This window comes from Mirounga angustirostris, unplaced genomic scaffold (assembly GCF_029215605.1).
Source record: "Mirounga angustirostris isolate CCGP_5_RB_7025 unplaced genomic scaffold, mMirAng1.0.hap1 SCAF_3, whole genome shotgun sequence".
Taxonomy (NCBI): Eukaryota; Metazoa; Chordata; class Mammalia; order Carnivora; family Phocidae; genus Mirounga; species Mirounga angustirostris.
Window position 1 is genome coordinate 38,318,333 of NW_026991711.1, and position 144,179 is coordinate 38,462,511.

The window sequence follows — 144,179 nt, forward strand, 5'->3', positions numbered from 1 at the left end:
AGAAGACCTAGAATGAGAAGAGCACATGACTAAAGACACTGGTGGGGACTGGTTGTATAAGGGGAAAAGGGGTGTTACTCTGGGAAGGCTGAAGTCTTTCTGGAAGAAGAGCTGCCTTAAGAGTTCTTGCTAGAGATGAGTTAAGGAAATGAAGGGAGAAAATGCTGTCTTAAGGTTGGAAGAGTGATAGCTCTGATAGAGAGTTGAACTTTGAACTAAGTAAATATTTAAAATGTACATTCATAAATAAGGAAAGACGGATGTTCAATTAGCAACTACCCATCACTATTCAGTATAGAACAGTGGGTGTGAGAAGATTGAGTTTGGATCAAACATAATTTATTCAACTGAAAGTCCTGAGTGAATTTGTTCCAGAGACACATCAAATGTAAATGTTGGGCTCCTGGACCTTTCACAACCTCCCTGTCCCTCTGGGTAGGCAGAGTGGTTTTCAGTGTTCTGCATTGTTGAAAAGAGAAGGTTGTCCACCTGGCATAGTTCAGATGAGCTGAGCAAAGATTCAGACTCAGAAGGCATCAACTACACTGAACTTTCAGGGGAACATATGCTAATATCAAAGCCCAGTCCCTTGCCAGACAGAAATGGGAGGTACTACTTGGCCACGTGGTTGTGGGTAGGATTCATTAGTGAAAGAGTGGTTATTCGTTGGGCTTCCATGCAACTGCCTGGCACTGGTGAGAGGTGGTGCTTGAGCTCCTGAAACTGGCCTAGACTTTTATTGCCCTAGAACTCTTGTCTCACATGCCACGGACTTAGAGGGCTTAGCTCTCAAATCCGAGCTTTTGGAACTCAGTTTTTGTTTCTCTCAAATTAATGCCTTTGAGACGAATATCAAGAGTGTTTTTGAAATTCAATAGATAGGCATTGTCTTTCTAGTTATCTGAACTTTTCCTTTCCCAGAGGCTAGGGGGAAAGCCAGAATTTCCCAGACTAGATTATTCAGGTTAATGCATCTATGTATATAAACAAACACGTTTTATTTATGTGTCTAGATACTCAAATACCAAACATATTTATTTTATGTATCATAAATACACTACATCTCCTGTTTTCTGAAACACCGTTTCTTTTGGTTTAACCTTTTTTTAAAGATTTATTTATTTATTTATTTTAGGGAGCATGCGCCTGCGAGTGGTGGGAGGGGCAGAGGGAGAGAACCTTCAAGCAGACTCCCCGCTGAGTGTGGAGCCCAATCCCACAACCCATTAGATCATGACCTGAGCCGAAACCAATGAGTCTGACACTCAGGAGACTGAGCCACTGAGGTGCCTTCTGAAACACCATTTCTAATTGCTCCTTTGTAAGTAAAGATGTTCAGTTTAGAAACATGTTTCTTTTACTGATAACATTTCATGTGGTAATATATTTTATGTGGAGCCCTAAAATATTTAAGTAGAACATTCTTACTCGATCATGGAACCCATCTCTCTCTAGATCTGTTTTATTTTCTCATGAGTGCTGAGGAACACCTTATAGGAAATGTTGCTGGATGGCATAGAAATCAGCTTTTTAAGGGAGCTTTTTCTTCTTTCTCCCATTTTCTACCTCCACGTAAGTTCTTAGAGGGCAGAAACACTCTTATTCATCCTATATTCTCAACATCTGACATGTTATATAAATTATAGTTATAGTTGGGCTCAAACCTGTTTTGTTCAAATTTTCCTCATAAATTGTTATTTTTTCCCTGGTAAATGCATCAACATTCATTACTCGCTGAAGTATTGTACAGGTTTGAAATTTGGCTTTTATTGTTATTGCCATGTTAATATAGCTTTTAGTAAAGATGAAGGATAATTAAGTAAAACATGTTTTAAAAGTCTGTAACTGCTTAATTAGTATTTTTTATGATCTTGGGATGGGTAAGGCTCTTGTAGCTATGATGTAAAACTCAGAATTGGAAAGGAACACATAACAGATTTGATTGCATTTGGACTTAAATTCTCTAATAAAAAATCATAATTAAAGTTGAAAGGCAGGGGCGCCTGGGTGGCTCAGTCGTTAAGCATCTGACTTTGGCTCAGGTCATGGCCCCAGGGTCCTGGGATCAAGCCCTGCTTTGGGCTCCCTGCTCTTTCACTCCCCCTGCTTGTTTTCCCTCTTGCTGTGTCTCTCTCTGTCAAATAAATAAATAAAATCTTAAAAAAAAAGTTGAAAGGCAAACAGATAAAAATAATTTGAGAATCTTTTCAAAATGTATTAGCTTCTGTATTTCAAGAAGAAATATATAATTTGTTAGAAAACAAAATGGCATGAGCAGGGAACTACTAAAAGAAATAAAAACATACATCATTTAAAAATCCCAAATTAATGATCAAATAAATGAAAAGTTCATTCATTTTTGCCTATGGGATTATGATCAATCTTGTTCATTTTTATCAGTTAGGAAGGATTCAATATATACTATTGGTACATCTTTAAGTTGATAGCTATCGGGAAGGCAATTTGGAAATATTTAATATTTGCATTTCCTCTGACCCAACAATCTCAGTTTTAGATATTTATAGGAAGACAAAAGAAACAAGGAGATATATATATATATATATAAATATATATATAGATATTTATAGGAAGACAAAAGAAACAAGGAGATATATATATATCGTAATGACCAACATAGCAATGAGTTTTAGAGAAAAAGTATATGGGAATGGTTAAATTTCAAGAAACTTTTCACCAATACTGATAAAAGTGATCTCTGTATTTCCATACAAAAAAAAATAAATATTGAATTCATATTTGTGCACGTGAGTATGGCGGGGGCGAGGGAAGAGCCTGAGAGTCTGGCGTCATTGTGCACTAATCTGTTGGTAGCTGAAGTGTGAGGGGAGACATTCACGTACTATATCACACTGTTGTTAAAAATTTTCCTTTTCTCTAAGGAGTTTATATAGCTTTGTAACTTAAGGAGCTATTTCTTTTTTTTAAGATTTTATTTATTTGAGAGAGACAGAGATAGCGAGAGCAGGAACACAAGCAGCGGGAGTGGGAGAGGGAGAAGCAGGCTTCCCTCAGAGCAGGAAGCCCGATGCTCGATCCCAGGACCCTGGGATCATGACCTGAGCCGAAGGCAGACGCTTAACGACTGAGCCACCCAGGCGCCCACTTAAGGAGCTATTTCAACAGAAACATTTTCATATACGAATGCCGCATTTTGGTGGGAGGAGAGTATTAAAAGTAAGATGAAATTAAACATGGAATTTAATCATTAATGTGAATAGGTGACCTTTCTTTTTGTATCATACTAAGTACTACTGTTACTAACCTGAACTTGTTAAAATGTTCACAACACTTTATTAAGTTATATGGGGAAAACACTTTCTCAGCCACTGAAAGCCTCGTAAGAGAGGTTTAAATTTAAACAGATTAATTATATAAATGTAAGATACAGAGTGGTAAAGACAGTGCAGCTTACAGATTATCAGGATTACAAACAGCAAGTATAGTTCATACTGACATTTAAAATATAAAATTCTGTTGAAACAAAAACAATAAAAGGAGTTAAATTGGAAAACAGCAAAATCCATATAATTACTCAATGTATGTGTCTTTTTTTAAGAATAAATGAGAGACTTGACAAAATGTCTATGAATCTCATAAAGTCTTAGTAATAAAACATTTAAAAAAGATATTATGTATTTTTTCGGTTATATGTAATTTTTCTGGATTCTTTTTCAATCCTTTAAAAAGTTATTCAGAGAAAAATAAACAATTTCCAATGTTGCATGGTCTAGACCTCATAAAAATTAACAAAATGCTGGAAACCCCGATCAGTGCATGTATTTGTTTCACTGTTGGTAGCTGAGTTTTATTAAGTATTTGACTCTGTTGAAAGAGCTATGCACCTGGCATGCAGCCCTGCTCACTACTGTATGGCAATGTCACATGTGTCTGGAGTTGGGGTTCAACCCTGAAACCTCAGAAAAATAATCAACAGACATTACAGTAGGCGGATGCCAGTTCTTCATATTGTGAGTAAGTGGTCTATAATGCCCTGTGGTCGTTTATATCTGTTTAAAGTGCAGATGATTATCTTTTTTTTTTTTTTTTTTAAGTAATAAAGTTATGGGGAAGGGGGCAACTTGACTTAAAGAGCAAACATTCTAAGAAGTAGTTGTGCAATAAGTTTAGAGTCCAGATGGGAATGCCCTCGAATCAATTTGAAAACCACTGCAACCCCAATAGAAGATTTTTCAGTATTTGTGAGGGAGAAAGGAGGAACAGAGGAAGAATGGCGTGAGGCACAGGGTGTTTAGGCAAGCAGTTAGGCCAGCAGATAGCAGGAAGAAGGTGATCCTTGTAGTTCTTCAGGTTTAATTTAGTTGTTGGAATGCTCCCCAGGAAGCAGATGGGAGATGGGAATGAAGAAGGTAAGCATTATAAATGTTAACTTCCAAGACAAAGTGATGAGTGAGTCTAAATCAAAACACACAGAACACATAATCTACCAGGTCCATATTGGGTGACCATAGTCTGTACCACAGTGAGGTTCAGAATCCTGCCAGTGACAGCATTTGACTCCTCTGTTGCTCTATGAATTAAGGCTTACTCCAAACAAAGAGGTGTAGCAGCAAGAAGAGACCCCAACACATTAGGAGGAGGGAGTTCAGGATGCCTGCAGGCTAGGACTCTGTACAGGCCTCAGGCCCTGTGGGGAACTAAGGGGAGAACTAGGAACACAAGGCAGGCAGAGGTGGAACTTCAGGGGAGCCTGGGGCTCCAGAGAGTTCATGCTCTGGCCTTACATTGTCGTTGAGGATTCCTGGTGAATTCTCCAATAGGTTGGAAGCCCCATGTATTGGTGGAGTGGTCTCCCAGTCTGCTCCAGGTAAAGCCGTAAGAACATATATAGACATTAATTGTATCAATTATATATATTATTTTATATATAATAAATATATATATATATATATATATATAAATTATATATATCCTTTTCAAGACTGTACAAAAGCCCTAGCAACTAAAATGGCAGAACAGAGATTCTTTCTTTCTTTTTCTTTTTAAAGATTTTATTTATTTATTTGAGAGAGAGAGAGAGAGAGAGAGCACAAGCAGGGAGAGCAACAGAGGGGGAGTAGCAGAGGGAGAGGGAGAAGCAGGATCCCCATTGAGCCGAGAGCCTGACGTGGGGCTCTATCCCAGGACCCTGGGATAATGACCCAAGCCGAAGGCAGCTGCTTAACCGACTGAGCCACCCAGGTGCCCCCAGAGATTCTTTCTTAAGGCTCTTCCTCAAATGGTTTTGCATATGTAGAAACCTACTTAGCAGTGAATTCATTTGTTCAATTACCAGGGATGTTCTTTTAATGTTTAATATCTGCTGAATGATAAAGCAAGGAAAACCGTCTTTATACTCAGATACAATGACTGTGGCCTTATTTTTCTCTACCAGGCAACAAGCTGGATATCCTTCATCCTGGGGCAATGCCATCAGTGATAGCTAAGAAGAGGGAGCAAGGAGCCATGACAAAGCCATGAGAGGTGACATTTTTAAAGTATTTTCTCAGGATTATGCATTCTATGTGCAAAATGACAAAATTAGATGGATGTTGAATTTATCCTCATAAGGCAGAAATAATTAGATGACTGGAGGTATTCTAAGTGAAACCAGGACAGTTGATGCTGTATTTGCATTAATGAGAATTAACTCATTTCTGGGATGGATTTCTAAATCTAATATATAGTGTATATGTATAATAAGTACATATAAATACATAATTAATATGTAAATATATGTAGGTTTTTTTTTTTCTAGATAAGGGAATGATTGCATGTTTAACTCCTTCAAAAAACGCCTCACAGTGACAGTAAAGAAATAAGATGGGGCAAAAGGTACAAGGGCGAAGAGCACAAAAGGTTGTAAGCAGAAACGAAGTTTCAGGGGCGCCTGGGTGGCTCCGTCGTTAAGCGTCTGCCTTTGGCTCAGGTCATGGTCCCAGGGTCCTGGGATGGAGCCCCGCATCGGGCTCCCCGCTCCGCGGGAAGCCTGCTTCTCCCTCTCCCACTCCCCCTGCTTGTGCTCCCTCTCTTGCTGTATCTCTCTCTGTCAAATAAATAAAATCTTTAAAAAAAAAAAAAAGAAATGAAGTTTCAATAAATTTATGGAAGATGAAAAAACAAAGGAAGCAATGTTCAAAGTGAAGAAACCTGTTGTTTAGGACACAGAAAATTTAGAGCCGAACCTAGAAAAAGCCCAGCTCACAAGAAGTTGAGGAATAAGAAAGACTGCTTGTGTGACTTGACTTTTTCCTGTGTGATCTGTGAGAGAACCCTGAAATCTCAGTCTTAACCCATTTCTCATGCAGTTTTAACCTATTTCAGGTTCATTCCTTCATGGGTACTACTGATCAGGGCTTGGGTCTCCAAGGTCTGAGTCCTGGGTCTTTGCTACTTTTATCTTGGGCCTCAGCCATCTTTACAATGTGGAATCAAAATTAAGCCAAACCCAGAACTATCAAGTACACAGAACTGTTTGAGGAAAAACCTGCATTCAGGAGACAAGAACAGGATACTATGAAAAAGGATCTCTCACAGAATGTGAAGGAGCATTGGAATTTGAAAATATGATTGGGAGTTTTTTTAAATGGTGGTAAAAGACAATGAGGAGGGAAAGCTCTTTACTGAAAAATGACATCTAATAAAAGAAGAAAGGTCAATAGCATTAGAAAATTTGGGGTGCCTGGGTGGCTCAGTCGTTAAGCGTCTGCCTTCAGCTCAGGTCATGATCCCAGGGTCCTGGGATCGAGCCCCACGTCAGGCTCCTTGCTCACCGGGAAGCCTGCTTCTCCCTTTCCTTCTCCCCCTGCTTGTGTTCCCTCTCTCGCTGTGTCTCTCTCTGTCAAATAAATAAAATCTTTAAAAAAAAAGAAAATCTGTTTTGTAACATGTAATTACTGATTCAGGTCAAAGATCATCAGTGCATGCAAGAATCATCTGGTGCCAGTTTGGCTGTCTTTGAGTATTTTGTTATTTGACAGTGTGTCACCCCACAGATCATTTATTGATTGAAAAGAGGAAATAGTCCTCGAGAGTAGAAAGGATTACAGTTACTTCCTATAAAATGGCTATACTTGATATCGTGAATAGTGAAACAGTCTGGAATTGAGTCTCCTGGTGTAAGTGAATATGAAGAACACAGTCTCACCTATGAAATATTGTTGCTCGGAATGCTTGCCTTTAAGACTCTGGTTCTAGTCCTATGCTCTCCAGTATGGTAGCCACTAGACCTGTGTGGCTATTGGAGACATGAGTTGTACTCTAAGTACAGAGTATACACTAGATTTCATAGATACAGTACTCTAATAGTTAATATATTTTTTAAAAAAATTTTATATCAGTTACATGGTGAAATGTGTTTTAGATATCTTGGGTTGAACAAAATATCTTAATTAAAATAATTTTACCTCATTTTTTCTTAAGACTGGCTATTAGAATAGTTAAAATTATATACGTGGCCCATATTATATTTTTATTGGACAGCACTGCTTTAGATCTAACTCCCAGTTTACAAAAAATTCAGGTCACAGAGAATCGGGTTAATGACCCAAGAGGAAGCAATTAAGTAAATCCAGATTGTGGAATAGTCTATCCTACAACTGTCCTAAACTGTCAAGAAAAAAAAAAAAAATTAAGAATGCTTTAAGACTAAAGAGCTATAATGAAGGCATTATAAACAGATTGGCTATAAACTTTCTAGGAATGAGAAGAAAATTTTGAATATCACTAGATATTAGATGTTTTGGAATTATTACTACTACAGCATGATATTGTGGTTCTGTAGATTGGTTTTAGTTGCATTCTGAATGATTTTGTAGTGACAGGTCTATCTTTGGAATGACTGAGCAAATATGTGATGAAGAGATCAAGGACACTGGATACAATATTTAAAATTGCCGAATCTAGACAAAGAATTGTATTTTTCTACATGTAAGTTTTCTTATTGAAAACAAGAGTCCACAGTTTTAAGTGCAAAAGGATGGCCAAAAATTTTACATTTTCTTTTTTCTCTGTAGTATATGGTTTTCATCCATGTGTATTTCTTATTGATAAAAAATAGAGGGGTGCCTGGGTGGCACAGTCATTTAAGTATCCAACTCTTGGTTTGGGTTCAGGTTGTGATCTCAGGGTCTTGACATCAAGCCCTGTGTCCGGCTCGGCTCTGCGCTCGGCGTGGAGTCTGCTTAAGATTCTCTCTCCTGCCTCTCCCACTCATGTTCTCTTTCTCTCTCTCAAACAAATCTTAAAAAAAAAAATAATACATAACTGTATAATATCAAATAATATGAAAATATTAGCAGTCTCCACTGTAAAAGTAATTTTCTATGTACTATTGATATTGATTCAGTTACTTCCTTTCTCATCAGTGATCATTTACAATTGAAACACCAGATGCAAAATGGTGATGATTATACCGGTCAGCATTCCACCACTATCATTAACCCTGTAATTTTTTACTCGTGTAAATGTAAAATAATAATTGAATAAAATCGGACTCTACCATGGGTATTCATTGTAATTAAAATATCAAACTATGAAAAGAAAAGTTACTTGTGTAATAACTTGTCATAGATTTCTCCTCCAACTAGGCATCTGAACAGCTTTATAGCAACTTTGCAGAACTGCATTTTAATGCTGTGTATCTGTCTTGTATGACTTGATTTGAAATTTATACTCTCCTTTGTCTTCCTAGTAGCAGAATAATCTCTAGCAGTTTAAGTGCAGAGTTAAGGTGAAGATACTAAAATAGAATCTCAGCCATCTAAAAAATTGCAAATACACCTAACATTAGTTATAAGTGATACAAAGTAGACTGTTCACAAATCTCAATAATCTGGAATTCAAGGAGCATACAAAAAATTTCAGTAACACTTGTATAATTTTTAATTGAAAGCATATATTTGATAGCCATCTAACTTTAAAATGGATGCTGTTGGTAATTTGGAAAAATTATCATGGAAAATATGTGTTTTTCTTTTTTTGGTTTTTACTATTCACCGATTTTTGATGATGGAAACTTCACAAGTGTTAAGGTGTTAGTATTTCTATTTCAATAGGCAACACAGCAAGGTACCTCTCTTTTTACACCTTTTTAGGTCCTGAGTACCCTGCAGTCTCAGCCACCATTGATTAATGAGTAAGTCCTCAAACAGCCGACTTAGAAATCAGCACATTGTAAACTAATGAAACAGGAGTGAAAAATGTTCCTTAAAACTAACACAAAAGAGGAAAGAAAGAACTAACAAGAATAGCACAGGCAGTTTTGTTGCTTTTTCTGAAAGAAACATTTGTTTTAAAGTACATACATTCATGGGGCGCCTGGGTGGCTCAGTTGGTTAAGCGACTGCCTTCGGCTCAGGTCATGATCCTGGAGTCCCGGGATCGAGTCCCGCATCGGGCTTCCTGCTCGGCAGGGAGTCTGCTTCTCCCTCTGACCCTCCCCCCTCTCATGTGCTCTCTCTCTCTCATTAAAAATAAATAAATATTTAAAAAAAAAAAAAAAAAAAAAAAAAAAAAAGTACATACATTCATGCATTGACATCACTGTGTTGCTGGTTTTCCTAGCTCATGATTCTGGTGTATCTTTTGCAAGAATCTGACTATAATTCTGTTATAATTTATTAACTATCAAAATTAAATTACTATGTGACAAATGTGAATAAACAGCTTAAAAACATGGTTAATACAAATTTCAAAGAATTCCTTTGACAATATTGACACTTGAAATCACAGCAAAAATTAATGGTTTAATGTTGCTCTTAATTGCATAAGATAGGAATTTTGTTAGATTTGTGAAATTTATAATACTTAGAGCATAAATCCATACATTTAATACATTTGGGCATTTTAGGTTTGATATGCATTACCAAAAAAGTCCTCTAGATGGCAGTGTTTACCACAGTTAGAAAATATTTTAGAACTATTTTAACTTTTAAAAATTATTCTCAAATGAGCCAAATTGTGCATAGTAAAAACTTCAGTCTTCTAGTACTCAGTATTTCTTCAGAATTTTTATTTTGCTCTGAGTGAATGTTTAACCTAATTCAGCAAGAGTTTGCTCATTTATTAGGTTATTGTAATTTCATTTGCAAATTTCCAGGAAGTGTTAAGTTGACCCAAAAACTTTAGAATAAACATATATGTGATCTGTATCCTTTGGAGGAATTAAAATAAGTTCTTGAGACTATGATAACCAGGATGAAAGAAATTTTAACAACTAACTGGATTTTTTTTTTTCCAGACTTGTATATAATCATAGATTTGAATAGAGTTGTAGATGCTTTACTGGGAATTATAATCTTATAACCAAGGGAGATTTTCATCTTCTATTTGAAATAATCGTAGTTAATTTTTTGAAATAATCGTAGTTTAATTTTTTGCCTCGATGAAAACCCAGATGAGTCAGGTATGTAACAGAATCTAGGGCAATCATGCTTTGTCAGAGAACTTGTGAGTGGGGTAGATTTTTTAGAACTATGAAATCATAGAAATGATAAGGGCATATAAAATTAACTTATACTAGATATAGTACACACTAGCATAAAACTAGTAAAAATGCCTCACATATACATGAATCTTAAATTTTCTAAAAACAAGAATGGACAGAAATGGCCAAGTTCAGGCCCTATGGAGTTGGAAGAGATTTCTTCAGATTTCAACTCGTATTTCAGAGAGATAATTTATAACCTATTTTGTCCATTTTCCTGTAGATTATCAAGTGAACTCCAATGGTATTTTAACTTCCGCTCTGGTGATTTAGAAACTTTAAATATAAATTAAATCATAATATATGAAAAATACAAATGCTCCTCATCTAAAGCAGCCTTTCTCAACTTTGATACCACTGCCAGACTGGGCCTGGTAATTCTTTGGGGGTGGTGTGGTGGGTGTGGGGGGGGTTAGGGAATTGGGGGGAAGCTGGTCTATACATTAGAGAAGATTTAACATCATCCCCGGCCTCCACCTACCAGACAGCAATAGCAAATAGTAACAATCCTTCCCATGGACTCTTTCCTCTCCCCCAAACCCCTCTTCCCATGCTCTAGTTGTGATCATCTAAATGTCTCCAGACACAACCTGAGTTGAAAGCCATGGTTGAAATGGTTGAAAATGGTTGAAAACCATTTTACAAGTGACATTTTTCTCTCTTACAATGAAAAAATGCCAATCATGTTAGTACCGTTCATTAGCCCTTCAGTGGGTAAGTTAGGAATGAGGTCCGGCAAAATTACTAAATTGCTGTGCTGAGTTCTTACGTTAGGACTCTAGGTTGCAAGCAATAGTTGACATAAAGCCTACTATAAAGTGTAGTTCGTACACTGGGGCAGGGATATGACTGGAGACCACCAATGAACTGGAACCAGGTAATCTCTACCATAGGGGATCCTCATCTCTGATTCTTTCTGTGCATCATCTTTTTTCTTCTCTCTTTGGTTTTCTGGCCTGTGTAATGGAAACTGCTTCAAATTCCTCCTGAGTACATAGTTCAGAGCGATTACATCTTGGAATGTCACTGGTACAGACTCAGGTTCCTTGGTGAAGGGGTTTGCTGGTCAGTCTTGAATTTAATTAATCTTCATAAATCAAGAGTTAGCATAATGGGATGGATCCGTCAACTTCTGGTGGGGTGGGAGGAGTCCACACCATGTGGAGATGGCTGGGTTTTTTGCTGACCGTAGGGATGGAACACGGGGAAAAACATTTCCAAAAAAGGAAGTCTTGTGAGCTTTGAAAATGACCCATAGGTGTCCACACCTGTATTTTCTCACCTCCTTGTTGATACCTTCTACACTCATCAATGGCTTGGTGCCCCCACATGGCTCAGAAAGTGTCTGGGCCCTCCCATTCTGCCCCGAAAGAATGCCAGGCTCTCCAAATAGGCTTTTTTTCTCACTGCCAGTCCAAAGTAAAACTAAAACGTAGCTCAAGAGACCCAATCTCTGAGGGAAAAAAAACTAAAGTTAATATGTATAATGTGTAAATTCCTCAAGTCTCTGAGCAGTATTTCCATCAAAGGAATGCTTGGTAACAGAATTAATCCCTGTGTGGTAAAATGGTAGGTATAATCCTTTCTCCAGTGTTTTTGTCTTTTTTTTTTTTTTTCCTGTGGGTCATGACACTTCTTAAGATTCCTTTTAGGTCCTTGCTACTTAAGGTGTGGTCCACACACCAATATCAGGATCACCTGGTTATTTGGTAGAAATGCACAACTTCAGCTCCCACCCCAAAACTAATGTATCAGAATGTGCATTTTAATTTAACAAGATATATGGGTAATTTGTCTCCGTATTAAAGTTTGAGAAACACAGAATCAGGTTAATTTTTATTTAAATCACTAAGTCGATTTTATATAATATTAGGCTTAAAATAATAAACTCAGTAGACCTTCTGCACTAACATGAAGATCAAAAACAATTTGATTGCTGGCATACTTATTTATGAATAATATCAAGAACTTGCTACTAAGTGAACTGTTAGGATTAATGTCACAAGCAAAATTTTTTAAATCTAAAATATAAAGAAGAGATACTGTGAAGAGTTACAAAGTAGAAAGGACTCACAGGCTAGTATGCCTCAGCTGAATTACACTTGAAATACAGACATTTGAATATTTCTGTGCTGAGCATATAGGAGGTTTTAAAAACTATAGTAGGCATTCTCTTTATATAGTGTGGTTCTTAAAGAGAGTTTTGAATGAACTAGTGAAGATTAATGACACTAAATTTGTCCCCTATGAATTTAATAATTTCATGTAATTCTCATTTTATACTTTCTTAATTGTGGTATTTACATGAAGTGTTGCTTGGCCGTTAGGATCTACTTATCTGTTGTAATATACCAAAAAGTCCGTATAGTTCCATGGTGAGAAACAAATATTACTGAAAAATAATCCCATTACACCTCTTCACCATAGCTGTTAAAGACACCTCTATTGGTAGAGTTGTTATTCCCAGAAATTAACAAATAAATTTGCAATCAGGTCATAGATACACTGATGTTGCTCTCAAACATGGTGCTCTTTACTCTCCAAAGTCAATACATTGCTTGAATAGTTTTGTGATTTAAATGTTTATGATCTTTTTGAAATTATAAGAGGCATTTATTGCTTTTTGTTATATTTTACAAGTGACATTTTTCCAAAGAAAATTTTCCTAATTAGGCTTTCTTATAAATTCCACATAATTTAAAAATTGTAACATACTATTTTTTTTTAAGATTTTATTTATGTATTTGAGACAGAGAGAATGAGAGAGAGAGAGCACATGAGAGGGGGGAGGGTCAGAGGGAGAAGCAGGCTCCCTGCTCAGCAGGGAGCCCAATGCGGGACTTGATCCAGGGACTCCAGGATCATGACCTGAGCCGAAGGCAGTCGCTTAACCAACTGAGCCACCCAGGCGCCCCGTAACATACTATTTTTAAAAATAAATCACTTACTATGTTTCCTGGCTTACTTTAAAGCAGATCAACCCCATTCTATACAGTCAAGAAGTTTCTTTGGTGAATTTTCAGCAAGGATTAAAACAGCCTCAATCTTTTATGGCTGGAGCACAGTAAATTCATAGGCATAGGATTGAAAAGATGATGTGCATTTTAGAACCCTTTAAAGGCATGTATTAGTATACAGTACAGAATCAGTTTTTCATTTAAGAAAAAAATTAAAGAATTATGTGTATAGACACAATTTTTGTAGGCAGAGTGGTTTTGACTTAAGTCCCAGTCAAAGCATAGCAATATCTTTTAAAGGCTGAGCAATCCTTATATCCATTACTTGGATCTTATCAGTGATACGGAGTTAAGCCAGGGCTGCTGGAGTCAATGGAATATGCATAGTCTCCCTGACTCATCCTAATTCAATTAGAGGGAACTGTGGGTTGAATTTGATTCCTGAGAGGAGATTATAAGAGAAAAATGAGGCTTATCCATCCTGGCCTATATTAAGTCTATTTATGTGCACATTATGTAACAAATTGGGCTCTTAGAAGAGTATCATATGAATTTGTCCTTAAAAAAACAGGAAAAAATTACGGGTGTGAAGAAGTTTGGGGGGTAGGGTATAGAATAAGTTACTAGAATTCTGCTTCAAGTAATACGAAGTTCTGTTTTCAACAACATACTCTTATTGAGAAAGTACTGGAAGAATAAAAAACCTGTACTATATTTTAACTTGACAAAGTCCTAATATTTAAGAAAATCATTTTCCCAATTATCCTTGGGCAGATGCTGTTGTGCTTGAAACATGTTTTCGTCTCGAACATTTTTCTATTTCTATTTTAAGTGTAAATAGAGGTGCTTCCAAATGTGCGTGCTATTTTTGCATCTTTGGACATTTATATAAATATGAATTGAATAGATCATCTTTGATATTCTAACAGCTTTTACCCACAAAAATGACATACACGGGAAATAGGAAGTTTTGTATGTTCTATTTCACTTGGAATAACGTGACTTTAAAGTGATCAAATTAAAGTTAAATATATATTCTCTCTTTACTATCTTGAAACCCCTTTTTCATGTTTTCCCAAGTGATTACCTGTACACCCCTGATGATAGCTTTGCCATGTCTGTCTATAACCTTAAGTCTTAAATAACCAATAACAAAATTTGAAAATTCAGTATTTCCTTTATATAGTAATCACGATAAAATAGTTGCACTTGAAAATGTCAGTTAATATTGTAATAAAGTTAGAGCTACAAACCTGACATCTGTAATCGTTGTCAGTCATAAAAATATAGCAAATTGGGATAAATTTAGTTCAGTCATTCAAACAGATTGAAGCTTCTTGTCACCTGCTTTCCTTTGTGATTTGATTACCTTGGACTAGGTTTTTCTTAAGGAAAAAGAAAAAAAAAAGGTATTCAAAGGAAAAAGCTAATAATGAAGCAAAGGAATTACTCAAGAAGCTTACTACACTTTGCCAGTCTGCACAGCCTTAAAAGGTGTTAATTTTCTTTCTGTGGTGTTAAAATTCTGCATTGTCATTTTCTAAACAGTGATAATACAAATAACCTTTAGTATTCTTCACACAGTTTTACCCCAGAAGTACACTACAGTAGGCTAGCCTCTTTTGTGAAATGGGGACAATACTACCTGCTGTGACATCAGAGCCCCTGTGATTGATTGATTAATGTGTGCTAGACACAATAAGCTATATGGATTAAAGGAACTTTAGAAGGAAATATTTAATTTTTAACTTTGATTGCAATATACAACTAGTATATTAAAGATGAAAATTTTAGTCTTGAAATTCTTGAGGTCATTTGATCATTCCAAATACCACAGTCTGTCTCTTATATAAAATGTTTCTTTAAGAAGCCTTTACAATCCATGTGAAAAGTAATTTTAAAATGCTGGATGATAACTAGAAAATCAGATAAAAATCCAATTAAACAAGGTAATAATTTAGGTTATTAAATGCCATTACATGGACACTATTGTTTAATATACATACAAAGAGAGCAGCATTAAATTTTTCAAATTTAAAAATTTTAACTTGACATCTGTGTCTATAGAAATCTGTAATAGCATTTTAGTTTTCAGTCAGCTGGCTGAAGGTGACTTAGCTTCACAAGTGTCCCATGACTTACATAACTCGCAAAGGACACCAAAGGCAATTTTACTCCAGCCCAGATGACATAATTCCTAAAGTCCTAATCAGGTACAGCACAGGTGAGAACATCATAATTCCTGGCTGTAGAACATAAGCATTTACAAAGATGAATAAGGGTTAAAGAGATCTAATTGGAAGTCTAGAATACATATTGAAAGCTCTGTATTAGAAGTCATAATTGGAAATCTAATATTTTATTAAATTCACTAAGAAAAATGACTAAAATGCAGTAAAACAACATATTCCCCTACAGAAGCTAAAATTACTGTTTCCCAAATTCACAATTCTGCAGACATAACTTTTGAAATAGAGGTGGATGGTGAGCAGCTCTCATTATGCACATGTTCTACATAGTGTTTTCGGCAGAAGCCTCAAGTTATTTTTTTCCTGGAATATTAATGAGATCTCTAATCGTAGTTCTCATTCTATAGTTTATAAATTGGAATATAATAGGGAAAACAATAAGCTTCAGTTGTTCTGGCTTTAAGAGCTAAAACTGCTTTGGTTAAAGAATCTCAATAATCTAGAAATGCTTAATAAACACAAAATAGGATGCACTGCACTGAAGTCAGCTCTATTTCTGTATTCAGTTTCCTTCGCAAAGAATCTAGAGGTACTTCTTTTTGGGGGCTATGACCTGTAAACCTACAGGTCATTAATTGGAGTCTCATGGTCATAAATTTAATCATGTGATTTTTTTTTCTCTTCCCTTACCTTCATCTGTGTTCTAAGATTTCATCTATGAGCATAGGATAATAATGGGTTCTGACTACAAGTCAAGCTATCCCTTAGCAAACAGAAACAATTACGCTTGGTAATAAGGTTAAATAATTATTGCTAAGCTATGTGTTGCGATTACAACAGAACTTTGAAATGACTACAGTATGATTAGAATAAGAATGTGAGCTAGCATACTTATGAAATGAACTGGAAAGTGTCTGTGCTGCTGTGTTTATTATAAATGTATTAGGATGATGGTTCATTTATTTTAAACTAGTCCAAAGAATAAAGTAGGTGACGATTGGAACAATGCACTAGCTTTAACTTTAGATTTTGTGAATGGCAAAATAATCATCACTGGTAAGATAAAAGAATTCCTTTAATTCACATTGTATCAGGTAATATTTTTTTATTTTTAGATACTTAAGCAGCCCTTTTTATTAAATTTGTGTATTCTAATCCTACAAAATACTATTTATGAGTTGTTAGGCTATTTAAAAACAATATCAACCTATTGCTTGCAAGAAACCGGTTTTATATTTTATGTCTAAGGGATAGGTGTGTTTTACAGTGGGCTTTTAGGCACTGCACTTTTACTGTGAATATTCACCGGAGAAGTTTGAATAAAAAGGAGCTTACATTTTCATAGATGAGGGGAAATTGTAATGCCACATGAGTTGGTTAAAAAAAAAAAAAAAAAAGGAATTATATACAACATCTAAGTTTGGTAGGCTTAGTGGGTTTGTTTTTGTTTTTACTTTTAACTTAAATATCTAAAAATAAGTTGTTCCTATTTTTAAAAAACGTACTAAAAAACAAAAGCTATCCCCTAAACATACCATCATAGTGCATAACTACGTGAAGAGCCTTAATGCTTCTACAGCCCAGTACAGAATATGGAACACGGAGGTTTAAAATAAATGCTCTTTATCCTCCGTGCAAGTTAGAACAAGCTACTCAATCATGCATTAAGACCCTCTCAGACAACCTTTATAGGTCATTCAAAAGTATTTTTTTTGTGTGTTCCAAGTGAACTGTTATTAATGCCTCAAACTTAGGTATCTGGCATTGTAGGTAGAGCCCCTTACACAAATTTTCGTGGTTTACTACTTTTAAAAGATCAATCAAAAACAGTGCTTTGGGGGCTAATATTTAGGGAACAAAGCTAATCCTTTCGGGAGTCATTCCATTTAGCTCTTGTAGGAAAATGAGAAACGTGTGAGGATATGCTACAGAACTTGTCAGAAAGGCACAGGGAAAGACAAGTATTACATGTAAAGTTGGAATCAGAAGTGCAAACGGAAAGGAAATGTTCTACACTTCGGGGAGCAGCTGGACGGGACTGCTTCCAGCCTCTCGCAAACAAAGTTTGCAGATAGGTGGGCTGGAAGCGGGTTTTGCTACAGCCGCCGCGCAACCAGGCGAGCTCGGGTTCCCAGGTTTGTGGCCACGGGGGGAGCCGAAGTGCAAGGACAGCTAAGATCGGCCGCCGTGGCCCGAGCTGTCCTCCGAGGTACTTCACACCGCACGCCACACTGGCCTAGGGCTGATCAAGGGACTTCCCAGAGGCTGCTACTGTCCCTCCCCACCCACCTCCCCCCGTCCCGCGGCAGCTTCCCTCGCCCTGCTTCTAGGAAGTGCTCAAATTTTAATTTTATTTCCGGTCTTGATTGAGATTCAAATATCCTGTCCCGACCTTTCGCTGTCCGCCCTCTCTGCCCTTCTTGCCAGTGTTCCTGCCAGCAAAAGCCTCTAGTTGCAGTACTGGGCATGTTGTCTGTTTTAACGCTCTCCGGAGAGCTGTGGCCCCTGCTCCCTCCCGGGGGGTGACTGCGTATCGTGCCTCGTACCCTGGGTTGACTCTTTCCCTTCTTTTCATTTTGGCCCCTCCATTTAGTACAGAGGAGTGCGAAATGTGAGCCCGGAGATGAGCCGTCTCGGCGTCCCCCGTCCGCCCACCGCTGTGCGGGAGGCTCCCCGGATCCTTGCCTGTGCTCCCCGCCAGCCTCCCTCGCCGCCCCGGGTCGTCCCACCACCGGTGCTCCGCCGTTCTCTGCCCCGCGCGGCACGGAGCAACCCCCAGGCCGGCTCGCGCGCCACGAGAGCTGCAGCCGCGCGGGCCTGGGGAGCGCCGGCGTTTCCCTCCGGGGCCGGACCCTGCTGGGCATGCTCAGTGCGCCTCCTGAAACCCGGCTCTCCCGGGGCCAGGATCAGTTCTCCGGGTTTTCGCGGCTGCCGAGGGGGCGCTGAGGAGGGGAAGCTGGGAGACAGTCAGGGCCTTGTTCCTCGCCCCCTCCCTCGCGCCCGGCTGCGGCCGCCCGCACCGCAAGATGCGGGCCAATCAGGGGCCGGGGGCGGGGCTCGGGCAGTCACGCCCTCCCTCTGGGCTTATTGAGAGTTATATCAAGAAATTCAGTTCAGAGAGGAGAGGGAGAAGGAGAGAGGGGCAGAGGAGAAGGGAGAGAGGGAGAGCGTGCAAGACAGGAAGGAGCGCCTTAGAGTCTCTGAAGCACGAAAGAGATAACCGATTAGGAATTTTTCAGGCAGCTGTCATCCCGGAGAGCAGCCAGAGAATCACCATCACCCCAACTCTGACGTTTCCTACAAGAAGTTAGAGACTTAAGCAGTATTGACATCGGAGGGAAATGGTATGCTTGATGCTGTGGAAAATACCCCAGAGCTGAAGAAGTGCAACTGGATGTTGTGTGTGTGTTAAATACCAGAAGAGCCCAGACCCCGTGGGTAATAGAGACGAAATGTGGAGAGAATGACTAACGACAAATCTGTGAATTTGTTCTCTGGAGTTGCTAATTTGCCAGCCCGAAGCAACACATTTTACAAGGAGGAAACGTTTTGCTGCTTCTGATTTCTCCCCAAACTGGTGCTACCAGATGCATGGCTTTCTATGTGTCGGAACAAATCATTCCTAACTGCAGCATACCGGGAAAGGGGAAAGGTTGAGGCAACTAACGTAAGTGTAAAGTTTCGCATGCACAATTGTAAATTTTGTGTTTAGATATGTCCTCAGTGTGGACGAAGGATGTTTGTAATTGGGTAGCCGGTTGGGGCAGAGCTCACCTACTAGGCTGTATCTGCATCCCTACCTGCATCACTCCGCTGGAACTAATCGCGGGCATCAGCTACCGTGCAGCCTAATGCAGATAAGATTAGAGCCTGGGAACTGACCAGTTCTACTCAAGTAGGTAGCTGCCTGGAGGCTTGCACCCATTTAAATTGCAGTTAGGGGAGCATCTAAGCAGAAGCCTTTTTACCTACTGTTACTGGGTTGCAGTATTTATGTGTGGCAGATGTTACTAATATTATAACCAGGGATCAGGGTTAAGAAACTGCATTTTTTTCCCTCTCTTTTATGCACAGTAGAAAATACTGTGCTGTTACATGGAAATGTTAGCTGCGTTTCACTTACATCTCAACACTCTCTTCCACATCTAGGATAAGGAATCCTGTTTTATACATTTTTAAAAGTTTTAGTGTGTTTCTTAATCCAAATGGGGAGAATTTGGCAATATGGAGAAATGAGAGCAAGGTCTGGGCAGGAAATTTGAAGTCTTGGTATTGTGCTTTTAGGCAATGAGGATATGTAGTGGCCGGTGACTATTGCTTCTGATGCTGCAGCAGCATGTCCGGATGCTTGTTTCCCAGTAAGATTGGATTAGAAGGCAGTTGAGGAACTGGGAGGAAAGAAAAAGATAGTCTTTTTAGACGAAAGAGATGACTCAGTGTAGCAGAGAAGAAAACATTACATTTGACATGTGACAAAGCAATTAGCAGGAACCATAGCCAAATACTTAGCGTTTTTCACTTGCACCTAAAAAAACTAAGGGAGGCGGGTTGGAAGCCAGGAGGCGGGTAAGACAGGGGGAGGGGAAGAAGAGAACACAAGAAGGCATGTTTTGAATTAAACAGTGTCCTGAAAAAACCAGTGTGGGTGAATACAGGTAAAAGTAGCAGCTGTCCTTAATTCAAAAGTAGATTAATTTCATTTTCTCTGGGCAAATGCAACAAACAGTGGATATTTAGTGTTTTCATCCACAGAGTTAACTTGCAAACAGTGGCAGAGCAAACTGCCATGTTTACTAATATGCAGTGGAAAATGTGTTGTGATATTTCATGACTGTGTGTTTTTGTTTACTGAAGAATAATATTGTCTATACGATTGTGTTGACAGTGGCTGTCTCCAAATAAGCGATGAGATGTAATGCATCCTCCAGTCCATGCACGCTTCCTCTTGCAATTCGTGCATCATTCCTCAGTGGAAACCTTTAAACCCTAAAATCCGGGAAAAGAAAATAAGTACATTATCATGGACCTGAGGGATTTTTACCTGTTGGCTGCTCTGATTGCCTGTTTAAGGCTGGATTCCGCAATAGCTCAAGAACTTATTTACACTATTAGAGAGGAATTGCCTGAAAATGTGCCCATAGGAAACATACCAAAGGATCTGAACATTTCTCACATCAATGCTGCCACGGGGACCAGTGCCAGCCTCGTCTACAGACTGGTTTCTAAAGCTGGGGATGCCCCTTTGGTGAAAGTATCCAGTAGCACTGGGGAAATTTTCACAACCTCCAATAGAATAGACAGAGAAAAACTCTGTGCTGGAGCCTCTTATGCTGAGGAGAATGAGTGTTTCTTTGAACTTGAAGTAGTGATCCTCCCCAATGATTTTTTCAGGCTGATCAAAATAAAAATAATTGTCAAGGATACCAATGATAATGCCCCCATGTTTCCATCTCCTGTCATCAATATTTCCATTCCAGAAAACACTTTGATCAACAGCCGCTTTCCAATTCCATCGGCAACAGATCCTGACACGGGCTTCAATGGTGTACAGCACTATGAATTGCTAAATGGGCAGAGTGTTTTTGGACTGGATATCGTGGAAACTCCGGAGGGAGAGAAGTGGCCACAATTGATTGTTCAGCAAAACTTGGACAGAGAACAGAAAGATACCTATGTGATGAAAATCAAAGTAGAGGATGGAGGCACTCCACAGAAATCCAGCACGGCCATACTGCAGGTCACAGTAAGTGATGTAAATGACAACAGGCCAGTGTTTAAAGAGGGTCAAGTGGAGGTGCACATTCCAGAGAATGCTCCTGTAGGCACCTCTGTAATTCAGCTCCATGCCACTGATGCAGATATAGGCAGTAATGCTGAAATCCGGTACATTTTTGGTGCCCAGGTCGCCCCTGCAACCAAAAGACTCTTTGCTTTAAATAATACTACTGGGCTGATTACAGTTCAGAGGTCCTTAGATCGAGAGGAGACAGCCATTCACAAAGTGACAGTGCTGGCTAGTGATGGCAGCTCCACCCCCGCTCGAGCAATGGTTACCATCAATGTCACTGATGTCAATGATAACCCTCCTAACATAGACCTCAGGTACATCATAAGTCCCATCAATGGCACAGTGTATTTATCTGAGAAAGACCCTGTCAATACAAAGATTGCCCTAATTACAGTTTCAGATAAGGACACAGATGTGAATGGCAAAGTGATCTGTTTTATTGAAAGAGAGGTCCCGTTTCATTTGAAGGCAGTGTACGACAACCAATATTTGTTAGAGACCTCCTCTTTGTTGGACTATGAGGGCACCAAAGAATTCAGCTTTAAAATTGTTGCCTCCGATTCCGGGAAGCCCAGTTTAAATCAGACTGCCCTGGTAAGGGTTAAGCTTGAGGACGAAAATGACAACCCACCAATTTTCAACCAGCCTGTAATTGAGCTGTCAGTTTCTGAAAACAACCGACGTGGGTTATACTTAACAACTATTAGTGCTACAGATGAAGACAGTGGGAAAAATGCGGACATTGTTTATCAGCTTGGGCCGAATGCCTCCTTCTTTGATCTGGACCGAAAGACAGGAGTTTTGACAGCCTCCAGAGTCTTTGACAGGGAAGAACAAGAACGATTCATTTTTACAGTAACTGCCAGGGACAATGGGACCCCTCCCCTCCAAAGCCAAGCGGCTGTGATAGTTACTGTTCTGGATGAGAATGACAATAGCCCCAAGTTTACTCATAATCATTTTCAATTTTTTGTGTCTGAGAATCTGCCAAAGTATAGTACGGTGGGGGTAATCACAGTGACAGATGCAGATGCTGGAGAGAATAAAGCTGTGACTCTTTCCATTCTAAATGACAGTGATAATTTTGTGTTGGATCCCTATTCTGGAGTCATAAAGTCAAATGTCTCATTTGATAGAGAGCAGCAGAGTTCCTACACTTTTGATGTCAAAGCCACTGACGGAGGACAACCACCCCGCTCCTCTACTGCAAAAGTCACCATCAATGTCATGGATGTCAACGACAATAGCCCAGTTGTCATTTCTCCACCTTCCAACACTTCTTTTAAGTTGGTGCCCCTCTCGGCCATTCCTGGCTCTGTGGTAGCGGAAGTTTTTGCGGTGGACATTGACACTGGGATGAACGCCGAACTGAAGTATACAATTGTGAGTGGGAACAACAAAGGCTTGTTTCGGATTGATCCAGTAACAGGTAACATCACTCTGGAAGAAAAGCCGGCACCCACTGATGTGGGCTTGCACCGTCTGGTGGTCAACATAAGTGACCTGGGGTACCCGAAGTCTCTGCACACGCTTGTGCTTGTTTTTCTCTATGTTAACGACACTGCTGGGAATGCCTCCTATATCTACGACTTGATTCGCAGGACTATGGAGACCCCACTGGACAGGAACATAGGGGACAGTAGCCAACCCTATCAAAACGAAGACTATCTCACCATCATGATTGCCATCGTTGCAGGTGCCATGGTGGTCATAGTCGTGATCTTCGTGACCGTCCTGGTGCGCTGTCGCCATGCATCCAGGTTCAAAGCAGCTCAGAGGAGCAAGCAAGGTGCTGAATGGATGTCCCCGAACCAGGAGAACAAACAAAACAAAAAAAAGAAAAGGAAGAAAAGAAAGTCTCCCAAGAGCTCTCTTTTGAACTTTGTTACAATCGAAGAGTCCAAACCCGATGATGCAGTTCACGAACCTATCAATGGGACCATAAGCCTGCCGGCTGAGCTGGAGGAGCAAAGTATAGGAAGATTTGACTGGGGCCCGGCCCCTCCAACAACCTTCAAGCCTAACAGCCCTGACTTGGCCAAGCACTACAAATCGGCTTCTCCACAGCCTGCTTTTCATCTTAAACCAGACACTCCAGTTTCCGTGAAAAAGCATCATGTGATTCAGGAACTCCCTTTGGACAACACCTTTGTCGGGGGTTGTGATACCCTTTCCAAACGCTCTTCCACTAGTTCAGATCACTTCAGTGCCTCAGAGTGCAGCTCCCAAGGAGGTTTCAAGACAAAGGGCCCCTTACACACCAGACAGGTAAACGAGCACTTTTACTGGTCCATGAGTACTGCATACAAGTGCCCAGTCAACCAGTATTAACGTGCCAGTGTGTCTATTGTTTCGGTCTAACTTTAGCTTAGTGTGAAAGAGGGAAAAAAAAAACTTGACCCCTTTTCTGTTCCTCTGGGGCTCAGTCAAGAATTTTTAGAACAGCTTTGAAATGTCTGAGTTCTGAGAATTATCTAACCTCCCAGTTTCCTTCAAATGGCAAAAGATGAAAAGAGGAAATAATTCCAAAAATGTCCCAAGGTAATGTTTGCTGAGGAAGAAAACCTGTCCTGATATGCCAAATTCTGCTCCTGGGGTTTCCAAATTGACTGCTTCAAGATTTTCACATTTCCTTTTGATCTAAAAAGTCACCTTCAAACCCGAAGTTTTAAATGACGTTTGAAGGTCTGACCGTAATTATTTTGGAGCTGTGGTTGCTAAAGGGGTTAATTTTTTTTTAGTCTCTAAATGAGATAGTAGATTTTTAAATGTACATCAGCTGTGAAGCACATGATTGTCGATAAGATTGCAACGAAGCCATATAGGAAGCCTTCTCTTTGATTTCAGATGATTTCATTGTAATATAGTAAATTGGGTATTGAATAGAAAGGTTGGCAAATTGTCCGTAATGACCAAAGTACTCTTTCAAGAAAAAAAAAAAAAAATAGAAGGAATACTTTCTCCCTGATATAACCAATTTATACAGAAAAGAATGAATCCATTGTAAATATTCTCCCATCTTAGTAATGCATAAGTGATCTGTCATAACTCATTTTAAACTGTGAAATATGCCATATGAAGAGGGATTAAGAGGCTGAGAAACTCATATTTCAACCAAATCCAGAATTAGTTTTTCTTAGGTCTAATAATTCCTTGTTAATAAAGATTTAAATGCAGCGCTGTCTAATTTATTTCACCGGTGCTTGTCTATTGCCATGAAATTTGAGTGTCAGTAATAGCCCTGTAGATGGCACTAGGGTATCATGTCGCTTGTGCTGGCCAGGTGCCAAGCCCGCAGTAGCAAGGAGAGGGGGGAAGGAAGGATCAAGCTGGTGCTACAGCCAAAGATACCTTTTATTTAATGACAGTTGCTCTGGAGCAGCCAGCATTTAAATTCATATGCTTGCTCTTTTGCGATTAGCTCTCACCACACAAACTTTCTAGGATTTCGCAATCCAAGTGTTATCCTTGTTGGTATTGTTGGTACTGAGTCCACCCATGGTGATGGCCCGTCTGAATTTGTTGAAGATAAAGAACATACAGATTTCAGAAAATCAAGGAAAGCAAAGTACATTTGCAGGATAGTACTGACAGTTGTTGATTAGTGTTTGAAAACTCAAGAGTTTTTCCTTTGTTATTTGGGGGGTGGGGTGAGATGGAATGTTTTATTGAAACTCTATTTCCCTCTTATAATCTAGTGTTTATTGCTCTGGAGTGACTTTAAGGTTTGGTGGTTATAAGATATTTATAAAAATAATTTCGACAATGAATCACATAGATATTCCCAGAACAGTAGGCATAATGCCTATGATTATCCCACTATAATCTCCACTTTTTAAAAGTGGAAGATTAGATACTTAGAGCATTTTAAAAGTACACAGACTTAGAGCTTGAATGCACAGAAGGAAAGGAATTAAAATAAGTCCATATAGAATTTCTAGAGGAGAATATGAAGTTACTCGATAGAAGTTCAAGTTGGAAGGATGTATTTTTATGTTAACTTCCTCAGCTTCTTAAGAGAGGTTGGTGTTTTAAAATTTAGAAGATTTCCGAGCTTAGCAAAGGTTTATGAAAGTTGGTAAATAGTTAATCATGTAAAGTTATTTATGATGCTAAATATGAAGTTGCTATTAATGAAAAGAAAGAAAATGGCTTCTTCTTAATTTACTTTTAATGTGAAGGTCACTCACAATATACTGAGACTTTATGATTTGCATAATAACTTGAAAAAAAGCTAACATGACTGAAAGTTTTCACATAAATTCTGAAATTTGTTTTCCAAAGGAAGAGACTGACGTTCTTCCGACATCCTCCTTTCTCTTGATGTAAACGTGGTGTGTTAGCATTGACGTGCAGGCTCACTTCTTCTGACTTCTCCACAAGAGTTGAAACTATATGTAGTACAGTGACACAAATGTTAAGTGCATTTCAGCAAATTATGGAAAAGATACTTTGTTGAGGCTTAGTCATAAGAATATTTGTATGATGTAATCTTTAAAATAGGATGCTGACTAATTCTCTAACTGGAACTAAAGTGCATTTTCGACATTCCTTGAGACCATGTGTCACTGTGCAGTTCTCACTGTAGGTATTTTGATGTTCAGACGTAGCTGTAATTCACTATTATGATAAAGAGCTATTGAAATGGCTTTGCTTATACCTTTTAGAAGTTTTCACGCTGAGAAAGAAAAATTGCAGTGTTGGAGGAAAGGAATATTGGAAGTAAGGAGAAGTGATGGTGATAGCGAGATGTACAATTTTAGTATAGAAGAGGCATATTTTCTATGAATGAAGAACACAAATTATATACTACCCTTTTAGTTTTCCTTTTTTAACTGAACCACATGAGTGTTATCTGAAGATGTTCTAGTTAAGCTAAAATAAAAATTCTTTTTTTAGCTCCTTCACTTCAACTAGTGGCTTTTATACAAAATGTGCTCCTGAAGCTCCATGATTTTGAAAAAGTAGGGTTTATTACAACAAAAGCTTTCAAAGGAATTAATAAACATATAATCTGTGAAGATTTTTAGGTGAGTGGGCACAGATTGCTGTTAACGGGAATACCTTTTCACTTAATGGTGCTAGGTGATGTGTGAGTAAAATTCAAGACTCCTGAGTAAAGGGTTTAAGTATCGTTAATTTGTATCATCTATACAAGGAAAACATAATGTCTGACTCTTACACCATGAGTTTGTTTATAGAGCACTGGTTCTTATTTTGTCTTCTATTCCCCTGCTGTTTTGCCTTATGTGACCCTGCAGAGAACATTGGAAACCACATTCCTCATCCACTCTATTTTGCTAAGCTCTCATTTTCCTCGAATATAACAAATCAGTCACTGGATTTTCCACGAATTATTTTGCATGAATTTTTGGAAGTATCCTTAGCATTCACAGATTGAGGGAAATGTCCCTTAAAAAAAAAAAAAGCAAGGTCATGTCTTGATATTTATTCACAAATAAGCAGAGTTCACTGTTCAGAGGATGACAACATCATCAATTCCAGTAGGGCTTTAAGTGATAAAGCTCATTGGTGTATTTTTCTAAAAGGAAAATATATTCTTAATGGATGTGATTTTTATAATGCGTGATATTAAGTTTCCAAATTTTAGGGTGTCTCAGAATCACCTGGAGGGTTTCTTAAAACATGGGTTGTTGGAGCTCTCTCCCAGAGGTTCTGATTCAGTGCCATTGGGTTGGCCCCCAATGGCACTGAAAATTTACATTGCTGACAAGATCCTGGCCATGATGCTGCTAGTCCAGGAACCATACTTTGAGAACCACTGCCTCAGCATGTTGGAGTCAGACACGTCAGCTCCTTTCCCTTTCAGATGATCATTTCCAGAGCACCTGCTTGTGCACAGCCCGGCTCTCCGCTCGCTTACTGACAGCCGGTTTATTGTAGCTGGAGGGGCTTTACAGAAAGCTGTTTATTGCTATTTCCCAACCCGGTTGACAGCATTTGGGGGATTAATTTTCTTGGCCCCAGTGTGCTTTTTGTGGGGTATGAATGAAAATGTTTTTGTTTTTTTTTTAAGTGACCTATTTACATTTGACGACTTCTTCCAGTAATAAAACAATCTGTGAGAGATGTAGTAGAGTTTGTTTCTGGGTAAGCAGTCATGTTTAATTTTCTAAATGAAATGCTTGTTTTAGAGTTTAAACATCCTGACTTTAGCTGTTCACATTTGAGAGTACTGGCTCATATACACATCTGTGTATGTATTGAAGAAATCAGACAGTGAAAATGAGTATGCGTGCTATACTCAAGTGTATACATGTACTGTGTAAGGGGAGTTGCTTCTATTCCCAGTCATTTAGAGATACTATACTACATTTATGATTACTTTTCATTTTTGAGGAATCCCACTGCAACCACTAAAATGCTATGTCATGTAAAATGCGTGAAGCAGTCATAGAACTGCTGTTTAGGAGGGTGAAGAAAAAATGCAATTGAGAGTGAAGGGAGCAAATCTTAACTAATGTGGGGCTAGTAAAAAACTAAGATACTTTACTAAATTTTGCAGTATATTGTTGACAGTTGAACACGGGTGGCATGTGGAGAAAAATTGCTCCCCCAGATGCAAATTATATTTAAAGTGTTGTCATTGCGATTTTTATTTCTACTCCTGCCCTTCGGCTAAGTGCCCTATGATCATGAAGTCAGTTTTGAGGCAAAGGATACCCAGACCCCTTGGATTGATTTAGGAATTTGAAGTGAGGATGGGCCATCTATTAAAACTGGTAGCTTTCCTCTTGGATTTGTGAGACAAATGCTTGATTTTTTTTCAGCTTCATACAGCCAAGCTATAAAATTCAAGGTGCATTTTAGTATTCATTGCTAATAACCTTAAGGAGAGTAAAAATAAAAGTTGGCACTGTATTAAGCATAGACGTGTCTTCTGATTACTGAATATGTGCTAACATAGAGAAAACAATTTCTGTAGTTAAAACATTGTCTCCTAAATTTTGCAATTATTTCTATATATAGAAGCACTCTAAACTGATGTTCCTTACCTTAGTTTCAAATGAGTCATCCTTATGGTGTCACAGAACCGGCTTTAGCATCATAAAAATTACCTTGCAAGTATTGCACTTGTGATAATGTGTTATATTCTTATGGTATATGCATAGTCTTATTAAATATTTCAAGCTATAATGCATCTTCTCATAATAGCACAAATTAAAATATATGTGAAATAGTAAAATAGAATTTGGATTCAATGAAAAACCTCAAACCTAAAATCACATTTCCTCAGAACTAATTGTGAATTAGTTTGACCCTTGAACTTTCGTTTTTCACGTTGACATACATGACATGTGTGTAAACCATGCCCAAAATATTAGAAATGGCCTCTTATTGAATTATTTTTCATATTACATTATCTTACATGACAGTACTGAGGTATGAAAGTGAGACCTGTAATTTATTTTCTCAGAAGCTCCGTTTCCACAGTTTTATTTTGTTATTCAGATTTTTTTATTTCCAGTTGTTTATTTGGTTGGGTGGGAATGCAGAAATCCCCCAAATGCTAAAAACTGCAGTGGTTGTGTTAGTCTAGCAGTACCAGATTGAGTGTTTTTAGGATCGAGGGCCAGGTCAACTGTACTGATCTTTTTTAGTACTTTCTCAGGTTTACTCTGTCAGAGTTGAACTCTTAGCTTGTGTATTGTTACAGACCAAAACAAAACTGAGTTTGGTGGATTATTTACCACTTTCACTTAAAATCCGTGCAGTAAGCATTCTCTGAATTTAGGGTAGTCTCTTCTCTGAATTTAGGATGGTGTTTTCCTGATGGAGGTCCTTTATTCAAACTAGTCTCTTGCTAATATTAACAAATCAGTTAATATCTTATATAGTCAATGTAGTTGGAAACTAAGAATTATTTAACATGGATTTTTAAATTTTGGCTTTCTTGACAGCTTACTTTATGTTTAATATTTTTTCAGAATTTTACATACCAAGGCCCTAAAATTTGCTAGCTTTTTGTTTGTTTGTTTGTTTTGGTTTTGGTTTTGGTTTTTTTTTTTTTTAAATACGACTCTCTAATCACAGGCCAGATGTTAGTGAGAATTTGGGACTGCAAGTCAGCAAGGGGCTTACCCTGAAGTTTTCAGTATCTGGAGGCATAGGAGTTCAATAACTCATGTTGCTAAGGTGATACATCCTTTATAATAGTTAGGACCCCCCAAATCTGCATCAGATCATGGAAGAAAATCCAAATCTGGAAAGATCTCAAATGGAAAGACTCTGCTGTTTAAGATTTCGTCAGTTACTTCAGATAGCTCTTCAATCTGTCAAACATTTCATTTGGAAAGGAACACATGCTTTTTACCTTTGTTTGATACAAACCTATTGGGCTGTCAGTCATCAGAAACATAGAACAAGAAAGACATATTACTATGATTGACATTTTGGTTTTGATTTATATTCTTTTTTTTTCCCTAAGCCAGGATTGAGTAAAATGGAAATCCCTAAGTAAAACAACGACCCTTCCTTAACAGTAAAGAGTGATGGCAGGAACAAGCTGGGAAAACAACCCATATTTAATCTCTCCCTCACAGTTTTGTCCTCTAGGCAGTTTGTATCCATCCTATAGACAAGAACGGTAGCAGAATTAGTAGAACGTTCCGAGCCATAATATGACTTCAAGGCATTCAGAACTTGAAGTCATTCATTAGGGATGTGTTTTTACATCCTTATTCATTATTTAAATGGCATGTGAAAATATCTCCCCTGATCTTTAACAGTCTGACTGATTACAGTACCATCAACACATATCACATTTAAAATGATGGACTTGGGACCACTTGTACAGTTGCGGGTGGTGGAGTTTATAAGCACCATCTTTGAGGCATGTTTGATTAATTCTTCCTAGTCATTTTATGCTCATTATTCTGGAATTCCTTGAGAAAACAAGTGAAATTAACTTACCTTTTCTTAAAAGGAGCCTACGACAGCCTCACCACTCATTACTTTATACAGATTTTTTTTATTTTTTATTTTTTTTTAAAGATTTTATTTGTTTATTTTGAGAGAGAGAGAATGAGAGACAGAGAGTATGAGAGGAAGGAGGGTCAGAGGGAGAAGCAAGACTCCCTGCCGAGCAGGGAGCCCGATGCGGGACTCGACCCCGGGACTCCAGGATCATGACCTGAGCCGAAGGCAGTCGCTTAACCAACTGAGCCACCCAGGCGCCCACTTTATACAGATTTTTAAACTATATGGGCTGCAGGGAGATGGAAATTTGGTCAGTTTCACCATGTTTGTATAATATCTTATATTTTAACATTCTTCCATTGCTTGTCTTTCTATCTGACCATCTCTGCCTTTTAGTATTACGCTGCTTGTGAATATCCAGTCTCTGGCCTTTTTCAGTCTGTTAGCAGTTGATTAAGAAATACTCTAATCCCTTCCAGGGTATTGAGAAACTAATGGATTGCAGAGTATTTGGGTCTTTAAGCTTCAATTGTAAATGGTATGAAGAATTGTCATTGAGCTGATATTTGCATATATCTCTCCCAGTGTTAGTTACTTTGCCTCCTTTTTGTCCTCCTAATCTTCAGCTTTCATTCTAAGAATATTTATTTTGGTTGGAAATAAGCATGCCAGTGATAGAAATTTGGGATTCACCTCCAAATGAATGCCATCACAGACAAGGAAGTTCTGGCACATTTTGCATAGATCTGTATGAACACAGTGAACCCTTCATAAGCTCTTAGATTGCAGGAAATCAGTGCTGAAAATTAAGTGGGGTTTTAAAGATTTGCAAAGTAGAGAGCTTTGTATAATGCTGGTATTGCAGGTGCCTATTAAATATGAAGTAAAGGCTTTGTAATACAACTAGCTAACACATTTCCCTCCACATTAGAGTGATTTATTGCCTAGAGAATTAGTCTTGTCTATTTTTTTTTCCAAATGTAGAAACATTGGAAGTGTCTGAAAGAATAAAAATCCCAAACGCATGTCTTAGAATAGGCAGATTTGCTTTTTGATGAATCTAAGTGGTTCCAAGTGGACAGTGCTGGCCTGCTCACACTTACCTTCGGGACCCCCAATGCCCGTGACCTGGCTTGCAACTCTGCCTGAGAAGAAGCTTGCGATTGTGTGTGTAGATTCTCCTCTAAACGTAAATCAGATTAAAACCCTCAGTGCAACTATAGCATTACCATAATGAAGAGGGCTGGCTACTGAGCGAGTGCTTTGGTCCTCATAGGAACTGATCCTGAGACATTTCTCAAGCTGTATTTTTGGCATTCATCTTTGCTCCATTTGTAAATAGTGTGTATTGTAGCACAGCATCTCATTCCAGACATACGTGCATTTCAGTATATTTACCTTCGTGACAGTGTTCAGTACAATGCCTTGCAGTTCTTTAATACTTAATGTCTTTGTATATGTATAAATCAGGGCAAATAGCCATGCATATTTTTAAAAGATTTTACAAATCCTATACTTTTGCCTACTAGGAAGAGCATCTAACCCATGTGCAGTCCACAGCAGGTACAGTGGACTTGCTGAGAATCATCATAGATGATTGATTTTTAAAACAAAACAGTTTTTGTGCAAGACAATAGCAACCGCAATTCAGCAAATGAGGTTTTTTTCCTCATTAAACAAACCTCAATATGGAGAAGGATGGAAACACAGAAGGATATACAAAATGAAACCGTATCTTTTATAGGAAGAAAATGTCTTCTGCTGACAGTAGTTCCATAGTAGATCTTTTCTTTGGGGAAAAAAAAAAATACTGGTGCTTTTCTGGATTCGGAGGATGCAACCAATCTGTGCCTCTGTATGACAGCGGCTGCATGCTGAGGACGTTCAGATACACAGCTACATAGGATTCTGCAGGAAACTTTTTGTAGAAGGGGCAAGTGACAAATGGAGACAAAATGGAGTGAGTTCTGAGTTGTGAGTTGATGCCCTCCTGTGTCATATATTCATGTCATTGAACCAATTTTCACATTGGAAGCCTAGAATCACAATAGCCTTCCTTCTGTTTGTCAGCTGTGAACTCACCTGCACTGGCGACTTTTCTTTGCTCCGTTTCTTGTCATTCACCAGGTGGATTATATTCATTTATGTTCCTTGATATACATCTGTTTTCTTAAGTTTCTAGATAGATTTTAAAATGACGCAGAATTATTTCTACATGTCTATTCTGCACGTCTGTATATTTTGCTCAAGAACATCCATAAAGTATCAACACACCCACGTGTCCTTTCTTCCTAGAAATAGAAAATCTCTCCAGTTTTCCTTTGCAATTTTTTAAATCGAGTTTTCTTACTGATAAACACCTTCAAGGTGAAGAAATAATGTTAAATTTAACTGTATGGATTAATGTTTCAATGCATTCCCAATCTTCAAATTTCCAACATAAAAAAGATGTTAGAATCTTTATAAAAATAAATTCTCTTTTTGCTGCAGAATTGAGATGAGTATCAAAATTACATTAAGTTGTAGTAAAAACAGACAGTCTTTAGGATATTTTAGTTTGACATGAGCTTATTCTTGGTCTTGACAGCAACATCTTCTGCCAAGCAGTGACGGCAAAATATGTTGAATTCATTGATTGATTTTTAAACATGGTAATAATTAAGCAAAATCATTTTGACACCTCACATCTCTGTTTTAGACAATTAAATTCTGCTTTCGCTAAGGTTATTGACTTCTGGATGATACTGGAAGCAACACTCCTCAGGGTTTAAACTATTCCTGTAGGACCATCTGTTATTGGCAAGGCTGTGCATCCTCTCCAGCCAATGTAGTATCAACCCCAGGCATATATTCAGGATTGTTCAAAACACAGCCCTGGGTCCTCATGATCCCTCGGTCTCAAGTGGTAACTCAGTTAAGTCAAACACTGGTATGTCGTAATTGAAGGCTTAATAATGAAGGTGACTGTAAGAAAGTTCCTTAAAGTAAGAGGCTGTATCTTACTTACCTTTGTGTTTCCAAGACCAAATCTACAACAATGCCTAAGAGTGAACTTAGTAGGCATTTAGCAAATGTTGACCTAAGTGGAGAGATAAGCTGATATTGGAATCAGACTTTATATATGTATAAAAGTTCCATTGATTGAATCCCCATAACCATATAAATAAGACATTCCATTCTTACTCAGCTAATGTAGAAACTGGGATTCAGAAAATATGTTGTTTTTTTTTTTTTTTCAAGTCACATGGCTAAAATCAATGACTTTTATTTCCAGTCTAGAACCCTACCTTTACACTGGTATTTCTTCCTTATGTGTGGCCTACTTTTACTTGTAAAACACTATTTTTAGGCTAGATATAAGTTTGAAACATTTTCCTCATTAGGGACATATTTTCGTTGGAAAGGATTGCAACACATTTATATATTTAAAAATATATATATATTACGAGGCAACTCAGTGCACCCAAAATTGCTCTTCACAACTTACCTCCCAGTAAACTAACTTTAGATTGCATTCAAATGTGGTAAGCCTATGACGCATAAAAGCTCATCTGTATCCATTGTTGCTGTGACAGAGGCCAAAGTGAATATAGTATATATGGAGAGAGTGAATGGTTGGTTTCAGCTGCTGTCCATATTTTCTTCTATAACATCTGTGGACTGATGACAAAAGCTCTAATTTAAAGAATTTTTTGTGGCTGAGGGGTTGCCATGCTGTCCAATCTAAGAAATTATGGTCTCCTTGGCAGCCCTCCATTCATATTTCTGGAGGTCTAATTTAACCTACAGTCCTATAGATGAGCTAGAATAGGCCGTCTTAGGCTCTGCATTTTACCATTTTGATTTTTTAACAGTGAAGTATAGTTAACACCTTTATATCATTTATCAGTGTCTTGACTCAGTGGTTTCTGCATGTAGATCAGAGAGAAGCAGAAAATTAGAAAACTGCCAAACCGCTGATTCTGATGGACATAAATACTCTCCTGTCACATAATCAGATATCTCATTTCTTCCACACTACTATGTCTGCCCATCATAATACCTTTATATATACCTTTATATATATATATACATATAGATAGATAGATAGATAGATAGATAGATAGATAGATATAATGGGGAAAGAAAGGATGAACTAAACAGGATCAGATTCTTTTTTTTTTTTTTTAAGATTTTATTTAGTATCCATTATGGAAAATGTAACATGGTTTAGAGAGAGAGAGAGAGCACATGAGCGGGGGGAGGGGCAGAGAGGGAAAGAATCTGAAACAGACTCCGCACTGAGTGGGGAGCCCAACATGGGGCTAGATCCCCCACTGTGAGATCATGACCTGAGCCAAAACCAAGAGTTAGAAGCTTAACCAACAGAGCCACCCAGGCGTCCCAGATTCCTTTTCTTCTAAGCCTCCTCATCAAAAAATTTTATTTAAACTTTTAAATACTTAGATTATTGAATGATTACCTCTAAACATAATGATCAATAGATTTACTTTGTTACCTGCTTGATAAGGACAGGTGTTTTAGAGGTAAAAAAAGAAAGTTTTTACATTAAAATTCCCTTAATAGACTTTTGTGTCAACCAGACAGCACCCTAGAATCACGTATGAATTCTATAAAAAGAAGCAAAATAATAATTGAATAGTGACTAGAGCAGTGTCTAGCTACTATATTAATTTTAGAAAGATAAATTTGGTGTCTAAAAGAACTCATAGGATAGTTTTTCAAGACTCAAATGAGCCTTTGAGACTATTTGGCCTATTTAATTCTTTTTCCAGGTGAGAAAAACTGAGACCCATGAAGAAATTTGATATTTGGAGTAGGAAAAATAACACCATGAACTGCTACTAAAACTCTGACATTGGGCATGCCATTTAAATGTACCAGTCCTAGCTTTTCTTGTGTGTAAAATGAATGTAATCATGCCTAATCCATAAGGTTATCATGAGATGAAGACATGGACCTCTGTAAATGTCTGGCCCGTGGTAGGCAGACACTCAAACAAAACAAAACAAACTGACCCAAAACAAAACCTACCTGCTGTTCTCTTTTTTCTGTCCAGGGACGCCAGCTTGCCACTGACAGAGGTGCCGGTTTCACTTAATGCATGTTCTCTTAGTTTTGTTCTTGGTGGTTTTTCGGAATCTGAGTTTTATATCTTTTTAATAAGCAAGTTATCTCTGTTAATCTGCCTTTGGCTTAAAACTTTTTTGGGGGGGGTTATTTAGGATTTCCGAAAAGTTGACCTTGTAACAGCATCAGAATAGTGCCAACAGGATCTTATGTTTTCTTTTGATCTTAGTCCCTGTTGTTTCACATTTATATAATTGCTTCTTCTTTCATTTTGAGTATTTCACCATTTTCATTCGCATGTTGTATTTAAAATTATTCTGCTTTTAGCATTTGTTATTAATTTACTTCCCTGTTGATTACCCATAGGAACTCCACCCGTCTGGGGATTTTCACCTTATACATCACTCCTATTACAAAACAACATATAAGAGAGTGAATCTGTTTCACAGTCAGTACTTAACACAGCTGGAGCCATTTGAAACCTGCTGGTTTTTGCTTCCAATTATTCCATAGACTAGAAAGCATCTCTGTTGAAGTAATGACATCCATGGTGTAATCAAACTAGTTAAAATGCCTTGGAGTATATGGATCATATTTCTGGGATTCATCATATGTAAGCCAGAAACATAATAACCAATAGGTATTTTTTCTAACTTTCTTATTTTTAAGTAATATATTTTCATTTATAAGTAAGTTTTTAATATCTGAATATGCAAGTTTATAATGCTTGAATATGTGGGTGACATAATAACATAAACGGGATCCAACAAATAAAAATATAACACAATACGATAGTATCTGAAAAATACCCTTTCTTAATATCCTGGGGTCAAAATCACTGCCTTATGTTAGACTAGCTGAAATCATCAAGATAAAGTTATTGATTTGGATTTGGAGCAGAATGTAGTGGGGATTTGTTACTAATTCAATTAACTTTATCAACTAAGTTAGTAGATTTGGCCAATTTTTAGTTGGCTTCATTGTGACTTGGATTGCAGAAATTAAATTTTTAGCTTCTTACTGACCTTTACTACCTTCTCGGTGTGATAAAATTGCTTTGTATTGGCCTTTTGGTTTAGTTCTAATTTTATATATAGACAGTGGCTAAGTAAGAGAAAAGGACTTTAGAACAAAAACAATATGAAAACTTATTCCTTGTGCTTGGAAAATTTGAATCAAACAGATAAAACATGGCACATTGGTGTGATTTCCTTTTAGACTACTGCTTGTTTTATGCGATGCTGTCTTACAACAGTGGGAGAGTGAGCAGAGAAGGGACAGACGTAGTATGGATATTACCTTGAGTTATCAGACTTCATGGAGTTGTAAGGATTCTAGCATGGCATATAGTAGATGTTTAATAAATTTTACTTAATCGCACCGCAAAGGCAAACATGGAGATAATCAGACAAAACGAAGGTGTTAAATACATTTTAAATGGCAAGAATCAGGCTTTAAGGATTTAGATTCATTGTTTTTTATAAAAAAATATTTAGTCTTCTCATGGCATCAAGCGCATAGAAGTGTATACTATATATTGCTAAATGTAAGTTAAGATGGCCACCATTTTATGTTGTCCATTTCAATGATAAACCTCTGTTAACTCTTAGAGTAGAGAAGTGATTGTGCATCCAAGAAGTATATGTAAATTCCAGTTCAGATAATGACCAAACACTTATATTATGAAGAGAACTATATTTCTTGTACTGCAATTCTCACATCTCTCCTTCTGTGAACAGGGTCCGCTTGATTTTTTCCCCCAGAAATGTGAAGAACCTTTCTGCCTGTTGAATTCCTATTTGGTCGTAAGCCTGACAACTGTAGACAATATGTAGCCTTATCACTAGACTGCTAAACAATGTTACATTTTCCTTAATGGATACTAAAACTTATTCCAGAATTATATCCTATAGTTTTAAATGTGTATTTTTTTGAGAATATTTTTTTATCTTTTAAAAAAATACATAACGATGATTTTTTTTCTGCCAAAGACCTGTAATATGATCTACTGATATATTTAATAGACATCTATTGCATAACTGCAGTGATCCAGAAACAGTTTTAGACAGTGGGATTTTTTTTTTAAGATATTATTTATTTTTTGACAGAGAGAGACACAGCAGCGAGAGAGGGAACACAAGCGGGGGTAGTGGGAGAGGGAGAAGCAGGCTTCCAGCTGAGCAGGGAGCCCAGTGACGTGGGACTTGATCCTAGGACCCTGGGATCATGATCTGAGCCGAAGGCAGACACTTAACGACTGAGCCACCCAGGCGCCCCAGAAAGTGGGATTTTTAAGAAAATAAGACATTTGTATTTGCTTTAAAAGATTCCAGTGGGTTTTAAACACAATACCTTTTTTCTTGGAATTCCCTTACTTAAAATATGAATTCTCTCTGTTTTAAATTGATGTCATCATTTTCCTGAAATATATTCTTGAAGTCTTTTTTTTTTTTTTAACTAGAGCCGGAGACTTGATCTTTCAGTAGGGCAATAAAACTCTAAGATCTATTACTCTAATTATAAGAATGCCACATTTAAATTTATTCTTTAGTTAATTTAGAGGGAAATACACTTTTTCATCCTTAAAATCACACTTTTTCTACAGGCAAAGGTGTTAATAAAATATAGTTGCAAGAAAACTTCATTTTTGTAGCTGTGAGATTAGCATATTTGCTATATTAAAAATCACCTTAAAAACATGGCACACATTGATAATGTTGAGTAATAACCTGAGTTGAAGAAGACAGTGTTCTCTACAAATGGAGTTCCACTTATGCACAGATCCCTTTTTAAAGAGGCATTTTGAATCATGGTATTCTGCAAAACAGCCTTCACCCTTTGAAAAGACATAAGTTTAAATGGAACATAGATGTTAAATTCTGGCTAGAATAAATGTTTGGTTTAACTGGCTTTTACCTCCAGATGGTTATGAGTTGGGTAAGTCCATTTTCTTATGAATATTTATCACAGTATTTCAAGGAATGGATGCAATGAAGTAATGTTGAAAAATAGAGACCTATGTTGTATATTTTTTTCTTAAATTGAGAAACATTCATATCCTGAAAATTTGGTTTCCTTTAATCACAGAAGAAAATGTCATAAGTGAGCTTTACATTTCAGGCGAGACAGACTATGATATTTTTAACTTTAATAATTTCTAAAACACTAATTTATGTATGGATGATGTTTATAGGAGCAGGTCATTTCAAAATTTTAACATAATATTCAAACAGAATTTTTAAAAAATAATGCATTTAATGCCTCACCTGTACTTTTTTTGTGCAGACATTTTTTAAGATAAGTTTTTACTGCCAGAAAATGTACTATTTTAATTGCAGTTAGGCTTCAGTGATAACCATCAAGCTGGTGCCTAACTCCAAAAAGATTTTTCCAACTGTTCTGTGGATACTTACGCAACTATCTCTGAGTAATTACTCTAACGTAAATGAGTTACAAAATTGAGACCTTAGGAATATGTACACCTTAGGAATAAAATGTGTCATGGCATTTAAATATACTAATTAAAATATAAAAAATTGGGGGGGGAATGATAAACTTATTGATATGACCAACCCCATAAGTAATGTAATCCACTTTTCAATCTGAAAATATGGACAGTTAGGTAAGCTAATTTAGTACCAAGAAACAGAATAGATTAAACTTAGTAAAATAGATACATTTAAATAAAGGTTGGTGTGGAAAGCACATGAATGTTATTCTGTTCTCAATAACCAGTTTCTACCTACAATCAGAACTGTGTCAATCTCATCATTACAGTGATTGTCAACTTGATGTTTTTACATAGTTTTAATTTTTTGCTTGTTATGATTTTTGTAAGTGACTATGCATTGCTTTACCAAAGAAAATGAACCAGTAGGGGTTATTAAAATAAATACATTTTCCAATTTTTAAAACTTTGGTACTTCTTGCTTTCTATTTTTGACAACAATCCTATCTATTCAAAAACACTTATACTTTGCTGAAGTTTCACTTAGCATCTTGAGAATTAAATTTTCTCATCTGAAAATTAGAGCATCGGATTCAGCCATTTTTTTTTCATTTCTATTAAAAATTGAACTATGGCTTTAAGTAATACTTAGGCATCCTCTTTGGCAGATTTCCTCATACCACCCAACATCTGTCTGGCCTATGTCTTTCTATCATTTGCTATATGTTCAAACAGTGCAAATCAGCGTTGACATTGACTCATGAAAAACAATTACAAAATAAACCCTACGGTTCAGTCTCTCCTGACAATGAACAATTTGCAGTATCCCCATTGTTTGTATGATCTCTGTTACCACTCTCTTGCCTTAGTGTTGATGACAAAGCATGGCCTTTATCTTCTTTGAGGTCTCTGCCTGATTAATTTTTTCCCTTCTGAACTAGAAAATTAACTTTTTCCCTCCTAAATCAGAAATCACAAAACAGAACTCTAAAATCTCAAGCAGATTATTGGTGTTTATAGTTTTGATTAGAAAATTACCCACTTAAAACAGTATGTAGCTACTGTATTTTTACCAGTAATACTACTCTGGATTTTTTTTTTTTTTTCTGTAGTAAAGCATGAAGATGACTTTTAGTATTTTAACTTTCGTGAATATTGGAGACACATAGTTTTGGGATAATGTGTAAATAGAATTTTTGAAAAGTTAAACAGTGGTCGCTTGGATGGATGGTGGTGTTTATTATCAGGTTACATCTTAGAAAAGCTAATTAAATCTAATGCTTGTTGATGTTATTGGCAGCCTGTTCATTCAAAGACAAAATTGGGTTAAACTGAAGAAATAATGTAAATAATCAGAACTGTCAATCTATTGCTGAAGGAAAATCAAGTTTGGGATTAAAGAGATTGAATTGCAAATTAGCTGACATAGCCCCTAGATATACCACCTGAGTGTCAGACAACAAGTGCTGTTTGCCTGCAGGAGCATAAACTCGAACAATGTTTAGCCACAGCTGAGCAGGCTACCGCATTCTCTCCCATATAGTGCAGAACAGGGCCTTTCAGGATGGTTCTGAAACCTGAACAGTAGCCCAGGAATGCTCATTCTAATAATATCTAAGCCCTCAATGATTTCTGACCTTCAACTGTGCATGCATTTATCCTGACTGACTGCACTGTGCTCTCTCATAAAAACTTTAGGAAAGAGCAGTTATATCATTGTTTTTGCTGGAGGTATTACAAAAAGACTATTTTACACTGTAGGTGGATGTGTTTCGGAGTTGACAAAGATGGAGGAGGTGTAGTTCTAGAAATGCCACATGTTGGCCACAAGACACTTTTTTTTTTTTTTTTCATATTAAGCAACCTCATCCGGTGCTCACATCTTGAATGTGGAGCAATAGAGATGCCTTTCTTAACCATATGGCTATATGGACCTGATATTTTAAAATTTTTCTTCCATGGATAGAAGGTCATTTGGAGGTTATTCAAAATAAAATCCCCAAACTATTTAATGTTACTAATCCAGGCAACAGCAAATTATAAAGAATCTAAAAGTATTATAAAACAAAACAATAAACCACATTGATTAGGTGTCAAATGAATACCCTATGATTTTTGCCTAAGAAGCATCTTAGCTATTTTGAGCAGTAATTAATGGAATGAGATGTAAGCAGTCACTGGCAAGGTGAGAAGCTGGGCAGGCCAAGTCTTAAAATCCTGTGAGTTTACAGAGCATTGTCAGTGTGAGCCATTCAGGGGACAATACAGAGAATCACAGCTATATGATTTATCAAATCAGTCCTCTATTGTAAAAGTACAAAGAGAATGATGTCCGTTGGCATCTGATTTGGAATTGGATACTTGTGTATTAATGAATTTGTGTAGAGTGTGCCTTCCAATGTTTTGCCTGGAAAATTAATTCATTAGGAATTTGGATGAAAGCATCATTAGATAACCATAATAGAGTTAGAGTAGCCTATACAGAGGAAAAGCTAACATTAAGAATAAGCTCATTAATCCTAATAGTATGTTATTGAGGTTGAAACTAATTATTGAGTACTTTAACATGATTAGTCATTACTTTATTACTAAAAGATATAAACATGCTTTAAACGTATATAAAAGTAACTGGTCAAACTAAACCACAGTAATTTCAGCTAAATAGCAAACAGTTTCACAGGAGGAGTGGGGGATATGTGGGGCTCTGAAGGAGAAGATCACAATATTCACTTTGGCACCATTATCTCTCTATTTCTAAAACATGGTTAAAACTAGATTTCCAACACCAGATAATGATAATAGCCAACATTTACTTGAGTGTTCACTGTATGCCTGGCCTTCTTCTCAACACTTTACATGTATTAACTCCCTAAATAGGAAGAGTGACCTTGTGAGTCAGGTACTATTATTAATATCCCCCTTTTATACCTGAGAAGTTAAATGATTTGCTTAATAAGGTCACAGTTCTTGTAAGACAAGAGTAGTGCAGGACTCGAACCCTCCCAGTGTTCTACCAGAGGCTTTGCTCATAGTTGCTAGGCAGTACTGCCTCTTGATTGAACTGAACTTTAAGTTACAAATAAATAAATAAAATTGTGGTGCATCACCAAGAGTCAGTTGTGCCAAAAAATAATTCTTTGTGTGATGATAAAAAAAAAAAAAAGGACAAAGTCTAATGTGTTTTGCTTGTAATCCCTTTCGTGTACACATTTTGCCGCCAAGCACATGGCAGGATGATGCAGCCGTACCTGAGGCCTGCGTGGTTTTTTCCCGTTTATAGAGAACCTTCTTCACAGACAGTATGTAGCAAGAGGAGGAGTAACAATTGTATCTTTTCAGCAGTAGGATTCTGAATACTTTTCACCAACAGTAGATTTTAGCAGTGAATTTAAAACATTCTGCTAATCTCAAAATAGAACAAGAGTGTTTTGATTATCCTTTTTCTAAACTACTCATATCCGATAAAGAAGGGAAGTAGAAAGCGGGGAGGTGAAACTAGAATGATAACAAAACGATCTCTCTTCTGCCCTAGACCGGAATGATGCTTTCTGACTTTTTAAATAATTTTTATTCCAGTCCCTGTTTCTGAATGGGTCAGAAGTGCCAACCACCATCCACCTCTGCACAAACTTGCCAGCTCAGATCATCACGGGCCTTCTCCCAGCCTGTGTGTAGTGCACTGGGAGAACACATCTTCACGTCTGTTTTGAAACATGCATAGAAGCATTATTTACTAAATTTAGCCCTTTTCTCAGGTTTTATAATTTTATCTCTCCCAACCACAAGAATTATCCATTAATTTTATGCGGTTCTATAAATATATGTTATTACCGGCTTAATACCTCCTTGCTTAAAACCCTCACAGTAGGTGGTAAACACTTGTCCACCACATGTTGGACTTTCAAGATCCCCCTTCATTCGGAGAACTGGAGAGAATGATTTCAGCCCCATAGTCAAATAAAATTTCTTTGTCAGTGATTCTTATAATGGATGCATTATGATAAAACTTCTAGGTGAGAAAGTTACAGTTTTAATTTCAGGTACATTTGAAGGTTAAAATGAAAGAGTTAGGAGTTATGTACGCACAGGCTTCCTTATTCCATTTGGCAAAGGAGAGTGATTCTTGGAACAACATGCTAACATTTCCGTCCGTTGTGTCTAGTGCATGTGGGTCATTGAATAACTTTCATGAATAATGCTATTCTCATTTAGAACATAAATTCTGTCGCATTCCTAAACAATAAAAAAAAATGGGCCCTTTGAAAAAGCTTCTTGTTATGAGACAAGCTGATTGACTTATACTTCTATAAACCTATAGTTTTGGAGCTAAAGTTACATTTTGATTGTGTGGACTCAGTTATTATTTAAAGCTTGGTTTGATTTTGGGGCAGCGGCTTTTTCTTGATGACCCTTACTAATAAGCTTTAATTGGCAGAAAAATTTCAATTATTTTAATTAAAGAGCAGAATTGAACATGTTGACCGAAATAGATTTCATGTTTCTAATTAGACAACAAGAATTTGGTAAGGGCATACTTTTACATCAACCATTGATGTAAGAAACCTAAGTTTACCTGTTAATTTGTCAGTGAACTAGAGTGACAAGATTTCCTCAGTTTAAATTATTAAGGTAAGATATTGGAAAAGCATAATTCTCAGATATGAATTCAAAGACTTACAGGCAAGTTTACTTTGAACTCAATAACATATGTAAGAATAGAAATCAATTTGTGGTAGGGATGTGAGGAATGATTTTTGTACATTTGTTTAAAGAGTCATTTTTAGAGAAGTAATCTTTTTTTTAAATTATACTTTTTTTGATGTAACTCATGTTTAATGAGACCAAACATAAAAGCAAACACTTTTAGTAATCTTTATTTATCTGGTTCAGGTAGAAGACTGCCAAACTCTTTTGGTTTTACAGTAGGTTACAGTCTTATGATGGAGTTCCCAATTGGGGTTTGGAAACTAGAACCCTGGCATACAGACATGGTGGTTTAAATGATGTGTTGCTTCAGCTTTCTAGATGACTTAAAATTTGACTGGAATTCTCCTTTATTTAGAAACTAAACAGACAAGGCCTCGTGAGGAACTAAATTAATTTTGCATCGACATTGTGGGTGTTGGTGATAATTTGTAGTGACATTATACCTATTGGTTATGATCATGATAGGCAAGCTCCATCCAAATGGACATTACAAAAGCCAAATTTAATAGGCTTAGTTTGGAAATTTCTGCCTTGAGGAGAGCAGAGGGTCTCCAGCATGTACTTTGCTTTCTACCTCCACATTTATGTATTAATATACATCAATTCTTATTTTTTAAAAGATTTTATTTATTTATTTGACAGAGAGAGACTCAGCGAGAGAGGGAGCACAAGTAGGGGGAGTGGGAGAGGGAGAAGCAGACTTCCCGCGGAGCAGGGAGCCTAATGCGGGGCTCGATCCCAGGACCCTGGGATCATGACTTGACTTGAGCCGAAGGCAGACGCTTAATGACTGAGCCACCCAGGTGCCCCAATATACATCAATTCTTAAAAGTTGAGGAAGGGCATGAGAGGATGAATGGAACTAGACAATATTAAAGTAGCGGAGTGAAAGTTCTGTGGTGGTTTTTATGTAGGGATGTGGTAGAAAAGGCACACGGACACCAATTCCTAGCCTTTGAACATTCAAGAAAATGAATAAACTTTCAATAAAATGAATAAAAAGGGAAGTGGAAAACAGCTATGTAACTTAAGCTGGCATGTTTCTTCTCATCAAAAAAATAAATTATTTTTCACAAATATCAAGAATTGATTCAACAGAGGCCCAATATTGTATGTAGTGTATGATTTTGTCCATTTAATTACAGCCACTTTTATCTCTTAAAAATATTCACAGGAAAGGTATGCTTTGCGTGACCACAATAAGAAGATTAGATACAATAAATATACACAGCACATCTACTCAACCATATACATATTGCTGTATGAAATGTCCGAAGTGAAAAGATTTTTCCACCCCGTACCTAAAGTTTTAATAAAAATATTTTAACTACAACATACTGAAGCCTTCCTTAATTTCAGCTCCTTTTACTGCTTTAAAACTTATCTACGAAGGCAGTAGAGTTATGGATATATTCAGAATCAACTGTTTATGTTATCAGTAAGGCTTCCACTCAGGAGGAGGCTATTAAGTTTTGGGGGAGTCAAAAGTTATATGCAGATTTTCAACTGTGCCCCTAACTCCCATGTTGTTCAAGCATTAAGTGCCTACACTGCCTAAGCTATGTATTTTTTCAAGTTATCTGAGAACTTTTTAACCGTCTTTATTGCAAATTTATAAAATTACAGTTTTAAAATTACTGTATTAGCTTGGCAAGCTCTTGAACATATTTTTACATAGATTTCTGGTGGGGGCACTAATCTTTAGATTTTTGACACTATGACTTTTTTGAAAGGATTAATGCAACTGGACAACATTACGGTAGTAGAGTAAAAATTCTGTAGTGGTTTCTCGGCAGTGAGGTGATAGAAAATGCAAATGGACACCCATTCCTAATTTGAGATATCTATTCAGCAGATTATTTCTTTTCCTTGATTGCATGCATGCGATTATTTTAACCACAAAATGTATCTGAATGCTGTGCACAGATTGGCAGAAGTGAACTGTAGCAACATGAAAATAACTTACTTGGTATCACTTTTATAGATCAGGCAGTGGAGTCTAGCAATTCACGGTATTTTTTAACACGGTATTTTTTAAAGCTTTTAAAAATTACCTCTTACAATAGTGATTATTAAAGCCGAAAGGATCAGGAATATGCCAAATGTAAGATCATTTGTAAAAAGTAATTCACAAACTTGATATACGACATTTGAGGTGTTTATAGGTGAGTTTTTGATATACAGAGTGGTATTAAAATAGAAGTATAAAGTCAACCATAATGATGGAGTTCTAGACGTAGACAAATAAGATGATTGTTTTTATTTTTTTTTTAAAGATTTTATTTATTTATTTGACAGAGAGAGACACAGCGAGAGAGGGAACACAAGCAGGGGGAGTGGGAGAGGGAGAGGCAGGCTTCCCGCCGAGCAGGGAGCCCGATGCGGGGCTCGATCCCAGGACCCTGGGATCATGACCTGAGCCGAAGGCAGCTGCTTAACGACTGAGCCACCCAGGCGCCCCAAGATGATTGTTTGTAAACTTTCAATAAATCTGTTACCTAATTTACGGATATCCGTAGCTTATGAACCCTTATTTGTGTTTATTTAACTTAGAAAATTAAGAAAGAATTAAAGAATACTTGAAGTTATTATTTAGTTTCTAGCATTCTGAGAGGGCCAAGAGACTGGAAATGTCTTAACTTAGCATGAATGTAGTTAAACGAATCATTGCTACGCTGCTGTCCAGGTCTTAAAGTGCAAAGTATTGAGAAGACGTAGCAATTTGCATAATTAACCCCTATTCATTTTAAAGGGCAAGAAATAAGATTACTCTTTGGCAATCACATGTTACTTGAATTGTATTTTATTTTTATTAACCTGAAAACATACCAGCACACTCACACACACAAGCCCTAATGCAAATATGGACAGAAGGAATCCCCCCCACACTCATAAATCAGTATTTTTCTTTCTAACATGCAACAGATGTTAATAGCTCTGACGAAAAAATACGGTGCCATAGTTAGTAAGGCGGAGCTCATGCTTTACGGTTTATGGCCTGACTAAAAGTAGATAAAGTCTGCATTTGTGTGTTTACTCTAGACAGCCTCCCAAATAACATCAACGGACTTCTTGCAGAAACTGTAAATGCTTTTCATTCTGACCAATAAAAGGCAACTTGGTGAGTTATAGAGATTGACTGGGTGCTTGACATGCGGTGCTGCTCCATTTAAACAGTGGCAATTGGTACTGGGCAGGTTTAGGAGAATTTAACTTGCTTGCTTGCTTTTGGATATGTTGATATCCTAATATTCTAAAAATCTAAAAATGCAAGTTTAGTTCACATATAACAGGTTTCCTTATATTGCTTTTGTAGTTCATATGTAAAAAAAGAAAATAATGTGCTCCTAGTCATTCTATAATTGTGTTCTGATATTACCAGGCAGTTTTTGTAGACATAGTCAGATAAGCACATTGTTCATTATTTAAATGCATAATGCATCTTTTCGATCATTATTGCCTAAGTAATTTTCAGAGAATGATCATTGAGTGGTCTCTCTCCCCACTTCACCACTTTAAGATAGGTGGATGTGTTTGATTCCTTTTCCATTCTTTTATTATTTTAAAAACCCTAGGGAAAATAAAACATTTGTTTTCAATTAAAAAAAAAAAAACACCCTGATAATTATATTGTTTTACTTCTGCAAAATAGCCACGTTTTTACATACTCCAAATAAATTGTCACGCGTAACGATAGGCTGAAAACAATGAAATGTGGCTGAAAATAATTTCCCTTGTTGTACTACAATGTATGAATAATTATAGATGTAAACACTTAACGTCACATTTCCCTGTAATACCATTATTCTACAGGTACCATTCACAACACAGTATATTCTATTGCTACTTTGTGAAATGAGTTCTTGAGATTCATAGTAAGGCACTACGCAAAGCATTATTATTAAAGGATTAGAGGGAAAATTTTCCCAATTGAAAACTGATAACTGAAGGTATTATTTAAAATAAATAAACTGCAGAGTAGGTAAGTTCAATGTAGCAATATCTTTCTATTTTGGTTTCAGATTAAGTTTTTATATACACAAAAACAATTTGCCTCAAGAATTAGGTGATATATTTTAGAAGGTTTAAAATAACCAAAATAATGTTGCAGTGTGTTACATTAGTAATTTATCAATAAAAATTATTACTGTTAATAATTGGTAGAATTTTTTTCCTCCCTGTGCTAGTGATTTAAGTTGATGGGGGTTTAGTAACGTGTATAGGGATGCATCTTAATATCTATATTTGCTGAACAGTGTTAAAAACACAAAACCGTCCTCATTAAAATGGACTTTTGTACACTATAATTTGAATTAAGTAATGAATATATAAAGTATTTAAAAAAGTTGTATATCGAATGTATAACATTCCATTTTTGGCTATATTTTGTAAAACATTTTTGGTGTAATCAGTACGACTCTCACGTATGTCAAATCAAGTATTTTACTATTTATTTAAACAGATATATACCTAATGTATTTGGAAGCTTATTGCACTCATATAATTGTATATATTGTGACTTCAAAGGTCTGTACTTACCCTTGCTTTAAAAAAGTAGTATGTGCATTTCTTTCTAATTTATTTTAATTAATTATATTAAGGAAAGCATCCTTTACTAAATGTATCTTAAAATTCACAATAAAGTTTCAGAGATTGTTTTGTACAATGTTGAGACTTTGTGTTGAATTTGTTTGTGAGCATTTTTTGGAATTGTTCTCTGGTTTTCTAATAAGGGTTCCCTGAACTTAACCTTATTGATAAAATGATGAGTGGCAACACGTGGTGTGGTGAATAGCTAGCCCCTGGTGAATGGGGGCTGTTCTCCTAAGCGGTGAAGTGCTAACACCTTGGAACCTTGGCTAAAAGACACCAAATGGGCTTCCCCCTCCCATTTCTAGTAACTCATCATGTCCAGATTTCTGCATTGGGATCTCGAGGAATTTGGATTCTGAGTGCCCTAAAATGCAGAGAAGCAGTTACATGGAGGTAATGTGGAGAAAATAATATGCAGGTCTGTTCATCGAACTTGTTAATGCTCTTATTTACAGAAGTTAAATAGATATTTAAGAGTTCAAGTTTGGCGTGTTACCTTTGACATCCCATTGAAAAGATAAGGCTAGACCCCCAAATACAGTAAATATAAATATCCATATTTGGTTCAGGTTAGTTCACTGAGGGGCAGACTCACTTATTTTGCTAAGAAAATTCAGGTTTCTCAAGTGAGGAAAAGCCCTGTACCGTTGTGAGTTCACCACGGTACTTTACGTCACCCTTGAAGCCTGTTGGGACACAAGCAATTGGCTATTTCCACATGAAACACATGTTCTTCTACCTTGCTGGATGGGGATAAATATGTGTTTCATGTTTAGATTTCCTATGATTGGGAAGTGGGGAGTGCTACATTTTCATAACCACTTTCCCAGTTGCACATTGATTATTTTACGCATACTTGTTAAAGACAAGCAAAAAATCATGGACGTCCTTAAAAGGTCCCGGTATTTTTCATGTGAAAGGATCACATTTTGTAACGATACTCATTTGATACAGCAGAGACGAAAACTTACTGATCATAAACATGGAGTGCGTATTACAAAACTGCTGTTGCTCTTAAATTTATGGTTTAGCCCAGAGAGATTTAGCCATCTGCCCTATTTGCCGGGTTTTTTTGTGCAGATGTTTACCCCTTAAAAAGAGTAAGTTGGTCAGGTCCATTCATCAAATGCAGTTGAATAAAAATATTTTGGCCTGCGCTGACATTCTGATGCTACCCATAAAACAGAACACTTTTTTGCTTTCCATTCATGTAATGAAAAATCTTTTGAATACTGAAGTAGTCAAGTGTAAGGACCCATAAGAGCTGGGCAAGTGGACTATGGTATCTTAAATATTAAACAACCAGGGATAACAGGGTGCCTTTTCCGTAGGAGAAGTGAAGTGATCCCCAATATGCAATTTTCCCCTTTGGATTAGTTCTTTGCAATTGTTTCCTAGTCTAATGCTATCCAGCAGTTATATCCATTTCTTCTTTTATATTTTTTCATGAGATACAATTCCTTACAAAGATTTTACTCACTTTTTAATTCACAAATAGTGCATGTCCTGTTAGGATATTAAAAAACATTAATACAGTACATTACCCAAACCATTTTTACCACTTAATTTCACCTCAAACATGCATTCTGATATTAACTTGCAGGGTTAATCAAGAATGATTGGTCATATTTTAGAAGATGCAAGTGATTTTTAACAAGAATCAGTGGGGAAAAAGGAATGAGTATTATTCCTAGCACCAATACACTCTGATCAACAATACCAGCTAATGTAGTCTATACTTTTAAGTATTTGATGGCTAGAAATAAAGTGCTTAATCTTAGAAATGTATATGGGTATATGTTCATATATTTATATATAGATAATTTATGCTATATATGAAATAATATATATATTTTAATTTTTTATTTAGATAGATTGAGAGTGATTGGAACATTAATTCTTCTATACAGTAAAACCTAATTTTTGTTGTTTATTAAGTGATATCGGCTACTTATCTATTATACAATCAGATTTTAATACATATTTTAATGCCAGTAATTACTTTTGACATTATTTGAATAAACCTATCAGCTTTCTGTTTTAAATTTTTGAATAGAACCTTTGGAATTTTTATTAATATTTTTATTTACCTAAGCATCATAGGCTAAGGTCATTATTTTTATATAGCTGTTTTTGATATTTAAACATATTTCTTTAGTAAAGCACAACACCCACTTAGTTTTGAAAATGTACAAGTAAATATTTATTCATGAATACATAAGTAAATTCAGAATTCTCCAGTTAGTGTAAATGAATCTTTACTTTAACTTTTTTTTTTTTTTTTTTTGGTGACTTTAAAATACCATGTTACCAAGGATGATTCCATACTTTATTTAGTAAATATCTACTGATCACCTATATGATGGTGTATGTTTCTGCTAAGTGAGTCTTTACACATAATTTGATGTGTTTCACAGGCTGCACTTAATAGCCTTCATTTGTAAGGTGACTAGGTTTTGGGGGGGTGAAGGGGATAAAACAGAGTTTTGATAGCAAGTGGGAATGAATAATATGCTGCAAATTCAAAAGAAATCGGGCAGAGTTCCTGGTTTATAGTAGGAACTCAAATACTTTATGGATAAATGAATGACAGAAGACTCCTGATGAGGGAGTTATTGTTTTTATTAACATATATTAGCAATTATAATTTACGCTTTTTCAAATAAAATTTCAGTTAATCTTGTTAGATAGCAAGATGCATGCTAAGATTAATTTTATTTCATTTCTTTTTCCTCAATATACTTGGAAGATAGTAAAAGGTGTGTTCCCTATACAATGGGAAAAAAGAACTATTTTTTGTTTTGTTATACACAGTGTACACTTGGTATGTAAAATTAGTATTGTCCTTACAGCCCAGAAAAGTTATCATCCAACTGTTTACCACGTTGAGCATAAGTCTATATTTAATAAAATGGTATTCTATTTTTAAAATATTGAAAACAAATGCTGGTAAACTTTTGATAAGCACGTGTTATTTGCATTATTATTTCATGTCTTATATAGAAGAGTAGGGTGTTCAAATTAATCCATTTATGAATCATAACTATTAATTGGTACAGTTAAGGGATTATCCTTAAATATATGGTTTGAATGCATACATACATGTGATACTGTGCCTTTTAGCAATTACTTATTTTAGTTATTTTGGAAATATGCAGTAGCCTCAAGCATGTAAGTGGTTATTAATATGACGAATATATTTGTTGCTTTAAATATTTCATTTTATAACCAACAGTGTTAAACTTTCTGTGTTCTGACTCCATTGAGTATCATTTAAAAGCTGTAGGCTCAGTCTCCAGAAAAGATCATATACCTGCATATATATTTTTTTAAATTGCAAATCACTCAGAGTTCCCACAGACCCTCTGAAGCCCATCTGTGAAATCTGCCAGGGACCTATGGCCCTGGCTAATAACCAAATACATGTAAATTATTGGACTCACTACGCAATTCCTCCTAAACATTCTTTGAATATAGTTTGAAGTATTTCAAATAAAAGAAATTTAATATTCTTTTTTCAGCACTGTTTTTTAGAAAATGAACTTTTTTGGGAAAAGTTACTCCTATAATAATGGATAGAGCCTAGAAATATTTCTCCTTCCTTGTATAAAAAAATAAGATAAAACATTAAAAACATACATTTTGCCATAGGAATGAATACTTTGATCACATTAATAAAACACTCTTCATCACATATATAATGGATGCTGTTAGCAGACATGCAAATAAGCAGCTAGACAGCCAGCCAAATGGAACAAGGCAGCTTTAAATTTAAGCTCCCTTTGATGTATGCAGTCCTCACTATTTGTTAAATTTGATTTCTTTTTTATATTTTGTCCATCGTCCTTTCGTTGCTGTAAGGTGCACAGAAAATCCCTCAGAGTGACATCACGCAGGTGAAATATCCTGTTCACTTGCACATTTCTAACCTAGAATTTGCCTGTCATTTTCTTTCTTCTTATAAAGAGAATAATAAAAGCAATACTTTTTTTTTGCCTATAGCTGTATAAATTTATAAAGTAATTTCACATAAAACAGTGTGTTTGAATCCCACAAAAAAAATGCGTGAATTTGGTTTTTATCCCCATTTCTGAGAAAATTAAAGCTCAGTGTCTGAGTCTTTTTCAAGGCCACAGAGCTCCTAGGTGGCTCAGCTAGGATTTTTTTTTTTTTTCAATCTCCCAACGCTCATGCCAAGAATCAGGATTGATTTGAAAAAGAGACAAAAGTATGTTAATGACAGTGATATGAAATATTGCATAAATATACATCAACATGTATTTGTCCAGAATTCATCTTTGAAAATATGTTCAAAACTTTAAGGAATTTATTATAATATTTTAATAGTATTTGTCACATATGCAGAGAGACGTTTTACAGAACATTTTGACTATCTGTAGTTTTCTCCAACTCCTGATCAGAGACATTTCAAACTTGGTGAAATCACAAGGATTTCTGTCTTCCTGTCTGTGTGTCTGTCTCTGTCCCTCATCCTCCCCCTCTCCGTCCCTTTGTTCCTTCTTTCCTTCCTTCAAGTGTGTGTCTTTTGCCAGAATTAAGAGATTAAATGTAGTTTCTCATCTCTCAGGGCTAAGAGGTCCCGAATGAGAATTCTAACAACTACAAACTTATTCCCATGTTCTAAGTATGATTCTTTACCAGTCCGTTTTTTAAGGATGGATTTCTTTCTTTATTCCCCTCCTGTTATGATTCCTCTTTAGTTTCGGCAAGTTGATATTTGTACCAGAACTGCTATATGTAAGAATTATTATGCATCAAATACATTCCACATATTATTTTATTCAGGGATTTTTTTATACCCTCAAAACAGCTGTATGAAGTAAATGTTACTCATATCCTCATTCCATTGATGAGGAAACTTGAGTTTCATAGACATTTAGTAATGTATCTAAAAAGTTTGTTTCAACTTCATAACAAACTATCACAAGATTAAGTAGTAAATCACTTCAGCTTTTCCTTTAAAAGTTAGTGATCCCTTTATTTTTTATGACTTTATAGAGGCATATTATACATATCATATTCTTCACCATTTATATTGTACAATTCCATAGTTTTTCGTAAATTTAGCAACTTGTGCAACCATCATTATAAGTCACTTTTAGAACATTTTAATCAGTCCACTGAAGTCTCTTGTGTCTATTTACTATTGATCTCTTTTCCCCAACCCCCAAACCCGGGCCACAGGTAACCATTAATTTACTACCTGTCTTAATAGATTTGACTTACAGATTTGACTTTTCAGGACATTTGGTATACATGAAATAATATCATATGTATGATTTTTTTCTCTTGTATCTTGCTTTTTAGTGATTATTTTTGATACTTTTAAAATAAATACATCCCTGGGCGCCTGGGTGGCTCAGTTGGTTAAGCGACTGCCTTCGGCTCAGGTCATGATCCTGGAGTCCCTGGATCGAGTCCCGCATCGGGCTCCCTGCTCGGCAGGGAGTCTGCTTCTCCCTCTGACCCTCCCCTCTCTCATGTGCTCTCTCTCATTCTCTCTCTCTCAAATAAATAAATAAATAAATTCCCTCCTTTATATTAACAGTGTCTCTTCATTATGTTTTTGAGACATGTTGGTTTTCACCATATTTCTGCATGTATTCGAACTGCAGAGTGGTTCCAACTGTGCCACTCTCATCAAAAAAGTTATAGGACTATAAAAACTCAAGAAGTTACATGAGCAGAAGCAAACTACTTGTGATGTCCTTGCAATTATTTATAGAGATTAGAACAAAAAACTTCAAATTTAAAGGACAATTAATCTAATAAAATAATAAATAGGAGTATTAACATATTTGAGAACAATGATAATATGTATTACAAAATAGCAAATAATCCAATTGTATGTGCTTTTATCTTAAGATGGCCTTCCTGGGTTTTGGTAGCAAATTTGATTCCTCACCTGTAACTTTTGAGCAAATATTTCAATGATTGTATTCTCAGCAAATATTAAGCAGGTGGTAATATGAGGAGATGACCAGACATAGTCACTAACAGATAAGTAGCTCACTGAAGATTCATCATATGAAGAATGAAGTACATAAAAATAATGGAGAAGAAAGTGAAGTTACAAACTTTATTTTTGTCTTCCGTGCTCACTACTGAATTTTTGTCTTTGTCCCTTGTTTTAATTTGGAGCCAGTGATTTTGTGAGTGTCACAATATTTGTGAAACAGAGAAATATTAAATGTTAACATTTCCATAATGCTTATATGAGTGCAATAATCAGTAAATTAATATTTGAAAGGTCTTAGAATAGTGCCTGGGACATGTGAATATCATAAAGCATTTAACAAATAACATTGCTAAACAAAACAAAGTTTTCCTCTCAATTTAACTTTAACAACTACTTTTGTTTCAACAGTATTCTTGTCTAATCAGTTTTTTTAAAAATTTCATCTTGACTCCTATGGGAGAAAAGAATAAAATAATCTTAATGTATAAAATTTGGAAGTTACATTGTTTCTTGTTCCTGTGTGTGTATGTGTAACTTAAATATCAGTGACACTGGAGTTAAATGCTAGCCCTGTTTGTAATAAAATCTGATTTAACAGAAATATCTAAAACAAGCTTCACTTCCATATAAATGTGGGCAGAATTAGTAGAATTCTGCCATGTTGCCATGGGGATTACAGGAGACTATCAAATTGAAAAATTAAAAGAGCCTCTTTTTGAAACTTCCATAAACTCAGGTGTAGGCTTTTTCTTCCATCATTACTTGTAATTAAAATTCTTCTTTTCTCACTTATATGGAAGTGAACTGAGAATATATATCCAAGGTGATCTACAGTAATATAGGCTTTGCATGAAAGGTTACTTATTTTTATGACTGATTTCTTTTGGAAAAACTCCTGTTTTGGACTTTAACAGATAGGTAATAGAGTTGGCATTAGGGTTCACTTCCTAACTTCATTCAACATCAGATTGGTTTTGAGATAGTCTGCTTTTCTGCATTTACTTATATCAAATATAATGAAATGTAAATAGAGGAAAATTGATAAATGACTATGCGAAAGGAGTTGTGTGAATGGAAGGGATTAAGTCATAAGGGAAGTGTGACAGAGACTTTCTTTTTCTTCTCTTTTTGTGTGTGTATGTGTGTGTGTGCACATGTTTTCAATATCCTAAAGCACACAGCACGATGTCTTATATACAGTTGAGCAAGAACTAAAGCTTCAAGGAAGGGGAAGATCTTGTGATACTATCCACTCTGGTAGGGGATTAACTTATCAGATATCTTTGTTTCACCCAGCTGAAGAATTTATCCTAGATATAGTCTGAATCTGGCATGTCACTGGATGTATGCTTGATTATAACCAAATGTGAATTTAATTAGGCATATATGAGCGTAGTAGTAATGCCTCCTGCTGTAATTGGGTTTCATGTGCATATTTTCAGTTTATCTCTCTAGTTTTCACAAAATTAAACTGGGTGCTAACAAACTGAGAAAGGAGGAATAGGAGGAAGGAGCCCACAACAGAAAAGGGCAGAGAAGATGGTTCCTGCTAAAGAGTCTTCCCTTCTGGCTATTTGATGAAATATATCAGAATTTTGCATAAACTTCCTTACAAACACATGGAAGTCATATATGCTTCTGTTTACAAATAATTCAATGACCAGGGTATTTAAATTGAGTGGTTTTAAAAGTCGCAGCTTAAAAAAATGTTGCCACTTTGTACATAAATCAAGGACTGTCCCTTTATAGAATGTTTTATTTTATTTTATTTTATTTTATTTTATTTTATTTTATTTTATTTATTTTGTGGTGGGCAACAAAACAAAGTTGATGGAGTGATAGTTATGGAGCAATTGTACAAAGCTCCTGAAGAGGGAAGGGACCCAAGAGGGTTGCCTGAGCTGTATTCTTTTAAATGGCATCTCCTGAGGAATCTGCTTTCCTCTCAATGATTTCTACTTTTCTGAGTTTAGCTATTAATGCTTAGTTATTCAGCTTTCCTTCCATTTCATGAGAAAGCCCAGGACCCTTCTGACACCTTTCTCTCTCTACCCTCTAGTTTTGAATTCATTTTGATTAAACCAGACTGGGTGTGTTGTTGTCATTTGGAATCCAAGGACCCTAAACGTATTTTATGAAAGCCCTTATAAATCTATGGATTTTATATTTATAAGATTAGGCAATATATATATGGCCAAAAGGTTCTATAGCCAACAGTTTCTGTAATTTATGACTGGGGTGGTCAGGAAACCCTCACAGAAGAGATTGAAACTTAAGTAGTGTCTCAAAGTTTAGGTCGGTAGTAACATATTTGTTTGGTTTTTAGTCTTCTCATATCACTTTAGTATTTATTCTCTCAGTTATACTTAACACATGGGTATGGAGTGTCAGGTACTTTTTCCCCACATCTTATCATTGACAAAATTAAGGTCACTGATGGAATGCATGGTGGAAGAACATATGTTATATTCTTAATACGTACTAAGAACTATGTTAATCTTCTTTAAGTCTTCCAGCAATCCTTTTAATCATAGTTGGATTTGACCCAATTTTACAAGTAAGAAATCAAGGAAGTGACTTGCCTAGGGTCACATGGAAAGCAGATGGTTCAATTCCAGTAAGAACCCCTTGTTTCTGATTTGATTCAGATTTTTTTTTTTCTTTCATATAGTTTCTAGAAGGAGAATTAGCAGAGGGAAAAAGAGAGAGAGAGAAAGTGCTCTTGAGAGATGCCTGAGGCAGGGCCAGTAGAGGAGAGATTATTAATAGAGTACAGAAGTATATTAACAGTCTAGGTGAGGGTGCTGCTGGTTTGGCCAAGCAGAGATTTGTGCAGAAAAGTGGTTAGAGTTGCACCTGAAGTAGCAGTTTGGTTGTTAAATTACAGTGAGCAGCAGAAACTCTCTAGGTGTTTCCACTGTTTCCAGAGTTTTCAAACTAAGTGTGGGGATATGTTCCTAACATGTAAAATTATATATTGTTTCCTTCAAAAGTCTTGGAAATAGTTTTGGCCAGTAGAAAGCAATTCAGGATTGTGAGCAGAAGACATGGACAGAGTAGTAAACTGTGGAGATGAACTCTTCAATTTCATTCAAACACTTATCAAGTATTTATTGAGAGACTGTTATATGCTTGAATCTGAGATAACAAAATGAGCAAGACATCCTCCCTGTGTTCAAGGAATTTCTATTTTTCAAGGCACATACATTTTCCCAGGAATTTACAGTCTAGACAGAAATATAGTAGTTATATAATGTTCTTATTAGGTATACATGGGTACATATTTGTTTTACTTACGGAATTAGGACTTAGCTCATAGTACAGATTAAAACCTCCAGGAGTGAATTATTTTCCAAAAAAGGAGTATTTTCAGAACATTTATCAAGTATTAGTTGTTATTAAAACATCAAAAACATATTTCATCACTTCGAGAGATTCAGTCTTCAGAGATCATGTATGAGTGGAATAGAGGCCAAGACCTTAAGAACTTCTTGTGCAATCATTTTGCAGTATTTTTCAGTAGGATAGAAAATAGAAATTTCCAGTGTGACATCCCCCTCCATTTTCTACTTATCTATAAGAAGGCCAAATAAAAAATTAGCTTTCATTTGACATTTTTAAATATTACTCAGAAGAATCAAGAAGTTAAGGGATATATAACACTAAAAAAGCAATGTATATTTTAACTAAAGAAAAATTAAGTTTTCTGCTGTTTCAAAATATATCATTTAAAATTACAGAAATGTTTGAATTATAAATAGTAAAACTATTCATATTTTAAAAACTTTGATGACAGATCTACATTAGTAAATGCATTTGAGCACTTCTCCTATCTGTATTTACTCATTTTACATGAACAGATTTTTACTTAATTCTGACCACCCAATATGCGGGATTGAGCATTTCAAAGTAGAAATCCAAAGTTCTGTCTTGGAAACTACAGTATTCAATTTGCTAGTTCATCTTTCTCAAAAGGATACATTAATTACTCAGTTTCCTCTAGATATTGAATTCATTATAGATACAACAAAATAAAACATTTCTTCCTCATTTAAGTTATTAAAGTCTTAGTGAACTTACCATAAAGAAATCTGATAGTTTCAAATTAGGAAAAAGTAAAAATTAGCCCTACTACCATTCATCCATTAACTCATTAACTTAACAAACTGATATTTCATTCACAAGTAGTGTCTTTGCCTGTCTTACTTTTTGCTTATCTAATGTTCAAAGTATTAAAAATACCAGGCTTAGCACCATCATGTAATAAGCAACAGGACTGGAGGTCAAAGGGCCTAGTGAGAGGAATGACATAATATCTTTACACCTCAGGGTCTTTATCTGTACAATCAGAAATTTTGAGTAGAATTCCCAAGATTCTTTGGTTATTAATATTCAATGAGGACCTCTCCACAATTTTTGAATAGCGTAAGCCTTACAAAACGAGATTGGCAAATAAGCTTTTAGTTGATAAATGTAAATATCAAGAATGGCATAAATGTTTGATATGCCTTTGTGGCAGTATCTAAAGTTGTATCAGTTTTGATCATATCATTTTAAGAATATTTGATTCATTTCATCTTATTTTAGGAATATTAGTTTCAGTGGATTAGTTTATATCCACTAATTGCATTTATAGAGATAAATTAAAATCTTATGCCTTTTGTTTGAAGCTAAGTTACTTTTTCCTTGTGGTGCTAGCCTAGTAACCCCTTCTTCTCTTCCTAAGTTCCTTATCTCCACTTGGAAATTTTTTCCCGCAGATCGTCAGATGGCTTTCTCCCTCATTTGATCCACATCTCTGTTCAATACTCCCCCAGTGCTGTCTATTCTTTAAAATTAGTATCTTTCATAACATTATGCATTTATTTTTTTTTAACTGTATGTATTTTGTGACTAATGAGAAATAAGCTTTATGAGGCTGTTTTCTTCTTTTTAGCAAAGCCATATCCCTATTGCCTGGATTTGCTTTGCTGTCCAGTAAAGTTAAATTTAGTTAAAAGTAAATAATATGAGAAAAATATTTCCTCAGTCACAGCAGTCACATATTTGCTACTCAATAGTTAGGTGTGGCTAGTGGCTACAATATTGGAAGAGTGTAGACGGAACATTTCCATCAGCCCAGGAATTGTTATGCTCTGAGCCACAGTGATTGATATATAAAAGATGCACAATAAGTGCGTGGTCAAAATGCAAATCTGAAATTTTAATGTTTTGCATTAAAACCTATCATTTTTTGCTTTCTTTAGATGAAATTATTCCTAGGCAGTGAAAGATATTATAAAAGTGAAAAGGTGAAGCCTATATATCCCAGACCTTTGTTTACCAGTAAAGTCAAAGGGCAATTCACTAGTTCTTTCTACTTTTCAGGTGTGATTACAAGTATTTCATTAAAAGAATATATATATATATATTTCTTTATAGATAAATAACTTGCTAAGATTAGCAGAAAATTAATTTGTTACAAAAATAGAATTAGTGTTAACAGACATAATCACATGAGGAATTATACCTCCCTTGCCAATTAGAAAATACTTGTAATAAAATTGTGTATTTTATAAATAAGAGCATTATCAAAATAAAAATCCCCACACCTTTATCTTTAAAGAACTACATTTGTTCCACATTTGTAGGTTTACTAAAGATTTAGACAAAATTAAGAAGATAGGAATGGAAGGGCTGAGTACTTATGACAGCAAATAACCTCTTTTATAATAATACTAGTATAGATTTGGTGATGTAACAAAGTAATGACTAAAGACAGTAAATTACTAACAACCAAAATTATTATCACAGAAGTAGTAATCTCACATGGATGCATAGAAATTGGTATGCTAAATATAGTGCACAATTTTTTTTTCAATTCTGTTTGAAATTCAACTTCATTAATAAATCGTAACATATAAACTGGCTTGTTAGTTTTAATACCAAGAATTTCTTATAAGCTTTTTACAATGAGATTTTACTCTTGAAGTTGACTTGCTCATCTGAAGAACATGGCCTTTGAAATTGCTGTATTGTGGATACAGCTGCATGTTCCCTTAGCCTATATCAATAAAATAAAACAGATGTGAATTCTAAATTTTATTATAATTTATAAGCATATACATGTGATCACATTATGATGATATGTATTTATATATGCGATTGTATAAAATCTATGATGCAGCTCAGGGACATTTTTTGATCAGTTGTCCATTAGAAAAACATAATTTTATAGATACACCATTTAAAGATGTTAGAAGGTCTTCTGCTGGAAACAGAAACTTTATCTAAGAAAACCCATTATCTAATCTTCACAGGTTATAGCAGACCATACTGTCTAAATCAAATCCATCCGTGGACACTTTAGTGTATATTTCTATACACTGCCTTTCCTCTATCCCCAGAGATTCAACAAGATTCAGGGAAAGACAGTTATGATTGTTTTCAGTTACTGAAGAAGGCGGCTTTTATATTTACGGGGAGGATCAGAGAGGCATTGTGCAACCTGGAGAGTTCCCTTGGCTCCAGGTTTTAAGTTGTTGGGATGTGTTTGTTCTTTTGTTTGTCTTTCAGGGCTGCATGGAACAGCATGACCATCATGTTCAGCTTTGATGCCTGTGGGAAGGATAGGTTAGATATAAAACATAGTACAGAGGAAGACAGATGCTTGCTGCATTTGTATTGAAAAGTTTAGAGGAAAAATGTTAAAAGCATTTGGGTCCACCTAAATTGAAACAAACAAACAAATGAACAAACAAAAGTACTTATAAATTGCTGGTCAAATTATCAGTGGTTCCTCTCTTTTAATTATAACATATGCTGTAGAAAATGGCCTTAATATTTCAGATTTTGCTTTGCAATACCATTTTTTTGTGTGTGTGCAGGCTTAAAATCAGCCCAAGTATTTACCATGTCTGAAGCTTAATGTGTTTGTTCATTTGGGGATTGTACCAAACCCATATGGTAAGAAATAAACATTAGTATATCTAACTATTGTTACATATTAGTTAACGTTATTATCCATTTGATCTTCGATCAGATCTTTTACTTTCCCTTTCTTTTCTTCATCCTACTCTTTTCCCTTTGTGGTAGATCATTAAAATGTAACTAATTCTCTTTAAGGTCTTGCCACCCATGGACCAGAGACATCTTTACCTGGGAGCTTGTTTGAAATGCAGAATCCCCATTCCTACGGAACCAGAATCTGCATTTCAGCAGAAGTTCCAGATGATCTGAATGCATATTAAAGTTTGAGAAGCAATATTTGAATGTATACATTATATTGCAATAGACATTTCCTAATCCCATATAAAGTTCTGATTATTATGCTTTTCTATTATATAAAATCATCAAGATACGATTTTTTAACTTCACTGTTACTCAACATACTCAAAGGTTAAGTCAACATAAACTATTTTAATATTATACTTATCTGTCAGGATCCAGATTTTTAACTTAAGTATACGCTTTTAGGATTCAAAAGAGAGTGTGAAGTATAATTCATTCCAACAGCAGATCATTTCATATCTATTGGTATCTTAATTATGTTTTTATACATTAGGACAAATTTTAGCTTTTGAAATGCTTATTAAAAATATTTACAACTAGTTAAAGAATATCAATGGTAGAGTGTCCCCATGATACTAAGAAGTTTTTTCTGAAGATTTGAGATCTGTGTTCTCAGTGTCATGTCTTTGAAAAGCCTTAAAAATAGTAGATTAAATATTTGAGCCAATTAAATATTTCAAATGATGGATTTTGGATTATTAACTGCAGATTGTTAGCCTCATGTATAAAGATTTCTTGGCCCATTGATGAAGTACATTGTTTTAATGTACTTATTTCATATATTGCAATCACTTATACCATATGTTACATATTTATATACTAATATATTTCACATGGATAGCTATAATCCTGATTCATGACATCACATCTGTCCTCTCACATCCAAGATACGAACTTTGAACCTATAATCATTCTCTTCTCTTGGTTCTAATTTTAGCCATCTTATATAATTTAATTGAGTAATACTTCCTCCTGTTGTTTTTAGCTAATTTTTTTAGTTTGAAGTCATCTACACATTCAACTACTTTTAATCTCTGAAAACAATTTGGAAAGGAATACCATTTTAACTTGTTTATCAAAGACCTCATCATTACTTATAAAGTGTAATACACTTAATAAACATTTCTTTTAAGCTTAACAAATCATTTCCTTCTTTCTGGGCCATACATCTTTAACTAGAAATCAGAGATATGTTGGATTCTCAGAATACAATATGAAGTTACACAGACATTTTTAGAATGTCATAAAACTCTTTAAAAACCTATTCTATGTATTACATAAAGTAGTACATAGTTCTGTATTTTAAGAAGCTTAATTATAAGTAGCTACTAATTATAACAGTAGCTAAACATTAATGTATTTTATTTAGTTATGTGCAAAGTAAAGTAGACAATTTAATTTTAAGTTATTTTATGTTTTTCATATAGAGCTGGTGATAGATTTTCACTATTCCCCACTAAACACATAAAATACACAAAATTAGACAATGAGAGTAGAAATATTGTTAAAGAAAATGTCACATAAATTGTCCTTGGTGGGGGTGGTGGTGTTTCCTTACCGTGTGTGTGTGTGTGTGTGTGTATGTGTATATAGTTATGGTAAGAACACTTAACATGAGATCTACTCTCTTACTGTGCATTTTTAAGTGCCAAATACTTTGTGTTGTGTTCTTTTTAAAAAATGAATTACACACAGTACATTTATTTTAGTTGACAGTCTCTCTAATGGATCAAGAAATTAGTATAACATTCATTCACTGCCCCCAAGGACATTGGTAGGTACAAGAGATAGAGAAAATGAGTGGACAAGTAATTATCGTAGAAGGTAGTATATGACAACGCCATAAGGGAAGTCTTGATTATGTCATATGGACGTTCTGTGGAAGGAGTTATTGCAGTCAGCTGAGAAGACCAAAAAGAAATGCATTAGGATGAGGTTTGAAAGATGAATCACCTTTTGACAGGTCAAGAAAGGTCATCCTAAATGAATGGAAAATAGTGAAAAATTGTTCTATTTCTACAATTCACAGTTTTATTTGCCAAGGTAATAAAATTACTTTCCCTGATAACACAAGGCATGAATTTTATAGGGTGGAGTTGTCATTTACAATTTATGAACACCCCTCACCCTGCCCATGCCTTAGTTTTAAAATCCTGTACCTCCACAAATTCAGAGATCTAAATGGGGATCAAATTAGATTATCACATGGACAAAAGGCATACTTTATTCAGAGTTAGCATAGAATCCATTGCATGAAAAGGACCTTGACCTCTTTTTCCATCATAACTTTCATCTTCATTATTTTTTGCCGTTAAAGAAGCTGTGTGATCTTTATTTCCAGTTTGTTCCCTGTGTCCCATAATAGGATGTTCAGACACCAAACACCTGAAGGAAACTTTATCGTGCATTTCCACTGATCAGGTGGTTGTGAAGTACCAACTAAACAAAGAGACACAGTTCTCTTTTTCACTTGAGCATGAAACAGAAAATTTAGCTATACATGCAAATTACATGTTTTAGAAAGAGGCAAATATAGCACCGGGACCCTCACCAGGCATTTAAGTAAGAAAATTATCGATGCATCATAGAATGATTTGCAAATATACATGAAAAGATACTGCAGATCTGTATCTTATATCTTAATTTTAACCACTTCAATGGTGGTGTTATTTTGTATGTTTACTCAAATTATCTTTGTTATAACGTTAAAATTAGTCAAACTGCTTAGACTATTTCTCTTTTACCTCAAACATCAGTCATAGGTTTTTTTTTTTTTTTCTTTTTGTCTTTTGAAAAATAAAATATACAATGTATGGGCAATTTTGTAATTAAAGGGATTGCCTTTATCTTCTGAGGCACACTGCTTTAACAATATCCCAAAGTCTTAAGAGAAACAAGATAAAAATAGCAACTAAGATATTTGGAGTGATGTTTGGATTCTAAAACAAAAAAAGAAAGAAAAAGAAGAAGAAAACAGGCTGTGGATGCAGGGACTTGTAAGGGATCTAGTTCATAACGAGCTTTTTCAAAAAATATATTTACCTACATGGCCCCAAATTCCACCTGACAGGCTAACTTCGTATTTTTTTCTTAGTAGTTAGGCATTCAGGCTTAGAGTCAGTAGAACTGGATTTCATTCCTGCCAATTGCTTGCTCTCTGGTTTTAGGCAAAATTTTAGCCCCCCCCCCCCGATACTTTCTGAAATGCATTACAGTAAGGTTCAAATGTACTTAAAGAGCTAGGCACTTAACACATAGTAATTAGTTTTATTATCATTGATATCGGCTATAGTAGTAGTAACAACAGTTGTAGTGATCATTCAAATCTGTAGATAAATTAATTGAATCGAATTAATTCCTCTCAACATCTAGCTAAGAAAGCTGCACTGAGGAAATAGAGACATTCTTTTTGTTCATTTTCCTTTTTCAAGAGATTGCAAGGAGAGTCATTTTAGAATTTAGATCCTTCCTGCCATGGAACCTACCAAACATTCTAGAGAAGTTTGGAGTAGTCATGAGGAACTTAGGGTATGAGGAGAACCCTTGAGCACAGGGAAGACTAAAGTAGGAGGGTACTTCAAAATAAATTTTATCTATTTCCTACCTTCTCCAGGAAGGACTAGTAAACACTTTATTTGACTTCCTTCCACCAATGGTTGAATGGTGTCTGAATGGTGAAAACTTCCTCTCCATGTATTGAGAGATGTTGACGAGTTGAGGAGTAGGCAGAGATCAGTTCATCTAAGGCCTAATCAGCAAAGATTGAGATTGTATTCTGAGTGGGAAAAAGAGTGATTGGACATTTTCAGCAGAGGGATAGCTTGATCTGACCTATGATTAAAAAAAAAAAAGAATGAAAACAAAGCTAGAGATAATGGTAGTTTGGACCTGGGTCCATAGCCAAGGAGATGGTAAAGAATGGTAAGATTTGGGATATTTACTACATAGATAGTAGAGCTGATATGACATGTTGACAGATTAAATATAGAAGTTGGAGGAAAGAGATGATTTGTGTCTAACGTCTTGATTCCTTGGTTTTTGGCCTGAATGAAAGAGGGAATGGGGAAATCTGGCTGGCATAGATTGAGGATGGAAACTAAGAGTCCTGTTTTAGTTAGAAGAAGCTTAAGATGCCTATTTGACATCTAAATATCAATACCAGGGAGGTAGTTTAATTAATGGATCCTGAGAGGGAGGGGGGTTGTATCTGGAGATATATATTGGGAATCCATCACTGTACAGTTTAATGCCCTGAAATCTCAGTGCACTGCCCTTGAATCTCTTCTCCTCAGGAGAAGAATCTCAGTCCTCAGGAGAATAAGAGATTCAAGGGCAGTGCACTGAGACATGCCCACATTCAGAAGTGGGAGGAGGGGAGCCACCAAAGTACACAGAGAAAAAGTTGAGAGGAAAATCGAAGACAGTGGTGTCCTAGAAACCAGGTACAGAAAGTGTGTGTGGACAAGAGGATGATTAACTGGTAAAATTCTGCTAGGGGTGCATGAGTGCATTAAAAGGCAGAACGGACCATTGGAAGAGAAGGTGGGGACCTTGAGACGAAGGGCTCTAGAACCTGTTTCATTGCAGTTTTATCATGTCTTGCATTTATGATCACTTCTCTGATGACTTTAAAAGAAATAGCTCAGTTACAGTGTCCCTCCAATTCTCCAGGATTAACCCACATTATTCTGATTCCACACCCACTTATAGAGCTGGCACACGCTGTTATTCTCACCATTTTTAGGATATTCATGTGGAATGTTTATACTGCCTCTGTTACACTACTACCTATGAAGACTCAAATGCCGTCCCATCTTAACGAGTTAAAACAAATTATCTTAACCTCCAGATGCTTTCCAGTTGTTTTCTTATTCATTTTACAAACCTTTTCTGAGAATGCTCTGTATGATTTTTCTACCATTTCCTCTCTATTCTCTCACTCTCTCAAACCTCTTGCGATATGAATTTCCTTTACAGCTCTCCTGAAATTGCTCTGCTTAATGACACCAATGATTTCTTAAACACTGAAACCAGGGGCTTTTTATGATTATTCTCTCTATGCAGCTACTTTAAGTAGGAAGTTGAAAAAAATTATTTGTACTATTTGCAATTTTGATTTACCATGACTTAAATTTCCATAATAAATCCCCAGGAACTCCTTTTTTGACTTAAGCTTTTCATAGACCCTAGCTTGAAAGCCGCTGATCTAGAAAACAAGTATTATGCTAATGTCTTTTACAGAGGACAACACCTAAGGTAAAGGCCAAGCTGATTGTTTCTGGGTTCCTATACATCTCCCACAGTTAAATTTCACATTAATTTGAAATTGATTTTTAGTAATTAAAATCACAGTTATATTAACCTCTTGACAGAAATTTAAAATGAAGAGCTTTAACTTTATAAACGATAATGCTTATTGCAGTTGATGGTACTAAAAGGTAACAATACAACTCTGTAAACACATTTGGAGTTGCTATCCCTGAACATGAGCCAGCATCATAATCTGCTTATCAGTGAGAAATGTTCAGGGAGTGTGAAATTCAACAAGACAAGCCAAAGAAAATTAATTCAGACTTGCCTTAGAAATGCCAATTGACCTAATCTTCTCAATCTATTAATTCTGAAGGTAGAAGGAGCAATAGATGGAATAGCCTAGGGGGTAATCATAATGACACAAGACCTAGGAGCAGCTCACAGAGTCAGCCCTGCTCCTGAAGACCAACCACGGAATTCTGAAGAGTTATTTTAAATGTGCAGAGGCCATTCAGAGTCTTATAGGTCAAAAGCAAAATCCAAAAATCAATAACAAAAAGTGAATTAGGAAACTTGAAGACATAAATAATGTGATGGGGTTGATTTAATACAAGTGACTCTCAGAGTTGAAGGCATCCTGTAATAACAGCAGTGAGCCATGCAGAAACCCAACAGTGAGCTCAACAGTGAGCTTTAGTAGCAGATTCGTAGATAATAAAAGCTTTGAATCATAATACCTATAAAATGGCATAATTAAAAGAAGTTCCTGTAAAGTAGTGCCAGTTACATAGTATGCAGAGTGTGGTTGTGAGTTGAAGTTTGTAGGTTTCATGCTCCGTTGCCTGTCCATTCTTTAATTTTCCTTTACAAATAATAAAGGAGAAAACATCTGTAATTAAGAGATGAAACTGATCTTTGAGGAAATATTATAGATTGTTAAAAAGCATCTCAATATATCATACTTAAATCAAGTATTCATTACCTAATTCATCTAACCTCCCCAAGCAATCAAGTTTTGTAGGAAGAATTTCAAAGAAATCTTATCAATGGGTTGTTTGGAAATTTAGAAGAAACTCTATTCTAGGTGTCTAATTGACCATAAATACACACACTGATAGATAAATATTTTGGTTTGGAGTTTTCTTGGGTGCCTGAAATATAGACCATGGATTTCTTAGCAAACCATAGTTTTAAGTCTGTATCGCAATCAATATTTGCTTTCCTGTTCTATTTCTCTTTTTCCTTCCACTTAACCTTGACTTTGAAATAGATTATAAAAAGATGATAGAAACAGGTTCCCAGGAGAAGTAATGGAGCACATCTAAGTAACTGGGAAGAAATGTTATAGCCTAGCTTAATTTTTTATCATTTTCTCCAAAATAACAACTCTTGGTTAAAGAAGATCGATGAAATATTTGCTTCATAAATGACCTCAAAACAACTTCTGGTGTTTTTAGCTTTAATTCTAATAGAGTGTGACAGGCATAAAAACTAGATTTAATACCAGTAATTATTATAATTATTATAAATTAAATAAACAGCAGTCAATATAGAACTCTGTTTTTGCTTAACCTGGTTTGTTGGGATGCGGTCCCTGTAGTTTTGATTTGACCTATAACCTAGATACTTTAACGACCCACTTCATCATCAGCAGTCATGCACCGAACAGGCTTCGTTGCGCAGCCTGTGGCTAGATTGCCATGGGTCTATCCGGCCACTGCCTTAAGCCTCAATGACCCCCTTACAAGGACTACTCATGCTGATATTTAAATAAGGAAAATAAAATTTCTGTATGGACTTTTGTGTCTGACAATCTTGAGTCAGTGCTGGCTCTGACAGTTACTATGGGCATTAGGCAATAAGTAGGTGTTCTCTGAATGTCTGTTTTCTTTTCTCTAGAATAGGGATTTTACTACCTCACTCATAGTAGTTAAAGAACACAAACTCAGTACAGGTCCTGGGATGTAGTAATACGTTCCCTTATGTCTTCACGACTCAACAGTGTTTATTTGCATTACTGCGTACCACAACCCTGTTTAATTGGGGATATGGGCCTAAGTGCACAAGCTTATATTTAAAGTCTCTGTCCTTGTGGACTTCAGAGTAGAACTGGGAAGAAAATCAAGCAAGCCTTTGCACTGTGCTCTTTGTGGTCAGTATAGAGTACCAGCGGGTTTTACAACCAGGGGATCTGTCTGGATCTATTGAAGCTCAGGAAAGTCTTCCTCTGTCGTGGGATTGTTTTGAAAAATTTAAAAATGAAATGTATAAATCTTCCTTCGGTATCTAGCATAAAATAAGTATGCAGCAAACTTTACCTGTCATTAACATGTTTGAGATGGACCTAACCGGCAAAGACGGAGGAGTGGATGATTCAAGAAGATGCAACAGCAAGTGCAGAGACCTCGAGTGAATGAGCCTGGCACTTGGAGGAGCTGGGGAAAAAAAAAAAAAAAAAAAGGCTACTGCACACAGTAACGAGTTCGGACTAAAAGGGGTGGAGTATTCAAGGCTGGAGTCATGAAAAGGCCAATGATAAACTAAGTTAAGAAGTGTAGACATTTGGGGCGCCTGGGTGGCTCAGTTGGTTAAGTGACTGCCTTCGGCTCAGGTCATGATCCTGGAGTCCCGGGATCGAGTCCCGCATTGGGCTCCCTGCTCGGCGGGGAGTCTGCTTCTCCCTCTGACCCTCCTCCCTCTCATGCTCTCTGTCTCTCATTCTCTCTCTCTCAAATAAATAAATAAAATCTTAAAAAAAAAAAAGTGTAGACATTAAATTGTAGTGGAAAGTCATCAAAATTTTTTAATATGAAGACTTAACATAATCAAATCTAGACAAAACAATGATATGGAACGGTTACTGAATATTAGAATGAACGGTGATGGCATGCCAAATATATCATTTGTTCCTCCCAATAGAAGATTCATTGCCCTTATTTTACAACTGAAGAGATTGAGATATAAAGAAATAAGTCATTTGCCCAAGATCACATAACTACACTGGTGAAAATGGAATTCTAACCTATTTTAGCGTCGCCTTTAACTTCTATGATACATTTTTTTCCCATCTTAGTGATCTTAACAAGCTCTCTTTCCATGTACAGAGAGGAAAGATAGGAGTTGACAGAGGTAAGAATTGAGGAAATAATGTAACGTGGACTAGGAGAGTAGCAGCGAAATAAGAGGAAAGGACAGGTTTGAGAGATAGAGTCAACAGCACTTGATACCTGAGTGTATATTGTGTTTGAATGGGAAAGAGGATTCAAAGATGAGCTGCAGGCCTGGGTGGGTATTGCTTCCATCGAGTGAACTAGGGGAAACATGAAGAGGACTGGTTTTAGGAATGGAGGTTAAACATCATGGGTTCACTTTTGGACATGTTGAGGTTGAGCCATCTCTAGACATACCCAAGTTGAGAGGTCCAGTGGAGTAAAGAATGTCTTCCTGTCTGAAGGCTGAGATCTGAGGACCATCAGTAGTAAATGGTAACAAACAGTAGTTGAAGTCTTGCTCTACAAGAGGCTGTAAGAGAGAAGAGGACAAAGGGAGGAAACATCAACACAGGGGATAAACACCAATACTTAAGGGTTATACACAGAGACAAGATTGTGGAATTGTGTTTTTAGATGCAGACAGAGGTATGGAGTGGGAGGGGGGAGAGCCAAAGGTCAACAAATGGAAAGAGGGTCAAAGTGTCAAATGCTGCCAAGATACTAAATAAGATAAGGCCTGGGAAATCAACCGGACTGGGTGCAAGAACTCCTGTGAGAAATTTCAGCACAGTGGTAAATTCCAGACGGCAGTCAGACAATTGAGCAGCAAGGGATGGTGACAAAATGGGGAGTGAATGGAGATAATCTTTTGTTCAAAAAGTTTGATTCTAAAGAGTGGAGAAAATACAGAAGTTTGGAGTGGTGACAGGTGGCAGAAGATTTTATTTAAAGACAGAAAGTGTTAATTATTTAACAATAATAAATGATAGATACTCCAATTTTAATTTAAAAAAGCAAACCTAGGTTTTGAAAGTGGTTTCAATATCTGAAACTTTATGACTTATAAGTAACAAATCATGATAATTCAAAGGAATAAAAAAATAATACAGCAATAATAAAGGCACTTAATCGAATGCTTACTATGTACTAGACACAATATTCCATATTAACAATAGACTTTTTCTTTTTTTTTAAAGATTTTATTTATTTGACAGAGAGAGACACAGCGAGAGAGGGAACACAAGCAGGGGGAATGGGAGAGGGAGAAGCAGGCTTCCCGCCGAGCAGGGAGCCCGATACGGGACTCGATCCCAGGACCCCGGGATCATGACCTGAGCTGAAGGCAGACGCTTAACCGACTGAGCCACCCAGGTGCCCCAACAATAGACTTTAATTCTATTAGCAGCCTATTAAGAATGTGTGACTCTTGCTTCCATTTTTAGAAATGGAAACATTGTAGCTGTGAGAAATTACAGTCAGTAGCTCAAAAATTGCACTATCTTTCCCATGGCAAATTGGTGTAGCATATTTTTCCTTAATTTTTTTTTTTTTTTTTTTTTTGTAATAGGATCATAGGAATAAGGTCTTATGAGGGTAGAAAAAAGTATCCTCACATGCTTTCAAAAAAGGGAATGCCTATGTCAGTGCCAAAAAAAAAAAAAAGTTCCACAAATGAACCAGGTATGTAGAAGAGACAAAGCTAGATAAAGGATAAAAATAATCTATTCTTTCATAATGTTATATATATATATATATATATATATATATATATATATATAAAATACATATTATATATATATATATATATATTCATTTTTGCTTAGTCTAAAAATGCTTAGTAGTGCAGGACTAAGTGAAGCCTGGTAGCACTGTCAGTTGAAGCCTCTCTAAATATCTTTTCGGTCCCAATAGAAACTTTTATTTTTACTTTTGTTTTTATTTCTGGAAACCATTCAGGAGACACTTTAACAATAGTGCTTTGATAGTAGAGTGATCTTAATCAAAAACTTTAACATTGAAAGGAAAGTGCCTTTTAGTTGAAGAGAAAATAAATGAAGAGAGTGGGGCAAGATGCATGTGCAAAGATCTAGGCAGATCATCTGGTTAAGCATGGCGGACTGAACCTGAAAAGATTTACGGGACCCTGAGCAATTTGCTTTAGGCTGGTAATAATTGCAACGTTGCTTCCTCCCCACTTCCCTTATTCACTTTCTCTGCATCGCCGCTCTTTTTGAGTTCATCCATCTTAATGAAATACCCATCTTCTGTCTCTCTTTCCTGCTTTACATTTTAGACCTTATAGGGGATTGAAAGTCGTTTTCTCAGCTGGCCTCACTCACTAGCCAGAGGCCAACTTTGCTTCCAAGTAAGACTCCATGCAATTTCCCCCATTAGGCATTCATTTCTTTGTCTACATGAGAGCAATAAAACTTATCAGCTAGCTCAATCAAACACATCAGCTGGAAATGTTTTCTCGCTGTGAATGAACAGATCAGTTTAAAAAATTAAAAAAATGCAACAGAACAGATAAGCAAAGAGAACACCACAAGATAGTTACAAAACAGGTTAAATTCTGTAATACCAAAGTCAGTGTGTTGCATATAAAACTTGTATTATATAAAAAAATAAAAATAAAAATAAAAAATAAAAAATAAATTAAAAATTTTAAAAAAAGTTTTCCCTGGATTTTGTTGTTAGAACACTATGTATCTGTTGTTCAAATATTAGATGTGGTTTCTATGTCTACATATTTGTGCACTTCTAAAATCTGGTGCTGGTATTTAAAGTAAGTGCTATCATAATTTGCTTTATAATTTGTTTAGATGTGGGATTGGAGGTATAACTTTTAGGTGAGTTTTGAGAGTTATAGAAGTAAGTTCTTTTTTCTATCTGTAACGAATTTGAACAAATAACCCCTCTCCAGCAACGATTAAGTTTCTATTCTCTCTTATAATAAGGGAAAATACATTCATGAGATCTTTTTCACTTATCTAGGATGCTCCCTGAGCTTTGAATGGGAGGATCATTGGTGTGGGTGGTAGCAAGTGAGGGCTTAGGGGAGACAGTTGTGGAAGCAGGAATCTGGGTTTCCCCCCAAAAAAAATTAGTGTGTGTGTTTGTGTGTGTGTGTAAAAGAGATTTCATTTCCTCATAAATAAGTATTCTTGTTATTTTAATGAGTGTTTTATCTTGCAGATTCTATGGTCTATGGGATATTTTATATATATATATTATATATATTTTTTATATATAATATATATATATATTTTATGTGTGTGTGTGTATATATATATATATATATATATATATATATATTTTTTTTTTTTTTTTTTTTTTACATTTTATAGCCTGTTTGTTCCAGGCTCTGCATGTGGTAGTCTCATGGATAGTTAGGGTGGTTTATATGTGAGAGTTCACATCAGAGAGCTTACATATCAAGATGATTTATTTATAATGAATCTTGGGTTATGGTAGGTAGAAACTAACCAAGACCCCTTTATTTCTGGGGTTGTGAAAATTACTTTTCTATGATAGTAATAATTACTTTTCAACATTAAAAAGCTAGTTTCTCTGAAGAATATCATAAATGTCTCAGTCGTAAGCACCATACTGTCCAAGCTTAGAGGATCATTAAAGACATATTGAGTCAAGTAACAAAGGATGTTTGCTTCTGCTCGTATCTGGATATATCATGAAAAAGTGTTCAAAAGCAAACTTCCGGGGCACCTGGGTGGCTCAGTGAGTTAAGCGCCTGTCTTCCACTCAGGTCATGATTCTGGTGTCCCGGGATGGAGACCAGCACTGGGCTCCCTGCTGAGCAGGGAGCCTGCTTCTCTGTCTCCCTCTGCCTGCTGCTTCCCCTGCTTGTGCAACCTCTCTGTCAAATAAATTAAATAAAATCTTAAAAAAAAAAAAAGGCAAACTTCGACTCAACCTTTCAGTAAGTGGAAATGCCTCTTTATAAAAAAGAGCTATTAGCTTTATTTAGATCAAAGTCAATGAATAAGTATTTTTCCGATATAAGAGATGCTTAATTTGTTTTCAAATATGTAGTAACTTATTACACATAAATTTGACCTTAACACAAGATAAATAAATGAAAGACCAGTTTAAGATGGAAATAAGAAATCTAGGATGGACACATCTTCCTTGCATTTAATGCTGTGGGATCTTCCCCACACAGATCCAGCGCATCTTACCTTCTGCTTACCTGAAGGAATGTAGCTTTAGCTATTAATTCAATGAACAAATAAATTTAGTATTAACAATGTTTATAATCCATAATAAAAGGGCCATTCATAGCTGGGCTTTCTATAGGTAGGACCACCATAATAAACAATAAATTTCTTTCTTCCTTCCATACCTTCCATGTATGTATGTATGTACACATGTATGTATGTATTATCTACTGTCTGCAATCAGTGGTATATTTCAAAATTAATATTTTATATAGAAGTACACAAGAACAAGTTGTATGTATATTTGGAGTGTGTACATGGGTGTGTGTGAAAGAGATATTTAATTTTCCTACAAATAAATATTCTTGTTGATCAATGTTTTATCTTGTAGACCATATGGTCTATGGGATATTAAAGATGATTTTTCCCTCCACTTTAAAATATAAAATAATAGGAATAAATTAATTATAAACTTTAATGTCTATAAATTATATACATTATTAACCTTTTGTCCCCTTTAATGGATAGTTTCATTTGACAAGGAAATCCTGTCATTTAAGTTGTTGGGGTAAAGTTAGCTTTTGGTTCTGTACAAAGTGATTTTTTTTTTAAAGCACAAATAATTCATGCATAAACTCTACAGATCAAGCCTCTTTGGAGGAAGTTTATGGTTTGATAAGAGGGTGGTGGGGTTCTGTTTTATTTTTGTCTTATAGCTGGAGGCATAAAACAGCATTTTATGCCTGTAAAGAGTACTTAGAATTCGAAATTCAAAACATATCAAGGCACACACTTCCTGCTGCCTTGCTAACCTATTTTCCAGGGTCATTTTCTTTCAAGTGCAGTTAAATTTTTTCTCCGTCGAACTGAAGTATGTACCAGAGGTTCTTGGGATTTGAGTTCACCATTCCAGACTTTTATCTAGAGCAGGTAACCTAAGTGAATTTTCCATCTTGCGAAACTCCTGCAGTGAGGCCGCAGAGGGGAAAATGGAGCTAAGTACTGACAGATGTGCCACGAGGCCCCCGATTGTGAATCAGGGTTGCGGTTGGAAAAAATATATATAATTTGCTGATCTTAGAGGATATATCTTTCAAAGGGCTAAGCTGTTCACCCTTACATTTTCTGCTTTAGTATTTTTCACTGGAAGGTTGATTCAGTGCCTACACTTCTCAGGTGACATAGTTCTCCACCCTCTACTCCTTCCCCCAGTTGTTTTTATAAAGCAAATTGCAAATTCTATTTATTCAAGAAGAGCACTATGGGAGAAGGGGGACAAAAACAAAACAGAACAAAACAAAAAAAACCTTCATGTGGATAACTTTCAGTGCTCCCAACCCCTGCTCCAATTTTTTGGTAACCACAGTGATCTAAAATTCCCCCTCTTTGATTCTTCCTTAAAGATGTTTTTATTTATTTATTTTTTTTATTTTTTTTAAAGATTTTATTTATTTATTTGAGAGAGAGAATGAGAGAGAGAGAGCATGAGAGGGGGGAGGGTCAGAGGGAGAAGCAGACCCCCTGCTGAGCAGGGAGCCCGATGTGGGACTCGATCCAGGGACTCCAGGATCATGACCTGAGCCGAAGGCAGTCGCTTAACCAACTGAGCCACCCAGGCGCCCCAAAGATGTTTTTATTATTATTCTTATTTTGAGTTTTCTGAGCTGTAAGAAAGAGTTTCAGAGAGTTGAGCAACTCTGCTATTCAGATTTTAGCTGCTGTGGCTGCCAAGGTACGCGTTTCTGCTTGAGGTCTAGATACAGCCCATAGATTTATTTTATTTGGTCTTGCAAGTGTTTTACATTTGAATTAGCTGCCAGTATTTAAGAATTAAGAAATGTTAGCTTTCCTTGAATGCTTGCATGAACCAGCAACACCACTCCACTCTTGAATGGCCACAAAACCCTTCAAGAACTGATCCCCAGCTACCACTTTAGAAAGCAAGGCTCCCTCAGATTTTTTTTTTTTTAAGATTTTTTTTATTGATTTATTCATGAGAGACAGAGAGAGAGAGAGAGAAGCAGAGGGAGAAGCAGTCTCCCAAGGAGCAGGGAGCCTGATGCGGGACTCGATCCCAGGACGCCGGGATCATGACCTGAGCCGAAGGCAGACGCTTAACAACTGAGCCACCCAGGCGCCCCTCCCTCAGATTTTTTGGTCCTAAAGTGCCGATTATTCCCTCCACGTGAAGCACATCCCCATTGCCATTTTTCTCTTTCTCCCTGTTTTAGCTTCACTTAGTTACTTTAACTGCCTGTTCATTGAAGTCATTTCAGTTTTCTGCTCATTCTACAAGGGAGGGCAGAGATGTTACAAATTTTCTACCAACTCTTATGAATTAGTGTGTGTGGCCTGGAGAGATGTATTAAGAATAATGCTGGGGCTCTAGCCTAACAGCAAAGTATGCCTTCCAGAATTACACTACCTGCCAGGGGAAGCCAGGAGAACAATCACGCCAGACACAGTTGACACACAATTGAGAGGAAGGACAGCAGGGTTGCCTGAAATAGTTCCATTACAGCACTTGGAAGAGAGGCTGGTGCTTACTGAACATTTTACTTCGGACAGATGAACACACAGTCATAGATCTTGGCTGCATAATCATCTTGTTAGGCCCGATTTACAGATAAGAAGCTGAAGTCCCAAGTCTCATCTGATGTGATGAAACTAGTAAGTGGTAGTCTTAAGTTTTGAATGCACATCTCTGTTTATTACATTGTACCCTCTGAGTGTTTTGAAAAGTTTAACTTCTTCTTCTTCTTTTTTTTTTTTTTTTTTTTTACAGCAGCCAATGAAACCCACATATGTGTAAGCAGAGAATTAGATGCTAAGAGTAAGGCTTTTTAGAGAAATCAGTTCCACTGCTCTCATTTATTGAGGGCTTATGATGCATCCATTACATCGCTAGGTACTTTATAAAGGTTATCTCATTTACCTCTACAGTTTCTCAGTTTGCAGGAAAGTATAATCATTACTTTATAGAGGAGGAAACAGGTTCAGTGGCCTCAGGCAATATATCTAAGATTACAAAACTAATAAGTCACTGAGGCAGGATTTATATCCTGAGGGATAATTTCTCCAATGCCTAGTTTCTATGAACTATACCATTAAAGGTCTTTGTTGAAACGTATAATAAAATGAGGATATAATTATATTACCAAAGATAAATCACAGCCATCACAGTTTTGCCCATATCTAGTTCTTGAGATTTTGGATGAGATCATAAGTAGCTCAGTATCTTGGTTCCAGGCTTTCAGTTTCACTTCTGACAAATAGGGAAGAAGTATGTCAACTTGACACAGGATTGAATGAATAGAGTTAAGTTTTAATGATAGATGACAATCTAGTACCCACAAAGTCTTCTGTTACGAATGGGAATAGAACCCCAAGACATACCCTGAGCTAGAAAAGTCAACTGTTACCCTCATTTTAAAGTTTTACCCCAATTTGTAAGTATTTATGCTGGCTTTTCCTTAATGTAGATGCCCTGTCTTCACTTTTATCTTTTAAATATTATTTGGGCTGGAGTGCATACAGTTAATTAAAAAAAAAATCATTCCCTGTAGAAAAATTTACTTGGCAAAATTAGAAATGACAAAAATCACTCATTAAGAATATAGAACCAGTTCATGGTAAATGGATTTGGGATGCTATATTTAATGTAGGAGAGATAAGTTGCTTGGGCCAGGAGTTGTCAAACTTTATGACATCATTCCTTGATAGCTCCAGGGATATGGTGGCCATATTTCTCCCTCACTCATGATCACATATGACTTTTAAATTATCTCCCTGGTTCTCATTTCTTACTTCTGGTAAGTACATTCCAATATGCATTCCCATTGTTATTATAGTATAACATTCTAACGTTATATTGCAAAAGTTTGATTCTTAAGGGAGGACCTCATATAGAGTTTCCTTTACCATCTCAAGTCAAAATGGTATTTCTCACTTTAGACTTCTTGTTGTCCTTTCTGCACAGCCACTCTCCATATCCAGTATAGAAATAATCCCTTTACCATAGATTTTACTCAGTTTTAAAGTAACTTTTAGCAGGTATTTTTTGAGACCACTTATGTGAAATGTAGTCTTCTGTGTTAGGAAAATAATCGAGATCTCCCTTCACAAGCAAATAGTTATTAACTAGAGCAGTATTACATGTGTTGCCATTCGTTTCCAGTGGACACAGGGATACATGACTGTGTAAGCTTTAAACTTTCGTAATGAAGCATTAAATTCAAATATGAATACCAAAAAGAACTTTGCAAAAGAATGTAAATAAAAGTAACCTGATACTTTTACAGTACCATAGCACGGATACCTCTGAATAACATGAAGCGATTCTTTCCTTAAAGAATGTAGCATCTATTTTTTTTTAAAGATTTTATTTATTTATTTGACAGAGAGAGATACAGCGAGAGAGGGAACACAAGCAGGGGGAGTGGGAAAAGGAGAAGCAGGCTTCCCGCTGAGCAGGGAGCCCGATGTGGGACTCGATCCCAGGACCCTGGGATCATGACCTGAGCCGAAGGCACACGCTTAACGACTGAGCCACCCAGGCGCCCAAGAATGTAGCATCTAGAATGAGAGACCAGTCTATAGAGAGGCTGACACCTATTACGTAATAAATGATATAAAAGAGGGACAGGATGTTAATAGGATGCCCCACAAGCATATAGCAGTGCACCTAATCTGATTCCTGAGATTTGGGGAGCTGGGTGTGTTGCTAGCATTATAATTCCACATGGTGAGACACAGCAGAAAAAGAAGCAGAGACCCATGTGAGATGTTCAGCAATGTGCTAATTGGACAAAAAGGTATAGAGAGGAAAATAAGCGCTAAAAAGATTAATTTACTTGTTCAAGAGCATTACATGGTTAATAGAAGAAGTTTTTATTAATCATAAAAATCATTTTATATATCTTGTTAGGAAAATACATAGACACTTTGTTGTTATTTTTCAGTAGCCGTGGGTTGCTAAGATTCTGTGAGTTGACATTGACATGACAGTTTCAACAGCTACAGGATAAGTCTGAAGTATTGTTTAACTTATAAAATAATCTCTTAGTCCATTTAGAGCTTTTTGGTGACAATAATTAAAAAATGAACACTTCAAAATCTGCTATAAGATTCTATTTTAAAGAAGCCAAAAGAAGTGTAAACAGCAATAATGTTATGAGTAAAATCTGTCAGAGATTTCCTTCACAACAACAAAAACAACAAAATGGAAGGGCTTTTCTATAGTAGACCATTGGAACACATCAGTGTGTAAGTTTTTAATTTTCTTAATGAAGCAAAGATTTAAATTCAAATATCACAATGAGCATTGCAACATATATATAATACATTTTAGAATGTTATAACTTTCATTTCCTTAAAATGTGAGTTTTCAATAGTTGCATAGTTTTTGCCTCATATTTGCAATCTTGGTTTTTATGTCAAATGCAATAATCTGTGTGAAAAATACAACTGTGGTCTTCATTTATAAACAAGCATTGATTTTCTACAATGACTCTGATGACTGCCAGTATCAACAATACGAATAGAATAATATCTATACACTCGAGCTTGCAATGTCTTGTGACTGTGCAAGGAGTAGGGAAGAATAGATAAAACATATATTAATAAGTAGTTGTTCAATGAACATTTGTTTATTTTGAGAGAAAGAGAGCACAGGGCGGAGGGGCAGAGGGAGAGAGAATCTTAAGCAGACTCCGTGCTGAGCGCAGAGCCCAACAGGGGGCTCAATCTCATGACCCCGAGATCATGACCTGAGCCAAAACCAAGAGTCAGATTCTCAACCGACTGTGCCCGTCCATGAACATTGATTAACCATCTACTGGAACTAGTGTTCATCTTCAGAAAAACTAAAATGATCCAGATTTACTGATGAAAAGTGCCCCAAAAATCATTTTAAAAAGTGTTGTATAGATTCAGGGGAAGTTGAGCTCATTCACGTTAGAGATAACAGAAGTTTAAAGATTGAGATAGCATTTTATATGAATCTTGAATAATGGTTGACAATTGGTAGTCTTTTTTTTTTTTTGTATTTCTCTTCTGTATTATTAATATTCATTTTTAAAGTCACTGAAGACCTTTTTAGTATTCTTGGTATAGATCTGTTTCTCTCCTCATATTTCCTCCTCTTCCCTGTTTATTTCCCCATGGTTATGAACATTCTGTATCAGCCTTTAGAATCAATGTTCTTGAACTATAGCAATATAAAATGGTGATATGATGCCAAGCCTTAGCTGAGAGATTATCTATTGAAATCATTTTCAAATCAGATATTTTACATTAGAAGAAGGCTGCAAGAATAAAGGTTTTGTCACAACTTGTCATAAATGTGAATACGGATTGCCACCTGCTTTGGATGACAAGTGATTTTCTAGAGAAGTTGTCTACAACATGGTTGCCTTTATCAGTATGTTTTCTTCTCTCCCAGCATTGTATTTGTCATTTTTAATATGGGCTTTTGTTATCTGTTGCTGTAAAGTAAACAATTTGTTTCTGCATGAAATAGTAAGGATGTGACCTCAAGTTCCCGAAGACAGCTCTGCCTCCTTTTATTTTTCCTTGGGTGTATTATACATTTCTGACTATTTCATGTAAATCTAAATCCCTCTATACATTAATTTTAATATATTTGCCAATAAATTGGATTACGGATATAACTACACATAGCTATCTGTTCTAAGTTTGGTCATAGTGCAATAACTATTATTATGGCATAGTCATGAAGAAAAGGAAAAAAAGAAATGTTCCAATATTTATTTTTTTCTCTCACATTTTTTTAAGTTTATTTTTTTTAGCTATCTCTACATACAACATGGGGCTTGAACTCATGACCCCCAAATCAAGAGTCGCACACTATTCTGCCTGAGCCAGCCAGGTGCCCCGAAATGTCCCAATATTTAGATGGAATGGGGCTTAAAAATATTTAAAAGGCTTTTGAAAACAAATTGGAAATGGATAGATGCCAAAGCTGGGCCTGAGTCTGTTATTTAAAGCAAGTGACCCAAAATGTTGATTTTCCTGTCACAGGGGAATGTCAACACTTGTAAAGAAAAAGATATTGACTTAAACCAAATGAGTTAGAAGGCTACATCAAAAGCTTTTCCATGGTTAAGTGAAAGCTTGATGAAGAGTGGCTTTTCTCCTTATAAAACAGTAAATTTGACTTTATGTACTAGAGAATTATATGATACAGTCCTTACCAAAATCAGGTACTGTCCTTATTGTTTTTTTATTAACATCTTAAATCCTCACTCTCACACTATGAAGTAAATATAGTTATTATCCTTATCATTTTGTAAAAAGGGAAATAGAGCCCCAAAGGGTTTAAGTAATTTGCTGAGAGCTATGCAGTTACTAAGTAGTAGAAGCAGATTAAAACTTACATAGTCTGGCCGCAGATTCTCTCTGCTCTTAGCCATTTCATTATGCTCTCTAATGATACACACGGTCCCTTTTAAAGTTAAATAACATAACCTAAATACCTTACACTTAGATAGGAGAAAGTCTTAAAAAGACATAATGAGTTCTTATGGATTTATTACTTTTAAGTAGAATAAGGAACAGTATTGTTCTAAGGCAAGAAACTTGTATTAATCACTAATGACATAGTGTTAAGAACCCTTATTTTTCAGTGATTATTTTATAAAATATGTGATTATTAATATTATGCAAGGACCTTTCTAGTTAGTTTACCAAAGAAAATATATTTTCCAGATAATGGAAATAACTGTAAAGTTGTCGTCTATTAGGCAGAAATGCAGTCAGAGATAAATATGGACTTGGACCACTCATTGCAACATCATGTATTTTTTTATCCTGATAGAGAAAAGGAACTTTATTTCTCCTATTACCATTATAATAAGATAGCACAGAATTAAAAAACACAACAAAACAAACTCAAAATCCTTAAAAGTTCTTATTAGGCACGCTTTGTATATGAGTCTAATAAAATAAGTAGACACTTCCATTTGCCAAAAAATATCAATTATGTTGTGTAAAAAACTTTGGTTTGTTTTAACAATGTACTAACCAAATAATTTATATAAACTCATTACACTCATGGTTTAGGTACATACCTAAATGTCTACATTTTGTATAATATGAAATTAAATTTTCAAACAGGTTAAGTGACTTGTTCAAGATTATGTAGTATAGAGAAAGTAGGCTTTCATTTCAAAGGGATGCCACGAATGCCATGAATCTCTCTATTCTCTTAGCCTCCTGCTCAGGCAGTCGCCTTTTGGATGCCTAATCCCTAAGTATCACAGGTGCGCGGTGAAGAACTAGCAAACTAAAACTCTGTACTCATGGCACTTATCTGTATCTGATAGAAGAGAAAAACAAATAATTTAGTGTATGTCACGTACTCATAAAGTTCAAAGGTGAATTAAAGAAGTACAAAGGGCGGGGGAGTTATGGCGAATGTGAAAATTATTGTACACGGAGTGGTCAGCAGAGGCCATGCTGATAGGAAAATCCAGAGGAAGCCATTTCAAAGCCCCTGATCTTAACCATTCAGACAAACTGACCCCACCCTACAGTATTTTCCGCTCAAGAAGAAACAGATTCAGAGAGCCTAATTAATCATACTGGCTTAAGTGTGGTTAAGCCATTCCTTGCAATATATATATTAAGTCTGCAAAATGGGTAGAATTATGGAGCTTCTAATTAACAGAATGTAATAAGTTAAGAAGTAATCACAAATCAAAAAATCAGGTCTTCAAATAAGATTTATTACAGTAATGAAAAAATGCAAATGCCAAAACATCTTGGAAAATTATTCAAATTTACTCAGAAATAAAATTACATTAAAAGGGTAAGATAATAATTAATGCCTATCCACCTGTCAAAAATACAAAACGAAGTATCCAAAATTGACTTAGATTCCAAAAAACAGACATTCTCCAAAAGGGCTGATCGCAATATAAATTAGAATAACTTTCTTTTTCCTGGAAGGATGGCTAGATGGATGGATGTCTAGATGGATGGATGTCTAGATAGATGATAGATAGATAGATAGATAGATAGATAGATAGATAGATAGATAGAATAAAATGTTCTCTTTGAACAGGGTTCAATCTCAACTCTTCCATTTAATTTTAAGGTAGTCTTGACAATTCATAAAACAGAACAATATCAGACTTACTGAGAACGTAGATGAAGTAATTAATGTAAGGTTTTTAACTCAGAACATACTGCTTATTAGCACCCACGAAATATTAATTATTACTGTTGTAAAATACATAATGGTATATTCTGCAGCCATAAAATTCAGCTATAAATTTAATGGCATGCTGAAATTTTTATTAACGTATTATGGATAAATAAAAATTGCAGGTTACATAACAATATTTATGGTATGATTTTACTTTGTAAAAATAATTATATTTATTTTATCATGTATAACCACATTTATGTTTCACTATTTAACTAGATTAAACTATTTTATTTATTATCATAGTTCCCTAATGAAACAAATGGAATGAGAGAAATAAATAATACCAAAAGAATTAACAGTTTATTTCTGATTGATAGGATTACATGTGATTTTTATTATTTTTTTCATTTATTCCTTCACATATTGTTTTTCAACTCACATTATCAAGCACCTACACTTTGCTAGGGCCCTGTTTCAGATGCTGTATAGCTGTGGTCAAAGGGTCAAGGTCTCGCTTGATTAGGCTTTCACTAAGGGGGATAGTTGACAGGTAAATAAATTCATTTGTAAGATAATTTTCACAGGGTTAGTGTCACAGGAACATGAAACAGAGTAAGGAGGTAGAAAGAGACTGGGTAGAGCAAGGGAGGCAGAAGTTCCTATGTATAAAGCATGGTAAGAGATCTGCGGAGTTAAGAAATAAACTGAGACCAGGATGAGGAGAGGAAGACACAGGTGAAGAGCAATCTGGTCAAAGCCATGAAGGGGAAAAACAAGGAGCTCTGCCCATGTGACAATGGGAAAAGGGCCACCAGAGCAGAGGGCCCATCTTGGAAGGCAGTGGAAATTTGACAGCTGGAGTCAAATGTTAGTTCTTCTTAATATTCCTGTTGATTTTAGTATTTTTCTATATAGATACATTATATATTTCCAGACATTTTAACTGATAGTATTTATAGATCTGTGCTGTTATAAGGGGCAGACATAACAAGTATAAAAGTGTTTATAGATAAAATGAGAACAGCAGAAAATTAACTTGGAGATGTATTGTAATTGCATGATGTGCAAATGCACATGCATTTGGACAATGACTAGATGATATCAAAACACAAAATTATGTTTGAGTGGATTAATAACTTTTTAAAAACTAAATCCTTTAAGCTTTCAGCTGATTAATTTTTTTACAGTAAGGTAAGGGAAAAATCGTGTCATTTATTCCCTTCACAAACCTCAGGAACCCCTTTTATCTTTTACTTCAAAATTCCTGTAGGCTGTCATACTTCTCTTTATTGTAATGGCCTGGTTTCAGGTTACTAATAAACAAATCTGGACTTATTTATTGATAGTTTTCCTGACTATGTATAAAAAAATGACAATGTAAGCCACCGATTATTCCTTAAAGAACTGTACAGTTTGGATACCTCAATGTAAGTGACGATAAGGCACCTGGGTGGCTCAGTGAGTTAGGCGTCTGCCTTGGGCTCAGGTCATGATCCTGGAGTCCCAGGATTGAGTCTCGCATCGGGGGGGGGGGGTCCCCGCTCAGTGGGGAGTCTGCTTCTCCCTCTGCTCTTCACCCCACTCTCTCTCACTCTCAAATAAATAAAATCTTAAAAAAACATAAGTGACAATACATCTTTGCAAAATATTATGCAGGGTTTAAAATCAGTTACTCGACACAGCAAGTTTTGGGATAAAAAATACACTTTTTTGGTCTTCTTTGACATATTAATAACTAAAATCAGAAATTATAATTACTGCTTGAATATCTTCCTACAAAATAAAATGAAATGTTACATGATTTGAAGTTAGGGAGCTTAATGTTTTCTATGTGACCTTGTTACAGAAAACCTGCACTGAAATTTTAAATGGCTGGAATATAATGACAGAGAAGCAAATTTAAGATAGAAAAGTTAGAGCACAGGGGTGCCTGGGTGGCTCAGTTGGTTAAGCGACTGCCTTTGGCTCAGGTCATGATCCTGGAGTCCCTGGATCGAGTCCCACATCGGGCTCCCTGCTCGGCAGGGAGTCTGCTTCTCCCTCTGACCCTCCCCCCTCTCATGTGCTCTCTCTCTCTCTTTCTCATTCTGTCTCAAATAAATAAATAAAATCTTAAAAAAAAAAAGAAAAGTTAGAGCACACATAGAGGCTAATTTTAATAACTGTGTTTGACAAATGAGATGAAAGTACCTGATCTATCTTCTGAAAGCACTATTCAAGATTCTATATATTACATATTTTTAAAATATGGGCTTTAGATATTTTTAATACATAATATACTTGAGAGTAGCTTGATTCCTATCTGCTGAGGACTGATGAATTTATGAACAGTTGTTGTGTAGCAGATTTCTATAACTTTGTGCCTATGCGTAACAATACCATACTGTACCCTTAAAAATCTGTCGAGAGTAGATATGTTAAGTGCTCCTACCACAATACCATTTTTAAAAAGAATATAGATGGGTTTTTATAATACCATTATATTAAAATAAGAAAACAGATTGATTAAAAAAATTATGAGCAATAGTGCGATTTTAATTGAGAGTTGCGGTCTTCCACATTTTTATTTATCAGGGCTCAGATCTGTGCGTGCTTCTTTATATTTGATTCCTTTTGATTCTCATTCATGCACACGGAGTTGCTACAGTAACGAAACATTTGAAAGCTCAGAGTTGGTTACTTCTCTGATTTTATATGCAGGAACTTAAAAGTGTTACTATTTATATATGATAACTAATTAATTGTCCTGGCTACTCTGCATCATTATATGAATGCGGAAGAAATGGATAGCAATAAAAGACTAGGAAATACTAGGATCTTGCCCATATTTCCTCGTTAACTTCTACGTTTCCCTACTAAATTTAATGACATACTTAAGAAAGATTTTCTCTTTTTTTTTTTTTTTTAAAGATTTTATTTATTTATTTTTGAGAGAGAGAGTCAGAGAGAGAGAGAGAGAGCACAAGAGGGAGGAGCGGGAGAGGGAGAAGCAGACTCCCTGCCGAGCAGGGAGCCCGATGCGGGACTCGATCCAGGGACTCCAGGATCATGACCTGAGCCGAAGGCAGTCACTTAACCAACTGAGCCACCCAGGCGCCCGAAAGATTTTCTCTTTTAGTGGCCTCAAACCAGAGTGCCATTTTCTTAGGTTAGAATCGTTGTATATTGGGACAGTTAGCTTTTTTTCCTGAATACATTATGACCTAATACAGTCACGTCAAGGGGGTGCTTGGTCAGTTTTCCTTTCTCTCTGACATGAAAAAAGATGTGAAAGACTCTGAAGCACCTTATCTTCTCCTCTCACCCGGGAGTTTTAGAAGAGGGCATTGAAGTCCGGCGGATTTTATTTTCTGTTGCTGAGTCCTGCAGGCCAGGAACTAGGTCAAAAACTGCTGACCTTCTGTGAACAATTTCTTCTGGTGATCAGATAGGAAAGGCTTTTGATGCTTGTTCTGTGAGTTAGGAGTCCAGCAAGTGGAAGCCAGCGCTGCTTGTGGTCTTTGGCGTGTGAACTTTAATAAAAATATTTCACACAGAAATTCCTGAGAGCATCTATCTAGTCCACTTTCATCAACCGAAATTTTGAGACTAAAGCTCTAGAGAGAAGCTTTCAGATAGTAAGATGCTTTCAAAGATAACATGTATTTTGAAATTGTAGTTTAAGAGAACTCCAAACTAGAGTTCAATCTGAGAAAGAGACTATCGTATCTTTCTATTTTATCAAAAGTTAGAATTTACAAATGTTAGTTTTGTGCAAATGCACATGATTTAGGGTAGCCAATAAGCATTAGTAAACGGAAGGACTAGAGCCCAGGAAAATTTAGCCTGAATATGAAAAATTAATAACACTAAAAATTATTGGCTTTATAATTGCTTCCCAGAAGATGTGGCAAAATCTCTACTCCTAGGGTCATTTAAGAAGGCTGACTTGAACAAAATGCTTACACTGTGGGTTGGGCCAGCTAATAGGTTTTAGCCCTCTCCAATTCCCAAACACTGTTGACTGTACATAGAATATCACAGTTATCACTTTAGGAAGTCCAGAGAAGGGCAAAACTCTCTGTAATCCTTGGAGGCATTGTGGTGTTGCTATTATTACGATGTCTTCTCTAGTTGTGAAACTAATGGAAGAGGCACACATTACAGACATCTGGCAAGGGGAATAGTTTCATTTTCTATTATTCTCCCCTATTAGCTACCAATTCCTGCTCCCTACTCACATTAACCCTGCCTGACAGTCCCTAGAAATTAAAGTGTTTATTAGGTCCCAGGCTTCTATACACTGTCAGAGGTACTTTCTACAGTCAACAGTTCCCCACCATAAATAATAGCTCCGCATGTCGGGCTGTGACCTGTGGAAAGTGACTTACTCCTCTTGGAGTTCAGTGGCTCTCTTAGGACCTTACCCTCAGATAAGCTGCAAAAGTCTTGGGCTCTGTGGATAAATTATGTTGAGAACAAGAAGGAGGAAAGAGATGTAGCTATTCAGAGGAGGCTGGAGTCAGAGAGTCCTGAGCCAGGTGGGTTTCTGTCATTGAAGAGCGCTGAGCATGGAAATAGCAGCATGGCAGCAAAGCAAGTCCTCCTGAATAATTCATCACTGCCCTACGCTCTTTTGAGGCTGTACTCTTATTTATGAACATAGATTATACTGTTATTGATTGCAATCCTCATGGAGGCATTTCATTAACTAGGAGGTTTGTCTGTTTGCATATGCTTTGTTTCCCTGAGAGTTTCCTTGTATTTGAACAGAAATTTATAGCTGAAGTAAAATTAAAGAGAATTGTCTAACAATTCTGGCTCATTCTGCAATCAGGAAGGGGATTGGAAATGGTTTCCTCTAGATACCCAGAGTGTTAAATCATTTTATTCCATTAATTGTACTGCGATCTGAAAGTGTGGTGAAAAACATCCCAAAAAAGTACTCTTCGCAACAATCTCTCTACCTACATCATTTACTACCATAGTTCCAGATAGATTATCTGAAATTTCAAATAAATTTTCCCACGGTACTTGGATTCCAGAGATGCTTAAGATATCTAAATGACTAGACAAATTGCTTGCATGCTCCACAAACTAGCTCCTAACCACATTAACTCAAAGGGTGTGAGAATTCAATTGTACTCAGCACTGCATGAATATTCAGAGGGAATCCAGAATCTGACCCACTAGGACAAATTGTTCTCTTAGGTGCCTCTGAGCAGAAGCATCCTTTCTTAAGAGGAATCCTGAAAGACACTCGTGGCCCAGGATATTGTAGTAGCTGATTCAAGTGAAATGCTAATTTATATCCGATAAAAGTGCGGTGATGTAAAGGGTGCCACAGCCTGAATTTTGTCTTGAATCATGATATTTAAAACCTGAACCTTAAGATAAGAACAGCATTAGACTATGTGCAATTGAATCAAAGCAGAAATATGAAGACAGTTTTTTATTGCAGGAAAGGAAATTCAGGAAACTTTTGAAGTATTTGTTTCGGCTGCATTTTGTGCTGTTGTGGATGATGATTTGTTTGAAACCTGTAAGTCTGAAAAGAAATGAATCACAAATACTAAGAGGGGTCAGGATTTCTCAGGTGGCAGTGATGCTCATCTGAAGAAGCTCTTCAGAATGTCTCTGAGCTGCAGTACTTTGACAATAGAAGAAATAAGAAAGAAGTTCATATCAGGATTTGATTCCCTTGCACAGGTACAAAGAAACTCAAAGTTCTAGCAACTATGCTAAAAATAGGAAAAAAGTAAACAGGCCAAGGCTTCTTTCTTACAGAAAGAAAATATTTTGGTTGCATACTTTACTTATTTATTACAATATTATTGGTTTTGTTTGCACTGATACATTTTTTTTTTCAATGTGAGGTTTATGTTTTTCCAGAATGAACTTGTTTTCAAGAGTTCAATTACTGAATGAATTAATTCTCTAAGAAGATACGTTGCCAATTGTTGGGCCAAAAGTTATTCACCACCTGTCCCTTCAGTCCTTTCCCTAGTTGTCTTAAAGGTTTTAAATGGGAATGTTCAAATAAGCTGCAAATCTAAAAGAGTATTTTATCTTTCAAAAACATTTTACCTTCACCTTCTGGGGTGCAGTCTGAACTCCCTTCTTGAGGTTGAAGAACTCATCCTATTGATTTTCTTTTTATAAATGCCATTTGATTTCCACAAGTGCTATGAAGGGCCAGTGTGCCAATAGTGTGCCAGATGTGATGGGCCACGCTGGCCCCAAGTCAAGGCGTGTTATTCCTGTGTTAAAACACCTCAGTGGCAAACCTCTTCTTTTGGAACAAATTCTAAACTCCTTGGCATGGTGCATATGTCCTTACGTAGGTTGCCCTGCTCTCATCCTTTGTTCATGACTGTGCCAGGTCAGCTGAAGGTCCCACATCTCCATGAGTCAAGACAGTTGATCACCCTACATGGTGACCTTCTTCTCTAACATCCTCCCATTCAAATCCCTTCCTTCCTTCCTTTCAACAATTTCCAGTTGTATGACCTTGAAGAAATCATCTTATTTTGCTGATCGTCGATCTTTTAATTCACAAGAGATGAGTAATACTATTTCCTTTCTTTTTTTTTTTTTTTGTGGAAGATTAAAGATACTGTCACTGGGCTGGTGTCTGTCCCATTGTCCATGAATAGAGTGATACTTTTTCTCTTTCTCTCTTTTTGAGTGTGATACTATTTTGGACTACAGGCAGGTGGTTATTTCCTCTTGCTAATAGGAATTAATTTACCAGTATAATTTCAACATGGCAGTCTGCGTGTCTTCTGTCTACATCATTCAGTGCTTCTAAGGTGAGATAGCTATAGTAAAAACACCAGAGAAGGCAAGTGCCACTTACCATATCTCATAAATGGTAAAAGCTATTAAAAAAACCTATTTTTTTTGTATCCATGCTTTGGGGCCTTTCATCCTTTGGGATAAAAAACACGGAAAAAGAAATTCAGTGCTTCTCATTCCTGTTCTCTTTTTGCTACATAAGCGTTTGAGCCCAGGCTATGGAAACTAATCGACATTTTGTTCCATTAGCTCATATAGTAGTCCCCTCTTATCCATGGTGGATATGTTGCAAGACCCCTGGGGGATGCCTGAAACCACAGACAGTACCCAACTCTCTCTATATGTTTTTTTTCCTATACATACCTACCTATGATAAAGTTTAATTTATAAATTAAGCACAGTAAGAGATTAAAATGATAATAATAAAAGGGAATAATTTTAACAATCCACTGTCATAAAAGCTGTGTGGATGTGGTCTATCTCTCTCTCAAAATATCTATGGTACTGGACCCACAGTACTCGCGATGATGTGAGGTGATGAGATGAACGCAGACATTGTGATGTAGCGTTAGGCTGCCGTTGCCCTTCTGAGGATGTGTCAGAAAGAGGATCATCTGCTTCTGGACTGCGATTGACTGCAGGTAACTGAGACCTCACAAAGTGAAACAGCAGATAGGGGGGCACTGCTGAACTGTGTGAAACAAAATGAAGAAACAGATGTATTTACTTTCTTTGGGCCTAAGATAAGCGCTGATACCCTTATCCTTGTAACTTGTCTCTTAGTAACATCAAAAGGTCTAGTGATACCCAATTATGCCAATTATAAGAATGTGTATATGATGCACTACAGAAAGACATGGTAATTATCGTTATTTTAGAGAAAAGCATAAGATTCTGACATTCAGTTACCTTTGTAAGAAGTTTACTTTTAAAATCACTTCATCTCTTTTGGCATCTAAACCCACCACAGATGCTTTATGATTTTATGTTTTTAATTAATGTCAACCCCCAGGTTGCAGTGAGAGTTGTCTGATTTCCCTGCCAGAGCCCAGACTGAGAGAATTATGCTGGCAATGAAGAAATGATGATGCCCATTAAGGTTTCAAACTCAAGTTTGAAACTTTAAAAAAAATCTGGGTCTGTTCATGTGCTATTCTTAAAGTTGTCTTCTGCTAAGGGCCCTTCTCTGGTCACCAGCGAAATATCTTTAATAAATATTATCACTGAGGGCGCCTGGGTGGCTCAGATGGTTAAGCGTCTGCCTTCGGCTCAGGTCGTGATCCCAGGGTCCTGGGATCGAGTCCCGCGTCGGGCTCCCTGCTCCTTGGGAGCCTGCTTCTCTCTCTCTCTCTCTCTGTCTCTCATGAATAAATAAATAAAATCTTTAAAAAAAAAAATATTATCACTGAAAAGCAGACTACTTTCATAATTATATTACTTCATTAACTCACATGGCATGTTTTATTTCCTATCCAATTCCTATTCAATAAAAGAAATTATTTGGAATTGTAAACACTTTTGTATGATTTTACATGGGTTTGAGAGTCAGTAGAGTGTAATCACGGTGTAGGCTCGTGCTGTCATCATATGGGTGCCATCTCAGAGACTTTGCAAAGACTGAACATCCTTTAAGCTGCTGGGAAAAGTAGAAATAATCATTCTTAAACTCGCTGTTAATGTATTAAATTCATTCATTTAAATAATATTATTTGAGCACTTAGTGTCTCTGTATCTTTGAAACATGAGTATCTCAAAAACAAATAAAAGAAAACCCAGCTGTCAAGAAATTCATAGTTTAATAGAGGAGATTTTTAAATTACATAAATCCAGAGAGTGATAAGTGGCCCAGGTGATTATATATATATATATAATGTATACACACAGTGTCAAGGGCAAGGATAAATATAAAGATGCAGTTAAGATCTATTAATACCCATAAAGGAGTGTGTTTCCTCAATCAATTAATATTCTATAAATGTCAGGCATTCATGTAGGCACCAAGGATACAGGGGATAACATAAAAGATAAGCAACTTATTTTATAAAGCAAAGAAAGAAATAAAATATAATATCAGATAACGTTAAATATTCTGAAGAAATGTGTTAGAGATTGAGAGGAAGGACATATGATATAAGCTGGTCTCCTTAATGATGTGGTATTGGAGCTGACGCCTGCAGGATGAAGTTGGCCAGCCACATGAAAATCAGGAAAGTGGATGTTGCAGGCAGTGAGAAGAGCAAGCTCAAAGGCTCTGAAACAGTTACATGTTTGTCAGTCGTATTAGTATTTGAGTTGGATTCTTAGTTATTGATAGAATTCAGACACCTAAAGGCAGATGAGTTTGATATTGCCTTTTTTTATTCCCACAAAACAGCTCCCTTTTGTTGGTTATTTCAGAGTCCAATGTTTTACTCCTCTTTGTACAGTTCTTAGTATTCTGGATATTTCCTTTAGGGTATCTAGCTTCTGTCAACAGTGAGTAATTCCTCAGCAAATACAGAAGGAAAAGGGGGACTGCCCCTGGGAGGTAAAGAGGAGATGGCTTAAAAATAAAATCACCTAATGGAACACATCATGCATCTAGCATAAGCTCCATTGTTATAAAAATAGAAGAATATTTGCTTTCCATATGTCTGGTACCTACGATGAAGATTATAATCCAATTTCAACATAAATGAATTATGTTTTTTTACACCTCTCTCTTTCCCATTTGGAAATCTTCCTATACTTCTGTCACACTCCAGCCTTTGATACAGTAATATCAAGTAATCACTTAACCAAAGCCTTATAACAGATTTTAAAATATTAGAAAAGCCTGAAGCATTGAACTATCTCTGAAAAACTTTTGAAAGATTTAGAAGTGATGCTGGAATTACTTGGGCCTGCTGGCCTATTGCATTCAGGTCCACACAGTTTTAGTTTGCTTCTGAAAAATAACTGAGATGAGTTTTAACAGGCAAGTTAGAGAGAAATCATGAAATATCTGATAAGCTGGGAAGGGATGCCAAAATACAAAATTGAAAATCACATGTATAGAAAGCAAACCCCTTTGACAAAAGACACATAAGAGACTGCAATGAAAACTAGGTAAAAAGAAATCATTATAGGATAACATTTCTTAATACAGCAGAAGTTACCAAAACAAGATGCATCTCTTGCATATTCTAAACTGGCAGTGGATTATTTTATACATTTACTCTTTACATCTTATATGAGGAGAACTTTTTGTCATTTCAAGTTTCTGTTTATTTTTATTCTCTTCTTCTTTGCATTTGTTTCAATTCAATGCACCAGTTCTTTTTAAATTAGTTGCATAAAACAATATATGTCTTCAGCAAGATGCCAAAGTATATGTGTGTATTCATTGTGTGTCTTTAATTCTAAGGTCACAACAAGGCCAAATGAGATTGCTACTGCTTTTGTCATTCATACAAAATGATTTCCTTTGGCGATTCAGTTATTTCAGGGTGAACTAAATTTTTCATCAGTGCCTATTATACTGTAAATGTATTTTTTCAGCAAATGGTAAATCTCCAGTAACTGGAAATAAAAGTGTCATAGAAAGAAGAAACCTCTGGGTAAGCAAAGGGATAGATACTAAAGTTTTGTTTTTTTGGTTTTTTTTTAATTGTATGACCTTCATCAACATCTATGGAATACCCTAAATGTGTAAGGTATTTCAGAGCATACAAGGATGAAAATGACATAGCTTTCATAGGAGAGAAGCTCATATAGCTCACAATTTTTACAAATAGAAAGCATGTTTAAACAAGCTAAGTATGTTGTGAGAAGTGCTGTAAAAAATATTATTATTATTATTATTTTAATATTGTGGAAAGGACAACTAGCTCTGTTAGAGAAGGTTTAGAAAGAGGAGTTTGGCCTGGGTCATAGGGCCGTGCAGGTACCCCTGGGCACACAGGATAAGGGGAGAGGATCATAAAGTCCCAAGGTGAGAAAGAGGCACAGGGCAGGTCTAGGGGGCACTGCTTAGGGTTAGTTGCGAAAGTATCTGGAATGCCACACCAAGGTTCGGGGGCCAAGATGGTAGCTAACCTCATCCACTTCAACAGGAAGAGACGGAATCATATATGCTTTTTGATAGAACGCACTGCTGCATTGAGATCTAAACCTCAGTTCTCTAATTAACATGCTCGATTTATTCTTCCTAAGTATTTACAATGTAAAATTCTCTCACCTTCCTCATTCTTATTTCTTGAGTACGATTTTGAAAGAGGTTTCCCCAAATAAAGTGAGTTTTAAAGTAGCATTAATGATGATTCCTTTTTCATATTGATTGATAAAAGGCTTTATTTTTTTTTATCTTGTTGGGGGGAAAAAAAAGATGCCGTTTTGTTTTAAGAGTATAAATACAAGACAACGTGCCTTTGAACAAAGCTAATGTTCCTTCCTTTCCAAAAAGGCATCAATTATTTTGAGGCAGCAGACATTTTCTTAAGATGCTTAAGCATGTTATGTCTAAGGGGATTTAATCAGAGGTTTAGAAATATTCTGTTATCTACCCAAAGAAATGCTGATTTCAACTGACTTACTGTTGTTGCAAAATTGAAGAAATGCTCAGAGATTTAGGTTAGAAAACATGCATTCATAATTCTCTCTTCATCAATGAGGTAAAATCAGAAGTTTAGCAATGTCATGCTTTTTACTCTGAAAGGTACAGAGAGGCCTTAGGCACAACTGGATTTCTGGAAGCAGTAGATTTCATAAATTTGAACTAAATTGTATCAGGCACGGAGTGGTGCCAAATTCTAATTCATTAGTTCACTGTTTGGCAGAGTTCCGCTTCCTATCAACAGTGAAGCATACAGGTTTCTTATGGGGGTATGAGACGTTCTCACTTCCAAAAGGCAACTTGAGCTTTCATTTAATGTAAAATGTGATTCTTAAAACAAGTACAACACAAAAAGGTCTTATAAGTTCTCTACTTAAAAGAAGATGAAATTTTGGGGAGTTTGTGAAATATTGTCATTCCTCTTATGTAATTTGGGATGAGTGTTTTAAGAAGTGAAAAAAATATCCTTAAGAATCTTTGACTTCATGTGCATCATCTTGCAACACAAAAATTCTCTCCTTAGGCACAATGATGACACAGGAAGCCTGAGTGCACCTGAGCCGTGGTGACTTAAAAATGAGTGTGGTCCAGAACTGAGTAGAGATGTTCCCTTCAGCTCTACTCTGGTCGCTACTTTCTGAGGTCTTTACAAGTCTTTAAAAGCCTAAAGCCCTGAGCTTAAGAACATTTTTCTCCTAATTATTATTTGCCTCAGTTTTGATCAATTAAAAAGATATGTTTTTTTCTTCCTCTAAGTATTGAACAAAAAGCTTTCCCAGCTTCTAAAAGGAAAGTATTCTCCATTGTTAGTTGCTGTGTGAAATGAGGTCCTTGGATCAGATGAGGTCTTCCAGTTCTAACATTATAGGATTTTAGAATGCAGTTCTTCCTCTTAGATTTCCTACCCAAGTCAGAATCATGTCCATTTCTTTCAGACCAATCATGAAAGAAGTTATAGCTATTGATTTGCCAGGAGAAACTAGCCCCATTCCCATTGCATTGCTCAGACACATACACCCACATCCAGCAACGCATAAGGAGAAATGGCAAGGGAGTTAGGAAATACAGTCATGTTCCTTACATTAAATATTAATAGCCCTAAAGAGGAAGGAAGAAATGTTGTTATTTTCTTCAAGATTTTTTTGGTCACCTGCTGTATGCAAAGTGTTATATTAAGCTGCAATGGGAGAATATAAAAATGAAAAAAGATTCTGTCTTTCTTACCAGAAGTTTGTCTCTAGTAGCAGAAGATACAATAAATGGCCTTGTTTCAAGATAGTACAGAGGATAAAACCCACAAATGTGATAAAACAAAAAACAAAAAACAAAAACAGGAGCCCTAGATATTCATAGAAGGAATAATTTTGAATAGAAAGGCCAAAGAGGCCCTCAAGAAAAGCATGAGGATTTCCTGGATTTTGAAAAAAATGAAGGACTTTTCTGGGTTAAAATAGGTAAAGGCAGAGGACAAGACCATGTACAGTGGAAGTCGTATATGGTGAATGTTGAATTCAGTTTTTCCATAGATTAACTTTTGTTTATGGAGTGGACAGTGGAGAGTAATTGGACGGTCTTGGGAAGGTGAGAGTCACAATTAAAATTGGTGAGATAAGGTTAATCTAGTGTATCAGGTAGATTGGATTACAAAGGATTAGTTACTAACTCTGCTTGCTAATAGTTTTGTGGTGGAAAGATAGGGTCTTCTGGAGTTCTTGTTAGGTGAGGGAATAGCAAGGAATGCCTGGGCTTACAAAGGTAAAGTTCTAGTTACTCTGTTTTCCAGTGGGGTTTTTTTGGTAAGTTAAAACAAAAATGCATTAGCTGTAAATGGTTTTCTGCTTATTTACAAATCATTCTTCTCACTCCTTGATATAATTACAGGCACTTATTTTGGTGTATTGTGGTTAAGAATCACATGACTTAAATAAATTATACTTATTGATTTAGCAAAACCAAGGGTGGGGGAGCAACATGGGGCCACTGAAATGAATAAGAAACCAATGATTATATTTTTTGTCAACATTCGTTCAAGATATCTCAATTATGTGTTCATTTTACTTGCCATTGTAGTCAAAATATGGCTTAATAAACCTGACAGTCTCTACTAGTTATGATTTTTGGACTTGTTTTGGAAAGCAGTACCTTAGACTTCTTGTTTTGATTAAAACTAGAAATTTGTTTTACCACTAAAATATGGACTGAAAATATTCCTGCCTACATATAACCCTTATAAGCATTTATTCTCAGAATTTTGGCATTAAAGGTGAATATTAGATATTCCTGCCACTAAGAAGTTCTGTAACTTTGAGTCTTAGTTTCTTTATTTGTAAAATGGGGATAAAAATACAATCCAAGGTGTTTATAAGGATTAAATACATTAATTTGTGTAAAAGTGTCTAGGTAAAAGCAGAATTTTTTAAAACTATACCTACACAATTTTATTACTGCTGCCATTGCCTCATTTTAAAGTTAATAATCTTAGGTTTTAATAGGAAGTAAAAGCTTTTAGGTTTTCTTTTCTTTTTTTTTTTTTTTAAAGATTTTATTTATTTATTTGAGAGAGAGAATGAGAGAGAGCACATGAGAGGGGGGAGGGTCAGAGGAAGAAGCAGACTCCCCGCAGAGCAGGGAGCCCGATGCGGGACTCGATCTAGGGACTCCAGGATCATGATCTGAGCCGAAGGCAGTCGCCCAACCAACTGAGCCACCCAGGCGCCCCTTAGGTTTTCTTTATGGAAGTAGAAATTGCAATTTCTTTGTGATTTTAGGGTAATAAGTAATCATAAAAATATCAAATTTAAACTCCTGGCTACATTAATATTTATAGTTTGATTTTCCCTTTGATGCTACTTTGTTTCTTATGGAAGTGGATATTTGTTCAGGTTTGTTTCTTCCCTTTCTTGTGAAAATAAGGATGATGACCACAATAACACAGATGCTGTGCTTGAAATAAGAGATCTCATTGAATTATCATTACACCTGTAAAGTAGGCACTATTGTACACCTTTTGTAAAGAAAATGAGACTGGAAATTTTAAAAATGACATGTTTGACATGACAGAACTGGTGGTTGAAGCAGAATTCAGCTGAGGCAATCAGCAGTAGGAGCCCATATCTGTGCTATATTATGCTTGCTGTCTTCATACTGATATTATGAAGGTAACTTTTGGAGGATCACAAATTCTAGGAGGACAGATCTCCATCTTAGCACTTTTCCCACATAATTCCTCATGTTAATATTCCCTCAAAAGATCTAGCAACATTGTTGGCACATAGTTGCTCCATAAATATGGTTGCAGGCTTACTGGTATCATAGAGTAGATGAGGGCAGAGAGTTGGGTGCTGAGGTTTGAGTACCAACTTGAGGGTGAAAACCATGGCCCTACCTTTGTCATCCTAGTTGCAACCCTGTAGTAGATGCTCAATAAAAGTGTGTTTCTTTGGATGCCATGCTTGATTAGAAATGATAAGACATGGAATAGCTTTATCACCTAGGAATCAAAAACTTAATATATTTTTGAAGATCAAAGGAACTTGTCTATTTATTACATTCATCGCTGGATAGTTTTCTGTTGCTATATTTTTGCAATTTAACATGTAAACTCAAAACGTGAAGAACATGAAACCTCCAGGCCTTGATCAATTTTTCTTAGGCTTTAATGGTAAATAAACACGTCTTTATGACAAATGTAAAGAATGTAGAGAAGGACTTCAAAGGGCCTGGAAGAAAAATATGACTGAAGCAAGAAATGCTAAGTTTTAAATGCAAATGAATATGTTGATTGATTCAGAAAAGTGGTAATTTTAAAGAGAATGTTGGTTTCCTTTGCCTTAATCTTTTCATTTAAAATTAAAACTTGTACAAGCATTCTAACCAAATGCTGGTTATTGCATATAACAAGGAACAACATAATTACTTTTTTCTTTTCTTTTTCTTTTCTTTTTTCCCTTTTCTGTGTCTCATTGCACATGTGCATGCCACTGTTACCTAGGAGAGGAAGCAGTGCACATCAGCTGTAAAAATCCAAAGAATAGAGGAAACCCCTATAATTGGTCCTTAACTGTCTGGGGAGAGCTCCTTCACACACTGAAATGGTCTTGAACAAATCTTATTCTGTAGTATGTTTCCTTCAAATCACAAAGGGGAAGAAAAAATACAAATTCCAATTAATGTAATTTTGCAGGAAAAAAAAAAGACATGGAAGGTATTCTTAACATCCTAGATATGCTTATAAATTCTCAAAGCCACTAAGACTTAGTGACTTCTGAGGACTTAAAGTATGTTAAAAAGGTAGACCCACATTTAAATGCTGATCTCAACTTTACACTGGGGACCACTAAAGAGCCTTTCAGAAGAAAAGACCAGGATCAGCAAAACATGAAATCCTTATAGCAGCAGACTTTCTAGGTCGGCTTTATATTATACTTTTGAAAAGGACATTTGTTTAAGGATATGATAGTTTTATCCTGCATGTAATGCACGCTCATTTACCAGGGAGGATGGAGCGGGTTGGAGGGGTAGGAGGGAATACTAGGACAGTGAGTTTATAGACCAAAAATGCAAGAGAACTGGCCCAGACCCCAGCTATTTCTTAGCAATTCATCTGTGAAGGCATTTTCCTAATACCTAATGAGGGCAAAAAAAAAAAAAAAAAAAAAAAAGGAACAGTAGTCTTTGCTTGTAAATGTGTCCCTGAAAAATAAGGAAATGAGTTGGCTATTGAAAAGTTGGCTGTCGTGGAACAGTCCCCAAATGTCCTTATCTTCTTTCAAAATCACTCCATCTCAGTTGTTATTCCTTTTTGGTTAAAAACAACAACAACGGGGCACCTGGGTGGCTCAGTCGTTGAGCATCTGCCTTCGGCTCAGGTCATGGTCCCAGGATCCTGGGATCGAGCCCCACGTTGGGCTCCCTGCTCCGCGGGAAGCTTGCTTCTCCCTCTCCCACTCCCCCTGCGTGTGTTCTCTCTCTCGCTGTGTCTCTCTCTGTCAAATAAATAAATAAAATCTTTAAAAAAATAAAAAAATAAAAACAACAGTGAATATGGTACCCTCTTCAAGCTCATTAACACAGCTGTGAGCATTAGCCAAAGAGGTCACTTTAAAGTGAGACAAGCGTATTCTTCCTCCAACAACAGCGCAGAGTGTGTGGTTAGGTGTAACCCAACAGCATGTTATTGCTATCGTAGTAAATATACATCATGGGCTTGTATGCATTATGTAGACTTCCTCTCACTCTCTCCTCTTATCCCATTCCCACCTGTGCTGTTAAAAAAAATATACCATAAGTAGATTTAAATAACTGCAAAGATAAAACCATTTTATCTTTCAAAAAATTATCATTTCTCATTCAAAAAAGTTTAAGCATCCAATTTTCAGCCGTTGAAAATAAGAAATTGAATAACAAAGAATGCTAAGTCTAAAAACAATGGTCTAAGAAGTCTTTTCAGATCAACTGTAATACTTGCAGAACAGATAAAATGTTATAGGCTAGGGGAGGGGAGCAGAGAAACGGTCCATTAGAGCATCTTTCCTCCATTGTTTATCTACTTTGTATGTATAAAAATGCTTCTCCTTGCCTCTGGGCACCTATATAACAAAATTCAGAACCTTGAAAGAATAAACTTAAAAAAGAAAGCCAAAATCACAGTTGTTCCTTGCCAAACTAGACTCCCACTTCTTATCAGAAAAAAGAGAGGGGGGGGAAAACTGCTTCATTATTTACTTTATGAAAATGTTTAGAAAAAAACTGCTCTTAAGTGGAAGTTTGTTTTGACTGAAGAAGGCTTTTCTGGCAGAGTATGTTTAATAAAAGAGAAAGAAGTTGCCAGTTACCCACAAGCATTGAAAGCATTTCAGAATTGGACCCCTTTTATAAGTCCTTAATGTAACCACTGCCGCTTCTAAATGTGAACAGTCTCAAAGATTCCTGGAAGGATCTATTTTGGAAAGGGTCATTTGCCGGTTTTCGATGTTCCATGCATATTTTTTGTGCACTTTACAAAATTTACTGAGCAGATGATTTTTCAAGATGTCCATTGACATAAATAATGGCAGAAAGCCTGAATCAAGATGTCCATCACAGCAAACCAAGGACAATCATTCTGTTTTATTTTGTCTTGGTTTGTTTTTTAGGAATTTGGCTTCAAAATCACACTAGAAATTTCACTGGGAGGAAAGAACATATGGCATGTGTGATATCCTCCATTGTACAAATTATCATAAATCCACATATCAATTTATATGCATTTTATATATGCTTAGTTTTTTGACATCTTAATGAATCAAGTAAGTTATCATGAACATGTAGCTTCATTACATAAAATCTTAGGAAAGGCTTTATTAGAGACATGGATTTCTGCTGTTATTCAATATCAAATATAACAGACTGTTTAGCATGAGTTTCCTGGAAACATCTGAAGACATTTCAATGTCATTTTATGTTGACTGAAATGGAACGTGGACTATTTCCTCAATTACCTGCCTAAAACATTCAGCAAAAAGAGACCTTTTAAATCTGAAGATTAAAGGCAAGCCAGCTTTATAGCAGACCAAATTAATTCTTAAACTTATTGCCTTGCAAGTTAAGAGCAAAAGACTTTCTGATTATAGATATTAAGATTCCTATAATGTCATCCTGCAAAAGCACATGTTAATCTAAAATCCTTATAAAATATGATTTTGGTGTCATTTTATTGACAGATATATCATCTCTTCTGAAGTTTGAGAAATGTCATTGAAATGACTTTCTAAACACTTTAGGGAGACTTTTCATTCATTATACTAGTATATTTTATATCCTATAAAGAATAGTACAGTAACCATCATGTAGTAATTTGACTTTGAACTGGACTACTTTGCATTAATGCTTCTCTTAGTCTTTATCCATAAAAGATTCCTGTTACTTATTTCTAGATTTGAAAAGTTACAACATGCATATCTGAATATATGACTGAAAACTCAAAAGGTTTTCATTGTGTAGTCTATTATTTTGTACCATAAAACCTATGGTATAAACTGTAGTGTGGATGATAATCTAATTGGGTAAGATATCCTTTCCTATTAGGCATAAAGGTTCTCTACTTGTTATTGAGAAATCATATTTTGTCTTAATTAAGACTGTTGAGCTTCTCTGGTACTAAATGAGATGCCTAAAATCCCTTAACATTCTTATCATGTATGAAAAAGAAAGAACAAAAAAAAATTTGACAAGGTAAAAATAATTAATTCAGAACACTTGGAAGAAACCTAAGAATCATAATAGAGAGATGCTTCATTTATAAGTATCTTGTTCAGACCAAATCATGAGTTCTTGAAGAATTCTATTTCTTTGGTGTTTGCTATTAATATTTAGACAGTCCTCCAAAGAATGGTTTGGGCAGTCATCAATACATGTTGGAGTGGATATTTTTTTTTTTTTTTTTACTGTCATCATTACATTGTACTATGGTGTGTATAGATTTTTCCTTTAAAGTCATTTAGGGAGACTAATGAATGTCTGATTTAACAGAACTTTCATTTTCTGGTTGTTTTTATGTCAAACACTGAAGATGGGGAATCTGAAAGTCTGTGAACACTCCCACTCCCCAATTAAGTCTATGGATATATCTGTAAAGTAGTGATTTAGTGTCTAGAGGAACTAATTTTTGGAATCAATGGGGTCAAAGTGACAGGTGGGCTTAAAATAATTAACAACATGAGAGAAGAACATGATCGCTGAGACAGTGTTTCCCACTTCGTCTCATTTTTGTGTAAGAAAAGTACGTAGTGAATTGCAGAACATTTGCATGTCCTCTTTGCATGTTTTTTCTCCCTGGTGCATACTATACTCACCTTCTATCAACAGCTTTAAAATGTAAGTGGAATGAATCACAAGAAAGATTGGCTCTGGTATACAAAGGTTTTCTCTCTGGACACTCTATTAGCATTCTTCTACAGTGAATGATAAAAGTTGTTCACACAGGGATTTAGGATTGTTGACATTTTTACTCCTTCAATGTCAGTTTGGTATATAGCAAATGCCTAATGTTTTACACTTTTAATATGTGTACTTGTTCCCAGAACTAGTATGAATATTTTATAAATTGTATGAATATTTCACTAATTAACTGAGGTGGCTCAAGATTAATAGACACTGGTTTTTTATCTGGACTGTGTTTTCTTTAGTAAAGACAACACCAATTGTAAGATATATACAGCAAGGCCCTTCTCACATGAACACTGTTCATGAGGATGAAAAACAAGAATCATTGTTCCGAAGAAACTATTACAAATTTTACAAAGTTGTAGCACCCTCTTTGTCCTTCATTTTAAAACATTTTCTTCTTGTTTCCTGACAAAATAAGCCCAAATTAAACATCTCTTTTGGAAGCTGTGGCAGAACAGAGGTTGAGAATTGTTCCTCTAAGGAGTTCTATTTGCATTTCCTCTTTACACATTTTTCTGTTAGAAAGCTCCTAAAAGGCATCCTTTTTTGCCTTCCTTAGGCTAAGGGGAGTTCCTCTGTCATAGTTACTATTGCCCCTCGGGGGGATATAGAACCTGTTTCCTCTTGAGAAGAAATGGGTAGTGTGTTCTCTGGCAGGGTCAGTCTCCCAAAATACACAGGTGCTTAATGCTTATGACACACCTAAGTATAAGGATGCATTTCATCTTCAGTTTCCCTTTCATAGTCTGCCTGAGTGTGTAACAGCCATGATATCTTTAAATGAGTTTGAATTGAACAGGACTTCAGTTGGAAGCCTTTATCACCAGGGAGGCTACATGTATACGATGACATATATCTCCCTTTGCATCACTCCCCCAGAGTTCAGCCTGCTATTCTGTCTGGCCAGCAGAGTGTTTCCTTCCTTCCTTCCTTCCTCCCTTCCTTCCTTCCTTTCTTCCTTCCTTCCTTCATGACTTTTCTAAACCTGTAAGCCCGAGAGGGAAGGAACACCTCAGAGGGTTCTCCTACTTTTTCCAGTTCAGATATTACAGATGTCTTTTATTTTGCGCTAGAGCATTTATGTTAGATATATTTATATTTTATGCTATAAATAGATTTACATTTTATATTTATATTTTGTACTATATTAGATATATTTATATTTTATAAACATCTGCATTAGGAAGTCAGTGTGATAAGAACCACTTTTCCAATAACTAGCAGAAAGGAGCACTATACAAAACCCCAAACCTGAAGCAGATCAAACTTCAGCCACAGGCTTCCTAATTCTAAACCTTAGATTCCTTAATGTTAAATTCTATGTCTATCTCTTAGAATTGTTGTGAAGTTCAATGGAGGATATTTTTGAGAAAATATAAAGAATAAAATTGAGTAAAAATGAGTTCTTAAAGTCTAGTCCTTTTGCTGTCCAAGATACTAATGATGTATTTGATGAAATAATTTGTTTTGATGTATTTAATATATATTTAAAGAAAATAAATCTAATTTTTCAATGCCTGTTTTCTCATTTTATTTACTCTCATAAAATCTATCAGTTATTTCTAAATTTTGCAAGGATTTTAATTTCAGAAACCAAATTCAAATATGCTAATATCTATTTGTCCTTATTTATTCTCTTAATATTTTAATATTATTTTTCCTTAGTATCACTTTACACTCTCAAAGCTTATCTTTGTTAACCTGTAACATTTTCTTGAGCATGTGTTAGGTGCCAAACACTCTTAATTGCTAGCTAGAAAGTAGTGAACTAGGCTGCCATCTTTGTTTTCATTTAAAATTCAAACATCAGATATGAATGGGGCCATTGAAACTATTGCTGATTTAAAAGTCACAAAATCAAAATGAATTATAACCCACAATTGTTAAAATATCAGCTTTTTATTAGAATGAGTTTGAGCCATTTTTCTGGTCTTTAATGCAGAGCAATTTTGTTTCCATATTGAATCAGTGTGAGATCTTAGCAGAGGTAGTTAATGTTGATAAATGGAACTATGTAAAAGTTTATTAAAACTTATACAGGCATACCTCAGAGGTACTGTGGGTTTGGTTCTAGATCATTACAATAAAGCAAATATTGCAATAAAGTGAGTCAAATAAGTTTTTTTGGCTTCCCAATGCATATAAAAGTTATGCTTACATTATACTGTAGCCTATTAAGTCTAGCATTATATCTGAAAAATTGTATATTCCTTAGTTAAAAAATACATTCTCAATAAAAATGCTAACCATCATATAAGCTGTTATCAAATTACAAGCTTACCTCTGTGTTGATGGCTTCTAACTGATCAGGGTGGTGGTTGCTGAAGGTTGGGGTGGCTGTGGTGATTTCTTAAAGTAAGACAACGATGGAGTTTGCCACATCAATTACCTCTCCCTTTCATGAACGATTTCTCTGTAGCATGCAATACTGTTGATAGTGTTTTACCTAAAGTAGAACTTCTTTCAAAATTGGAGTCAGTCCTCTCAAATGCTGCCACTGATTTATCAATTAAGTTTTTGTAATATTCTAAATCCTTTCTTATCATTTCAACAATCTTCACAGCCTCTTCACCAGAAGTAGATTCCATCTCAAGAAGCCGCTTTCTTTGCTCATCCATAAAAAGCAATTGCTCATCCATTTCAATTTTATCATGAGATTGCAGCAATTCAGTCACATCTTCAGGCTTCACTTCTAGTTCTCTTGCTATTTCTGCCACATGGGCAGTTACTTCCTCTACTGAAGTCTTAACACTCTCAAAGCCATCCATAAGGACTGGAATCAACTTCTTCCAAACTGTCGATATGTTGACCTCTTCCCATGAATCATAGATGTTCCTAGTGGCATCTAGAATGGTGAATCCTGTCCAAAAGGTTTTCAATTTACTCTGCTCAGATTCATCAGAGGAATCACTATCTATGGCAGCAATAGGCTTATAAGATGTATTTTTTAAATAATATGATTTGAAAGTTGAAATTACTGCTTGAGGCTACAGAATGCATCACTGTGTGGAGTAGGCATGAAAATATTAATCTCGTTGTACATCTTCATCAGAGCTCTTAAGTGACCAGGTGCATTGTGAATGAACAGTGATATTTTAAAAGGAATATGTGTTTCTGAAGAGTAGGTTTCAACAGTGGGCTTAAAACATTTAGTAAGCCAAGCTGTAAACAGATTGGCTATCATCTAGGCTTTGTTGGTCCATTTATAGAGCACAGGCAGAGTAGATTTAGCATAATTCTTAAGAGTCCTAGGATTTCTGAAATGGCCAATGAGCTTTGGCTTCAACATCAAGTCACCGCTTGCATTAGCCCCTAACAAGACAGTCAGCCTGTCCTTTGAACCTTTGAAGCCAGGCAATGACTTCTTCTTTCTAGCTATGAAAGTACTAGATGGCATTTTTTCCAAAAGAAGGCTGTTTCATCTACCTGAAAATCTGTTGTTTAGTGTAGTTATCTTTATTAATTATCATAGCCAGATCTTCTGGATAACTTGCTGCATCTTCTACATCAGCACTTGCTGCTTCACCTTGCACTTCTATGTTATGGAGTCAGCTTCTTTCCCTACACCTCATGAACCAACCTCTGCTAGCTTCAAACTCTCCTCCGGAGCTTCCTCACCTCTCTCAGCCTTCACAGAATTGAAGAGAGTTAGGGCCTTGCTCTGGATCAGGCTTTGGCTTAAAGGAATGTTGTGGCTGGTTTGATCTTCCGCCCAGACCACTAAAACTTTCTCCATATCAGCAATAAGGCTGTTTTGCTTTCTTATCATTCATGTGTTCACTGGAGTGGTACTTTTACATTTCCTTCAAGAACTTTTCCTTTGCATTCACAGCTTGGCTAACTGGTGCAAAAGGCATAGCTTTCAACCTATCTCAGCTTTCAACATACCTTCCTCACTAAGTTTAATAATTTTAGCTTTTGATTTAAACTGGAGACATGTGACTCTTACTTCCTCTTGAACACTTGGAGGCCAATGTAGGGTTATTAACTGGCTAAATTTCAATATTGTGTCTCAGGGAATAGGAGAGAAGAGGGAGAGAGAAAAGAGGATAGTTGGTTGGTGGAGTACTCAGAACACACAACATTTCTGATTAATTTTGTTGTCTTTGTGGGGAGGAGGACCAACAATTCTTATTTTTAAAAAGCACTGAAGGTAATTATAACGTGCCCTCAGGGTTGAGGACACCTAACATAGAGTAGAGAGGACTGGTTCCTCGACTCGAAGCAGCTACATACCAGATGTATGTGCTTGATGGTATTATTCCCCAGGGTCTTCTGATTTCTAAATTAAAGAGTTTGAATTAGACACTTTGAAGGGTTTTTCAAGTTCGCAGTATTTTTCTCCTTATTCTTTCACCAGTGGACTTTTACCTCTACTAGTTCTCATGTTGCACATTTTCCAGAAAAAGCTAGGGTACACCGATGGCCACCTGCGGTCATAATAATTAATGGTCAATTCTGGCAACGTGAGCCAGACACTTTGTATGACTAAGTTCTGGACCCAGGAGGTACATTTAGTTTTCCAGACAATAATTGACTAAAAGTGCTTGTCATAAATCAGTGGCCATTGACACTAGCGAGCATGTTCTTTTATGATTAACCCTTTCTTAAACCCCAAGAATATTGTTGTTTTGAAAAAGAAAGCAATGGGGAGTGAGGAGAAAATAGCATTTTTCAGTTGCAAAAGAGAAATCAACTGATGGAATGACATTTTGAAGAGTGTATTTCAGATAGAGAGAAATACCCAATCCTGTCATAAAACTAACCCCCAAACACCAGAAAAGACCACTTGAAAATAATCCAGATGACTTAATTATTAACTGTTTGTCATTTGTGACCAAATATCAGCTGATGGAAATTGTTTTGAGGTTAATGAAAGCATAATTACTTTATTTCAAAGGTTCATATCCAGAGTCAGATTGCGTACTGTAGAGCAGATGTCATGCTATGGTGCAACCTGAACCTATTACCATTTCCTCTCAACTGGATTGGGTAACCAGATGTACAAGTCATATACTTTAAAAAGCAAAACTGCTGATTGTTGGGATGCTTTTAATTTTAAAGTAATAGTAACATATTTTGGATATGTTCAAATCCTTAGTGATACTAGCCACTGCAAATTCAAGAAATAACAGCTTACAAATAAGTCCATATAATGGTTTCATTTTTATTCACAGAGAAGTGGGAGAAGAGGAGAGGAAGTTAGAGAATTTTGTATTATCATTCTGTTAGTTTCACTGGTAACTTCTGTGCTGGAATCAAATGGGGAATTTGTTCTGATTGCAATATCCTACTGTGCTGAATCTCTGAGCGATTAAGACTTGTTTTTTTTTTTTATTTTTTATTTTTTTTATTTTTATTTTTTTTAAAGATTTTATTTATTTATTTGACAGAGAAAGACACAGCGAGAGAGGGAACACAAGCAGGGGGAGTGGGAGAGGGAGAAGCAGACTCCCTGCCAAGCAGGAAGCCCGATGCGGGACTCGATCCAGGGACTCCAGGATCATGACCTGAGCCGAAGGCAGTCGCTTAACCAACTGAGCCACCCAGGCGCCCCGATTAAGACTTGTTAATAGCAGTGAAGAGTCAATAAGACTGTTCATGGGTTCGAATGGCAATGTTGAACAGTCAGAACAAAAACCAAGGTATTTTAATAAGCAAATTTGATTGGCACATAGTGTGACAGCTGATGCCAGAAGGAAGTCTTCTGTTAATGTTTCAGATGGTTATATTACTTGGGTGATCTGACAAGAATCTACCATGGCTTATGCAAAATAGGACATGGCAGATGTCAGGAGAGCAGAAGATACACATGTGATAGTCCTGACGAGAGTTTTGCCCTTGAGAAGTGGGGGGAATGTCATTTCCTTCTCAATATAGGTATCATCTTGATGCTTTGGGTTCTCAAATAGGAGATCCTGAATCACACAGAGGCACACATTGTTGATATTGTTTCATATTATTTTACTTCAAACCATAACTGTTCCATTTTGTTTCCAAGGACAATTTTGTGTGATTTGATCAAAATATTTAGTTACTCTGATCTGTACAGGCTATTTTCAATGATACATTAACAGACTACCATGAATTTAGTAGTTTAGATCAATAGAAGACACAGACTGTATGTAATAAAGCCTGAAAACACAAAACCATTATAACCATATCTTAAACATATCATGCACTTTACATAACTTGCATAAATAATGGACACCGTGTATTGAGTACCTATAATGTGCCAGACAATGCACTAAACAGTCTAAATAGTCCAGATGATTTGGTCCTCACAACAACTCAGTGAAAACGGCATGTGTTATTTTTAACCTTTTTATAGAGGAGGATACTAAGGCTCAATGAGACAGAGTACTTTGCTCAGAATCTCTCACATAAATACTAAAGATGGGATTTAAAGCCATTCATATGATAAATTCCATTGAGCTTTTTCCATTGAGCTAAAATGTAAATAATGCTATAATGAACACAGGATGTGTGTATCCTTTTGAATTAGTTTTTTTTTTTTTATTTTGTATAAATAACCTAAAAGTGAGGTTGCTGGATTGTATGGTATTTCAGTTTTCAATTTTTTGATGGAACTTCCATGTTGTTTTCCATAGTGACTGCACCAATTTACATTCCCAATAACAGTCTATTGCAAATGGCCAAAATGGACATCTTCTCAGTCTTTCTCTGTCTCTCTTGCACAGAAAATTTCCTTATTCTTTACTATATGATCTATGGATGACTACTGAAAATAAGACTGGAATCAGATTATCTGTGGGCATTCCTTTCAGCTTCAAAATTTTTTTTAGAAATTTTTGATATGGAATTGAACACATTTTCTCTCCTTTTTGGACATTTTCAAAGTTGTGCTTTTTAGTAAAAGCCAAGTATTGATTGTGAACAAAGGAAAACAAATAATCCTTGTGGTTGATGACATTTTTAGGCCGAGCAGCTTTTTGAGTAGCTGGAAGAGACCACCAGTGAAGAAAGAACTCCCTTTTGCTCCCGCATATTAATAGCACATAAGTAGCTTTCACAGAATCTGTAACGATAACAGTACCTCTCACTATTGCAGACATAGCTGAACAAGTGTGGATAGGTTAAATGTTCTAAAATGTATTATAAAATTACATGTCACAGCAGCTGAAAGCCAATTTCCATTACAACATAGCTTCACTGTGCAGAAGTTGAGTCATCTCTATTTTGGTAACTGTTCTTCATCACTAAAGATAATTCATATTATATTTTCATCCTCATGGTGGAGGCAAGAGGATCACCCCAAAGTTTTGACCTACAAAATTGCACTTGATAAAGCAGACTAAGGAAATAGTGATAGAGACTCTCATGCTTTCATTGAGCTTAGGGCTGTAGATTTCAATAGACAAGATTTGATTTAAATAGGTTATCAACTAGTCTTCATCCTTACCTGAATCTGACTTGGCTTCTGTGTTATCAGTTTCTAGCTCTTCATAGGCAATGACAGAATATTTACTGAGTAAAATGAATGAATGAGAAGTTCTTGCTTCTCACATTGCCTCTCATGTTGCCACATAATAACATTCCAGGGCACATAAATATAAATAATTCCCATAAGTCATTTTACAGAGCCTTCTATTCATAAACACATTGTGTAAAATTGGTGGAAAGAGAAAATGGAGCCACAGATATTTTACTGTTCTTTCCTGTTATTATTACCTACTTTGTAAAATGTAAAATTAAAGTCCAAGTGATTGATTCAGATCGCAACCTTAGTCTCCATTTCAAGAGATTAGATAGTGTTATTAATCTGAAACTACAGTATTATGTAGACAGTTTAGTTAACCTTCATTTCTAGTGGGTGCAATTAAATATAGTATATCAAATTCTCAAAGTATATACTTAGTACCATCTCCCAATCTGCTTTACTTTAGCACTACATGATGCAGCAAACTCAGAGGACCAACCACAGGTCTAGGCTATGATGCCATCCAGAATACAGCTACTCTTAAAGAGGACCAGGTGCCACTGTGAAGGACTGATTCATTCTCCACCTCACTGCTTGTAGTTAAAGAATATTCCGTATGGGTGGAGAGGAAATAATACCAAATGAGGAGGCACCACAGCAGACACATCAGAGAAGCCCTTTTTTTGCTTTTTAGGGACAGGAAATGTTATTGTAAATGAGGATGGCATAGCTTCTCTATAGTCAACACTATCAGATCTTGTACTCTCCCACTGTCCAAGAAGAGAAAAAAAATATGGCAGGAAAACACGCCAATACCTCTCTCCACTTTGCAAGTGGACTACAATTTCTCCCACTTGTATTTTTCTGCAAGTGTTTTTTTTTTTTTTTCTTTTCATTGACCCTTGACAAGTTTACTCCATGCGTTTTCAAATTCCTCTTGACTATTCTCATTGTACATCCTCCCCTCAGAGCACTGTTCTTTATAAACCACTAATTATTCATATCTCCTAAACACTGCCCACCAGTGTTTTTAATGTGAAATTGCCTTGACTAGCAAAGTACTGGCATTTGGTGAGATGTTCTACCTCATAATTTTAGAAAACCTTAAGCTTTATGTGAATGAAAGTGAGGCAGATTGAAACAAGTGGGGGGAAAGATGAGAAATGTTCCTTATAAAATGACCTCTGTGGGAAGAAAATGGAGGGAGAGTAAGAAAATATAAATTGGATGCATGCAGCTAGAGATCAGGTTATTTTTTCCCAGGTGGGCTCTGAAGCCAAATAGCCAGTTTGAGCTGCCCATGATACCCCCGTGTGTCTCTGCCCTATCCTGACTCATGCATCATAAAACACCAAACAAATTAAAAACTAGAAAATATTAATATGTTTTAACAATTCACAACAGATATTTTGATATTTCTGAAATTGTGCTGCATCTTGAATCATGGTATCTTAAAACTAGTTGAGAACATTTTTAATGGCACCTGGAATTGTAGTACATTGTATACGTGATGGTGTCCTAGAGTCAATGAAATGCATTATTATTAGCAATAACAGTTAAGAGTAATCTTTCCTACCCAGGAATGGTTTTTATAAACTTATGCATATTACACAGGGGCCTGGGAATTTCCTATCCCTCGCATGTTATTGCTACCTCATAACAATGGCCTCTTTCCAGTTTCTATGGCTTAATAACCAACCGGCACAACGTGATTTTTTTCCTCTTTAAATAATCAGTTGTTTGAGGGAGTTTTAAATATAAATTTGGGTGAAGAGTTGAAAAGTTTAAATTGCTATCTCACCCATGCCAGATGCCACTTTCACATTGGCTTAGAAGCTCCTGGAGTGTCTTTATAGATGACTTGTCTATTCTTGTGCATGTTGCTAAGTTTACATATGCTGCTGTCTGGAAGTATTTTCAGGTGAACTGTAGTAGCAAACCCTACAATTCAGCCTGGATTCCTGAAGACTGTACTTTTGAAAAACAAAAACAAAAACAAAACAAAACAAAACAAAACAAAACAAAACAAAAAAAGAAAGAAAGGGGGAAAAATACAAGCTTTAAATAAAGAAGCACACATATGTAAGAGGCAAATGCAGCAAGAGAGAATTGGCTATGGGACGAAGATTTCAGTGATTCTGATTCTCCAGGGTCATCTGAATGCTGTATGAGCAGCAGAGCTAGTGATTCCAGGTCCCCTCGGGGTGGCCACGTATATGAACCATGGTGAATTGGAGTGCCGAAAAGAATGGCTTATTCTGGATTATTAAAACAGCTAATTCTGTGATAAAGGGTGATTTATATCACTTATTACAAGTTTGTGTTTTTATCTAAATGAAATGACCTATATCTAAGAACCTCAGGGAGTGTTTTGAATTTTAAATTCTCCTGAATCCTGATCTTTGCTATTTGAAAATGGGAAAAGAGAAGGATACAACTATTAGGGCTTTTGTTTCTTAAGTTGTTTATTTTGGTCAACACTGGATGTCACAGTTACTCTGAAAATACTTGGAAGCTGTCTTAGAAGGTTTTCTGAAGAAGAATCACTTTTATTAGAAGTTAAATTGCTCAACCTGAAAATATAATTATTGGACATGAATATTTTAAAATCATCAAAATGCTACTGATGCAAATTTTCAAGTGTGGGAATCTTCCTGACCTGCTTTAATAAATGTTCATTGCTATCTCTTTTAAGAGACATCTCTGACTGTAAACATTCATTGGTATCCTTAGGTAGAGGATACTACCCTCACCGTGGACTTTTTAAAAGAGCACACGAGACCTCCATGTATTCCTAAACTTAATTAGTCCATGAAACAGGCATTGTTTCTAGCATTGCTTTTGATTAATTTATGGCATGAAGAGTCTAACCTTGACTATTAAGATATTTTCTTAGTGATGTCTTTTTATAACCTTTCATTTGTGGATAAGCAACACAAGAAGAGGTAATGCACTCATTTAGATAAAACACAAAATGCCTGCCAGGGAACCTGGGTTTGTTCCAATTCTCCTCTTAGGCAAGTCTTTTATCTCCCTTTGATATAGACCAGGGTTCTACAGAGCACTAAACTAATGAAAAGGGGTTGTCTTTTTCTCTAATGTTATGACACAGAATTTTGATTTGATATTATAGGATTGTGGAATTGAAGAAGACCTTATAATCATGTAATCTAACTTTTCAAGCAATGTAAGAATTCCGATTCAGAATTCCTTGCATGCAATTCTTCTTTGCAAGTGGATCCAGATATATAAAACTCATCATCTTTACAGATAGCCTATTTTACTATGGGGCTTCAGTTACACATCAAGCTAAAATCCACTTCTCTCTTACCTTTATATGTTGGTCCTCTTTCTACCCTCTGGAAAAAAAATGGATAGATCAATTTTTCTCCAACTTAAGACCCATCAGAATTTTGGAGTAGCTTATTGTGGCCCTCTTCCACTGCAGATAGATCAAGATGTCACATTCCAAATTTATTTTATTTTTTTTTATTTTTTGAGATCTTGTATTTCTTGTTTGAAAATCTGATATGCAGATTTTATATGGGCACAAGATTGCCTACATATGGTCTGACTGTGGCAGAGTACTTTTGAAGTGTTGTTTCTCATGATATGGGTACCCAATCTATGAATGCATCTTTTGAGAAGCATTACTGAAATATCTTACAGGAATATGTCATCTTAAGTTCTGGTACACAAAATGATTATTGTAGAAATTTAGAAAACACATAAAGTACTCAGGATAGATTTCCTAGGTATAATTATATCTGAGTATGGCCTTAAGGAATGCAAAGGATCAGGAGTATTTTCCCTCTGTCTGACAAAACACTTTGTATTAAATTCCTGAATTTTATTGACCTGATACATTAAGGACCTCAATCTTTTCGATGTATACTTTGTCAACCATATCTGTAGTCATATATTTAAAGTCACTTATTTTTTTAATGCTACGTTCTGCCCTTGGCATGAATTACTACTAACTTCTCTATTGTTGATTTTGACCCACTATTACGGCTTGTTAAAATTACTTTGTATTTTTGCTGTTATCTGCCACTGTTGCTATGATCTATGGGATACCTTCTATTTGACACACATGCCTTCTGTATCTTAATTTAGGTTATTGATTTAAACATGCTGAAAATGGAAAGTCTTTGAACTGCACTTTCAGTTTACATAGGTACCAGAAAGTAAACTTGATTGTGAATCCCTAAGATATTTCTAGCTGGAGAAATCAGGAACAATTTCTTGAAAGGCATAACCTTTTAATTGTGGATTGGAAGATGAGAGGGAAGGAGAATGAGAAGTATATCTCAAGTAATTCAAATATATTCCTGGAGGTGAGAAGGTATGGTAATATGGTGAAATGAAAGCATTGGTTGCTGATAGGACCGAAGTGAAAATTGAGGCTGAGGTAATATCCATTCTTTCCTCGTTTCCCCTGATCAGGAAATCAACTTTAATTTTCTAACTCTCTGATCCCTTATACTTTCATATAACTTACCAATTGAAATTTAAGTCATATCTATAGGCACAGAAGCAATTTGGTAGATAATTAAACTGAAGTAGGCACTTGTATTTGTAATCCGTTTGAGAAGAGAACACCTCCTTCCTGATAACAACAGCAGGAATTTCAGGTAGGCTTTGACTGACTTGGTGTGAGATCTCAGAATCGAACATGTGGATGGGTGAGTGGGCAGCAGCTGAGCTCTCATTGAAAGGTGGTCTTCTATTATCAGAACAAGAGTGGGGTTCCGCAGGCCGACACAGGGTCTGTTGTAAGTGCGATCCTGTTTCTCATACCTAATTTTCTTGTCTCAGAGGCACTTGGTCTAGGTGGTACCGTACTGTGTAGTTGAAGATGACTCCTGAGGCAGGAGCCGAAAGTCGCGTGAAAATAAGACAAAGTAGTTTGCACTTAGTTTCTTGGATTTTATTTGTCTTCCAAACTTTTTTTGAACTTCCCCCCAATTTTTCTACAACGTTTCCCCATAATTGTTATTAATGCTTTCTCATAAGCAATATTGAAAAAAGTCACGTCACTGAGATTTTGTGAATGTAATGTTTCCTATCCTGGCTTAACCTCAAAAGCGATAAATTGTAGGGTTAGTAACCAAGATGTCAACACGTTTAGTAATATACACAAAAAAATTGGAAGAATTTGCCATGTTAAATCACACATATGAACCCTTCAAGTTTAGGAACAACGACTGTGAAGTGTGCCTTCTTTTCCTTTCAAATCCATTCCATTTTCCAAGAGCAGGACAGCAGAAGCAAAGTCTCTCTGATGATCAGTGGAGATGAATTTATTTAACATCCATCTCCAAAGAGGTAGGAGTCCTATGATATGGACACTTCCTGGACCCTTTCTACAATCCCTGCTTTGGGATAAATAATACATTGGAGACCACAGGTCCAAATGATAGTTTAAAATATAAGTCAAAATTTCATATTTAATTACAAAATATATCAAGTCCAAACTGTAAGTAATGTAAGTAAGCACGGATTTGAATTAAACATCTAACCATCTCATCTTTCTTTTTGTTGTTCTCAATTGTTATTTCTACATTTTAACCTAGTAGCATATTTATTTATTTATTTATTTATTCATATTTACTTAATAAATATCTTATTTCAGTTTTCTCACTGCAACAGACATCATAGAATATGAAAACTGATGTAATATCCTGTAAGCAACATAACCATTTTAGAGTATTAGATCCACAAATTTTAAATAATTCATATATTTAAAAAAAGCTGATGAATTACTTCACTACATATAGAATTAAGGCCTTATATATTATGGTCATCTTATAGTTCTGCTTTTTGTTGTTGTTGTTTGGGTTTTAAACATTTATTCATCTTTGACATGTTTTGTTTCTAATAGCAAGATGGTATCAGAGATACATTGAAATAATCCTTTCCTGCAGAGCTAAGTGACTACATCTGTCTCCTGTTTCTTTCTTTGTGTGTGCAGAAAGTGAAAATGCCCATTCATAATAAGAAAATGTAAGTCTGGTAGGCACCAAGGTTTTAATATTTAATTTTCCACATTATAAAGCAGACTCTTTTCTGCCTTCCCATAAATGCAGAAATGGATAAGATTAATTAAACATTAAACCATTATTCTTCATAAAAGAAAAGTCCATTGCCAGTCATGTTTGATATACTTTCTTTCCAAGGTGATCTTTCACAAGTCTTAACTCTCATCCCTTCTTAAAATTTTTAAAATAATAACAAGGAATGTAGTCATTTTACTGTCATTTTTCTCTTTTATTTTTTTTCTTATATTACTGTGACAGACTTTCATATGAATTGTGGATTGATTCCAGAATAGAGAATTTATAGATATTATCCAATCTAGCACTTATCTTGTAGTAGAATTGTCTGGCAAAATAGAAAAACAAATTTCTTTTCTAGATCTTTTAGCTGTAGAGAATAAACATATGTTATATATTTACATAGTATATATTCATTACATATATATTGATTCTTTGTTATAAATACATATATATACATATATATATATATTTGATTAGTGGGAAGAGTAGATACGTGAACTCTTAGCAGCCGATCATGTTGACATTTGTGATTATAGTCTTTTAATGAGTGACTTATTCCTAATAGATTCATAAGGTAAAAAAAAAAGCCAAGATATATTGGACCCAAATATACAGTTGAAATAAGGCCAGAATATTGGATTGAAACAAACACACATGTGCGCATGCACACATTTCTCATGCATATAATTTCTATTATGCATTGTTACCTTCTACATCTATAAACATAACTCATAATTGCTTGCACTTTTTAAACCATGGGCATAATTACCATGAACATAATTATAGCATTTGCCAGATTCTGTATATCATAGAGAGGTTTCCTTTCCCTTTTTCCCCTTCTTTTGTTAGGCAAGGTTATTAGCTATTTTCACTGTCAGGTGATGATATACTTTCTGTATTTTACAGTGATAGTGAAGAGAATCCATGGAAATATTCAGCATAAAATATACATATAACAGAACTGCTAACTCTTTTTCATGATTATGTTACAATTGTTCTCAGAGGATTGTCTTCTGTCCTGAGGTGGCATCGAGTTAAAAAAAAAAAAAAATAGGTTGCCGGTAGTCAAGTGGTTACACTAGACAGGAGAATATGTCTGCCATTGGGAAGAGACAAAATGGATAGATAGACCGAGATCAAACTTACCTTTGCCATCCCCTTCTTGACTCTTTCTGAGAGTAGGTAGGGTTTCAGTAAATCATCAAACTCATGTACTGGTCAGAATTTTTTGAACAGGATTGTACACTAGCCGTTCCATCCTCATTCGTAGGTGGCACCTCAGATTGGAACACATGGAGGCTCAGTATCTCCTAGAGGAATTCAGGAAATGGAAAGAGACGTAACACCAGTGTTTATCCATAGAAACCTCACTAGTAATGACACTCTACATCCGCTTTTCTAAACAGCAACTGAAGCAAAAGTTTACAACCAATAATACAAACTGGGGGTTAAATGCTAGAGGGAGAGCAGAGGGTGATAATAAACCCACTGAGTGTATGAATTAAATTAAATAAATAAATAAACTTAGGGAAGACCTCTGTGGTACCCAACTGCCATACCTTTGATTAACCTCACTGTGTTTCAGCACTGGGTCATGCAAGCCTTTGACGCAGTTTCTTTGAGATGTCAGTCACATTTCAATAACTTTTCAGCATGGGCTTGTAAGTCCTGTCTCTTCATTGACTTTGAATGAGGCAGGTTGCTTATGAATGCAGCTTGAAATGTCATTCAGAGATACTTGCATTCTGTTATCTTTGATTGGCATGTCTGGGAGTTGTGGAAAAAATTCCGGCATATCCAAATGTGCTTCTCTAAACACTGAATATCTTTACACAAGTGTTTTCTCCAGGAGAATCCGCTCATACCCTTATGATGATAATCTGCTGTTGCAGTGTTCCCTCTTACTATAGAGGAGGTATATCCTAAAGCAGTAGGTTTATAGGATTTGGGAACTCAGATTGCGTTTGCGGTTCTGGTCCTACAAGCCTTTGGGGCTACAATTTAACTAATGTATCACATTAACTGCCACATGCAGAGCCTATCTAACAACATAATTACTTTGATGAGAATACCTGTGTAATATCCTTTTACTTGGCAAAAACAAGTGGTGCTAAAAAGATCCCAAAGCATCTACTTCATCTAGAAAAAAATAATAAAAGCATTCCTTTCATTAACAAAATGCCAGACATATAAACAACTGATTTGCAAATGATCCTTACGGACAAAGAAGTGCTCTAGTCCCCAGTACTGATTCCCTTGCAATAGATGGCATGAGCTGTTGGTATTCACACTAGTGCAGTTAGAGAAACTATGGCTAGATATCTTATATATACATACATATAACAAAGCAAAAAACCTTGAAATGCATAGGGGAGTTGTCCTCTAGATGGCTGAAGCAAGGACATGCTCAAAATGCCCTTCCCCATAGCATAAGCCTTTGTTCTGTTGTAGTGTAAAGAGGACACTCACACACACACAAACACATACACACACAAGCATCCAGCAGTGTATTGGATTATCAAGGAAAGAGTCAAAACCCATGTCCCCCTAAACTCTCATCATCCCACAGAGAAGAGTGCTTAGGCTGGACATAGCTAGAACAAGTACAACAGGGAAAATGCTCTAGGAAGGGTTCTCCACCCCAACAATGCTTTACATGTTAGAGACCAAGGGACAGAAATATCTGAACAGCCATGTACAGGTAAAACTCTACACTTTCTGGTCAAAAAAGTGACCTTGGAAGGTGACACCTTCAGAAAATACCATGTCTGCTCTTCCACTGAGCTCACAGGGGCTGTTGAGCAAGCTTTTTATGAAACTACCAAAGGCAGGGGGAAAAATCTGCCTCTAGGACCATTTGGGTTGTCTCTCCTCATTTAGAGACCAAATTCAATTAATTTACTATTAATGTTGGTAAGGAGTATCTTTTTATAATATAAATATATCTGGGTCCATTATGGGACAGTTGTCATTTATATATTGTTACTCATTTAAAGTCTGAACTCCTACCTAACACATAGCAAATTTCAACTGGCTGAATGAAATAAAAATCTTGATTGCCATGGAAATAAAATACGATGGACTAAACTAGCTTGAGGACACTAGGGATATTTGGGAAGTACCAAAGTCAGATTTCAACTGTTTTAAATTTTTGCCTGCATTTAGCCCTACTCCTTTTTAGGAAAGGGAAGAAACTTCTCTATACTCTTCATTGTCATACCTTTCTCCTTGCTGACAGGAAATAGGAACATTAATGCCTTAATTAATTATTAGTTAATTAATAATGGATTAAACAGGCCTTTATAACTATCTTTGACATCTAACCACTATTTATAATATTGTTTCCATATATAAATTACTGATCTACAAATTAAATCTTTAAAAAATCCATTTATAAACTAGTATCTTAGCTACATTGATCTAATGAGCACTTATTTAACAGAGGCAAAATTTCACTCTATGAGTATACTAGAGTTTACTATAGAACAATGTTATTGGTCGATTAAGATGGTTAAATGAAAAGTGAAATAGCTTCAGTATGTTAATTAACTTACTGCAGTGTATTACCTAAAGCCCAGGCTCAGGAACCATATAGTCTAAATTGGAACCCTAATTACTACTTACTACATATATTACATGTCTAATTTTTTAAACCTTTTGTACTTTAGTTTTCTGATCTGGAAAATAAAGATATTAATAGACCACTAGGAATACTAAATTAGTACAAGTAACACACTGGAAATAGTGATTGGCACATGATAAGTGCTCAATAAATGTTAGCTATATTGAATATTAGTGGAGAATTTAGATTATTTTGAAGAATTTCAATCAAAAAGTAAATATCATATACTAATATATTAATAATTCTAAGTTAATAATTAACAGAAACTAGGTATATTTCAATTTAAAAATTAGGCTGTTCATTTTAAACATAATACCTATTTTGTAAATCTTTTATCATCATATTTCTCAAAACTCTCAATTCTTTGTATGTTAATACATGAAGGAAAATGTAAAAAGAGATGCTTTGAAATTCTTAAAATACAAAGAGTGTTGAGGGATAGGAAATTAGGATACTTAACATGTTAAATCGTGTTTCCATTGTTCTGAACTCAGTATTATGTAAAATTATATAAACCTTAAGAAGAAACTTTCTTTACTTGAAATATATTTGCCATATAACATTGTGTAAGTTTAAGGTATACAACATGCTGACTTGATGCATTTATATACTGTAATGATTGTCATTATAGCATTTAGAAGAATCTTTTTAAAAGGACACTATATCAGGGCAATCTGAGACAAATTAAGCAAAAATAAGTGAGAATGTAAGAGACAAGCCCATTGGAATATATGAGAGGTGATTATAGATCACTTATTCTGCATTTTATTGAGTTTAAAACTAAGAATAAATAAATTTCAAATGCATCCTAGACTCGATGATGACGATACTGATAATGAAAGAGATAAGTGAGACACAGGTTCAAAAATTTCCAGAACTTACTTCTCCTTCTTCATGTATTACCATGTCTACAATTATATTGTAATTTTTCTGTAGCTTAATATTTCTGTAACACAGGGAAGAGCAGAGATTCTTCCTTTCCTCCCATGTTTTTGTTTCCTCCTATGTCTGTCCAGGTAAAGCAAACAAGCTTTTATTTTATTTTTTTTATTTTTTTATTTTTATTTTTTTTTTAAAGATTCTATTTATTTATCTGACAGAGAAGGAGAGAGAGAGCACACAAGCAGAGGCAGAGGGAGAGGGAGAAGCAGACTCCCCACCGAGCAGGGAGCCCGATGCGGTACTTGATCCCAGGACCCTGGGATCATGACCTGAGCCGAAGGCAGACGCTTAACGACTGAGCCACCCAGGCACCCCAAGCTTTTATTTTAAATCTGCCCTCTACACCACACCAATACAAGGTGTGGGTAAGGGGAATAAGGATTAACAATAAAGGGTAAGAATTAATAGTTCCCTAACAAGGTTGTGTAATTCTTGCACCAGCAACATTAATGCACATGCACTGTGTTCAGGCTGCAGAGTCACTGAAGTGCTGCAAAATATGACACCATAGGTCCAAATCCATGTCTGTATGAGGCCCAGTGGCATACCATGGAGAGTACTGATCTAGGAGCTAGGAAGGGAAAAAGGTGAACATTTTATTAGTGCCTGCTCTGTGTCAGACACAGATGCTTTATTTCCATTATACCACTAAATTTTCACACATTTCTGCACATTTCCAATTTTGCAGGCAAGAAAACTAAGGCTCAAAGACTTGCCCAAAGTCAGAAGTTTCGTGAGATGTGGAAAGGATTTGTACTCTGCACTGATTCCAAGCCCAAGGTCCTTCTCCTTCCACACAACCTGATTTCTAGTTCCAGGCTTGCCACTGGCTATGTGGACATAAACAGGTCACTTTCTTAATGTGTTAATTTAGGTACTTATACCAGGACCCATCTGGATCTTGGGAATATCTAAATTAGTAAAACCCAATGGGGTGAAACTAAATACATTCATGCCATTGACAGGAATGCACCACATAGAAGGTATACAGCAATCTCTTTCTCAACACCAGTGAAAGGTTTTAGCCCCACAGGAATAAAGCTTCCTGAACAATGTATTACTATCCCAGGTCAGCTGAAATTGAATGTAGACAGCAATGACCATTTTGGGGAGGGGGTAGATGAAAAATCAAAGAGAATCCAAAATCTGTCTTCTATTCCCACTTCTTCTAATTCACTGTGTATTTCAAAAGAAGATTCCTTCTGTTTCCTCCTCCACAAAATTAATCAAAACAAGAGAGAATTACTGCAGGTGAGGTCAATGATCTACATCAACAAATAATACCACAAGAAAGGTAGGGGTGATACTCTAGTAGATGTTAGGTTATTAAATTTAATAAAGAATAATGTAGCTTGAAAAGTGCTTTGGGTTTGTCATAAATTAATACTGGGCAGCCAACAATATGTTTATTGTTTTACAGCTAAGAACTGATTAAGAAGTCTCATAGGACCTTCTACCTTGTTACAGAATTAATTTTTAACCTCCTTTTCTACTTCACAAGATTGAAAAATGCTTGAGGAAAGAGAACAGGTTATTTATATACCCTTATTTTTCATTATACCTATAATATTCCTATATACATGTTGGATACTTACTAAGTGTATATTAAAGTCCTCAAATGAATATATATGCCTACTACATCTGAGACCCTCACTAGTAATTTATCTAGTTGAGCTTAGAGTTTTCATTTGCTGTATTTGTCATGAATAACAAAGACCTGTGCATACTTAAAACTCAGTTTGATCTTCTTTGTCTCCAGTGGATAGCAATATGGCATACTATAAATGCCATTGCTTTGACAATATTTAGTAGTTATGGAATGCATGCACTTTACTCTTTTGAGACTGTAGATTCATTATTATTTCGTAGTTGAAAACAAATAAAGTTATGATTCAGGATAATTGTATAAATTACAATAAAATAAAGACATATGCAGTCATGGCTAGGCATGATAGCAAGCTATTTTTTTGTTGTTGTTTAACTCTTTAGATGAAGTATATTTTGAGAATTAAGGTAGTGTTTGGGGGTGATTCTTTAGTACTGATTGTTTAACCAGTTAATCTGAACTAATTTTGAGCAATAGTATATAACATACATATAAATAACGGGTGTTTTCTAATCTACTGTGACTAGATGTTTTATGAAGGAAAAGTACAGAAACTTGGGTATTTTTTAATAACTTCTTGAAAACTTTTAATTTATTCTTAATATTCAGAATAAGTTGGTTCTCTAATACCTTATATTTTCTTTAGATTAAACAAGAGTGAGATGACAGTAAGTTTAATTGAAGGCACAAACTCTCTCCTAACCATGCTTTCGTAATTTAATAATCATACTAACTGAGGATGGGTGTCATAAAACTGCTTTACAAAGAAACATATCTGAATAAAGGAAAATCAAAGTAGGGCTTCAGCTAGTGCTAAAAACAGAAAAGAAACATAGGTAATGAAAGTTTTTCTCTTCAACCAAGTGTATGTTTATAAAGGATGGAGAGCACTGTTCTTTGCCTTAAACGTGTGAATAGAGGTGCTATGTTGGAGACAACCACGTGTTGATTTGCTCTAACTGGGGACAGGCTAGGAAAGGAGGGATTTCTGGGTGGTTACATCTCTCATTTCTTGCAGGAAATATGCTGCTATATGTCTGTCCATTCAAAAGTAGCAAACCATGGCAGTCTTGATTTATTTGCTTTCTACTTCTGGGAACTTACTTTTGTGAGTCAGGTAAGAATATAAAGATGGGTAGAAAGAGGTCCTTTACTGTAACATGTCCATAAAGTGAACAGATTTTGTCTTTCCAAGTTTAAAGGGCAGAATCAAGCTAATTTAAAAGCAGTTATATTAATGCCTGAATGAATGAATGAATAAGAACTCCTACAACAAAATTAGGTAATTTGCATACTAAATTTGATGAGCTCACTTGAGTAATTGTTTTTTCAATGTTTGTACCAAAAGAATAGCAGAAGAATTGTTTCTCAGAAAGAATGAAATTAATTTCATGGGTGAACTAATCTATACATTAAAAGCAATATTATTTGCCTCATCTCCTTGGAAGATTTCTGGTATGGGAAAGTTACATTGAGTTGAGTAGGATCCTTGCTTCCTAACTGTTAATTTCACACTGAGCCTCAACTTTGTCATCTGTAAAATGGCGCTAACATATTCTTCATGAGGTTATTGTTAGCAATAACCTAGAAAGTACATATAATGTGCTGAAGAGGTAAGACATTTCAGAGATATTGATCCCTTTTGGCAGGCATCTCTACCATGTAAAAAAAATGCTAGATGGCTATAGTTAAATGCCCTATTTTATTTATGTAGACATTAATTTCCTTTATTGTAGTTGGAACTGTCACATCTGTAATTCAGTTATTAATAAATAAGAAAAAATAACATCATTGAAACCCAGTTAGGAATCTAGACCAATTAATGGATGTTGGGAGAGGCCTTGTCAATAAATTCAACTTGGTCATCTTAAGATAGATTCAAGTTCTTAAATGTGTTTAGAGTATATTTATCATGATCAATTATATCATTAAAAAAAAAAGAACAAATAATCTAGAGCTAGGTGAGAAAATTGAAGCCCAGGGCAACCACATGAGTTCTATAAGATTACATACATTGATTTAATGGCAAATCCCAAGTCGTGCCAAGTCTCTTGCACTCTCAAATCCAGACAACTTTCTACTATATAACAAAAGATTTTTTCTTATAAAGAGCAATATTCATATGATCTTGCATCAAGAGGATTCATTGCTATCATACAAGGACTTTTTCTAACTAAAAATTCTGAAAGGGGTATATATTTAAGTGGCATTCTCTTGAGATTGCTGATAGTATATAAAAAAGATTAGAGAGTACAATACAAAGTAATGTGGAAAAGGGCAGAGAAAAATAATTATTCTGTATGATGGAAAAAAAAAGTTTAAGATACCACAACAAAGACATTAATAGTTAATATTGCTCAAGGCAGCAGTATGTTGCAATTCTCTGTCAGAACACAGAGCAGATTTCCCCAGTCCCAATACAGTAGCTCATGAGGCCTGCAGGTTCAACACATTTTAAAATAATAACTCATGCTCATTGTTTGCTTGTGGGACAAATAGTTGGGAGCTTCTAGGAGAAGCAAGAATAAGAATCTGCATGTCTCCAACTACACAGAAGGGCAAAATAAATTATATTTGCAAATCTTATGGATGTCCATTGATTCTGATATTTTATAACAATTCCCACATTTTTAAAAATAAATATTTATATAGGAGTACCCTGAAAGAGATGAAGATTATTTTATGATAGCTTTGCATATTTTTCTGTCTCACTGCTCAATTCTGAGTTGTTTTGAGGGACCAACTTTGTCATGAACTGGTGTCCTCAGAATCTTACAGAGTATATGGTAAGAAGTCAGTAGTTGTTAAATAGGTTAATAAGTAGATAGATTCTGTTAACAATGCAATGTTCCTTCTCAATGGAAAGTGTCTCTAGGCCAATTTCCTCTGCAGTGGACCAAGTAATTTCCTCAAAACAAGATGTTTTTAAGCTACTCAAACATATGATGACTCCTTATTACAAAATCTGTGTCTTAATACATGAGACAGTAACTTGAAAACTGTAATATGTTACATAAATAGAAAAAATATCAATGTATTTTAGCAAGGTTTTACAGAGGGCTTATTATTTGACACTGAGGACTCAAATGTTAATGAGACCTAATATTTGTCATATTGGACCAAGTATTCCTGTGACTAAACACTGATACGATGTAACTGAACTTCATGTAAAGTACTATGTAAGCAATAATGAGAAAGTAATTTGGTTTCTTGGGCCAGGGAAGAGTTAAAGATAATTAGCGAAAGTCATACTTTAAACTGGATCTCTAAAATTGAATGGTACAAAGATTAAAGGAGAAAAAGCGAGAAGCAAAAGGAGAGGGTTTGGGTAGGGAAAGCCAAGTTGTTGGGTGGCAAAGAGAGGAATTCAACATTCATTTCTAACCCCTCATTCTAGGTGAGGGCCTCGAGTGAGGGCTAGTGAAGATTCACATTCATAATGAATAGCATCAGCATCCATAGGGGTGGCCTGGGTACAGAGAAAAATCTATATTCCACATTTCATCATGTAACTGCATAGAGACCCCGAGTAAGAACAACGACATAATTATTAATGCCTTTTCTGGAAGCACCATCAGCCTTCTTTGGGGCCTTTATAAAGATACTTATCTCTTAATGCCCAGGCATGATGTGTCATAGAATTTAGAGACTTACACACTACATATGTGCTAGAGATTCACACACTACATACATATATAGGCTTGGAAAAAAAATAGAAAGTCTTCTTAAATTCTTCATATATTTAAATATATTCTCTGTTCTTAGGGACAGCATGAGATTATTAAAGAAGTGGCATATGAAGTTATAAAGTTAGAGTAAGAAGAGTACATAATCGTTTTCTGTATATAGTTACATATTTTCTAAAAAAACAAAAACAGACAATGAAAGATCTGGTGCTATAAAACAAAGGCCATTAAAGTGCTTAAAACATAATGTTCTAAACCCAACCTCATGACTACCTAGCTCAGTATCTTCCTAACTAGCTTGCATCATTCTTTGGGGTCCTGCGGTTATTTACCTGGCTCACTCCTGCATACCCTATCTTAGCCATTACAAATCATTGCTTAAACATTTCTAAGACATGTAGATTTCCATATCTCAGGGTAGATTACATCATTTGGTCAATCAGTGCCTGAGATTAAGTTCTACTCCTGCATCTTGAGGGAAGAAATGAATTTGTGTCATTTCCCTACGTAAATCGCCACAATTCCAAATTGCACTTTTTTTTTTGTCTACTTGACTAAATTTTGTTCCATGACTCTTTTCTCTGCTAGTTTATTTATTTATTTATTTATTTATTTAAGATTTTATTTATTTATTTAACAGAGAGAGAGCGAGAGCAGGAACACAAGCAGGGGGAGTGGGAGAGGGAGAAGCAGGCTTCCCGCTGAGCAGGGAGCCCGATGTGGGGCTCGATCCCAGGACCCTGGGATCATGACCTGAGCCGAAGGCAGATGCTTAACGACTGAGCCACCCAGGCGCCCTCTCTGCTAGTTTATTGATGAGTAGTGCATTCTGCATTTGCCTATCTTACATTAGAAGTATAGATTAAGAATCTGTTTGAAAGACACTTTAATAGTCACTTTTAATTTTTTTTAAAAAAGAAAGATTGATATGGAAGTGAATAATCTTTCTTTATTTACCAATGCAATGGTAGTATTCAGAAGGAAGAGGAAGGTGGTGTGGTCACCCCAACAATTGTAAGCTCTCATAGATGATTGCTTATAGACAATGTAAAGATACATTAACTATTTTATTCCAGGTAAAGATCCAAAAGATCCAAACCCAATTAATTAAAGGATAAGGATCATAACAACAACAAAATCAACAACCAAACTCAAAAGGAAAACAAGCAAACTTGTAAACTTCTTAAGGCTTTAGGCCCACAGTGAATTTTAATTTAAGATGTAGCCTTTTATTTTTCCATCCAGTACAGCCTTGCTAAAAGGACATTCTGTTTCTTACTTGATATATTCTGAACATGATCTTAACCGTGTGTGCTTTAATTCACTGTTATAAACCACCTGCTACTGCAAAGAAGATGTTTTAAATCCCAAGCACAACTAAATTAATAATCATATGATGCATGCCAGGTCAGCTAGCTTTTTTTCTGACCAAATAAACTAATTTAAATAAGTTACTTGTTCTACATTTAGATGCTGACCCTGGTAAATTGTGGTGACATCCAGAAAATTACTTGTTAGGAAAATGTATTTGGGATAAATAGGTTTTAGTGTGAAGGTGCTGCAATGCCAAAATATTTAGGAGCTTGATTAATTTTTGATCTTTAATTCAGGCCAATCTTCGGTTGAATACTATCATGTTCTATGGCTTCATACTTTTCAGAAAGCTATGGGCACTTGGAAAGTTAATTTAAGGTGTACGTGTACATTTCACCTTGCTTGGCTTGCAGGGAGTCACATTTATAATAGATCTTTCACAAACAAAGAAGAAATGCTGGGAGCTCATTTTAATGAAGCACAGATAAACAAACAAAATCCATTGTGCCATATGGCAGTTATGCCATATGATTGAATTTATTACCAAATAAAACTGTTGGCTTATGCATTTCACAGTTTTTACTCTACATATCCAGGGTTTTTTAGAGGTCTTCTGTAGGGTTATTTGCCCAGAATTCAGTAACAACAACAAAATAACAATGTGTCTTTGTTACAGGAAGTGTAAGAAAATGAAATCCAACTAGAACAGTGAATAAAATTACAGACTAGTTCCCTCCCAGCCTTATTACAAGTGCCAAGAGCTATGAAGACATTTAACCTAATGAATATAACACCTTTTTTTTTTTTTTTTTTTTTTTGGTTATGGAGAGGTGTAACCTTGTATCCAGTATCTACAGCAAAAGTTTCTGTAGCATATAATCTTCTGCTCATAAAGAGAAAGTAGATATTTTCTTACCTTAAAATTATTTAACATTTCCCATATGGAGTCTTAACTGCCAATCAGGCTGCTAAATTGTATTAAGTTCAGACAAACTCCCTGTTGGAAATTTAATGTCATTTGTCATTTATGTAGTGATGTTACACTTTTCCTAATATATCATATATTTTAGTCCTGATCATCCAGTCAACTTAACCTGAATCCCATAAGGAATACTAGCACGTCCTTTTCTTGGGGAGTAACTGAATAATTCTTGCGTTTTATGTGGGTTATCTTCAAATCCTCAAATAAGTTATATTTGAGATCTGACATTTTAATGGGTCAAATCTTTTTTAATTTACACCCTTAATTAGGTCACATTAAGAAAAGTGCTTTTTTTAGTCCAATGTATTCATTCATCTGTGAAAGTGGACATTTATATCATTACTTCAGATAAGATTGCTCTCTGTGGTGCAGAGGCTCTGATGCATTTAACAGTGTAATTTCATAGCATGCGTACATGGACTACATTATAAATAGCATTCAGTGTAACTTTTATTCAGCCTATAAATTTATACTTTATTTTGTTTTCTTTTTCACTCTTCTGTGTTTCTCATTTTTCATTAAGCCACTTTTAAAATAAACTTAAAGTGGGATGCTTACATTTAGAACCCATCACAACCCCCTCTCCCAAGAACAAAGCTGGGTGCGAACCCCCCTTACTTCCACTTGGATATGCAGTTTGACTTTCTCAATGAAGTTGGCAGTGATCCTTAAGGCTGAAAGGGAATCCTTCAAGGAGGACAATAGTGCTTTTCTTTGGCAGTAGGAAAAGAAGCAAGAGAACACAATTCCGTACTCTTGCCTTCAATGGCTCAATTCAGCTGGGCCCGTTTACCGGCATTTTCAGTGATTGGCATGGAAAGGAATATAGAAAAGTGGATCTACAGAATTGCTCCTCAACTAAGACAACTCACTTATCTTCAACCTGTCAAATTTGCCACCAATTAGTGTCAGTATCATAAATTCTTTACAAATTTGTCAAGACACTTTTTTCTTTTTTTTTTTTTAAAGATTGGTTCTATTATCAGAGCATATCCTTAAAGTTCACCCTTCTCCATTATATAAATTTCTTCCCTTTTTAAATGGATAATGTAAAATACGATAAAGTTGTGAATGATATTTGGCCCTGTTCATGGAAATTTCCTGAGAGGCAACATTAATAATGGGTTGGCACAATAAGTTTGCTAGAATGAGTTTGACACCTTGATTGCATTTCTGAGGTGCATTTGTTGTTGCTTTGGGGCAAGCATGTATACCGGGTTCAATAGAGCATAGAATTTTAAGTTAACCTCTTATTTTCCTCCTCTTGAACATAATGATTTTAATAGTATCTTCTTGCCTATTTAAGGTGGGTGGAACATAGGAGAACCGTGTTTGTTTTTTATCAATTATTTTAGCCTTATTTCAGTCAGTTCAGCTTAAAGTACAAAATTATCAGTGACTGCTCATCCATCTGTTTTGTAGGTCACTTGTCCAAGCCTCATTCCCAAGAGGATTTTTTTTTTATCAAGTTGAATTCAACAGTAATTTACTCTAATCACATCCTAAGAGTGGGAATGATTAGTACTTCATTTTCCAACTGGCCTACCTAATCTTTTCTCCCACTCTCATCCCTAACTGGATAAACTTTTGAAGAATCTGGGAAAATCACTATTTGATTTTTGAAAATTATCAAACCTTGTCCGGATCTGCTTTTGAGGTAAATAACAAATTTTTTTTTAATGGAGAGATGTAATTAAAAGTAATTTATAAGGAAGAAGATAATATAATACTTTCATTTAATTTCCTCTGATTCTGTATGGCTATGTGTCCAGCATTCTCTGGTTGATACTGTGATCTGTATTACAATATCTAGGTTTGGGGGTTTCCACCTAGGTTAGGGGAGTTTTCACATACCAAAAGAAATAAGACAATCTCTGAATAAATATAAGAGAAAGGGGTTGAACAAAATAATTTATGTGTTTAACAGATTGTATTGATGTGGGAAAGCTAGGTTCTTGTCTCACGGAGTTGAAGAATTAATCTTGTGGACAAAGGAGAGTGAGTAAAGCGACAGAAGTTTATTAAGCAAGGATACAGGAAAAAAGCTCTCAGGAATGAGAGGGGTCCCAACAGGGTTGCTACTGAGGTCTTTTAGGGATGGTCTTTTATAGAAAGCTAACCAGGAAATTCAATTCTGTTTTTTTTTTCTTTTTTTTTTGTTTTTCATGCATTTTTAATTTTTTAAATTTTTTTAATTAACATATAGTGGGGTTTTTTTTTGTTTCAGGGGTACAGGTCTGTGATTCCTCAGTCTTACACAATTCATAGTGCTCACCATAGCACATATCCTCCCCAATGTCCACCACACAGCCACCCCATCCCTCCCACCCCCCTCCACTCCAGCAACCCTCAGTTTGTTTCCTGCGATTAAGAGTCTCCTATGGTTTGTCTCCCTCTCTGGTTTCGTCTTGTTTCATTTTTCCCTCCCTTCCCCTATGATCCTTTATCTTGTTTCTCAAATTCCTCATATCAGTGAGATATATGATACTTGTCTTTCTCTGATTGACTTATTTCGCTTAGCATAATACCCTCTAGTTCCATCCATGTCGTTGCAAATGGAAAGATTTCATTTTTTGATGGCTGCATAATATTCCATTGTGTGTGTGTGTGTGTGTGTGTGTATACATACATACATATATATATATATATGTATATATATATATATTACATCTTCTTTATCAATTCATCTGTTGATGGACATCTAGGCTCTTTCCATAGTTTGGCTATTGTGGACATTGCTGCTATAAACATTGGGGTGCATGTACTCCTTCGGATCACTACATTTGTATCTTTGAGGTAAATACCCAGTAGTGCAATTGCTGGATCGTAGGGTAGCTCTATTTTCAACTTTTTGAGGAAAGTCCATACTGTTTTCCAGAGTGGCTGCACCAGCTTGCATTCCCACCAACAGTGTAGGAGGGTTCCCCTTTCTCCGCATCCCCGCCAACATCTGTCGTTTCCTGATTTGTTAATTTTAGCCATTCTGACTGGTGTGAGGTGGTATCTCATTGAGGTTTTGATTTGGATTTCCCTGATGCCAAGTGATGTTGAGCACTTTTTCATATGTCTTTTGGCCATTTGGATGTCTTCTTTGGAAAAATGTCTGTTCATGTCTTCTGCCCATTTCTTGATTGGATCATTTGTTCTTTGGGTGTTGAGTTCGATAAGTTCTTTATAGATTTTGGATACTAGCCCTTTATCTGATATGTCATTTGCAAATATCTTCTCCCATTCTGTCGGTTGTCTTTTGGTTTTGTTGACTGTTTCCTTTGCTTTGCAAAAGCTTTTTATCTTGATGAAGTCCCAATAGTTCCTTTTTGCCCTTGCTTCCCTTGCCTTTGGCGATGTTTCTAGGAAGAAGTTGCTGTGGCCAACGTCGAAGAGGTTGCTGCCTGTGTTCTCCTCAAGGATTTTGATGGACTCCTGTCTCACATTGAGGTCTTTCATCCATTTGGAGTCTATTTTTGTGTGTGGTGTAAGGAAATGGTCCAGTTTCATTCTTCTGCATGTGGCTGTCCAATTTTCCCAACACCATTTATTGAAGAGACTTTTTTTTTTTTTTTCCATTGGACATTCTTTCCTGCTTTGTCGAAGATTAGTTGACCATAGAGTTGAGGGTCTATTTCTGGGCTCTATTCTGTTCCATTGATCTATGGGTCTGTTTTGTGCCAAAACCATACTATCTTGATGATTACAGCTTTGTAATAGAGCTTGAAGTCTGGAATTTTGATTCCATCAGCTTTTCTTTTCTTTTTTTTTTTTTTTAAAGATTTTATTTATTTATTTGAGACAGAGAGAATGAGAGAGACAGAGAGCACATGAGAGGGGGGAGGGTCAGAGGAAGAAGCAGGCTCCCTGCTCGGGACTCGATCCCGGGATTCCAGGATCATGAACTGAGCTGAAGACAGTCGCTTAACCAACTGAGCCACCCAGGCACCCCAGCTTTGCTTTTCTTTTTCAACATTCCTCTAGCTATTCGGGGTCTTTTCTGGTTCCATACAAATTGTAGGATTATTTGTTCCATTTCTTCAAAAAAAGTGGATGGTATTTTGAAAGGGATTGCATTAAATGTATAGATTGCTCTAAGTAGCATAGACATTTTCACAGTATTTGTTCTTCCAATCCATGAGCATGGAACGTTTTTCCATTTCTTTGTGTCTTCCTCAATTTCTTTCATGAGTATTCTATAGTTTTCTGAGTACAGATTCTTTGCCTCTTTGGTTAGATTTATTCCTAGGTATCTTATTATGGTTTTGGGTGCAGTTGTAAATGGGATCGACTCCTTAATTTCTCTTTCTTCTGTCTTGTTGTTGGTGTATAGGAATGCCACTGATTTCTGTGCATTGATTTTATATCCTGCCACTTTCCTGAATTCCTGTATGAGTTCTAGCATTTTTGGGGTGGAGTCTTTTGGGCTTTCCACATAAAGTATCATATCATCTGCAAAGAGTGAAAGTTTGACTTCTTCTTTGCCTATTTGGATGCCTTTTATTTCTTTTTGTTGTCTGATTGCTATGGCTAGGACTTCTAATACTATGTTGAATAGCAGTGGTGATAGTGGACACCCCTGCCGTGTTCTGACTTTAGGGGAAAATCTCTCAGTTATTCCCCATTGAGAATTATACTTGCTGTGGGTTTTTTTATAGATAGCTTAAATCCTTTTAACATCTCTATTGATATCACCATAGAGCAAGGACTAGTGATAACACCTTCAATGGCTTACTTCCTTTTTAGGGTCCAGTAATTTTCTTGGTCACAAGTAGCTGTTATAAGAAGACCCCACCTCTGACACCTAGGACAGGATAGTCTGGTTTCTTCCCTTATCTCTTGTTTCCTTTCATCTCCTGCATTTTTTTAATTTTGTGAGCCTGATCCCATGGCCCCCTACCTATCTTTCCCTACCTAGCCCCACCTGTCCCTTACTCAATATCATTTGTCCTTGGAGATCACCAAATTAAAACATGTTGGAACAAGGCAGGAAAGAAAAAAAAATATATTGTGTTAGTCACAAATAAAGAAAAAAGAAAAAAAGAAATGACAGCAACTCAAATATTGCTACTACTCCCACGCTACTCCAAGTAGTCCCTAATATTTAGCTCCAGACATTTGGCAGTCTGAGTTCATGCATTTATTTTCTCATTTACTCATCTCCCAACCCCATGAGATAGGAGCTGGTAGTGTTCCCATTTCACTGATAGGAAACAAAGGCATATTGATTTAAAAAAATATTATAAGGCAGTTATATTACACAAACCCTTTGTCTATTGCTGAAATGGATACTTGGAGGATTTAAGTACCTTTGCCAAAATCACAAAGCTGGCATCATCTGGATTCTAACCCAGATGGTGGTCTGACTAGTATCTTTGGTCCTAAAGACTATGCTGTGCTGCAGCAGCTCCTTATTTGAGTTAATAAAGGGTAAAATGTAAAACAGGATACAATTATTACTCTCATCCAGATATAAAATTAAAACATGCCAAAGATCTTTTTTAATTCATTAATTAATGAGGGAGCCAATAAGTTATTACATGTGGTTCAAGGGGGAACCCTAAATTCTACATATTAAAGTCAAATAAGGAATGGGAGAATAAATGGATGCAAACTGGCCAAACAGGCCCGTCACCAGAGGGGCTTAAGGAATTGCATTCCACTGGATACAATTTATATTTTTATGGATGAGAATTATTTGTATTACTATCTCTATTAATTACACATTCATCCCTTTAATTTTCCCACTGCTGAAAGGACCCACAAGAGTCACTTTACCTTATGGGATACTTTATTACAGGCAGAAGGTAACAAAACAGCAGCAACAGCAGAAGCATTTGCATTAAAAAGGGTCCAGAGATATTAGGTAAAGGCTCTTTTGTCTTCCCACTCCTGGGTGGGTTGCACAAGACTTAAACCATCACCACAGTATATGCAAAGCACCTCTGTGCCAGGTACTCCAAAGTCTGCTCATGGTGGGAGGCATGCTGTTCACATAGGCACATCCTAGCTATACGACCAGCATTCACCTTTAAATCCCACCAAAGCTAGATGCAAATCATAAATCCAACTACTGTTTAACAATGCTAACAGCTTGATACATCCTACTCCAAAACAACATGTAGACTCATGGTTACAGAATAGCATTTCTCGTTAGTTAGGAGATTCTATAGCATTGCGTCAGTAGTCAAGGGGATTAGTGTGTGGTCCATCCAAACCAGCTGAAATGAACTCATGCATTTTTCTACAATTTAAATTCTACCTGTACAGAGCCATTAAAACAAAACAAAACAAAACAACAACAACAAAATCAAAACCCTAAACAAAGACGATTAGGTAATGATGAAGTAGAGATATAACACAGATGGGTGACAGGACAAATTTCAGTCTTTCATGATTTTTTCATAGAAAGTGTACTCAAAAGTAAGACAACTGCTATAAAATACCAGTCTAACCAGATAAAAAGTAAAAAAAAAAAAAAAAAATCCAGGCAGTCTTCCCCTTGTGTTTCTGTTTAGAACCAAAAGTTTCTGATACATAGATATATTTATTGTTGATTTTCTCCTTTGTTCCCAGTTCCCTGCACATCCTCACCTTCCCCACAGAGACTGTAGTTTACAGAAAGGGGCTATTGCATAGTTCTGGAGTTAACTTAAAACTTTATTTGTAAATATATTTTATAGTTGAAATTTTACATTCATCAATATCTCATCTCATGAAGTAACTACTATATATTGATTTAAAGATGGTTAAAAATGTTTCTTTGCTTCCCTTCATTTATCTCATTTTTTTCATTTAAAATTCTTTCTACAAAAAAACTATATGAACTGGCAAATAAATGCCTCATTGAAATTAAATAAAAATATTGTTTTCTATAATTTGAAACTTTGAGCTTTGTCTGTTCATACATTCTTGATGGGAGATGCAGCTCTCAGAGGTGCTAAAATTGGTTCTTATTGGGGGTGGTGTAAAAAGGCCTTACTCTCTGTATAAGACACAGATATACATACATTACAGAAACACTTACACATCCTTTATCTGTGGCATTAAAATTTCATGGGGTTAACAATTAAGAAAAAAACTGTAAAAGGCTACATAGTGGAGAAATGAAAAAAAAGGTTGACAAACACAACCTCTGTTTAGTTGATGGAATAGTGAATTACAATATAGTTAATAGATGATTTTTATCTATCTTTTTTTTTAACATTGAACTGATCAATTGTTTTGACTTTAAGCAGACTGAACTCCGAGTCTGTTGGTAAATTATAATTATGCTATGTTATGTTCTCTAATTTGATTCAAAACAGTAAATAAATGAAACTTGGGTTACACTGTATAAAGCATTACTCTCTGTGATGTACCAAATTGAACACCTTGACTTTTAATTAGCTCTATCCAGCAAAACAGGAACATTTTATTGCTTACCTCAGTGATTGCATTTCTCAGTGTGATCCAGGTGTTTGATGGGCAAAGTTTTGGCAGTTACTGTATCAGAAGGAAACGTGACTTGGCAATGCACAGACTAAGGTGAAGCATTCTTTCTGTTACCATATGGAACAAAAGTAATTATTAATGATGGAAGGAAAAACAATTTTATCACTCGCAGTTTGTTGAGAAATATTCTTCAGAGATGACAGTGTTGATGTTGAAGTTATAAGACATGGAACATTGGAAGTCACTTGTGTTAGGAATGTAAACAATATTTTCCTTTGCCTTTTTCTAGAGACAAAGGCAGAAGAAATATAGTTACAAATATTTTGTGTGGTTTTTTTTTTTTTTAAGATTTTTATTGATTTATTTGACAGAGAGAGGCACAGCGAGAGGGAACACAAGCAGGGGAAGTGGGAGAGGGAGAAGCAGACTTCCCACAGAGCAGGGAGCCTGATGCGAGGCTCGATCCCAGGACCCTGGGATCATGACCTGAGCCGAAGGCAGACGCTTAATGACTGAGCCACCCAGGCGCCCCTGGTTTTTGTTTGAATAAAGTTATATTTACCTAATTAAGATTACAGGCTGATTTGATCTACTTCACTACATCTCGGTGCTATACTTTTACTTAGTATTACATTGTGGATTCAAAATTAATTCTTTTTTTTTCAAGATTTTTATTTATTTATTTGACAGAGAGAGAGATAGCAAGAGCAGGAACACAAGCAGGAGGAATGGGAGAGAGAGAAGCAGGCTTCCTGCGGAGTGGGGAGCCCAATGTGGGACTCGATCCCAGGACCCTGGGATCATGACCTGAGCCTAAGGCAAGATGCTTAACGACTGAGCCACCCAGGCACCCTCAAAATTAATTCTTAATAAAGTTTCAACCTGAAGGCAAAATATTAATAAGGAACTAGGGTCTAAGAGTAGGAAATAAGATCACATTGAGGTCAGTAATATGATTCTAACTGGAAAATTAAATATTCTAGTGAAATTGGGCTAATATCACAAGGCAAAGGATGCCCAAATAGATATACAACATCATCTTGTAGAGTCCTTAGACATTTTTGCATTTTAGTCAAATGACAAGAAAATGTTACTCAGGTAAAAAAAAAAAAAATGGAAAATTTAGTTTCACTTATTCTTTTAATTCTTTCATAGATACTTAAGTAGTGTGTATACTCTATTAGGAACAACAGATCAGGGCAAATGAGAATCCTTACCCTGGAGGAGTTGTGTCGCTGAGGGCAAAAAACAGTATACATGGAGAGTTACAACAGAACGTGTCTGCTGTGGGTGTGTTCTGTCTCAGAATGCAGCAACACGTGGGTCTAAATGTGGATCCTTCACGCATTGCCTGTATGTCCGTGGAGAGATGTGTCACCTCACCTATTGAATGACAAAATGATGATTGTATCATAAAGCTACTTTTATATGTATTAAGGCAAATACATATAATGTGACAAACACCCTGCCTAGCACAGAGTAAGTGTTCAGAGAAAGTCTAATATTAGGGATAAACAAAATGATGATAATGGGAATGATACTAATAATAATTGTACACACAGCCGTGGAAAGGGCACTGAGCCCTTTGGAAGAGGCATGCTTGGATGTTGGGGCCAGACGCTACTCTAAGTTGGTTATGTCTTAAATGCAGAAAATGACTCAGAAATAATCTAACTGGCATTATCCTGATGCACTACTAAAATGCAACATTAGTAGTTGCACTACTAAAAATGTTTATAAAACAAAAGTGCTTGCTCATATGGCAAGAGGAATAGTGGCATGATTGGATAGACTAAATGCATCTAAAATTATGTGTAAATTTCCTGAAATTTAGTTCCAGGTTAAGACAGTAGCACCATTAGTTACATAAAATTAGTAACTTATTTATAAATGAATGACAACAGCAGCATGGGAGGCTTAATTAGCATAAAGAGGTGAAAGTTACATATAATCCATATTTTTTAGCTGTTATAGTTATATATCTATATTACCTATTTATATATTTATAAATTCAATATATATTTGTATATTATTTATAAATTATATATTTATATATTATTTATATGCTATGTATTATATATTTATGCATAATATGTAAGTATATTAAAATATTATATATTAATAGCTATTTTATAGTGGATAATTAAAGATCAGTAATGTGACAGTAAATTTTAAATTTCTCCCTTCTTCCTTAAGAGAAAAAAAAACTATTTGGTAGTATTGACAGGAATTTGCAATTTTCATGATGTTTCACTCCTTGGCTGGTATACAGTCTTTATCCCTTACAATAGGCCATATATACATAGGACAATCTAGGTGTTGCTCTTTTGGCCTAGTGCTCACCTCTCCTGAAGATGAGTTTGTTTCTTCATTTTATATAAAGCTCTAGCTTCTGGGATCTTTTACCTAAAAGAATAATATGGAAATACTGTATATTAGTATCTCAGATGATAACAACTGTATCTAAATTCCACATGTTACTAGACTCATTACTTCTCTTACTTGCTATCCCAGTTTTATGTATTTACCTAGTAGGCTTGTTTTACAAAAAGGGACTGGAAAATATGATATATAGAGGCAGAATTAGAATTTTAACTCCCTTTGGTTAAAGAAATAGAGAAATGTTGTACCAGGAAGCCACCTGAAAGAATGGCAAGCCAGATAATGAAAGGGGGATGAGATTCAGTTAGTTCAAATTATTTATTTATTTAGACAGTCAGTCAATATGCATTGAGTAGTCACTGTGTTTTAAATGCCAGGAATACAGAAAGTATTGACTTCATGGAAGAAAGAAAATGAAGCAGTGTAATAGGTAAAAATGGACTGAGTGGGAGTGCTTTATTGGGGAATAATTTAAAAACAAGCTCAGGCCTAGAGTCAGAGAGGTAAACAGATACATATATCAGTCAAAGCTCAGCTATTTCCTGAGTATGTATGTTACTCAGGCTCAGTGAACTTCTATTTCCTTATCAATATAAGAAGGATCACACCAACCTTGCAAAATTGTCATGAGATTACGAATAGTATGTATATAATGCCCGGTGCATTGAAGGTCTTCAGTAATTGTAATCATTAAAAACCATATAATGAAAGCCACACAGATCTCTCATGTGGTTGTGTCTCATCCATAATGTCCCTTAGAATTGCTTTTTCAAAGGCCTCATAAACTAAATAAATAGTCAGATATTTATATTTAACTCTTAATTCTCACAGTAAACAATATAATTATTCCTTGGTCAGGAGTTTTTATTCCCCTAAAAGGGTGAAGAGATGGTGGGGACATGCTCATCAGGTATGTTGGGAAATTACTGATCTCAGTGAACATGGTTCAAATACATCACTACCAGCTTGCATTTCAAGGGCCACCTGGCTTATCATCTGCACAACAACAGGCAGTGAGATGTTAAAAGAATCATTTCCATACTTTAATTTTCTGTAAATGAACATTTTTGCATAGTAGTTTTCTATATGAGGAGCTTAAACCTAGATTGCAAGGACTCTTAAAATGTGCACTTGCTTAGATGTTGCTTTGTCAGTCTGTTTATTATTAAACTCTGCTGTCTGTATGTAAAACCTCCTCCACTAAATTGTCAAGCCTTTGAGATCAAGGACTCACTTACTTTTTAAAAATATTATGGAAATGTAGCACACAAAGTAAGTGTTGTGTACATAGTAAGGGTCACTTGTTCTGGTTAAATGTAATTATGTTGTATGATGCACTTCAAGAGGCATGTTGTCATTTCACTAGGGATTCATCACAAAAGCTTTGATTTTTCATTTTATAAATAAGAAATCAAAGCTTCAAGATGCAAAATAGCCTGTCCTAAAACCAAACAGAGAAGTTTGAAACAGCTTCTTTCATTATCCCAAAGAACTATTTTGATCTAAAATAAAATATTTCACTATTTCTAGAAGAGCCTGAAAATCAATTTAGCCTTACTGGAGGATGAGTTTTGAAACAATTCTTATGTCATTATGATACTAAATATCAGGATTTTCTAGAGACTTTTATTCAAATGGGTAGTATAAATATTGATTTGGGGTTAGAAAGTATTAGGAACAAATTTTAGAGAAACCTTTTAAAAAATCAGTAATTAAGGTTTATGTGTGCTTATGAATAGGGAAGATGTCCAGACTATAAGCATACCAATTAAAGACAGATGCATTTCAAAAATGAAATACGCCAAACTACGTGATTAGGCTACATTATTGGCTTACTTAGGAAAATGAAATTGATCATTTTCATAACACAATTGCCTAAATCCCATTGGCAAAATTGAACTTCAAAATAAATCAAGATCATAGCTGGTAAAATGTTAGGTGTGGGTCTAGAGTAGGAAGAGGGTGAGGAAGTGAGGAGGAAAGAGAAAAAGTGGCCAACTCAGAGAACCCTCTTTCAGTAAATCAGAGATTACCTTTTATTTTTTCTTTTGAGACATGATTAATCTCCATTACCTCTTTAAAATTTCAGATGTGTGAGTTTGCAGTGGGTTAGGTATAATTGTGAGAAAATTTTACAAAATGTACATATTTTTCAATTGGCATAGATGTTTTCTAGACATAGGACTGGGACCACTTACCTCATTTCAAATAGGTCACACGACTTTGACTAAAATTAACTAAATATGACATGGCAATAATATTGAACCAAACTGCTAAAATTATGCAAAAAATTTTGGTGGCCTGATTAATAGTTTTGTGTGTCCATACTGCAGTGTTATTCTTTATAATTGTTAAAATGGAAAATGCATATTTCCTCAAATAAACATTCAGTGGTATAAAATTGATATGTTTATTCAAATTTATTAAAATGTTCATTTGTCTCCACCCAGTTATTTAATATAACAATGCCCAGTTTAATTAAAATAGTGTATTTATTTGATAAAGAAATGGTGATTTTCATGTTTGTATGCACAAATTTAACCAGTCCCTGCTGTATCCTTGTATATTCTCTATTCCTGTAATAAATGTTGTATCAGGCTATATGCAATACAGTAGAAATGGTACAAATGGAGATGAGCTCTTCCTCTAAACTAGGAATTCTTTATTTTCCTGAAGTGGGATTTTTCTACCCTGAAATTGACAAATTAAGTTGTTTATCACTTTGGCAGGAGTGTCCTTTTTGGCACATCTGCTTCATTCCCACTGTCACAATTTAAAACATTATATATTGCTTATTATGAATAATCTTCGGTTTCACATAATTATGCTATCAGCTTACTAGTAATTTGTGTGTATCATTTAATTATTTTGAAAGACAATATCCTGAATCAGACTGCATTACCCTTAATTTACCATATTAAAATTAGAATTGTAATATGGCCAAATTAACTTTCATCATAAAATATGAAATAATCACAACCTGTGATTAACCTGCTATTTTTCACTTAAAAATGATATAAACCTTTGTTACATTAAATACAGACCAAGTCCAGAAATATAGTTAAATGTTTAAGATAACCTTGATGCTCTTACATTTATCTTGTATCTATATAAAATACTCTTTTAAAGTAAAGCACTTAAGATATCTGGCACGCAGTATTTAACATGTACATGTTGGATGAATGAACAAATGGATAAAAAGCAATTGCATGTAAAGCAGGACCCCGAAAATTTTCATAAATTATCCAATTTAATCCTCATAGTGACTCTGGCATGAGCAAGGGTATTTTATTGACTGTCTTCCACATGTGAGGCACTTTAAAGACTTAATTTTCCTTAATTCTAACAGCATTATCTTCAAATTTACTCAGGAAGAAAGATATTTGAAAAACTGGGTGATTTGGTAAATGACATCATTATCTTAGTGGTCAAGTGTGTATCGATGCAAGTTCTAGCTTTCATGACTCAGAAGTCCATCAAAATCTCTTTCCTTATACCATAAACTACTATATGTACTAAATATATATTTTGAGATTGTTGACTTTAGTAATGGATAGAATTACCTGTTATGTATCTGATCTATTAAATATATTTATCTTGGGGCTATTAGTATATTTTACATTTAAGCGATTGTGAAAATACAAGCTTTAGAGCTTAATAAATATTATTCAATTATGTATAAATTTAATGACAGAAAAGAATATGAAAAACTGCTCATTTTAAAAAGAGAGAAGATGGGGCACCTGGGTGGCTCAGTTGGTTAAGCGTCTGCCTTCAGCTCGGGTCATGATCCCAGAGTCCTGGAATGGAGCATCGCTTCTCTCTCTGCCTGCCGCTCCCCCTGCCTGTGCTCTCTTTCTCTCTGTCAAATAAATAAATAAAATCTTAAAAAGAAAATAAAAAGAGAGAAGAAACAAAAGACACACACACACACACACACACACAAAACTCTGTCCCTTAGTTTTCAAAGATACTTTATCATTCCCCTTGTCACTCATTTTCTTTCTTTTCTTTCTCTTTCTTTTCTTTCTTTCTCTTTCTTTTCTTTCTTTCTCTTTCTTCTTTCTTTCTTTCTTTCTTTCTTTCTTTCTTTCTTTCTTTCTTTCTTCTTTCTTTTTCTTTTTCTTTTTCTTTTCCTTCCTTCCTTCCTTCCTTCCTTCCTTCCTTCCTTCCTTCCTTCCTTCCTTCCTTCCTTCCTTCCTTCCTTCCTTTCTTTTTGAGAGAGAAAGAGAGAGAGAGAAAGAGTGCAAATGAGTGTGTGGGGGGGTAGGGAAGAGGGCAGAGAGAGAGAAAGAGAATCTTAAGCAGCCCGGAGCCCAACTCAGGGCTCTTTCTCACGACCCTGAGATCATGATCTGAGCCATAATCAAGAGTTGGACATTTGGGGCGCCTGGGTGGCTCAGTTGGTTGAGCAACTGCCTTCGGCTCAGGTCATGATCCTGGAGTCCCGGGATCGAGTCCCGCTTCGGACTCCCTGCTAGGCAGGGAGTCTGCTTCTCCCTCTGACCCTCCCCCTCTCATGCTCTCTCTCTCTCTCTCATTCTCGCTCTCAAATAAATAAATAAAATCTTAAAAAAAAAAAAAAGAGTTGGACATTTAACCAACTGAGCCACCCAGGCACCCTGTCACTCATTTTCTGAGGAGTATGCTTTTATTCTGTAAAATTAGATAGTTTCTGAACGTACATAAAAAATCATAATGTCTTTCAAATTTTTATTAAAAAGTATAATTTATTTCACAAATAGGCAAGTTTTATAATAGTTAATTCGTGTGCTCACTTCACCTCTGGGTACTCAGAAAATATGCAGCTAGAATTATTTATTTCAGCACTTCCCTGTCAATGACCCATTCTTCTCCGGTAATCTAGCATGCGATTCTCAAAACCTGTAGCCAAAGAATAGGGTGTTTTATGGTCTAAAAGAAAGTGTTCTGTTTCTTGTGTTGTATTTCCAAAATTTAGAATTCCTTTGCCCAATCATATTATTTTAATTTACTAAATTACTGACAGGTGAAGGTAGACTTTTCCTTTTACCTGATTTTTTTCTTAGAACAAAAAATAGTACAATTTTCCATATTTTTCGTCTTTGCCGAAAAGTGTAGGCAATTTCACATGATCTTCTTTCCAAATCAGTTGGTGATCCAACCATAGAAAAGAGACATAAAATACTGACTGAATGGAACAGCAACTCAAAGGCCAGGAGGTTTCAATTCTAAGAGTGTTGGTGGCAAGATATGTGACTGCAGACATAGCAGCATGTGATGAGAGGGGACTTGAGTTCAAGAGTCAGGTAATCTTGTGAAGGAAAAGTTTCAAAAGAACATTCTAGAGAAGAGGCAATGGTTTTTATTTCAGGGAAGTTGAACTGATTTAAAAAGTGAGATTAAAAATTCTCTTACAGAAAGGGGGAGATCCTAAAGGCGAAAACTATTTCATTGTATAAGCAGATATGACTTATATGTTTAGTAATCCAAAGGGATCATTTGTAAAGTGTCATGCTAAGCACATTTGCCATCAATTTAAAATCTATATTTTAACTTGGAAGGAAGATGGCCCCAAAGGGAGGTGGGGGAATGTGAAAACAGCCCCTATCATTGATATAACTAGTCTGATAATGCTCTAAATGTCTAACAGCCTTTTAAAAATTCCATGTTTGTTTATTATTTTTGCCATACGGTTCTGAAACATTTGAGTTTCCAGCAGTTCAATGCATAAACAGGCTAGTTAGAAGTAATAAAGATATGCATTTCTGTAATCCTCACAATAAAACGTAGCCTAGCTCAACATGATAGGTTTAAACTCTAGGACTCAGATTTTAGATGAGGTACTGTTAGTTGCTTCTTCACATGAACTTCATGCCATTCTTTTCAATTGATAATCTAGAGGAAACACAAAGCTTAAAATGTTTCTGCATTTCGTGACGCTTGATAGCAAGGCCTAACTTTGAATATCTCATATAAAAACTATGTTTTATTCAAGTGCATTTGATTATCTTGAAATGTCTCATGCACCAGTCTTAAGATCACTAAACTCTAACCATACCATCACTACTGTAATTTGATCTCAATTGGATTCTTCGTAACTAGATTCGAAGTATTTCACTTAGCCCTGCACATAACCATCAAATTGACTGTGTGAATTCCCTGCTCAAAGAACTTCAATGGCTTCCCACTGCCTACTCAATGACAGAAATTCCTTAGTCAGGCATTCAAGTCCCTTTGCAATCCACAAGTCTCCTGTGTTTTCTATGAGTGCAAGCTAAATTATCTTCTATGAGTACAAACTAAATTATCCTGTTTCTTGTCCATCATGCATCATTTCTGTTTCAACATAATTTAAAATACTTCCTCTGACTGTATAACTATTGTAGATCAGGAAAATATAGAAAAAGGAGGAAAAAAAAAAGAAAAGCACTTGTTCTGCTGCTTGAGGAAAATCAATATTAATTGCTAATATTGTTAGCAAGTTTGAAATTAGAGGTTTGCAATACTTCTCTTAAGTAGTTTCCTTTTTCTAAAATTTTATAATATATACATTTTTGTGAGCATCTCTAATATACTCATAAATAAATTCTTGAAAGTGGGATCACTGAATTATAAGGTAAGAAGATTGGAAAGCTTTTCAATT

General features: G+C 35.8%; 1 protein-coding gene across 3 annotated transcripts; it reads left to right on the top strand.

Moving 5' to 3' along the window:
- The first annotated feature begins 18,755 nt into the window (after positions 1-18,755).
- Positions 18,756-107,741, top strand: PCDH9 (protocadherin 9). 3 transcript variants are annotated; one of them, XM_064586014.1, is made up of 3 exons: positions 18,756-19,317; positions 20,536-23,706; positions 107,492-107,741. In XM_064586014.1, the coding sequence occupies exons 2-3, from the start codon at positions 20,671-20,673 to the stop codon at positions 107,669-107,671; spliced, it is 3,216 nt and encodes a 1,071-aa protein (XP_064442084.1). In that variant the 5' UTR covers positions 18,756-19,317; positions 20,536-20,670; the 3' UTR covers positions 107,672-107,741. The 3 variants fall into 3 exon arrangements, with proteins under 3 accessions (XP_064442084.1, XP_064442085.1, XP_045725512.2); XM_064586015.1 differs by lacking the exon at positions 107,492-107,741 and adding an exon at positions 45,902-48,249; XM_045869556.3 differs by lacking the exon at positions 107,492-107,741 and having other exon boundaries at positions 20,536-24,614.
- Positions 107,742-144,179: the final 36,438 nt, after the last annotated feature.

Coding starts and splice junctions, on each gene's coding strand:
- PCDH9 (XM_064586014.1), top strand. CDS start 20,671: ATGGACCTGAGGGATTTTTACCTGTTGGCTGCTCTGATTGCCTGTTTA. Junction 23,707..107,491: donor GCCCCTTACACACCAGACAG/GTAAACGAGCAC, acceptor TTTATTTGACAG/AGAAAGACACAGCGAGAGAG.